Below are 121,248 nucleotides of genomic sequence, written 5' to 3'. Positions count from 1 at the left end.
GCTATAGTCCTGAAAACAGCTTGGTATTTGCACAAAAATAGGCAGGTAGACCAATGAAACCGAATCGAAAGCCCTAATTTTAACCCACACACCTATGAACACTTGATTTTTGACAAAGAAGCTAAAACTGTACAGTGGAAAAAAGAAAGCATCTTCAACAAATGGTGCTGGCATAACTGGGTACTGGTATGCAGAAGACTGCAGATAGATCCATGTTTATCGCCTTGTACAAAACTTAAGTCCAAATGGATCAAAGATCTCAACATACATCCAGCCACACTGAAACTTTTAGAAGAGAAAGTGGGAGATACTCTTCAACGAGTTGGTACAGGAGACCACTTCCTAAACATAACACCAGTGGCACAGGCACTGAGATCAACAATTAACAAATGGGACCTTCTGAAACTAAAAAGCTTCTGTAAGGCAAAGGACACAATCAAAAAGACAAAAAGGCAGGCCACAGAATGGGAAAAGATATTCACTAACCCTACATCTGACAGAGGGCTAATCTCCAAAATTTACAAAGAACTCAAGAAACAAGTCTCCAAAACACCAAAGGATCCACTTGAAAGGTGGGGTACAGAGCTAAATAGAGAATTCTCAGTAGAGGAGGCTAAAATGGCCAAGAGACACTTAAGAAAGTGCTCATCATCCTTAGCCATCAGGGAAATGCAAATCAAAACAACTCTGAGATACCATCTTACTCCTGTCAGAATGCCTAGAATCAAAAACACCGAAGACAATTTATGCTGGAGAGGATGTGGAGAGAGAGGAACACTCCTCCACTGCTGGTGGGAATGCCGACTCATACAGCCTCTTTGGAAATCAGTATGGAGATTCCTCAGGAAAATGGGAATTAATCTACCACTAGACCCAGCAATTCCACTCTTAGGCATTTATCCAAATGAGACAGGTTCATACAACAAGGGCATCTGCTCCACTATGTTCATAGCAGCATTGTTTGTAATAGCCAGAACCTGGAAGCAACCTAGATGCCCCTCAACTGAAGAGTGGATAGAGAAAGTGTGGTACATTTACACAATGGAGTATTACTCAGCAGAAAAAAACAATGGAATCTTGAAATTCGCAGGGAAATGGATAGCACTGGAAGAAACCATCCTGAGTGAGGTAACCCAGTCGCAAAAAGACAAATATGGTATGTACTCACTCATATATGGATTTTAAATATGGATCAGGATAGTGCCAGTCTGCACTTCCACTGATAGAGAGTCTGGGAAACAGGAAAGAACCTAAAAGATATGCATATATGCATAGTACCCAAGAGAAGAGGATGGAGACTAGATCCTCTGAATGGATGGGGAACACGGCGAGGGGGGGGGTAGTGGGACCTGGGAAGAATAGAGGGGGTAAAGAGGAAGGGAGTTGGTCATGGGGGAACAGGAAGTTGAGGGGGTGGGGGTAGAATAGGGGAAGAGGGAATCATAGGATCAAAGACAGATCAGGCACCAGAGTGACATCAGGTATAACATCAATTGGCAAGCTAAGCAATAGTGGAAGGACCACCTCGAATGCCCATTCCTGATAATGAACTTGATGTCTATAACCATCCGGGAGCCTTCATCCTGTGACTGATGGAAGCAGAGGCAAACACACAACTAAGCACTGAACTGAACCCAAGGAACCCAGTGACAGAGAGAGAGGAGTGATGAGCAAATTGGCAAAGAATGGGCTGGCAAAACCAGCAGAGACAGCTGATCTGAACAGGGGAGTGCTCTTGGACCCCAGACCGACAGTGGGGAGGCCAGAATGGGACTGATCTGGACCCCCCAAATGTGAGTGTCAGTGAGAAGGCCTGGGCAACCTATGGGGCCCTGAGCTGTGGATCAGTGTCTATCCCTGGTATACAATCTGTCTTCATGTGCCTATAGCACAAAGAGAGATGCTCTCTCAGCCTGGACTCTTAGGGGAGTGCCTTGACCCTACCAAGAGTAAAATGATAGACTCTAGATATCCCCTATGTGGAAGGATTTGGCAATAGGGTGGGAGGGAGGGTGGAAGGGGAGTGCGGGAGGAGGGGAGGGAGAGGGAACTGGGATTGACATGTAAAACAAGCTATTTAAAATTAAAATAAAAAATGATAAAAAAAAAGAAATAAAACCTAAAAAAAAAAAAAGGGCCAGATCCCGAAGCCCAACATTGGTGACCGGAGCAACAAGAAAACGAAGCCCGTGGTGCCTGGCGGCTTCCGGAAGTACCCGGTTCACAACGCCAAGGAGCTGGACGTGCTGCTGGTGTGCAACAAATCTTAGAGTGCTGAGATTGCTGACCGCGTTTCCTCCAAGTACAGAGAAGCCATCGTGGAAAGAGCAGCACAGCTGGTCACCAGAACCGCCGATCCCAACTCCAGGCTTTGCAGCGAAGAAAATGAGCAGACGGCTGGTGTGCGTGTATTACTTGCGCTTGAATAAAATCACAAAACTGAAAAAAAAAAGAAACTTTCACCGGGCATTGGTGACACACGCCTTTAAACCCAGCACTCGGGAGGCAGAGGCAGGCGGATCCCTGTGAGTTCGAGACCAGCCTGGTCTATAGAGTGAGCTCCAGGATAGCCTCCAAAGCCACAGAGAAACCCTGCCTCAAAAAAGAAAAACAAAACAAAACAAAACAAAAAAACTTTTAAAAATTTAAGCTATAGAATATATTTTCCCTGATAGTTTCCATCTCAGTTTGGCCTAATACCTCTTTGATGTTTCTCTGTTCTCTTTTGAAATGGACACATTTAGCTCACATCATTGCATCTTGGGAAAACAAAACTTTCTGCCTGGAGTCTCAAAGGAAAATTTGATAGGGCCTTTTAGCAATTCTAGGATCTTTGAGCTTCTTGAAGATAGGCTAAGTGGGTTTTTGCTCTGAGGTAAGCCTTCAGAGTCCAGGGCAGAATGGTATGGTTTTTTGATATTAAAAGGTCTCAAAATCTAAAAAAAAAAAAAAAAAAAAAAAACCACTGCATACAGAGGTGAAATAGTCATCATATTCTCCCTGCCTGTGCTCTTTCTTTGCAGTGTAGACCCTCTGATCTTGAGTAATGCTGGAACACAAATGTAAAGATTTCTCACAGTCTTGACATTGGCAATGTTCTTCTCCAGTGTGCATGCTTTCATGTCTGTCTGGGTTTGATGAGTCAACAGAGGCATCCCTGTGACTCCTGCATGTGTAGTTATTAGAGGTTTCGGTAGTTTCACTTGTTGTATAAAGTGCACATGAGGAGAGGTCATGAAGCACTTTGCCAAGTTGACTGCACTGACAAGACTCCTTTTCAGTCTTCACATGCTGATGGACAGGGTCACTTATGCAATGGTTCTATAGACCATGTTGATATAATTCTCCAACATCACAACAATGTACAAAGCCCTCTGAGCAGAGTTCAGGCATTGCCACTCCTCGTTTGAGCAGTCCACAATCACATCCCTGAATGTCAGCAGACCCTGGGAGGTTCCAGGGTCGCCGGGCTGTGGTTCCCGCCACTGCACTGCTGATGTTGACTTTCCCAGGCCGCCCCTTGGGGCTCCAGTAGTTGAGGTGAATTTTCAAGTCACCCAGGTCTGCGGTACATGATTACCCAGCATGCAGGAGCACTTCCAGGGACCATTCATGCAGTGTCTCTTGGCTGGTTTTTATTGTGTGTAGTATATTGTATCTTGCTGAATTTTATTAATCACAGAAATGTGCCATTAAATTCAATTCTGTTTTAAATGTGTGTTACATATTTATTGAGATGGCCACTCCATGGTCCCGTTTTATCTACATTTTGAACACTGTGGCATTCACTAATGGTCTCAGGCTGCAATGCTCCCTAGACCCTGGGAGCAGGACTTGTGTTATAGATGGGTCAGTTGTGGCTGGATACTATACGATTACTTCATATCTGTATTTTGAATGGTTGACTTTTTCTGGAGTGGTCTCTATTTGTTTCAAAATGTTTGAGAGGTAATTGCTAAATTTTCTGGTGAGTATAAAGATTTAAATTGCAGTTAGTCATTCTACTGGTTTAGGAAAGTGGCAGCAATTCATTCTCCTAGGGTTCATGAACTCAGCAGCTTCAGGTCAATGGTTAGGTTTACAGTACCCAGGCAACAATTCCCTCCTATCTCCGAGACCTTACATCCAATTATGACTGTTTGGTTCACCTAAGATTTAAGAGTCACAGTTGCATCCATAGGGATGTCTGCCATGATTGTGTTATGTGACAACTATTCCTGAGGAGATGTGAACAAATGTTTCCTCACCCTAGGTAGGGGGAGATGACTAAAGTACAGGAATCACCAAAGGCTAGGTTGATTTGACAATGATTTCTCTTGGGAATATGCATCAAAGTATGGGTGAAAGGTTTTTTTAGAGGAGCACAAATCACTCAAATCCCAAAGATAGTTATGTCGCCTAAGCCTAGCTCATGACAGCTGAAAATCTGGAGTGCACTGCATAGCCCACAGGTAGTTCATGACAAGTTGGAGAATGTCCTGTAGCTGCAATTTCTTTGTGCAGCTCACAGATAAAGACACACAGACTTATTATTAATTATGAATGCTTGGCTTTAGCTTATGCTTGTCTCAACAACTCTTTTCAATTAACCTGTCTCTGTTCATCCGTGTTTTGCTTTTGGGGCTTTTTTAACTTCTGTATTTCCTCCACTTCTGAAATCTGTTTTTCTTCATTCTTCAGAGCCTAATTTCCTACTACTACATATTCTCCCTGCCCAGAAGTCCTAGCTATACATCCTCCCTTGCTATTGGCTGTTCAGCTTTTTATTAGACTGATCAAATAAGTGCCCAAGGCAGACAAATAAAACTACCACATATCTTTACATATTAAAAAATATTCTGCAACAGTGTCCTTTTGGTGTCTCAGGTGATTCCAACTTCTTCTAGGAATCTTGGCTGGTTTGGATGTCTCTGAGTGGTCCTTGCTTCTCCTGTGTGCTTGGGGAGTGAGTGACCATAGTGAATATGGTCAGTTTCAGCAACTTAAGGAGCTATTGAGACATCTGTTTACTGAGCTCAAGGACGTTACCTATAGGCTTGGAACTTTCACCTCTCCTTCAAATACCCAACTCTTCCATTCCTCTCCCCTTGTTTTGTGACACAGGGTCTCACTGTACGTCTCTGACATGCCTGGAACTGGATACTTAGACCTGTGGAAGACATCTTTACATAGTTAAATATTCCACAACAGTGTACTTTCCTGGTTCTCAGGTATTTCCTGCTGCTTCCAGGGAGCATGTATGTATACAGTTCTCACTGTATAGCTCTGGCTGCCCAGGAATAGGATATGTCAGGCAGGAAAGCCTCAAACTCAACAGAAATGGTCTTCGTATTGTGATGAAAGTCATGCACCCCCACTCTGGTCACCTCCCTTTCTAATTCCCGGTGGGCATCCTGCTGTCTCACCTCCCGTTTCACATTCTCTGCCATGAGTTTCCCTCAGGATAGAAGGTTTCCATCTGGAACAGTGGTTCTCAGCCTTCCTAACGCTGCGATACTGTTACCATTTCTCATGTTTTGGAGAACCCCAACCATAAAACTCATTTTGTTGCTGCTTCATAAGTGTCAATTTGCTGCTGTCCTGAATTATAACATAAATACCTTTGTTTTCTGATGGTCTTAGTTGACCCCCATCAAATTGTCATTTGTCCCCCCCAAAAGGCCAGAACCCATGAGTGAGAACTGTGTTACAGGAATGAGTATTTAAAAGCTAAGCATTGCTAAGATCAGTGATTTCACTACTGAGATTTCACAACTGAGTAGGACTGTTGACTGCTTTTCTCCCTCGGCATCTTGCATGGCACCTGTCAATACTTTGCAAACCAGTTCTCAGGAAGAAGGCATTCAGGTCAGACCCAGCTCCATTCCTCTAAATCCCATGTCCAAGTGTGTAGCATAGCGTGACTGTAATCCCTGGAGTCAGGCAGTGGAAACCAGAGGATCAGAAATTCAAGACTCATCAGTTTGATATGGGCCTGCAAGGGACTCTCTCAAACATCCATTCCAAGTTGTAACTTTTTAAATGCCCACTTAAAAAGTATTCTCGTGTCTTGAGAGATGACTAAGTGCATTTTTGCAGAAAAGAAGCAAAAGGAAAAAAAAGCAACTAATAGAAAGCAAACAGCTTCCTCTCCATCCATGGGATCAGGTAAATCATGGCCTGTATCTGGGCCTGTGTTCCAGTGCCTGGGGACTGACTGGGGACTGCCATTGAGTCTCACCTCCCAGGGGAGCCTACACCCAGATTCCTGGTCTTCTCCACCCAAGGAACCAGGCAATTGAGGGACTGTTTCTCGGCTGGCATTCCATTAACTGGGGACTGGCTGGGGACTGCCATTGAGCCTCCATTCCCTGCAGGACCCTACACACACCAGATTCCTGGCTGTCTTCTCCACCCATGGGACAAGGTAATTTGGGTCTTGTTTCTGGACCTGCATTCCAGTGCCTGGGAACCACCACTGAGGGTCCCCTCCAGAAAGGAACATACACACCCCAGAATCCTGGTCTTCTCCACATGTGGGACCAGGAAATTCGGGGGAATTCCTCTGCCTCACCCCCTCTCAGATTTCCTGGCCTGGGGACCACAGCCATGTTGACTCACCCCTGATGACCAAGTGATCAGGAGCCTGCAAAGAGAGCCAGTAACTTCTAACCACACTCAGGGCAAAGGACAGAGGACAGAGAGCAGAGGCCAGAGAGTATTGGATTTCCTTGCACCCACTGAAAGGGAAGCCTAGTCACCTAACCACCAGGAGAGGAAGAGGCTCTTTCAAACACACACTTGAAGAACTGATACGAAAGAGAAAATATAAGAACACACTCAGCGACAGAAACACAAACATGACAGAGATTCTACAATAGCAAGACCTGAATGCCACAATGCAGATGAAGCAGAAGGGAATGACCTTAAAAACAACTTCAAGAAAATGATAGAGGCCCTCAAAGAGGATATGAGAAATTCCATTAAAGAAATGGAAGATAAAACAAAGGAAAAATCCAGCAAATGCAAGAAAGCGAGGAAAACAGAAACCATCTTTCTGCTGCATACAAGAAACACACCTCACCCTCAAAGACAGACATTACCTGAGAGTTAAAGGTTGGAAAAAATTTTTCAATCAAATGGACCCAATAAACAAGCAGGGGTAGCAATCCTAATATGTAACAAATTAGACTTTAAAATAAAATCAATCAAAAGAGATGAAGGAGGTCATTACATACTCATCACAGGCAAATCCACCAAGATTAAGTGTCTATCCTGAACATCTATGCCCCGAATACAAAGGCATCCACATTCGTAAAACAAACATTACTAAAATTTAAATGACATATAAAGCCCCACACTCTTTATAGTGGGAGATTTCAACACACCACTCTCACCACTAGACAGGAATACCAGACAGAAACTCAACAAAGAAGCAAAGGGTCTAATAGACATAATGACCTAACTGGGATTAACAGACATCTATAGAACATTTCATGCACATAAAAAAGAATAAACCTTCTTCTCACCATCACATGAAACCTTCTCAAAAATCGACCACATACTTGGCAACATATCCAACCTCAGCAGCTTCAAAAAAATGGAATAACTCCATGCATCTTATCAGACCACCATGATTTAAAGTTAGAATTCAACAATACAAATTGCAGAAAACCTACAAACCCATGGAAATTGAATAATGTTCAACTGCAACATTCCTAAGTCAAAGAAGAAATAAAAAAAGAAATCACTAGAGTTCACACTGGTGCCCGATCTGTCTTCTAACCTATGATTCCCTCTTTCCCCTATTCTACCACTCTATTCAGTGTTCCTGTTCCCCCATGACCTACTCTCTCTTCCTCTTCTCCCCCTCTCTTCTTCCCAGCTCCCACTCCCCCCCACCCCTTGCCGTTTTCCCCATATATTCAGAGGATCTTGCCTCATTCCTCTTCTCTTGGGTACTATGCATATCTTTTAGGTTCTTTCCTGTTTCCCAGACTCTCTGTCAGTGGAAGTACAGACTGGCACTCTCCTGATCCATGTTTAAAATCCATATATGAGTGAGTATATACCAAGTTTGTCTTTTTGTGACTGGGTAACCTCAAGCAGGATGGTTTCCTCCATTGCTATCCATTTACCTGTGAATTTCAAGATTACATTATTTTTTTCTGCTGAATAATACTCCATTTTGTAATTGTACAACATTTTCTCTATCCACTGTTCAGTTGAGGAGCATCTAGGTTGCTTCCAGGTTCTGGCTATTACAAATAATGCTGCTATGAACATAGTGGAGCAGACACTCTTTTTGTATGAATTTGCCTCCTTTGGATATATGCCTAAGAGTGGAATTGCTGGGTCTTGTGGTAGATTGATTCCCATTTTCCTGAGGAATCTCCATACTGCTTTCCAAAGTGGCTGTACGAGTTGGCACTCCCACCTGCAGTGGAGGAGTGTTCCCCTCTCCCCACATCCTCTCCAGCATAGATTGTCTTCAGTGATTTTGATTTTAGCCATTCTGACAGGAGTAAGATGGTATCTCAATGTTGTTTTGATTTGCATTTTGCTGATGGCTAAGGATGTTGAGCACTTTCTTAAGTGTATCTTTAGCCATTTTAGCCTCCTCTATTAAGAATTCTCTATTTAGTTCTGCACCCCACCTTTTAATTGGATCCTTTGGTGTTTTGGAGACTTGCTTCTTGAGTTCTTTGTAAATTTTGGAGATTAGCACTCTGTCAGATGTGGGGTCAGTGAATATCTTTTCCCATTCTGTGGACTGCCTTTCTGTCTTGTTGACTGTGTCCTTTGCCTTACAGAAGCTTTTTAGTTTCAGGAGGTCCCATTTGTTAACTGTCAATCTCAGTGTCTGTGCCACTGGTGTTATGTTCAGGAAGTGGTCTCCTGTAACAACCCATTCAAGAGGATCTCCCATTTTCTCTTCTAAAAGTTTCAGTATGGCTGGATTTATGTTGAGATCTTTGATCCATTTGGACTTAAGTTTTGTACAAGGTGATAAACATGGTTCTATCTGCAGTCTTCTGCATACCAGTACCCAGTTATGCCAGCGCCATTTGTTGAAGATGCTTTCTTTTTTCCATTGTATAGTTTTAGCTACTTTTTCAAACATCAAGTGTTCATAGGTGTGTGGGTTAAAATCAGGCTTTTCAACTCAGTTCGATTGGTGTACCTGCCTATTTTTGTGCAAATACCAAGCTGTTTTCAGGACTATAGCTCTATAATAGAGCTTGAAATCAGGTATGGTGATGCCTCCTGAAGTTCCTTTATTGTATAGGGTTGTTTTGGCTATCCTGGGCCTTTTGTTTTTCCATATAAAGTTGATTAATGTTCTTTCCAGGTCCTTGAAGAATTGTGCCGGAATTTTGATAGGGATTGCATTGAATCTGTAGACTGCTTTTGGCAAGATTGACATTTTTATTATGTTGATCCTACCAATCCAAGAGCATGGGAGGTCTTTCCATTTACTGGTGTCCTCTTTGATTTCTTTCTTTAAAGACTCAAAGTTCTTGATATACAGGTCTTTCACTTCTTTGGTTAACATTATCCCCAGATATTTGAGGCTGTTTATGGCTATTGTAAATGGTGATGTTTCTCTGATTTCTTTCTCAGTCACTTCTTCATTTGAATATATTAGGGCCACTGATCTTTTTGAGTTTACCTTGTACCCTGCCACATTGTTGAAGGTGTGGAGAGACCACCTCGAATGCCCATTCCTGATAATGCACTTGATGTCTATAACCATCCAGGAACCTTCATCCAGTGACTGATGGAAGCAGAGGCAAACACCCACAGTTAAACACTGAACTGAACCCAAGGAACCCAGTGACAGAGAGAGAGGAGGGATGAGCAAATTGGCAAAGAATGGGCTGGCAAAACCAGCAGAGACTCCTGATCTGAACAGGGGAGAGTTCTTGGACCCCAGACCCACAACTGGGAGGCAAGCATGGGACTGATCCAGACCCCCGAATGTGAGTGTCAGTGAGGAGGCCTGGGGAACCTATGGGGCCCTGAGCAGTGGATCAGTGTTTATCCCTGGAATACAAACAAACATAGTGTGTCCATAGCACAAAGAGGGATGCTCTCTCAGCCTGGACTCTTAGGGGAGGGCCTGGACCCTTCCCTGAGTGAAATGACAGACTCTAGATATCCCTTATATGGAAGGAATTGACAATAGGGTGGGAGGCTGGGGGGGATGATAGGAGGTGGGGGAGGAGGAGAGGAAGAGGGAACTGGGATTGACATGTAAAACAAGCTATTTAAAATTAAAATAAAAAAGAAACCAAAGACTTCCTAGAATTCAATTAGAATGAAAACACAACATACCCAAAACTATGGGACACTTTGAAAGCAGTGCTATGGGGGAAGTTCATAGCACTTATAGCCCACATGAAGAAACTGGAGAATAGTTATACTAGAGAGTTAACAGCACACCTGAAAGCTCTAGAACACAAATAAGCAAACTCCCCCAGGAGGAGTAGATGCCAGGAAATAATCAAGAAAATCAATGGCCCTACTACATACAGATGATAAGAGGGCTGAGAAAGAAATCAGAGAAAAATAAAATGGCTGTTAGTTTGCTGTATATAGCTTTTTCATGTTTAGGTATGTTCCTGTTATCCCAGATCTCTCCAAGACCTTTATCATGAAGGGATGTTGGATTTTGTCAAAGGCTTTTTCAGCATCTAGTGAGGTGATCATGTGATTTTTGTTTCTCAGCTTTTTTATATGGTGGATTACATTGATGAGACATAGGTTGGGGACACCTCAGATTGCCTACCACAGGTTCCCTACAATCCTTTTGTTTGTTTTTTTTTCAAGACAGGGTTTCTCTGGGTAGCTTTGGAGCCTGTCCTGGCACTCTGTAGACCAGGCTGGCCTCAAACTCACAGATCCAACTGCCTCTGTCTCCCGAGTGCTGGGATTAAAGGCCTGGGCCAACATCACCCAGCTTCCAGCTTCCCTTCAATCTTTAATGGTGACAGAAACACCAGAAAATGAAAAGACATTTTGGATTTTTATACTCTGGGTGAGCTTCTTTTCTATTGCCAGCCTTCCTGGACTGACAAACTTGTATTCACATAGGAGTTGTTAGTATGTTTATTCCACTGTTTAGAGGCTCAAGAAACAGAATGACAGGTAGAGAGAAAGATGGGGCACTAGTGTCATCCCTACTGCATAGGAAGTCTGAAACAACCTTGCTAATGTTCGTTGAGTATAATCTGTGGATTGTGGAGCTATTCTATCCATTTCCCAACAACTAGATTCTCCAATGTGCATCCATGTCCACCAGTGCCTAGGGATTTCCTAATAGAGCCAGCAAATCTGGGGCTGGAGAGATGGCTTAGTGGCTAAGAACACTAACCGTTCTTCCATAGGTCCTGACTTCAATTCCCAACAAGTATATGATTGCTTACAACCATCTGTAAGGAGATCTGGTGCCCTCTTCTGGCCTGTGGGATACATGAAGACAGAACACTGTATACATGAATAAATAAATCTTGTTGTTGTTTTTTCAAGAAGTTTCTCTGTGGCTTTGGATGCTGTCTTGGAACTAAGTGGCCTCAAACTCACAGAGATCTGCCTGCCTCTGCCTCCCTAGGGCTGGGATTAAAGGCGTGTGGGACCAATGCCTGGCTAAATCAATTTATCTTAAAGAGAAAGATCCAACAAATCCACATAAAGTAAGCCCCATATGCAAACAGATTCCTACTGCATTCATATGCATATTAGGTTTTCAGATGACTCAAGATCCTACCAGGAAGGTAAGTCTGAAGTGACACCATAGTCCACTCAGGAATTCCAGTGCATTCAAAGGTTCAAAACCAACTATTCTATGTAACTACCTTATTCTCCAAATGTCTCAATGCCCCCTACTTCATCCAGGAAAGCCAATGTATCAATCTCTATGGGTACACTGTCCCCAAAGCACCCAAGGTCTATACATGTCCCATGACCATCAGCAAACCCGTGTCTCAATTCATTCAGTTCCCCCAGCACTGGGAACCTGATAATTGAATCCTAGTCACCTTAAGGTCCTCAGTGAGTTCTGGTTATGTGGGTACCCTAGGACCTATGGTGTCATCACATGAATATGATGACCAACATTTTCACTCTGAAGCTCCACAACAGTAATGGAAGGAATGGATTGTGTACTCAAACAACAAAAGCCTCTGCTCATAGAATATTTGGTCTGGGCTTGTACCCAGGTGTGAATCAAAATGGGGAACTAACCTTAATTACTATGAGATCCAGGTTTGTCTCTGTCTTGTCCCTCTCTGCAGCAGTCAGATCAGTCATGGTCCCAGTACATTAATGAGACTCCTACAGCCTTAGGGATTCCTCAATGTTTAATGCAGCTTGGGACATTTGTGAAAGATGAACCTTTGTGTATGCGTGGCTGGACCCAGTTATTCTGTGTCAACATGGGGACCACCATGGAGCCATATTTTCATATGCTAACTGGAGATTCTCTAGCCTTGTTGTATCATGTCACACCCATCCCACTGACCTACCTACTTCATGTATGTACAGCCCCACACATCTGTGTGTGTTTGGGAGTAGTTGCCAGAACCGAGATTTCCATCCAGCATGCTCACCTTGAAAGACCCTTAAATCTTTCTCTCAGAACCCTCACCCCAAAAACCACCAGGGAGCTGAAGTTCATTGCAAAATGCAAGAGGATTTTTAGTAAGCCAGCGCACCGGGGTTCAGTAGCCTTGGGAAGCAGTGAACCCTGAGCAGAAGTTACAGCGAGTTTTTAAAACCTGAAACTGCAAACAGGTGGTGGGGATACAAGGGGAGTTTGGAAATCGATGCCAGACCTTCTTGCAAACATGCATGCTAGTGGCTGTGTGGATGACTGGCCCCTTACGTGTCTTAGGCAACGTCTGTGTCCTGGCTGAACTTTGTGACAAGCCTGGAACCTTGGGATCTGGGGAATTCTCCCAAGTCCTTGAGGACTAAGGTCTGGGAAATATTTTCAAGTCCTTGATGAACACCAGGGGAGGATGTCTATCTTTAAGTACAGCTGCTCTTGTCTGAGGATGGACAGCTTAGTAAAATTTTCAACAACTGGGGGGGGACTCTTCAAACTATGTACACAGGTCTTTCTATAACATCTTTTATTATCTTTCTAGATTAGTTTAAACAATGAATGTTCTAAGTACAAATGGAACAATCTCCAGAATATTCCAGAAGGACAGCCAAAGATAAATAGCAACTCTAAAGAAGTTTTCAGGTCAACCCATTCCTGTGGTCACCTATTTGTTATTACCTCTAACAATGTAGAGTTCATATCTCCACGCAGATACTCTGGAGTCTGTTTTCTCAAACTGAACTCTAGTCTAGAAACTTTCCCCCATGATGATCATGGAGGAAGGGTGCAAAGTGTAGTCCAAATGAGGACCTACTAGATGCTTAAACCACAGCTAGAGTTGTAGACAATGGTCAGAACACTTGGTGAAACCCAGACTGACCCAGCAGTTATCTTTAGTGGAAGCTGCATCTAGTTCACCCCAGAGTTGAACCCCAAGGAAAAGTGATGCAAGATCCTTATATTGAACTTCCGAGCAACTCTGATAATGGATTTTTGAGGATCTGGGCAAATTGACGGACTTAGACTTGGAGTTACATCCTGACTCCAGAGTACCTCTCAGCCTGAACAATCAGAGGAAGCCTATCTATCAATGCTTCTGCCAGTTCAGAGTCTGAGAATTCTATTACCTACTCATCTTCAGCTTGGAAACTTTCCCTCATGTTGATCAGGCTTGTGAGGTTTCACTGCTTTCTCTCCAAGAAGAGGTTGTGGATGGACAACGCCCACAGCAGCAGCAACTGCCAACCCTTAGCTGTTGAAGCCATAATTGAGGCAACAGGTGCAGCCTCAACCCAAGCTCCAGTTTCCACATCAGCTGCAGCCTGAGGCCCAAAGGATGCTCAAAGCTCAGGTCCATCTCATGAGGAGCTTTGCCTAAGACTCCATCAAGAATGGCTCACTTTCATAGACATGATGATAAATCCTCACCATACCCAGTCCCATGTATCACTATAATGAGAACCATTGGAATATCATGGAAGAGTTGGCCTTGCATAAAAGGGCCAGGATATTGCAGAATCTGAGGTAATATGGTAATGGGTCCTCCTGTGTCCTAAGGACCACAGGTCACATGCTGGTGTTGGTGCATAGAGTTCAGCAGCTCAGTTAAGCTTGTGCTTGACTGCCAACTGAAATGTGCTATGCCCGAAGTTTTATGTTCCCTTTTCAACAGAGGAGCTGTGCTGAAGATCCTAGAACTCCTCCCTTCCCCTCCCTGAATGTAATGGTTATAGGCACATGCCACCAAAGCTCTCAGATAATTTCCCTTTTTTTTGAAACTGTGATTAAATCATGTTGCCAAGGCTTACAATGAATTTTCTGGGAACTGCTTGCCTTTGTCACCTGATGTTGGGATTCTAACTGGTAACAGAGTTTGGACAGCAATGGGAAAGAAATTACACATAGAAATCCTGGGTAATAGGGGCAATGACTGTAGCAGCCAGAGGATTCTAGGACACCATAAATTATATATATGTAGTTTCTCAAAGAGTGTTGTATAGTTATATTTCATGTTGTTATGCATGTAGTTTCTCATAGAGTGTTTTATGGTTAAGTTTCCTGAAGTTATGTATGTAGGTGCTCAGTGTCTGTTGTAAAGTTACTTTTCATAAAGTTATGTGTGTAGTTTCTCATAGAGTGTTTATATAGTTAGTTTTCATGAAGTTTTCCTGTAGGTACTCAGAGAATGTTGTAGGGTTATTTTTTGTGAACTCTTGCATGAAGGTACGTACTTTCTCATAGAGTGTTTTATAATTAGTTTTCATGAAATTATGCTTGGAGTTTCTCATACAGTGTTGTATAGTTAGTTTTCAGGAGTTTTCACACCTAGTTTCTCATAGTGTGTACTATAGTTCGATTTCATGAAGTTCCGCATAAAGATTATTATAGTTGTAAAGTTAGTTTTCATGAAGTTGTAGATGTAGTTACTCACAGAGTGTTGTTTAGTCAGTTTTCTAGAAGTTAAGCAGGTAGTTTCTCATATACTGTTGTATATTTAGGTTTCATGAAGGAGTTTCTCAGGAAGTGTTGTATAGTTAGTTTTTATGAGGTGATGCATGTAGTTTCTCATAGAGAGTTGGGTAGTTACTTTTCATGAAGTTATGAATGTACATTCTCATATAGTGTTGTAAAGCTAGTTTTCGTGAAGTTTTGTATGTATTCTTCTCAGGGAGTGTTGTATAGTTAGCTTTCAATCAGTTTTGCACATAGTATCTCATAGAGTATTGTATAGTTTCCATTATGTTATGCACAACATTTCTCATAGACTGTAGTATAATTAGGTTTCTTGAAGTTATGCATGTAGTTTCTCATATAGTTTTGTATAGTTAGTTTTCAAGAAGTAATTCAAGTAGTTTCTCAAAGAGTATTGTTCAGTTAGTTTTCTTGATGTTAGGCATGTAGTTTTCCAGTGAGTGTTTTATAGTTAGTTTTTATGAAATTACGCATGTAGTTTCTCATAGAGTGTTGTATAGTTAGTTTTCATGGTTATGCATGCAGTTTATCACAGTGTTGTATAGTAAGTTTTCATGAAGTTACAGAAGAAGTTTTTGTTGTATAATTAGTTTTCAAGATGTAATGCATGTTGCTTCTCATAGAGTGTACTATAGTTTGTTTCTGTGAAGTTTTGCATGTAGGTGCTCAGCAGGTGTTGTAAAGTTAGTTTTCATGAAGTTACGCAGGTAGTTTCTCATAGAGTGGTGTAAAGTTAGTTTTGTGAAATTATGCATGTAATTTTTCATAGTGTTTTATAATTAGTTTTCATGAGATTATGCTGGAATTTCTCATACTTTGTTGTAGAGTTAGTTTTCAAGAAATACTTCATGTAGTTTCTCGTATAGTATTGTGCAGTTTGTTTTCTTGAAGTCAGGCATGTAGTTTTCCAGCGAGTGTTTTATGGTTAGTTGTTATGAATTAAACTAGTTTCTCACAGAGTGCTGTATAGTTAGGTTTCATGGAGTTTTGCAGGTAGGTTCTCAGCAAGTGTTGCATTGTTATTTTTCATGAAGTTATGCATGATGTTTCTCATAGACAGTTGTATAGCTAGTTTTCAGGAAGTTTTGCGTGTAGGTGCTCAGCAGGTGTTGTAAAGTTAGTTTTCATGAAGTTCCACAGGTAGCTTCTCATAGAGTGTTGTAAAGTTAGTTTTCGTGAAATTATGCATGTAATTCATAGAGTGTTTTATAATTAGTTTTCATGAAATTATTCTTGGAGTTTCTTATACTGTGTTGTATAGTTAGTTTTCAAGAAATAATTCATGTAGTTTCTCATAGAGTATTGTGCAGTTAGTTTTCTTGAAGTCAGATTTGTAGTTTTCCAGCAAGTGTTTTATGGTTAGTTTTTATGAAATTATGCACATAGTTTCTCATAGACTGTTGTATAATTAGATTTCATGAAGTTATGCATGTAGTTTTTGATAGGGTGTTTTATAATTAGTTTTCATGAAATTATGCTTGGAGTTTCTCATCCTGTGTTGTAGATTTAGTTTATAAGAAGTAATTCATGTAGTTTCACATACAGTTAGTGAAGTTAGTTTTCTTTAAGTCAGGGATGTAGTTTTCCACCGAGTGTCTTATGGTTAGGTTTTATGATATTATGCACCTAGTTTCTCATAGAGTGTTGTATAGTTGGTTTCGTGGAGTTTTGCATATTGGTTCTCAGCAAGTGTTGCATAGTTTTCATGAAGTTATGCATGGCGTTTCTCATAGACAGTTGTATAGTTAGTTTTCATGAAGTTTTGCATGTAGATGCTCAGCAGGTATTGTATGAGTATTTTTCCTCAACTCTGGTTATACAGGTTCTCAGACTGTGTTATATAGTTATTTTCATGAAGTTGTTCATGGAGCTTCTCAGAGAATCTTGTATAATTAATTTCGTGAGCATATGCATGTAGGTGCGCAATGAGTGTTGAATAGTTATTTTTCATGAAGTTTTTATGCTGGTGTTCAGCGAGTTTTGTAGAGTTAGTTTTAGGGACATTTTCCGTGAAGGTGATCAGGGGTTAAGATTGTTTGTTGTTCAAAAAAAATCCAAAAACAAAAAAAAAGCCTAATGTTGTTGGTGCAAGTCTTTAATCCCAGCACTGGGGAGGCAGAGGCAGGTAAACCTCTGTGAGTTTGAGGACAGAGCAAGGTCTAGGACAGTCTTCAAAACAATACAGAGAAGCCCTGTCAAAAAAAAGTTTGTTTGCTGTTCTTCCAGTGGACCTGAGTTCAATACCCAACACCCAGGTTGGGGAGCACACAACCATTTTTTTTCATTTTTTAAAATTTTTCTGATTTTGAGAGGAGCCAGGGAGACCAGGGGACCAGTTGTTCCAGCGGGTCCAGTTAAAACAAACAGTGAATCTGGGCCTGTGTTCCAGTGCCTTGGGATCACCTGGGAACTGCACAGAGCTTCCAATCCCAGTGGGAGCCAAGCACCCCAGATTCCAGTTTTCCTCTCCGACCAATGAGACCAGGAAACCAGAGGAACCAGGGAGACCAGGGGACTGGCTGTTCTGGCGGGTCCAGGGACCAGAACAAGGACAAGGAATAGAAGAACTACCAGATTATTGGACTTGCTAGCACCCACCAAAAGAAACTCTGGTCCTGTAACCACCAGACCAGTAAGGGGCTCTTTCTGCACCCACTAGAAGAAGAGATGGGAGAGACAATACAAAAACACAGCAACAGAAAAACAAATATGAAACCACCAGATTCTAGAGACTCCACACTAGCAAGACTCCAACATTCCAATGCAAATGAAGCAGAAGAGAATGACCTTAAAACCACTTTAAAGAAAATGATAGAGGCCCTAAAAGAGGATATAGGACAATCCATCAAAGAAATGGAAGAAAAAACAAATCAAAAAAAGCAAGATATGGAAGAAAAAACAAATCAAAAAATGCAAGAAATATAAGACAAAACAAACCAAACAAGGCAGGAAATGGGAGAAGAAACAAAGCAAAAAAATGCAAGATATGGAAGAGAAAACAAAACAAAAAATGAAAGAAATGAAAGAAGAAACAAACCAAAAAAAGGCAGAAATGGAAGAAAAAACAAACCAAAAAATACAAGAACTGGAAGAAAAAGCAAACCAAAATATGCAAGTAATGGAAGAAAAAGAAAACCAAAATAAGCAAGAACTGGAAGAAAAAGAAAACCAAAAAATGCAAGAAAAGGAAGAAAGGACAAATTAAAAATTCATAAAATGCAACAAATGGATGAAAAGATAAACCAAAAATTGCAAGAAACAATGCAAACAGTGCAAGGGTTGAAAGCTGACATGGAGATAATAAAAGAACACAGTCTGAAGGAATGCTGGAAATAGAAAAAAAAATGGGGAAATGGTCAGGTATTACCGATACAAGCATTACCAATAGAATACAAGAGATGGAAGAGAGAATCTCAGGTGTTGAAGATACACTAGGAGAAATGGATTCATCAACCAAAGAAAATCTTAAGTCCAACAAATCCTTAACACAAAACATCCAGGAAATATGGGACACCATGAAAAGACCAAACCTAAGAATAATAGGCATAGAAGAAGGAGAAGAAAACCACCTCAAAGGGGCAGAAAACATATTCAACTTTCCCAACCTTAAGAAAGACATGCCAATGAAGGTATAAGAAGCTTAAAGAACACCAAATAGAATGGACCATAAAAAAGGCCCCTTGCCACATGCTAATCAAGATCCCAAATATACAGAATAAAGAAAGAATATTAAGAGCAGCTAAGGAAAAAGGCCAAGTAACATATAAAGGCAGACCTATCAGAATTATACCTGACTTCTCCATGGAAACTCTGAAAGCCAGAAGGTCCTGGATAGATATTCTACCAACGCTAAGAGACCATGGATGCCAGCCCAGACTACTATACCCGGCAAAGCTCTCAATCACTATAGATGGAGAAAACAAGATATTCCATGAAAAAAGTAGATTCATGCAATACGTTTCCACTAACTCAGCCCTACAGAAAGTTTTGGAAGGAAAACTCCAACCCAAGTAAGTTAACTACAACCAGTAAAACATAGGTATTAGAGAATCCCTCTCTACCAACAGCCAAAAGAATAAAGGGGTGAAATTCCACACATAATTCCACCAACAACAACCATTCCAAATCAAAGAAGAATGACCAATCAATGGTCATTAATATCCCTCAATATTAATGGCCTTAACTCACCCATAAAAAGACACAGGCTAGCAGATTGGATTCGAAGACAGAAACCATCCTTCTGCTGCATACAAGAAACACACCTCACCCTCAAAGACAGACATTACCTGAGAGTTAAAGGTTGGGAAAAAGTTTTCCAATCAAATGGACCCAAGAAACAAGCAGGGGTAGCAACCCTAATATCTAACAAATTAGATTTTAAAATAAAATCAATCAAAAGAGATGAAGGAGGTCATTACATACTCATCACAAGCAAAATCCACCAAGATTAAGTGTCTATCCTGAACATCTATGCTCCAAATACAAAGGCATCCACATTGGTAAAGCAAACATTACTAAAACTTAAATGACATATAAAGCCACACACACTTATAGTGAGAGATTTCAACACACCACTCTCATCACTAGACAGGAATACCAGACAGAAACTCAACAAAGAAGCAAAGGGTCTAATAGACATAATGACCCAACTGGGATTAACAGACATTGACAGAACATTTCATCCACATAAAAAAGAATACACGTTCTTCTCACCACCACATGGAACCGTCTCAAAAATCGACCACATACTTGGCAACATATCCAACCTCAGCAGCATCAAAAAAATTGGAATAATTCCATGCATCTCATCAGACCACTGTTAAGAGAAGCTTTCCTTGAGAAGGAGCCGTTCCGCCAGCCTGGTTCCAGAGCCGCTTTCCCGCCAGCCTGGTTCTAGAGCCGTATCAGTCCCAAATAAACACACAGGAGGCTATATGAATTATGAAGCTGTTGGCCTTGCTTGTTTCTTGCTGGCTAGCTCTGACTTATGTAATTACCCCATAATTGTTAATCTAAGTATGTCTCTTACCAGAGAATAGTTCCAGGATCCTATCCCATGGCGTTACATCTCGAACTCTCTTGTGTTTCTCCTTCCCAGAATCCTCCTCGACTCCTAGTCCCTCGTATCTAGGTTTCCTATTGGCCAGACAGTGCTTTATTGACAAATAACAGGCAAATAACAGGACTTCCCTAACAGACCACCATGCTTTAAAATTAGAATTCAACAACAACACAAATTGCAGAAAACTTAAAACTCGTGGAAATTGAATAATGCACAACTGCACCATTCCTGCGTCAAAGAAGAAATAAAAAAGAAATTAAAGACTTCCTAGAATTCAATGAGAATGAAGACACAACATACCCAAACCTAAGGGACACTTTGAAAGCAGTGCTACGGGGGAAGTTCATAGCACTAAGTGCCCACATGAACAAACTGGAGAATAGTTATACTAGAAATTAACAGCACAGCCGAAAGCTCTAGAATACAAAGAAGCAATCTCCCCCAGGAGGAGTAGACACCAGGAAATAATCAAATTGAGGGCTGAAATCAATGAAGTGGAAACTAGGAAAATAATACAAAGAATCTATGCAACGAAGAGTTGGTTCTTTGAGAAAATCAACAAGAGAGACAAACCTTTGTCCAAACTTACCAAACAGCAGAGAGTGAACATGCAAATTAACAAAATCAGAAATGAAAATGGGACATAACAATGGACTCTGAGGAAATTCAGAAAATCATCAGGTCATACTTTGAAAATGTGTACTCCACAAAATTCAAAAATTTAAAGGAAATGGACAACTTCCTGGATAGCTATCACTTGCCAAAATTAAATCAAGAACAGATAAGCAATTTAAATAGACCTATAACCCCTATGGAAATAGAAGCAGTCATCAAAAGTCTCCCAACCAAAAAAAAGCCCAGGTCCAGATGGCCTCAGTGAAGAATTCTACCAGAAATTCAAAGAACAGCTTATACCAATTCTTCTCAAAGTATTCCACACAATAGAAGCAGAAGGGTCTTTGCCAAACTCTTTCTATGAGGCTTCAATAACCTTGACCCCCAAGCCACACAAAGTCACAAGTAAGAAAGAGAACTTCACACCAATATCCCTCAAGAATATTGATGCAAAAATACTCAATAAAATACTGGCAAATTGGATCCAAGAACACATCAAAACAACCATTCACCACCATCAAGTAGGTTTCATCCCAGGGATGCATGGATGTTTCAACATACGAAAGTCCATCATCGTAATCCACCATATAAGCAAGTTGAAAAACAAAAATCACATGATCATCTCACTAGATGCTGGAAGAGCCTTTGACAATATCCAACACCCCTTCAAGACAAAGGCCTTGGAGAGATCTGAGGTAACAGGAACATACTTAAACATAATAAAAGCTATATACAGTAAACCAACAGCTAACATCAAACTCAATGGACAGAAACTCAAAGCAATTCCTCTAAAATCAGGAACAAAACAAGGCTGTCAATTCTCTCCATACCTTTTCAACATTGTACTTGAAGTTCTAGCAATTGCCGTATGATAACAAAAGGGGATCAAGGGGATACAAATTGGGAAGGAAGAGGTCAAATTTTCACTGTTTGCAGATGATATGATAGTTTACATAAATGACCCAAAGAACTGTACCAGGGAATTCTTACAGCTGATTAACACTTTCAGCAAAGTGGCAGGCTACAAGATCAAATCAAGAAAATCAGTAGCCCTACTATATACAGATGATAAAAGGGCTGAGAAACACATCAGAGAAACATCACCCTTTACAGTTGCCACAAACAACATAAAATACCTTGGGGTAACGCTAACCAAACAAGTGAAAGACCTGTATGGCAAGAACTTTGAATCTTTAAAGAAAGAATTTAAAGAAGCCCTCAGAAAATGGAAAGATCTCCCATGCTCTTGGATAGGTAGGAAATGGCAATCCTGCCAAAAGCAATCTACAGATTCAATGCAATCCCCATTAAAATCCCAGCACAATTCTTCACAGACCTTGAAAGAACAACAATCAATTTTGTATGGAAAATCAAAAGTCCCAGTTTAGCCAAAACAACCTGTTCAACAAGGCAACGTCTGGAAGCATCACCACTCCTGACATCAAGCTCTATTATAGAGCTATAGTCCTAAAAACAGCTTGGTATTGGCACAAAAATAGACAGTTAGACCAATGGAATCGAATTGAAAACCCTGATATTAACCCCCACACATATGAACATCTGCTCTTTTACAAAGAATCTAAAAATATACAATGGAATAAAGAAAGCATCTTCAACAAATGCTGCTGGCATAACTGGAGGCTGGCATGTAGGAGAATGCAGATTGATCGACATGCACAAAACTTAAGTCCAAATGGATCAAAGACCTCAACATAAATCCAGCCACACTGAACCTCTTAGAAGAGAAAGTGGAGGGTACCTTTGAACGAATTGGTACAGGAGACAACTTCCTGAATATAACACCACTAGCACAGGCAATGAGATCAACAATTAATAAATGGGACCTCCTGAAACTGAGAAGCCTCTGTAAGGCAAAGGACACAGTCAGCAAGACAAAAAGGCAGCACACAGAATGGGAAAAAAATATTCACTCACCCCACAGAGGACAGAGGGTTGATCTCCAAAATTTACAAAGAACTCCAGAAGCAAGTCTCCAGAACACCAAAGAATCCAATTAAAAAGGGGGCTGCAGAACTAAATAGAGAATTTTCAATAGAGGAGTCTAAAATGGCTAAGAGGCACTTGAGAAAGTGCTCAACATCCTTAGCCATCCAGGAAATGCAAATCAAAACAACTCTGAGATGCCATCTCGCTCTTGTCAGAATGGCTAAAATCAAAAACACCAACGATGGTTTATGCTGGAAATGATGTGGTGAAAGGGGAACACTCCTCCATTGCTGGTGGGAGTTCCAACTGGTTCATCCACTTTGGAAATCAGTATGGAGATTCCTCAGAAAAATGGGAATAAGCCTACCACAAGACCCAGCAACTCCACCCTTAGGCATATATCCAAAAGATGCCCATTCATACAACAAGGATGTTTGTTCCACTATGTTCACAGCAGCATTATTTGTAATAGCCAGAAATTGGAAGCAACCTAGATGTCCCTCACCCGAAGAGTGGATAGAGAAAATGTGGTACATTTACACAATGGAGTACTATTCAGCAGAAAAAAACAATGGAATCCTGAGATTTGCAGACAAATGGATGACACTAGAAGAAACCATCCTGAGTGAGGTAATGCAGTCACAAAAAGAGAAACATGGCATGTACTTTCTCATATATGGATTTTAGACATAGATCTGGGGAGTGCCAGCCTACAATCCCATGGCCAGAGAGTCTGGGAAACAGAACCTTCATTCAGTGGCTGATGGAAGAAGAGGCAGACTCCCTCGGTTAAGTACTGAGCTGAACTCAAGAAAGCCAGTAACAGAGAGGGAGGACTTATGACCACAGGAGTTAAGACTGGGCTTGTTTAACCCCAGAAAGAGCTGACCTGACAAGGGTTAACTCTTGAATCCCAGGCTGATGCCTGGGAATACAACATGGGACTGATCAAGACCCCCTGAATGGGGGTGTCAGTGAGGAGGCCTAGGTAATCTATTGAGCCTTGGGCAGTAGATCAGTATTCATCCAGAGTATACACATGGACTTTGGACTCCCATCCAACAATGTGAGATGAACTCTCACCCTGAACTCTTGGGGGGGAGGGTCTAGGCCCTGCTCTGGATGAAATGACAGACTATGGACACCCCCATGGAGGTCCTCACCCTCCCTGGGGAAATGAGGGGATAATGGGGGAGTTGGGGGGAGGGCACGGGAGGAGGGGAGGGAAAGGGAGAGGGACCTGGATCTGACTTGTGAACCAACCATGTTTCTAATCTAAATTTAAACTTAAAAATAAAAAAATTAATAATAAAAAGACAGTTAAAATCTTAACCCACAGACAGGTTAAGATTTCTGTCTGTGCTCATGGCTGGGAGTCCAGCGTGGGACTGATCAAGACTCCCTGAATGGGGGTGTCAGTGAGGAGGCCTAGGTAATCTATTGGGCCTTGGGTAGTAGATCAGTATTTATCCCAGTTATACAAATGGACTTTGGACTCCCATCCAACAATGAGAGGTGCACTCTCACCCTGGACTCTCGGGGGAGGGTCTAGACCCTGCCCTGGATGAAATGACAAACTATGGACACCCCCATGGAGAAATGAGGGGATATTGGAGGGGTTGGTGGGAGGATGTGGGAGGGGGGAGGGAAAGGGAGAGGGACCTGGAATTGACACGTGAAGCAGCCTTGTTTCTAATGTTAATTTAAATTTTAAAATAAAAATTAAAAAAAATTCTGATTTCATTTCATATTTCAAATACAGTTCTCCCTCCCATCGCCTAACTTCCTCACATTACCCTCACATCCCCCCTAGTCCACCCCAAGTCTAATCCTCCTTATGGGTAAGGGCTCCCATGAGGACTCAACATAATCTGGCCCAATAGGTTGGGGCAGGGCGAGGCCCAGGCCCTTCTTCCTTGCATTCAGACTGAGAATGGCATCCCACAATAGGGAATGGGCTCCAATAAGTCAGCTCATGTACCAGGTTTGTATCATGATCCTACTGCCAGTGGCCAATTTGAAAGTTAAAGCTTCACAACTGGCTCCCACAGGTGCAGGGCCTATTTGGGGTCCCTGGAGTCTCCACAATTGTAGGTCTAGAGTTGATGAGTGTCCACGAGCTCAGTTCAGATGTCTCTGTAGACTTCTCCATCATGATCTTGACCTCCCTTGCTCATTTGTTCACTCCTCCCTCTCTTTGCCAGAGCTCAGCCTGGTTCTTGGTGTGGATCTTTGTGTCTGGTTCCATCATTTACTGGATGAGGGCTCTATGATAATAGTTGGAGTATTCATCAATCTGATTACAAGGGTAGGCCAGTTTAGGCACCCTTTCTACTATTGCTAGGAGTCTTGGTTGGGAACCTCCTTGAGAATTCTTGGGAGTTACCTTAGCACCAGGTTTCTTCCTAACCCCACAGTGGTTCTCCCTATTAAGGTATGTTTTTCATTCTGTTCCACTGATGATGGTGGTGATAATGGTGATGATGATGGTGACTATGATGATGATGGTGGTGATAATGGTGATGATGGGGGTGATGATGGTGGGGGTGATGGTGGGGGTGATGATAATGATCATGATGGTGGTAATTATGATGATGATGGTGGGGGTGATGGTGATGATCATGACCATATGATGATGATGATAGTGGTAATGATTGATGATGGTGATTATGATAATGATGGTGGTGATAATGGTGATGATGGTGGGGGTGATCATGATGATGGTAATTATGATGATGGTGGTGGGGGTGATGGTGATGGTCATGATCATGATGATGATGGTGATAATGGTGATGATGACAGTGATTATGATGATGTTGATTGATGATGATGGGGTGATGATGGTATTGATGACAGAAATGACAACTAAACCTCCTTTTTCATCTGCATCAAAGCTCAACCACTTAAGAGCCTACTACAAGCATTGTATCCTGCAAGTGTTTCTTTCCACAGTTTCTCAGCGTAGATGAGTTCTTGGACTGAGTAATTTTTGCTTGGAGGTGTTGGCTATAGGAACTCTCTTCAATAGTATGAGATATTTAGCAGTGACTTTGTCCTGTGCCCACAGATACTGAAAACATCTGCTCACCAACACAGCTAGGGCAACCCAAAATCACATGTAGTCCATTTTGGGTCACCTGACCACAAGACAGTACTAGCCACCAGAGGGCTGTCCTTGGTTAGGTGTTCTGCCAAGGGTTATACATATTATCTTTAAAATGTTCCCCTCCATACCTACTGTCCCCTAGAGATAGGTACTATACTATTCTCTTAAGACCAGAAGAATTACTGTGTCTAAGGTCACACAGTCACTAGAAGCATCTCACCTGGATCTCTATGGCTTCATAGCACAAAAGCCACCTACATCACCCAGAACCCAGCCAGCCTATCATGTGCTGCTTACATTAACAAGACCACGTGTAATGTTGATTTTATGTATCTACTTGAAAAGGCAAAAATGTACCCAAGAGGTTTGGTGCAACATTATTCTTAATATTTCTGTAATAATGTCTTCGGGGCTAGATTATCATTTTGATTGGTAGGCCAAATGAGGCAAATTGCCCTTTGAATTGTGAGTGAGCCTCATCCTGTTGAACATCTGAGTAGTATTGACCTTCCCTGAAACAAGAGAGAATTACCACCTGCTTGATAGTCTTCCAACAGGAACACTGGAATTTTTTTTCTCTATGGATGAGAACTAAACATTGGCCCTTTGGGCATCTCATTTCCTGCCTACCAAATGGCCTGTGCACTCTCCTTTCATGTCTCCAGCTTTCAGGCTCTGGAACTTAACAGCATTCCAAATCACATGGGCCAACCCCTTATCATTAAAACCTCTTTCTACATAAAACCACCCATGGCATTAACTCTGCTTCTCTGGCTCACCTTGACTGAGGTAGCTTTCACACATGAGAGCCTACTGTAGCTTAGTATTTTCAACAGTGCTGTTTCATTTGCTTTAGGACCAACTTGTGGTTTAATAGTAAGAACTTAGGCTAATAATGTCTAATACCTTCCTGGGCTGTTAGCCATTTGAAGCCTTGTTATTCTGGCTGAGTTCCTACACAATGATACTCCAATTCACTGACTCACTCATCAGCCATTCTGTCTAGAGTTTGTCCCATCTATCGGGCATTGAATGTTGCAGTCATTAGTCCCTGTATCCTTTCAACCAAAGACTTGTCATTTTAATACTCATCTGTTATTTTTTACTTCTGTATCCTTCATGTCCTCAACTTGGTGCTGAATCTATTTATTTATTTTTCAGTTTAAATTTAGATTAGAAACAAGGTTGCTTCACAAGTCAGTTCCAGGTCCCTCTCCTTTTCCCCCCCTCCTCCCGTGCCCTCCCCCCAACTCCCCCATTATCCCCTCATTTCCCCAGGGAGGGTGAGGACCTCCATGGGGGTGTCCATAGTCTGTCATTTCATATAGGGCAGGGCCTAGACCCTTCCCCAAGAGTTCAGGGTGAGAATGCACCTCACATTGTTGGATGGGAGTCCAAAGTCCATGTGTATACTCGGGATGGGTACTGATCTGTTGCTAAAGGCTCAATAGATAACCTAGGCCTCCTCACTGACACCCCCATTCAGGGGGTCTTGATCAGTCCCATGTTGTATTCCCAGGCATCAGCCTGGGATTCAAGAGTTAACCCTTGTCAGGTCAGCTCTTTCTGGGGTTAAACAAGCCCAGTCTTAACTCCTTTGGTCATAAGTCCTCCCTCTCTGTTACTGGCTTTCTTGAGTACTTAACCGAGGGAGACTGCCTCTTCTTTGATCAGTCACTAAATGAAGTTTCTGTTTACCAGACTCTCTGGCCATGGGATTGTAGGCTGGCACTCCCCAGATCTATGTCTAAGATCCATATATGAGAGAGTACATGCTATGTTTCTCTTTTTGTGACTGCATTACCTCACTCAGGATGGTTTCTTCTAGTGTCATCCATTTGCCTGCAAATCTCAGGATTCCATTGTTTTTTTCTGCTGAATAGTACTCCATTGTGTAAATGTACCACATTTTCTCTATCCACTCTTCAGTTGAGGGACATCTAGGTTGCTTCCAAGTTCTGGCTATTACAAATAATGCTGCTATGAACAGAGTGGAACAGACATCTTTGTTGTATGAATGCGAATCTTTGGATATATGCCTAAGACTGGAGTTGCTAGGTCTTGTGGTAGATTGATTCCCATTTTCCTGAGGAATCTCCATACTGATTTCCAAAGTGGCTGAACCAGTTGGCACTCCCACCAGCAATGGAAGAGTGTCCCCCTTTCACCACATCCTCTCCAGCATAAATTGTCATTGGTGTTTTTGATTTTAGCCATTCTGACAGGAGTGAGATGGTATCTCAGAGTTGTCCCATTTATTAATTGTTGATCTCACTGTCTGTGCTAGTGGTGTTATGTTCAGGAAGCTGTCTCCTGTACCAATTCGTTCAAGGGTACCACCCACTTTCTCTTCTAAGAGGTTCAGTGTGGCTGGATTTATGTTGAGGTCTTTGATCCATTTGGACTTAAATTTTGTGCCTGGCGATAAACATGGATTGATACACATTCTTCTACATGCCAGCCTCCAGTTATGCCAGCACAATTTGTTGAAGATGCTTTCTTTATTCCATTGTATATTTTTAGATTCTTTGTAAAAGAGCAGATGTTCATATGTGTGGGGGTTAATATCTGGGTTTTCAATTCGATTCCATTGGTCTACCTGCCTATTTTTGTGCCAATACCAAGCTGTTTTTAGGACTATAGCTCTATAATAGAGCTTGAAGTCAGGAGTAGTGATGCCTCCAGACGTTGCCTTGTTGAACAGGGTTGTTTTGGCTATCCTGGGTCTTTTGTTTTTCCATACAAAATTGATTGTTGTTCTTTCAAGGTCTGTGAAGAATTGTGCTTGGATTTTAATGGGGATTGCATTGAATCTGTAGATTGCTTTTGGCAGGATTGCCATTTCCTACCTATCCAAGAGCATGGGAGATCTTTCCATTTTCTGAGGGCTTCTTTAAATTCTTTCTTTAAAGATTCAAAGTTCTTGCCATACAGGTCTTTCACTTGTTTGGTTAGCGTTACCCCAAGGTATTTTATGTTGTTTGTGGCAATTGTAAAGGGTGATGTTTCACTGATGTCTTTCTCAGCCCTTTTATCATCTGTATATAGTAGGGCTGCTGATTTTCTTGATTTGATCTTGTAGCCTGCCACTTTGCTGAAGGTGTTAATCAGCTGGAAGAGTTCCCTGGTAGAGTTCTTTGGGTCATTGATGTAAACTACCATATCATCTGCAAAGTGAAAGTTTGACCTCTTCCTTTCTTATTTGTATCCCCTTGATCCCCCTTTGTTGTCATATGGCAATACCTAGAACTTCAAGTACCATGTTGAAAAGGTATCGAAAGAGTGGACAGCCTTGTTTTGTTCCTGATTTTAGAGGAATTGCGTTGAGTTTCTGTCCATTTAGTTTGATGTTGGCTGTTGGTTTACTGTATATAGCTTTTATTATGTTTAAGTATGTTCCTGTAATCCCAGATCTCTCCAAGACCTTTATCATGAAGGGGTGTTAGATTTTGTCAAAGGCTTTTTCAGCATCTAGTGAGATGATCATGTGATTTTTGTTTTTCAGCTTGTTTATATGGTGGATTACGTTGATAGATTTTCATATGTTGAACCATCCATGCATCCCTGGGATGAAACCTACTTGATGGTGGTGAATGGTTGTTTTGATGTGTTCTTGGATCCGATTTGCCAGTATTTTATTGAGTATTTTTGCATCAATGTTCATGAGGGATATTGGTCTGAAGTTCTCTTTCTTAGTTGTATCTTTGTGTGGCTTGGGGATCAAGGCTATTGAAGCCTCATAGAAAGAGTTTGGCAAAGACCCTTCTGCTTCTATTGTGTGGAATACTTTGAGAAGAATTGGTATAAGCTGTTCTTTGAATTTCTGGTAGAATTCTGCACTGAGGACATCTGGACCTGGACTTTTTTTGGTTGGAAGACTTTTGATGACTGCTTCTATTTCCATAGGGGTTATAGGTCTATTTAAATTGCTTATCTGTTCTTGATTTAGTTTTGGCAAGTGATAGCTATCCAGGAAGTTGTCCATTTCCTTTAAATTTTTGAATTTTGTGGAGTACACGTTTTCAAAGTATGAACTAATGATTGTCTGTATTTCCTCAGAGTCTGTTGTTATGTCCCGCTTTTCATTTCTGATTTTGTTAATTTGCATGTTCACTCTCTGCTGTTTGGTAAGTTTGGACAAAGGTTTGTCTATCTTGTTGATTTTCTCAGAGAACCAACTCTTCATTGCATTGATTCTTTGTATTGTTTTCCTAGTTTCTACTTTATTGATTTCAGCCCTCAATTTGATTATTTCCTGGCGTCTACTCCTCCTGGAGGAGTTTGCTTCTTTGTGTTCTAGAACTTTTAGCTGTGCTGTTAATTCTCTAGTATAACTGTTCTCCAGTTTGTTCATGTGGGCACTTAGTGCAATGAACTTCCCCCATAGCACTGCTTTCAAAGTGTCCCTTAGGTTTGGGTATGTTGTGTCTTCATTCTCATTGAATTCTAGGAAGTCTTTAATTTCTTTTTTTATTTCCTCTTTGACCCAGGGATGGTGCAGTTGAGCATTATTCAATTTCCATGAGTTTGTAGGTTTTCTGCAATTTGTGTTTTTGTTGAATTCTAATTTTAAAGCTTAGCCTTGGGACTTTATTTCCTAGGAACAGACAGTTCTGAGGCTGGAGGGATGGCTTGGTGATGAAGAGCACTTACTGTTCTTGCAGAGAGGCCACCTATGGTGGTTTAAAATTGTCCATACTCTAGTTCCAGACAATCTAAAGCTTTCTTATGGTCTCCACAGGCACCAGGGATGTAGTGGTTCACAGGTACTTCATACACATAGGCCAGGAGGTGGTGGCCCACACCTTTAATCCCAGCACTCGGGAGGCAGAGGCAGGCAGATCTCTGTTAATTTGAGGCCAGGATGGTCTGACAGCCTCCAAAACAATACAGAGAAACCCTGTGTCATAAAAACAAAACAAAAAATAAATCTTTTTAAAAGATTAAAATTCTAGTATGAATTTCTTTTCTTTTTTTTAAAATCAAATTTTTGACATGGGGTTTCTCTGTGTAGCCCCAGAACTTGCTTTGTAGATCAGGCTGTCCTCAAACTCACAGAGATTCTCCTGCTTCTGCCTCCTGAGTGCTGGGATTAAAGGCGTGTGCCACCATGCCTCAAGAATGTTTTTTTTTATAAAGCAACATGGAGCTGGGAGTGGTGGCCTATATCTGTATCCCAGCACCTGAGCATTGCGGAAAAGGATTATCAATAATTTGAAACCAACCTTGGTTATAGCAAAACCCACCTCAAAAACAGAATGAGACAAAACAAAAAAACAGACACATAGGCAAGACATGAACTAGCAAGTTGCACTGATTAGTCAGGGAATACATATTTAAAGATATTCAACACATTATTAATCAAGAAAATATTAAAACACATATTTGGTCTAGGAAGTGGAGACAGGAGTATCAGAAGTTCAAGGCCAGCATGAATTATATAAGACCCTGTCTCAAAACACCACCACCCACATTCTGAGGGTGAGGCTAGGAGCAAATTTACTGGTTGAAGATATTGTAAACTGGCAGTAGAATGTTCTCCATCTCAATGGCAGCGTCCAGTGAGATTGAAAAAGATTTTAACTGATAAAAATGATCTTGCTTGGTTGGTGGCACACACCTTTAATCCCAGCACTCAGGAGGCAGAGGCAGGCAGACCTCTTATGAGTTTGAGGTCAGCCTGGTCTACAGAGCAGAGTTCCAGGACAGCCAGAGTTGTTACACTGAGGAAACTGTGCCTCAAAAAAAAAAAATCAAAAAACAAAAACAAAAAACAAATCTTGCTTTTCGTTAAACACTCTATAAAACTTATGCAGAGCAAGAAACATACTGATGTTTAATAAGGCATTTTTCAAACAGTGATTTTAGACAATACTGATCAGTAAATGGTTTAGGGTACTTGCCACACACAGACTTGATTTCAGATTCCTAGAACCTGCATAGAGGCTGGGCAGGCATGGTATACCACCTAAAATTCCAGCCTTGGAAGACAGGCAAAGGACTCCTAGAGTAAAGTGGAATAGTCACACTAGTGAGCCCTGTGCTTGACTGGAAGGGCTATTGAGGGTGATTTCAGACATCAACCCCAGGCCTCCACATGTATAGAGATCTTCACACATACAAACATGCATACACACACGCACACTATATGCACACAATGAAAAGGATACAAGTTTAAAGAGATAAGCACATAGAAAAGGCAAGTGAATTTTCTAATTGAAACCACCTTTCTGGTTTACTTGGGGTTATTCTGAAGAATTTAGGTGGGATCCATGGCCTTATAGACACTTGCCAGTCCTTTACTGCTGAGCTGTACCCCAACCCCTAAAAACAGTCATTTTTAGTGCCAAATGAGCAAGAATTCTCTTTGTGGTTTCTCTGTGTAACCCTGGCTGTCCTAGAACTCTGTAGACCAGACTGGCCTTGAACTCAGAGATCCACCTGCCTCTGCCTTCTGAGTGCTGGGGTTAAAGATGAATGCCACCATGCCCAGCAACAATTGTCTTTTTCTTTTCTTTTCTTTTGTCATACAGTAACAAACACCTGCTGAGGTCCCTGCCCTTTTTTGGTTACAGCCTGGCCTGCAAGGCAGAGCCACATCTGTAACAGGTGATGAAAAGAGAATTCTGCTGATGTAGATAAAATGAAACCTTTTCTCTTGTTCTTTTGGTAATCGTTGTGATCCAAGGAAGCGCAGTATCCATGGGTGTTTGAGAACAGCATCTTCTTTGTGTGCCATGAAGTACTAGCACTCTGTAAAACACACTGTTTGACATCTTGGATAAATAAGTCCCTGTGACTGTACACCTGCAACCCCAACACTTGGCAGGTAGAGGCAACTGGGTCAGACGAGGAGTTCAAGGACATCCTCAGCTACATGGTTAAGTTTGAGGCAGGTCTGGAATGCATGACACCTTGTGCATTGTCCTCCCAAAGGGAGGAGGATGAGGGAAAACAACCTAGGACAGAAGGTAATACTGTCTGTATTAGCTCCCTGTTGCCAATAAAAACCATAACTTCAAATTCCATCACTTCTTTGACTACTGACAAATAGAATTTTCTAGTAAAGAACTTTTTCAATGGCATGTGGTTGTTATGAAATGAAGATAAATATTTCATTTTTCATTTATCAGCAATGCCCTACTATGCTCCATAGCTTATCAATTCATTTGGTAAAAGGAAGAAAACCAAGGCAGAAGAAAAAGCTCTTAAATGGCCATGGTGGTTATGACATAAGGACACAGGAGTCAGTATTAGAGGATTCTCACTAAAAAAGCAATTGGATAATTTGGTACATTAAAAAATGCTACAATAGTGATTTTTAAAATAGGAATTATAGATTATTAGTTTCTTTTTATGTTGTCTTTATTAAATATTGACTTGGACTACAGAATATACCTTTGTATTATTAGCAAATTGCAAAGAATTTCACTCTGAATATTCTAATGAGTAGATATTCATATTCAAGGAGATTCAATGAGAGGCCCTGGGTTCAATCCTCAGTACCACATCATCACAACACAGACACACACACACACACTGGAAGAGATCATACACACCTTAATTCCCAAGTTCAGGAGACTGTGAGGTAGGAGGACTTGGAGTTCAAGGTCTGAGCTACTCTAAGTTACACAGTAAGACTGCATAAAACAACAAAAGCAAACCTTAACAAGAATCAGGTGTCTACGTTCAAGGAGGAACAAATGTTGGAAGGCATTTCTATGTTCATCACCTGTAGTCTGTCATATGAATTACCAAAAGAGTAATAGTCACTATAACAAATTTAGTGACTTTAAATAATAACCAATGTATTATTTTATGATTATGTGGCTGGTTGATTCTTCATTCTTCTGTATGGTGTCAACTGAGGCCACTTAGTGGCATTCAGTTGGTGGCTGGTCTGGAAGATCCAAACTTTTTTTTTTTTTTGGTTTTTTGAGACAGGGTTTCTCTGTATTGTTTTGGAAGTTGTCCTGGAACTCACTCTGTAGACCAGGCTGGCCTCAAACTCAGAGATCCACCTGCCTCTGCCTCCCGAGTGCTGGGATTAAAGGCGTGCACCACCAATGCCCAGCCCCAAAACTATTTCTATCCAATGTCTAGTATCATATGGTCATATCCAGAAGTCCAGCTTCGGCAAAGGTCTTTTACTGTCTGTATGGCCTCAGGGCCTCTTCAGCCAGATTTTCAAATATGACAGTTCAGGATTTGAGAGACTATTCTGGCTTGCAGCAACCCTAGCAGTAAAGCCTGGACCCCCGACAGCAGCACAGATACACTTCTACTACGTCCTCCTGGGCACACTGGCATCTGCCTGTATTCCAAGAGAGGGATGAGGACTGTAGAACTTGATGGAGTTTTGAAGACTCTGGGGCCACTTTTGTCAGTTTTAGATCACTATTTCACAAATGACAAAAACTGCAGCCCAGAGCAACTGAGTATTTTAATATAACTGAAGTAATGGAATTGAGGTGTTATTATCCCCCATGTTTGTTTATATTTGGGACTAACTGTAGAATAAGTATGTTGCAGCATTATGGTTGGGAACAGACTGAAATACAATGGAACACATTAAATTAGCATATTCCTTTAATGGTATAAAACCTGTGCCAGGTCAGTGTGAGCAAACGAGATCAGCTGTAGCACTCACAGAATGTTCAGTAAGACCGCTCAGACTTTGCTACACTTTGGCACTATGGATCTTCAGATGATGGGTGAGGTGTGAGTGCTGTCTAAAGGCCTTCTTACATTCTTTACACTCATAGGGTTTCTCACCAGAGTGAATTCTCAGATGTTGGATAAGAGAAGAATTAAGTCGGAAGGCCTTCCTACATTCCTTACACTCAAAGGGCTTTTCACCAGTATGGATGCTCTGGTGAAGAGTAAGTTTCTGACGCAACCGAAAAGACTTCCCACATTCCTTACACGAGTAGGGTTTCTCGCCAGCATGAATGCTCCGATGCTGTGTGAGCTGTGAGAGCAGTCTAAAGGCTTTCCCACATTCCTTACAATCGTAAGGCTTGACGCCGATATGAATACTCTGGTGGGAAACAAGCTGTGAGTATCGGCTAAACGCCTTCCAGCACTCCTTGCATTCATAGGGCTTCTCCCCTGTGTGTACTCTGTGATGGAGAATGAGATGATAACCCCGACTAAAGGTCTTCCCACACTCATTACACTCATAGGGCTTCTCACCCGTGTGGATCCTCTGATGCAGTGTCAGCTGCTGCCGAACTCTAAAGGCCTTCCCGCAGTCCGTGCACTCATAGGGCTTCTCACCAGTGTGAAGTTTGTGATGTGCTCTAAGGCCAGAGCCACACAGAAAGTCTTTGCCACACTCTTTACACTCGTAGAGTCTGTCCACAGTATTAAGCTTCTGGTGTCGAGTGAGGTGTGCACACTGCCTGAAAGCCTTCCCACACTCTTCACACACATAGGGCTTCTCACCAGTGTGGATCCTCTGATGGAGACTAAGTTGTCCCCGTACCCTGAAGGATTTCCCACATTCTTTACATGCGTAGGGCTTCTCCCCGGTGTGAATCTTCTGATGTGCTCTAAGGTCTGGGCCATATATGAACGCTTCCCCACACTCCTTACATTCGTATAGTTTTCCACCGGAATGAAGTCTCTGATGTCTGGTAAGGTGTGCAGTCTGCCTAAAAGCCATCCCACACTCCTTACACTCATAGGGTTTCTCACCAGTATGAATTCTATGATGAAAAGTAAGCTGTTGGCGGACTCTAAACGCCTTCCCACATTCATCACACTCATAGGGTTTCTCCCCAAAATGGATTCTCTGACGTGGTGTAGCAAATGTACGCTTTTGGTAAGAGGACATTTGTTCAGATGTGATTTTCATCTGTCTGAGATATCCCTCCTGAGATCCCTCTTGGCATTCATGTTTTCTTTTGGACTGCCACTCATTTTTTAAAATAAGGCCCTTCAGGCCACTGTTGCCAATTCTTTCCATTATCTTCCATTGGGATAAATTCACTTCATAGATGCCGCTTTCTGAGGATGACTGATTGGTCTTATCCTTAGTTTCCAAATCTGCAAGAAAGCAGATACATGCTATTTTACTGTTCTCAAGAGGTAGATTTCTGCACTAGAAATAAAAGACAAAGAAGGTAATGCTCAATCAAACTCAAATTAGTGTCATGTAATTTGGGAAGCAAAACAGAATATTAGGAAAATGAGAGTTCATATAAGAAAAGCCAGTGGTAATTAAGCAAATAGTTTTTAGCACTGGTTCATGAACTGAGGTGTGGATCAGGATTACTGAGCAGAATTACAAAGACTGTTTAAAGCAGGGCATAGGGGTGAACATCTTTAATCCCAACACTCGGGAGGAAGAGGGAGGTGAATCTATGTGAGTTGGAGGCTAGCCTGGTCTACATAGTGAGTTCTAGGACAGCCAGGGCTACATAGTAAAACCGGTCTCAAAAATAAATAAATTGTAAGGTGTAGTCTTCCTTATCAGCTGCCTGGACCCTGTCACAGGTGCAGTCCCCAAATAACACACAAAGACACTGTATTCATTATGAAGCTGTTGATCATTTGCTTGTTTCTTACTGGCTAGCTCTGACTTAAGTATTTAACCTTCTTACTCCTCTGGTGGCCTACATTGTGTCTGCCCGTGTCTCTGTTTCCCAGAATACTCCCCAACTCCTAGTCCCAGCCATATTGGCCAACAGTGCTTTATTCTAACCAATCAGACACATTTCCTAATAATAAACAAAAAAATCCCCAATACTGTTTAATACAACCACTTGGATAAAACTGTAATTTTTGTTCCCTTGTATCGTGTGTGTGTGTGTGTGTGTGTGTGTGTGTGTGATGTACACTTGTATGCAGATATGCAGATTCATGTTCTGCATGTGTGGGCTCACATGGAGGGCATGTGGAGGCCCGGGGCTGATGTCAGGAATCATCTTCAATCTGCCATCCATCTTACTCATTGAGACTGGGTCTTTCAGTCAAACCCAGAGCTCACCAATACGGCCAGTCTTGCTAACTAGCTTGCTCTAAGGCAGTGGTTCTCAACATGTGGGTCGCAACCCCTTTGGGGCAGGGGGTGTGTCACATAAGATATACTGAATATCAGATACTTACAACTCACAACAGTAGCAAAATTACAACAATGAAGTAGCAACAGAATAATTTTATGGTTAGGGGTCATCACACCAGGAGGAACCACATTAAAGGGTTGTAGGGTTAGGAAGGTTGAGAACCACTGCTCTAGGAAACCCTGTCTTTGCTGTCTAACTCTGGAATTACCGGTGATTACCACACCTAATTGGCATATACACGGGTTCTGGGGAACTGAACACATTTGTGCAGCAAGCACTTTAACCACTGAGTCATCCTCCCCAGATCAGATTCTAATTTTCATTAAACATTAAGGAAGCTGGAGAGATGATGGTTCAGTGGTTAAGAGCACTGGCTGCTCCTGCAGCGTAGACTTAGTGACTTATTTTACGTGTAAGAGTGTTTTGCCTCCATGATTTTTGTGCAGTGTGCACATGCAGAGGTCAGAGGAGGGTGTTGGATTCCTTGGCACTGGAGTTATAGATGTTTGTGACCCATCAGGTGGGTTCTAGGAACTGAACCTAGGTCCTCTACAAGAGCAATAGCCCTCTTAACCATGGAGCCATATCTGAACTCCGCCTTATTTTTGGAGACTGTCTCTGAACCTGGAACTTATCAGTTCAGCTACATTGGTCGGTCAACAAGCCCTGGGATCTCCTGTCCCTGCCTTCCCAGCACTGAGATCACACACACTGGCTTTGTAAATGGACTCTGCGACTCTTCTGACCCAGGTCCTTCTGTTTGCACAGCAAGTGCTTCATCAACGGAGCGTTCTCTCCCACTCCATCATTAACAGTTCTACATTTTTAGTTGTTACTGGCTTTTCCTTTCTTTTTAGCCTTACAAAAAGTGCTAGAGATGGAATGAAGAAGAGTCTCACAGCTGTCACACTACACTATTCAAGACTCAGCTTCTCCTTACCTGAAAGCCTCTTTAAAGTCAGACACAATCTTAATTTACTCCATACTAAATAGTAAGTTCATAGCACAATAGTTTGTCTCATTTATTTGTTGTAGTTACTATTTGTTCTAAGTATATCTTTTTGCCTCTAATCTCTCACAGCTTATTACAGATGGTTAAATACTCTCTTCATGCACCTGAGCTTGCAGTTAAATACACAATGGTTAAATACTCTTCTTCATGCATCTGAGCTTGCACAGTTAAATACACGATGGTTAAATATCTCTTCATGCACCTGAGCTTGCACAGTTAAATACACGATGGTTAAATACTCTCTTCATGCACCTGAGCTTGCACAGTTAAATACACGATGGTTAAATATCTCTTCATGCACCTGAGCTTGCACAGTTAAATACACGATGGTTAAATATCTCTTCATGCACCTGAGCTTGCACAGTTAAATACACGATGGTTAAATACTCTCTTCATGCACCTGAGCTTGCACAGTTAAATACACGATGGTTAAATATCTCTTCATGCACCTGAGCTTGCACAGTTAAATACATGATGGCTAAATACTCTCTTCATGCACCTGAGCTTGCACAGTTAAATACATGATGGCTAAATACTCTCTTCATGCACCTGAGCTTGCACAGTTAAATACACGATGGCTAAATACTCTCTTCATGCACCTGAGCCTGCACAGTTAAATACACGATGGTTAAATACTCTCTTCATGCACCTGAGCCTGCACAGTTAAATACACGATGGTTAAATACTCTCTTCATGCATCTGAGCTTGCACAGTTAAATACACGATGGTTAAATACTCTCTTCATGCACCTGTGTAGGAGGAAGCCTGTATGCCGCCATTAACCATGTGACTTACTAGAGGCGCATACAGATGAGGTAAGAGCAGTTTACCACACCGCTAGCCACACCCACAGTTAAATACACGATGGTTAAATGCTCTCTTCATGCACCTGAGCTTGCACAGTTAAAAACACAATGGTTAAATACTCTCTTCATGCACCCGAGCTTACAGTTAAATACACGATGGTTAAATACTCTCTTCATGCACCTGAGCTTGCACAGTTAAATACATGATGGTTAAATACTCTCTTCATGCACCTGAGCTTGCACAGTTACATACACGCAGGGCCAGGGAGATCATTCTTACGCCTTCCTCACTTTGCATCTGCCCTTTTGCCCATTCTCTCCTTCCTTTCCTTGTGGTACTTGAGGTTGCACCCAGGGCCTCACCAACACCATGATAGCCACAGCTCAAAAGGCTTCTTATGCCTGGTGGTGGTGGTGCGCACCTTTAATCCCAGGACTCAGGGCAGAGGCAGGCAGATCTCAAAGCCAGCCTGGTCTACAGAGTAAGTTCCAGGATAGCCAAAGCTACACAGAGAAACCCTGTTTCAAAAAAAAAAAAAAAAAAAAAAAAAAGCAAAAGCAAACAAAAAAGCACCAGGCTTCTTATCCTGTTATTTAGGCTGGCTCCTTCTCAGTGTCCGTCCCCTCTGTCACAGGGCTCTACAGTCCCTTTTCCTTAGTCATTAGATTACTGCTGCTTTGTCCATTCCTCCCCCTGCTCTAGTCTTCTCTTTCATTCCTCACTGGAGAGGCCTTTCCTGGATTTTTTTCTGAGGTCATCCATTACTGCATTTCCAGACTGTGAAACAGGTTTGTATCTTATTGGAATGCTTAGAAACTCTTAGGAGATGATGTAACTGGGTAATATAGAGGCAAAGCTTTTGCACGTATCTGAATGTGAAGGACTCACTGACAGGTTACAAAACCTGCAAACAGAGGACAGCAAGCCAAGAGAAGTCGGAGGAAAAGCTGTGCTGCATGACCCTCGTGAAAGAGGATGAGGCTTACAATGACTACAGTTGTGATCAGTGTAAAAAGCTGAACTCATATAGGTATTTTCTACTAAACTAGAAATAATGAAAATAGAAAACCTATTTCAAACTTTAAAACTAGAAATCAGATAACTTTTAGGTAATACGAAAAAAGATTTAAAATAGTATCTAGCATCCTTGTTTTTTAGAAAACAAAAAGGTAAAAAGAAAATTACAGTGGTGGGTGAGGGCCCACAGGCCTGAAGACCCAGAAACCTGAGGTTGAGACAAGAGGATTGCAAATGGAAGTCCAATCTGGGCACTTCAGCAAGGCCTTGTCTCAATATACAGGTTATAAAGGGACCAAGGGTGGACCTTTGTAGCTTTGTGGTCGAGTGCTTGCCTAAGGCGTGAGTCCTGGGTTCCACACATGAAAACAAAAGCAAGCAAGCAAACAAACAAACCAAAAACAAACAAAAAAATGGAGAGCAAACATAGAAATAACAAATGACAACATACTGGACGCATGTGTCTGTGTGTGTGTGTGTGTGTGTGTGTGTGTGTGTGTGTGTGTGACACTAGCACTTGGGAAACTGAGGCAAGAGGGCTACACAGAGACTGTCTTAAAATGAACAAAAACATATAAATAAAAAGGAAATGAGAAGCCCAGCCTACTATGGAGGCAAAGGCAGGTGGATCTCTGAGTTCAAGGGCAGCCTGGTCGACAGACTTAGCTTCAGGACAGCCAGGGCTACACAGACAAACCCTGTCTCAGGAGAAAAAAAAAAGGAAATGAAAAAGTGAAATACAGAGCATTATCAGAAAAACGATGAGTAGCAATACATTTAAATAAAATTAAAATGTAGCATAGCTAAAACGGGTGCTTTTCCAGGAAAATACAATTGACCATCAAGGATATATGCTGTTTAACAGAATAATTTTTGTTCAGCTGTTTGCTTTCACTTTTTGAGGCAGGGTCTCATGTAGCTGCTGGCTGGCCTTGAACTCCTGATCCTCCTGCCTTGAGTTGGTAAGCAGGATTACAAGACTGCACCACCACACCTGGCTAAAACAGATCAATTTCCATAGAACAAATGGAGAGCGCAATCAGACCTGCTATAGTCCAAGAAAAAAAATGCTTTTAAAAGCACAAAAAAAGCCAAGTGACAGTGGCACACACCTTTCATCCCAGCACTCACGAGGCAGAAGCAGGCAGGTCTCTGTGAATTCAAGGCCAGCCTGGTCTACAGAGTTCCAGGACAGGCTCCAAAGCTACAGAGAAACCTTGTCTTGAAAAACCAAAAAGAAAAAAAAAGAATAGGAGTACTATGTTTGCAATAGAATATCATCCTTATGGTCTTATTTCACTGAGAAAAATAACAAAAAAAAATATGGCATTGTTTCTCCACTCCCCCTACAAATCTACATGCTGCTATGCTCCAGCTATGAAGGTCACAGCCTCACCCTTTGAAACTGTCTGGATCAACCAACTCTTCTATACGTTGACTTGGTCACTGTGTCTGCCCAGCCATAGAGAAGTAGCTAAAAGACAATCTGACGTGCTCTCCCGACTCCTTTGGGCACCAGGCATGCACGTAATGCGCACACACACACACATGCAGGTGAAATACACACACACATTTAAAAAGCAAATAGCTCCTTTAAAAAATTAAGTTCTGTGAGGAAAGGCGACCATAATAAACACTTTCCTGGGTTGATTATGTAGCTATAAAGTGAGCACTTGCCTCGAGCAAGATAGCAGGTTCTTCCACAAACAGGCAATTGCCCAAACATGGCAAAGCTTTCCCAGGTCCCGGCACTCACCACTCTTCACTCTGCTGACTCTTCATAGTGCTCTATTACAACCTGTCATTCTAGTTTCTATTCAATCATAGCAACTGGGTTTCTCTAATTACAAGGAGAATTCTATGGGCCGTGTCTGTTTACCACTGTAGCGACAGCAACTACCACAGTGGCCAGTCCAAAGTCCATCTATCCGGTACGCCTCTTTTCCAACTAATTGGGTGTGTTCCCCAAGCCTGACAGACCCTCTCTTACCTGGATTTCGTCTTCTTTTTCTCACAACCTTCCAGGGCTCTTTCCCTTGCTCCAGCAAGGAAATCACATCTGGTTTAGAAATGAAGCACCCTGCTTAGAAGAAAAGAAACATTAGGTAATAAGAAAATTAAAAGTAGATTCAAAATTTCTTTGGTTCATCTTAGTGAAATTTGTTAAAGAATATAGGTTACCATGACAACTGATAAAGTCCTTAAAAAAAGTAAGAGGAGCCTGGAAGGTGGTGGCGCATGCATTTAATCCCAGCACTCTGGAGGCAGACACAGGAGGATCTCTGTGAGTTTGAGACCAGTCCTGGTGATAGGGAATGTTCTTCTGTAAATATGTTTTTCTTATTGCTCGATGAATAAAACACTGGTTAGTAGGCAGGCAGGAAGTATAGGTAGGGCTACCAGGCGAAGAGAATGCTGAAGCCACCAGAGAGAGACACCATGTAGCTTTTGGGAAGATAGGACACCAGAAGTTCTCCGGTAAGATAAGACAATGTAGAAATACACAGATTAGTAGTTATGGGTTGATAATTAACAGTCAGCCAGTAAGAGAGCCATCGGCCAACAGTTTGTAATTAATAGATGCCTCTGTGTGTTCATTTAGGGCTAAATGGCTGCAGAACCAGGTGGGAAAGAAACTCTGTCTACAAGATGGTTTAGAAACATTCACATTAAGGTTATATAATAAATGCGAGTTGGAGAGGAAGGGGAAAGAACTCTTGTGTGACAGCAGGCAAGCTACTCCTATGCTTTATTCTCTTTATCTGTAAAGTAGCAATAGTAAAAATGTCTACTACATAGGCTGGAGAGATGGCTGAGTGGTTAAGAGCCAGCCCATCCTGCTCTTGAAGAAGACCTGAGTTCAGCTCCCAGCACCCACAATTCACATCTGCCTGTACCTCCAGCTCCAGGGGAATCTGCCATCCTCTTCTGGATCCACAGACACTGAATTCATATGCACATACCAAAATACACAAAAACATTCAGATACTGAAAAATAAATCATTAAAAATGTGTCTAATGCCAGGCGTTGGTGGCGCACGCCTTTAATCCCAGCACTCGGGAGGCAGAGGTAGGTGGATCTCTGTGAGTTTGAGACCAGCCTGGTCTACCAAGCGAGTTCCAGGACAGGCGCCAATACAGAGAAAACCCTGCCTCGAAAAACCAAAAAAAAAAAAAAAGTGTCTACTACAGCTGGGTATGGTGACTCAGGCCTATAATCCATGCACTTGGGAGGTTGAGGCAGGAAGATGTTGAAGTTGAATTTGAGATCAGTCTGGAATACATACAGAGGTGCTATTTCAATATTATTATTAATATAATTATTATATTAATATAATTACATCATGCCATATATTAATATGACAATTATATTATTAATAACCATATTAATAATAGCCAGGTGTGGTGGCATACCCCTTTAATCCCAATACTCAGGAAGTAGTGGCAAGTGGATCTCTGAGTTCAAGGCTGGAACAGAGGTAGTTCCAGCACAGTCAGGGCGACATAGAATACAGAACTCCTGTCTCAAAAAACAAAACAATAACAATAATAGTAATAATAATAATAATAATAAATTTCTAATTTATGGAATTACTTAAGCACTATCTAGCTGAGCTTTGTATACTTCACTAGATATTACTATTGTTACTTTACTGACAGGAAAACAATTAGTTTCCCAAGAGCCATTTACTGCTATTTGTTTACTTCCCTTTGTGTGGGTGTTTATATACGTTTATTATGTTAGGTGTGTGTGGTGTTGTGTATGTACTGGTTGGTGTGTATGTTTGTGCATATGTAAGTGGAGACCAGAGCTTGACATCAGTTGTCTGTTCAGTCACTCGCTCTCCATCTTATTTATTATTCTCGTGTGTGTGTGTGTGTGTGTGTGTGTGTGTGTGTGTGTGTGTGTGTGTGTGTGTGTGTGGTCAGAGCACCACTCTCAGGAGTCAGTCCTCCCCTGGGTGAGGAAGGGCCTCTCTACTATGCTGCATTCTCTAGGCTGGTTGACAAGCTTCTGGGTGACCCTTCTGTCTCCACCTTCCATCTCACCAAAGGAGGAGGGATCACAGATAAGACCCAGGACTGAACTCAGGTTGGTGGGTTTATGTTTCCACTGTTTCTAACCACTGAACAATCGTGTTGGCCTTCCAACTTAGTTTTTGAAATAAAGCCCTTCATTAAACCTGAATGTCACTGATTTGGCTAGGCTGACTGGCCAATGAGCTTCAGAGACCTCTCTGCCCCGCCCCAAGACCCAGGGTTACAGACGTAGAAGACCATCACCGCCTGCCACACAGGCCCTGAGCATCTGAACTTGGGTACTCACTCTTGATGCACACTTGTCCAGCTGAACCATCACCCCAGTCTCACTTCACTATTTTTAGAGTTTTACATACCAGCTATAAAAGTTGATAAAACTGACCGTTCATTAAGAAAGGTAATAAACTGGCTTACCTTGAGCTATAACTAAGTCCTGGTGACTTCACATATAACACTACATAAATTATAAATGTTCTTTTGCTAGGGAAAAAACTAAGTAACAAGGCATAGCTATTTTCCTTATCAGCATACCAACAATAAAACATAGAAAGCGATTTGGAGTTCAAAACTAAAGTGATGGCCGGCAGGATGGCTCAGTAGGTAAAGGCATTTGCCATCAAGGCTGATGACCTCAGTTCAGTGCCCAGAACCCACAGGGTGAAGGGGAGAAATGCAGTGAACAATCCTTCGGTACACTGTGAATATGTGTATCTTATCTGGGTGGGAAGTTAGGCGGGAAAGCCAAGCTGAGAATGATGGGAAGAAGGAGGGAGAAGAGAGAAGAGAGATGCCAGGCAGCTGTTGAGCAAGCAGGACATGTAGAAAATGAGGCAACAAGCAGTTCATTTCTGCAATCCCTCCTCAGGTGGCTGAGGCAGGAGGAAGGTGGTGAGTCACAAACCAACCTGGCCTACAAAATATGACCAGATCTCAAGCAAATAGATAAAAGTTTTTAAAAAGTTCTATCACTAAGGACCTTTAAGCATGGGGAAAGAGAATATATTTAATGAAAGTAGTCACTCCTGACTAAACATTTAAACCATCTCCTTAAAAACAGAACGCAAGACAGTGAGATGGCATAGGGGTAAGGACACTTGCTGCCAACTTAGTTCATTCCCAGGACACACACAGTGGAAGAAGAGAACCAATTTTCAAATGTTATCCTCTGACTTCCACACACCAGATGCAGCGTGTGCATTCCCCTCCCCTGCAACACACACAAAAAACAAACAAACAAACGAACAAATGTAAAAGAAAATCAAATGGTTTCTTGGATGTTAGAGAATACAATAAAAATCACTACAGAGGTGTGCTTACCCAGTGAGGCCACATTTCGGTAGTTCTCCATCATCACGTCTTTGTACAGATCCCTCTGTGCTAGGTCCAGGTACTCCCACTCTTCCTGGGAGAAGGCTATGGATACATCACTGAACATCACTGCTACCTGAAGGACAAACCAGATACAGCTGAAGCAGACAAAAAGCATTTCTTCCTTCCTTCCTTCCTTCCTTCCTTCCTTCCTTCCTTCCTTCCTTCCTTCCTTCCTTTCTCCAAGACAGGGTTTCACTGTTTATCTCTGGCTTTCCTGGAACTCATTCTGTAGATCAGGCTGGCCTCAAATTCAGGGTTCTACCTCTCTCTGCTTCCCAGGTGCTGGGACTAAAGGCGTGCATCACCACTGCCCAGCTGACAAAAAAAGCATTTAAAGCCAAAAGAGAAGATACCAAAGACATACCTAGAGTAGTGGGCATTTACTTGTTTTGAGACAAATTTCCCCTATGGAACGCACTCACTGTGTAGCCCAGGCTGGCCTCATAGAGATCCACCTGCCTCTGCCTCCTAAGCGTTGGTATTAAAAGCTCGGTTCACCTCAGCTCAGAAGTGGGCCATTCCATCAACCAGGCTGGAGCTGGGAGAATAAGATAGGAAAATGAGGGTCCTGAAGCCAGGTGCTCACATGTACTAGGAGGCCCTGCTATTTTCCTCCCCCTCCTCTTCTCCTCCACTTCCATTCTCTCTCTTGTTATGGACCATCTTTTGGTTGCTACAAACTATGACATACTTCAAGAATCCAAACATGTTGGAAAGGCAAAAAAACTGATCCAGCTAAACAATGAGTGTGTACTTACTGGCTGGTTTCTGTCAAGTTAATACAAGTCTGAGTCATTTGGGAAGAGAAACTCAGTTACGAAACTGCCTCCATCACACTGATCTGTGGGAATGTCTGCAGGACATTTTCTTGATTGATGTGGGAGTGTGCACTATGGGTGGTGCACCCTGGCCAGGTGGTCCTGAGTTGTTGTATAAAAAATATAGCTGAGCTGGGTGGTGGCGGCAGCAGCGCACACCTTTAACCCCATCACTCAGGAGGCAGAGGCCGGATCTGTATGAGTTCAAAGTGGGGAGGGGGGGGGGGAGAACAGAGAGAGAGAGAGAGAGAGAGAGAGAGAGAGAGAGAGAGAGAGAGAGAGAGAGAGAGAGAGAGAGGAGCTGAGCATGCCAGGAAGAGCAAGCTAGTAAGCAGTATCCTCCACGATCTCTGTTTCAGTTCCTGCCTCCAGGTTCCTGCCTGGAGTTCCTGTCCTGACTTCCTTCATGATGGATAATAAGTTGTAAGATTAAATAAATTGCTGGGCAGTGGTGGTGTGCACCTTTAATCCTAGCACTTGGGAGACAGAGGCAAGCGGATCTCTGTGAGTTTGAGACCAGCCTGGTCTACAAAGAGAGTTCCAGGACAGCCTTCAAACTACAGAGAAACCCTGTCTCCAAAAACATCAACACAAAAAGATTAAATAAATAAAGTAATAAATTAAATAAATAAGCCTTTCCTTCCCCATATTGCTCTATGGTCATGGTGTTAACACAGCAACAGAGAGCTCCCAGGACAGATGTGATGAATACACTGCAGGCAGGGAGTCAAGAGTGAGAGACCAGGGGAGGGACAGCAGTACCCATAGCAAGTGAGTAGGAGGACCATGAATGCTGCATGCCAATAACCTGTGTGTGTGTGTGTGTCTGTGTGTCTGTGTCTGTGTGTGAATGCTGGATACCAATAACCTGTGTGTGTGTGTGAATGCTGGATACCAATAACCTGTGTGTGTGTGTGTGTGAATGCTGGATACCAATAACCTGTGTGTGTGTGTGTGTGTGTGAATGCTACATATCAGTAACCTGTGTATGTGTGTGTGAATGCTACATACCAATAACCTGTGTGTGTGTGTGTGTGTGTGTGTGTGTGTGTGTGTGGTGATACCTTGCTTGCACTAATAAAGCTTGTCTGTGGGGTCAGAAAATGGAGCTTGCCACTAGCAAACCATAAAGGTCTAGAGGTCTGTACAGACAGACAGGAAGTGAGGTAGCTGAGCAGGGATATAAGCAGGGAGAAACAGGAAATCGCTCTCTTTTCTGCTGAGACGCTAAGGAGGTAGGGTATGCTGTGGCTTGCTCCTTCTCTCTGATCTCTCAGCATTTCCCTCTATATCTGACTCTGGCCTTTTATTATCTAGACCAATTAAGAACTCTATTTACATGTATGTGTGTGTGTGTATGTAGGTGAGAGGACAACTTTGTGAAGTCAGTTTTCACCTTCACCTTTGTGGAACACTGGAGTCAAATCTCGGGTCACTAGGTTTATATCACCCTGCAGCAAGGGCCTTTGGTCTGCTGAGCTGCCGCATTGGTTCTAGTTTTTTGTTGTTTTAGAGACAGAATCTCACACTGAAGCCTGGTCACCTGGGACTTGCAGTCATTCCACCGCCTCAACTAGGTGTCACTGTCCCTAGCTCCAGTCTTGTCTTCAAGAGAAATCAGGGACTAGAGAAATGGCTCAGTAGGTAATGGCTATTACTACACAAGTACAGGGACCTGAGTTCAGTGTCAATCAACCACATAAATGCTGAGTAATGGAGGTCATAAGTGGTAATCCTAGCATTACCCATTTTACTGCAAATGTCACACTGCTCCTGGGCTCTTAGGGATTCCTAGTAAAGATCCTAAATCTCTCTGAATGCAAGTTTCAGACACATCCCTGCCCATGCCTAAATCCACAAGATCTCACCATATCTTAGCTGAAGTCAAACAACAGCACATTTATTTGTTTATTGGTTTTCAAGACAGGGTTTCTCTGTGTATCCCTAGCTGTCCTCTGTAACCAGGCTGGCCCCAAACTCACAGAGATCCACCTGCCCCTGCCTCCCAAGTGCCGGGATTAAAGACATGCACTAACCAACACCTGGGAACAACAGCAATTTATACACTTAGAAAACTAAAGTCTAGAAAAGCTCAAGAGTCTCCTATGCATAGGTAAATGGCCCCATCCTCTCTCATCAGCTTATAGATGTTGAATGATTTGTTCACTGAGCACATGAAAGACAGGAAAAGACAATGTCTGTGTCCTTCCCTCAGTGGATTTGAAACAACTGGGAAAAAGGTCCTGGATGGGGTTCTGACAATAAGTTTCACAATAAAGAAATGTTGCTATGTGTCTGGAAAAAAGGCTCCGCCATTAGAGTACTCACTGTTCTCACAGAGAACCTGGGTTAGGTTCCCAGCACCTACATAGTGGCTTATAGCTTTGACTGCAAATCCAGGGGATCCGACACCTTCTTCTGGCCTCCTTGGACTCTGGCACCCATGCGGTGCATATATATACATTCTCATATAGATGGTGCATATATAAACACTCATACACTTGAAAAGAATTTTCAGAAAGAGAAGTGCTCACAGGACCTTAACATGACAGTGTTTCCAGAAAAGAATGTGAACAGCTAACTCACACGGGCCATGGTTTAGAAGTTCATCAGTCTTCCGTGAAGTTTATTTCTTAGGAGAAGCGGAGTCCACTGAGGCCAGAGCTGTGGGGAAGAAAACAAGTCCATGAGATGAGATTGGCTCCAGATGTCCCCAAATGACCTCTCCATATAGGACCACAGATTCTTTATGCAATCCCCTTCAAAAAACACACTGTATTCACCAAACACAGGTAAAGAAATTCCTAAGCGCCAAGCCTGGCGGCCACGACACTGGGAAACTGTTGCTCAGCCTGCCCACAGCCAAGCCTGCTTCTTCCTGCCTCCAGCTGCAGAGATTACAGGCGTGTACCACCACCCCTGGTTTTTGACGGATGCTTTTTACATTGTTGTGCCGCCAGGGTTGCTATTAGTATATTTTACTCATGCAATAGATCAGAAATCCCACAATAAAAGAAACTAAATCAGACTTGAGGAAATTGAAAGTTGGGAAGTCGAATAGCTACGCATGGAAGGAATCGTTATTCTCATCCAAAAAGCTGGCTCTCATTCAGTCCTAGCCCTAGCTTGTGAAACCCACAATTCCCTGCTCCAATGGAATTTATGATTCATTAGACAACAGAAGTGATATCAAGCGACCAGGATATAAAATCTCACTTTAAGAATATCAATGCTCATATTATCAAGAATATGAGGAAATGGACATTCTAGCCCGTATGCCAAAGATAAAATTTAAATGTACTAGTAGCATTTAATCCAGGCAAACCCTTCGACTCAGAACTTCTACTCTAAGAGCTAAAGAAAACAATTATATTTACGATCATCAAAGATACACATCAAGTATGCTGACAGGATGGCTCAGCTAGTAAAGATACTTGCCACCAAGATTCATGATGACCAAAGTTTGATCCCTAGAGTTCACATGGTAGAAGGAAAGAATGACTCCCATAAATTGTCCTCTGAACTCTATACATTCTTTGGTATGCACACACAAACACACATCCACACATAGAAATAAATAAATGAGGGGGCTACATTAAAAGACATTGTCCATACAGGAAAAAAAGACTGTAAAAAAAAACCCAAATATCCTTTAATAGGAAAGAGACTAGATAAGCAATACAGGACCTATAGGATAAAAAGAAACCTGCCATTTCAACATGATACATATCAGCTGGGCAGTGGTGGTGCACGTCTTTAATCCCATTACTTGGGAGACAGAGGCAGGTGGATCTCTGTGAGTTCAAGGCCAGCCTAGTCTATAGAGCGAGTTCCAGGACAGCCAGGGCTGTTACACAAAGTAACCCTCTCTCAAAGAACAAAACAACAAAGACAAAAAAGAGTGCATTTTGCTCTTGCAGAGGAGCTGAATTCAATTCCCAGGGCCTGCCTCTGGTGGATCATAACTACTCTTAACTCCAGCTCCCAGAGGACCCCATCTCATGCCTCTGGTCTCTGTGGGCACCAGCACTCACATGTACATACACATAACTAAAAAGATAGTAAATCTTAAAATGTACTTCACAATTAACTAGCTATACATATACACCAGTCCCCTTGATGGAGGAAATCACCCCAAATCTCCACAGTAACAAGCAACTGTTCACTAAGCATTTGGTATTTATGAAGTATCAGAAACTGTTTTAATAGCCCTACAACACAGTACTAAAAATAAAACACACCAGGTGGTGGTGGCACATGCTTTTAATTCCAGCACTTAGCAGGCAGAGGCAGGATGATCGCTTAGTTCGAATCAGCTTTAGGACAGGCAGGGCTATCCAGAAAAACCCTGTGTCAAAAAAAAAAAAAAAACACAAATAAATAAATAAATACACAGTCATAAAAATAAATCTTAATCTCCTTTGAGAGGGTTTTAAAGCATTAAGCATTGAAAAATGGATATGTGCATACAGGCATATATGGTGTAAAGAGTCAGTCACTGTTCCCAAGAAACACATGTTTAAAAATAACAAAAGTTCTTATCTACTAAAACCTACAAGTTTTTAAAGTTAAATTTCACAGATCAATGAGGTAACATTCGATTCCCTTATCAGGCAAGAGCAGTTTGTTCCTCTGGTTCCTGGGAGCACTTTAAGACTTCAGCAGGACCGGGGTAGGAGAGCATCTTAACATCCAAACTTTTCTTGGAGCCTTATCCAGCCTGGTGACATCAAAGCACAGGACACAACCAGTCACTACCATCAGTCACTCGCACATAGGAGGAGAGGGTACCCTTGTCCTTTCCCGCTATCTAAGAAAGGCCAGGAGGGCGAACAGCCATGGCTGGAACGGCGAGTTTACAACAGCTCCCTAGCTGGACCCACGTAGCCTGCCCAGTATGAGACTGTGTCCGGGCTTTCTGATATGTTGGGGGGTAACCCCAGGGAGCCAGCCAAGGGTGGGGGAGGTGTCGTTCAATCTACCGTTCTTTTCCCAAGATCGGGAGTTCTTTGCTTTGTTTGCTGGGAGTCTTTTGTGTGGCGCTCAGGTGAATGGCTGGGGGCTGATGTGGTTACGCCGCAGCTGGCCCTGGGGCCAGAATCACACCCTTCACCGCCTCGGCCACCTGGCCCACACTGGCCGCCCTGCATCCCATTCACTCACACAAATGCCATCTCGCTGTGGTCTCCCGGCCGCAATCAGCCGCGGGGCCACCCTGCCACGCCCAGCAGGCACAGCTCGCCTAGGTCGTCCCCACGCAGCCAGCGATCGACACACGGACCCCAGTCCCTCCCTGTACCCCCTTACCCCGCAGAGCCTTCCCCTCGTCCACGGGACCAGGACACGGACGCCGAGCTAGCACCGCTCCGCCCCCACGCCGCTGAGGTGTCACCAGCTGGGACAGCGCCGGACCGGTGACTGTCCTCGGACTCCGGAGGGCCTAATTGGCCGCGCGGGGGCTGCTGGGAGGGACAGCCGCACGCGCCAGTGCGCAGGCGCTGCCGTGCCCGCAGGAAGGGGGCTGGGCACTCAGTTTTGTTCTGGGATGCAGGACTAGGGGAGGCACAGGGACTTCAGCTTTACTTAAGTCTTTGGGGAAACAACTGGTTTTCTTCTGGAAAAGTATGTTATTTGGCAGGCTTGTTGTGGAGATGACTGCAAAATGGGTGTGTTTTAGAGTAAGATTTTAAAGGAAATTCCTATCATATAACCCGGATAGTTTTGTTTTTTGTTCTAAGATTCATTCTATATGTGTATGGTTGTTTTACGGAATATATGTACATGCATCGCCTGCATACCTGGTGCCCACTGAGGTCACCATGGATGCTTGTGTGCCACCCTGTGGTGCTGCAGCAGGAACAGAGTCCCATGATCCACTGCAAGAGGAAAGGTTTCCTAGGAGCCGAAGAGGGCCTTGGTCAGATCTGAGAAACTCTAGACTATGAAAAAAATAAGACAAATAAGAGACGTATTATGGCTAGAGTAGTCCAGGATCAAGGAATCGTATACCTTTCTTTGGGGGGGTGTGTGCACGCGCGCGCGCGCGCGCGTGTTTCTGAGATGGGGTTGACGGGGTTTCTCTGTGTAGCCCTGGCTGTCCTGGAACTCACTCTGTAGACCAGGCTGGCCTCAAACTCAGCAACCCACCTACCTCTGCCTCCTGAGTGCTGGGGTTAAAGGTGCAAACCACGGAAACCCAGCTTTTTATTTATTTTTATGTTCATTGGGGTTTTGCCTGTAAATATGTGAGTGTAGTGCCTCCTGGAAATGGAGTTACAGAGAGCTATGAGCTGCCATGTGGGTGCTCGGAATTGAACCTGGCTCCTCTGGGCAAACAGTCAGTGCTCTTAACCACTGAGCCATCACTCCAGCCCAATACCTTTATTCCTTGACCAGGGAATTTTTTTTTCTTTGTTAAAGCAAAATAAGAAACTAAAGTAGCATGAGTGCATTCTGATACCGTTAATTCAAATTTAACATCACTGATTCCCCACCCCACCCCCCAGTCTTTTTGTTGAGACAGTGTTTCTCTGTGTAACAGCCCTCACCGTCCTAGAACTTGTTTAGTAGACCAAGCTAGCCTCAAACTCACAGAGGTCCACCTGCCTCTGCCTCCCAAGTGCTGGAATTAAAGGCATGTGCCATCACCACCAAGCCCTCTTCTGTCTTTTTAGTTCCTTGTTTCTTTACTAGTCACAAAGACTATTTCTTCGCTTTATCTTACAATTACTAGTTTTCAAATTGGCTGGGTGTAGTGACACATGCCCTTTGTTCCAGGGCCTCCAGGAAGGAGGATCTCTATGGAGTTAGAGGCCAGTCTGGCCTATATGCTGTGAGTTCCAGAACAGCCAGTGCTATGTTAAAAATAATAAGCTTAAATTAAAAAAAAAAATCTTGGTTATTAGCTGTTCTTAGCTGTTAGGTGTTCACCAGCATGTAACAGACCAGATTTGGTCGGCAGACTTTAAGTTGACAACCTCTGGTTCATAATAGGTAGTACATAAGAACAGATAATAGCTAAGTTGCTGTATTTTTTAAAATGTCAAAAAAAAATAATGAAGGTATGTTGGCATACCCCTGTAATCTCAACACTTGCAACACAGAAGGATCACTCACAGTTCGAGACCAGCCTAAGTTATACTGTCAATTCCAAGCCAGTCAGGTCTATTAAAAAAAAAAAAAAACATTGTCTTAAATACATAAAGTAAAAGCGATAATTAAATTTTTGATTCATTCATTATCTTTAATTATATTCCCTAAGAATACGATCTGCAGAAAATTAAGCCTTTCAATAAAAAGTAATAACAATGAATAAAAAGTAGCGACTAACATACAGCCTGTTACTATCCGGCAGGCACGACCCTAAGCACCATGAATCTTAACTTCATTCTAATGAAATATTGGGCTAGGTGGTATAATTGTTTCCATTTGATAGTACCCACTAAAAAACTTTTAAAAAATGAAGGGTCGTAATCCCAGCACTTGGGAGGCAGTGGTAGGTGGATCTCTGGTCAACAGAACAGCCAGGACTACAGAGAAACCCTGTCTCAAAAAATAAGTAAGCAAAAGTCAATCCAAAAACCAAAGGACCCTAGCTGAGCATCTATCTGCCTATAACCTCAGCACTGGAGTCTGGGCAGAGGTACTGAGTTTGAGGCCAGACTGGGGCACAAAGTGGGGTACCGTGTCTCAGCAAATAAACCAACCTACCTGCCAAACAGATAGTTCAAGATGAGCATGATTTAGTCCCAGCTACTCTGGAGACAGAGAAGGGAATGAAGATCAATTGAACCCAAGGGTCTGAAACCAGCCAGGTGACATCATGGGGCACATGAGATTAAAAGTACTTGCTGACAAGCCCAAGGATCTGAGTTCAATCCCCAGGACTCACACACTGGAAGAGCACCAACTCCTACAAGTTACTATTTGGCCTCCACACATGTAATATGTTGTAACTCATTTACACATGCATGAAATGAATGTAATTTTAAAAATGACATCTGATCTGAAACCAGAAACTTGCCCTCTAAATAAAGAACTGATGGCTACACTTTGGGAAAAGAAATGGGTGCAGTTTGCAGTCAAAAGATGTTTGTCTTCTTAATGTTTAAATCTTCCATAAGGAAAATGCGCTGTCTTATTGCTACAGTCAAAATTCAGAGCATTTAAGCCAGGGAGGCGGCTCGGGGGAGCCTGCTGCTCATTACTGGGGAAGCACATGGTGGAAGGAGAGAACCAGCTCCCCATGACCTCCACAGCAAGACTGCTGCACAAGGACTAACACTGAACAAACAAAATGTGGGACCAGGCATGCTGGCACATGCCTCTCAACCCTGCACTCAAAGGCAGAAGGCAGAGGCAGGCAGATTTCTGTGTGTGTTTGAGGCTAGTCTGCTCTACACAGTAGACAATTGGGTTTATGTAGAAAGACCCTTGCTCTACACAGTAGACAATTGGGTTTATGTAGAAAGACCCTGTCTCTAAAGTAAACAAACAAGCAGAGAGATAAATAAAATAAACAATGGAGTTGAGGAGCTGGCCCATTGGTTAAGAACACTGGTTGTTCTCAAGAAACACCTAGGAAGAATGCCCACTGGGGGCACATATATAAGCATGATATAAGCATGTGTCATGACAAAGCATCTGAAACAAAGTCCCTAGGAGGCACTTAAAATGACTTACCAGTAGCACAATGAAAGTCAAGATCAGAGTCCTGCCTGATTGCTAAATGCTTAGGGTTTTTATTGTTGTTGTTTGTCAAGGCAGGGTTTCTCTGTGTACTCCTGGCTGTCCTAGAACTTACTCTGTAGACCGGCTGGCCTCTGGCTCCCATGTGCCACCATGAAGGGCCACTAACCTTGATTGTCAACTTGAGATTTAGAATCACAAGACATCACTGGGAGTCTGGGAGTGGAAGAATAATATATTTCCAGGCAGTTTTAACTCAAGTAGGAAGACACACCCTGAACTAAAACAGGGCATTCGGGTGGGGGGGGGGTCTGTGAATTGGAGATGGCTCAAAAGAGTACTTGCTATTCTTACAGAGGACCCAGATTATTCCCAGCACTCACATGGTGGGTCACATATCCTTAAGCATATCTGGTGTATTCATACATGCAGGCAAAGCTTACACATAAATCTTTAAAAGGTTTTTAAGCAAGCTAGACACTTGCGTTCATTTTTCTGCTTCCTGACTGCAGACTCAATGGACAGTAGCCTCATAAACCTTTTGCCATTCCTGTCCTGCCATACTGTACCCTCAAACTGTGAGCCACACTGAACTCCACAGCAGCACAGATAGGGAACCTCAATGCACAAGAGAAAAGGCTACTCCAGAGACCTGATCTGCTTCCAATACCCACAAAGGCAGACTTTAGATTCCATTGGTAGGGACATAACAGGCCATAAAAATATGTGCTTTCCAAAGTTCATCTTGTCAGAGTCAGCAAATAAAGTCTACTTCCGGGGCAAGAGATTGCTCAGAGGTTAAGAGCACTGGCTACTATCATACAGGGCCTGAGTTCTGTTTCCAGTACTCACATGATGGTTCACAACCACTTGGAAACTGTTTCAGGGGCTCCAATGCTTTCCTCAGGCCTCAGGCACCAGGCAAACAGTTGGTACACGTGCATTCATATGTGCAGGCAAAACACCCAGGCATAAAAAATAAACTAATAAAACTTTAAGGAAAATTGCTCTGCCTTAGTGCCAGTTGGTACTTTTCCAGACGCCATCTCCATCAAGGGTATCAACAGCAATTAGGCTGTGCTCACTTGGGCTTTAAATGATGTATAACCCTCATGTTCCTAGCATTCTTTCATCTATATCTAACTGATTCTCCTCATAAACCACTATACAACTTCATTTATTGAGAAAATTTATTTTAACTTTTTTTTTTTTTGAGACAGGGTTTCTCTGTGTAGCCCTGGCAGTCCTGGAACTCTGACTGGCCTCGAACTCACAGAGATCCTCCTGTCTCTGCCCCCTGAGTTGTTGGGATTAAAGGTATGCACAATCATGCCCGGCTATAAAATTCTTTAACTCTTAACCTTGTTATAAATGACACTTTGGGCGTAATGTTAGAAAGGTGTTGCTTTCTTAGCAATCTTTTCAGATGTAACTTGAGAGCCACCAAGATCCTGTAAGTACTCACTGAAAGCACCTAACTGTGACACTTCCCTAGAAACACCCACGTTTCTCCTGTTAGGTGAGCTTTACCCATCCTCTCTTGGAGCACTTGCTTCCTATTTTTAATAAAGCCAATTCTGCTCCCTCTGAAGTTCTCCTTGATGACGTGTCTCTCAGTCTGGCTTGGTTGGTGGTCTCTGAAGAGAATCCCAGGCAGCTGCTACTGTGGGGCTATGATTCTACTGCACTGACAAACTCTTCAAGCTGCTTTTGTAAGGTATTTTGTCAAAGCTGAAAGTTGTTCATGAACATGTTTACAAGAGCATGATTTATGAAAAGCCAAAGAACAAACAAACCACCTTTCAAACTAAAAATGGCACTACCATTAACTTTGAAAATCAAGGTACTTTGTAAACTTTGATATTAACAGAAAAGGTTTATAGCCATGTAAAAAATGGATTAGAATGTTAATGTAACAAACACACACAAACACACACACACACACACACACCCTAAGGAAACAATGAAAACCATGATTATATTGCTACATGAATCCTGATGTTTAAGGTCAAAGGATTGTTTTCAATGATATGCAGACTGAATAAAGAAATAGGAAGTCACTAAAAGGCTTCCAGAATATACTATATTCATAGGGTATCTCTCCAATATGGATTTTCTTCAGATGAACAAGCTGAGGTCAACAAGTAAACTGTTTCTACATTCTTCAGCCTAGAGGGATCTTAAAGGTAGATTCTCTGATAGTTTTGCATCTTCACATACATGTTTTTGTTTATCACCAATATAAGTTTTGATGCTGAATAAGCTGTGAGTCATACTTAAAGTTCTTTCCGCAGTCCTCGTATTTGTAGGCTTTCTTACCTGCATGGATTCTATGATGACTGATGAGTTGTGAGCTCTGAGAATAGGCTTTCCCACAGATCTTACATTCATAGGGTTTCTCTCCAGTATGAATTCTCTGATGTCTAGTGAGGTCAGAACCAGACCGGAAAGCCTTTTCACACTCCTTACATTCATAGGGTTTCTCCCCAGTGTGTATCCTTTGATGTTTGATAAGTTGTGAACTCTGACTAAACGCATTGCCACAGTCCTTACATTCATAAGGCTTCTCTCCAGTGTGAATTCTCTGATGCTGAGTAAAATTTGAACCACTACTAAAAGCCTTCCCGCATTCTTTACATTCATAAGGCTTCTCACCAGTGTGAATTCTCTGATGGCGAGTAAAATTTGAACCACTACTAAAGGCTTTTCCGCAGTCCTTACATTCATAAGGTTTCTCACCTGTGTGAATTCTGTGATGCCGTGTCAGGTCTGAGGCACAAATAAACGTTTTTCCACACTCCTTACATTCAAAGGGTTTCTTCCCAGCGTGAATTTTGTGATGATGAGTAAGTCCTGAAGGGTGTCTAAAGGTCTTGCCACAGTCCTTACATTCGTATGGTTTCTCAATAGTGCGAATGATTTGATGGGTAGCAAACTGCGAGCCATGCTTATAGAGTTTCCTATTTTCTTTACTTGCACAATACTTCTCTTTATTCTTAAGGATTTGCTGCAGCCTGAAGGATGGATACTGACTGAGAGTGGGCACGTCTTCATGAATGATTACCAGTTCGCTAAATTGTCTCTCCTGAGATCCACGCTGTCCCGTACACTGGCCACTCCATTCCCAGGCACCGCTGAGACTAGTGCACTGAAGGTCCTGTCTTGTGAGTTTTCTCATTATCTCCCACTGTGCTGACTCTATTTCATATAGCTCCTTCTTCAAAAACAATTTCTGGGCCTCACATCTTGATTCCAGGACTAAAAGAAAATACACAATTCATCACTTGCTTTTTTATTGTTTGTGAGACATGAAAATTCAACTAGATATAAGCATGGGAGAGCTAAATTGAGTTTTTAAGACTAGATGATGGTCAGATGGCATACACTGATAAGCTCGGCACTCAGGAAATGAAGACAGGAGGGTCAGGAGTTCAAAGTCATCCTGAGTTTGAAGCCAGTCTGGGTTTTATGAGAATCTGTATTAAAAAAAAATCTGAGTCTGGAACAGTTCAATGGTTAAGAAACTTGCAGTTCTTGCAAAGAACCCAGGTTCTGTTCCCAGCACCCACAAAGTGGTCACAACTGCTTGTAACTCCAGTACAAGAATAGTAGAGGCCATTTTCTGGCCTCCATGGCCACCAGACATGCATGTGGTACACATGCATACATGTAGGTTAAACCTCATATGTGTGTGTGTGTGTGTATATATATATATATGGAGAGAGAACTTTTTAAAAAAACAATCAAAGCTGAGTGTGGTGGTAGACACCTTTGATCCCAGCACTGGGGAGGCAGAGGCAGGCAAATCGGTTGTTTTAACCTCAGCACAATGGCTGCACCTTAACCTATTGCTATTTCAGCCACCAACTGCAACTCCGCAGTTACCAGCCTATTTCTCCGGCAGCAGCCCGCAGGCACTGGCTCTGTTGCCGCTGCTAACAAGGTTGCTTTAATAAAATCTCTATCATTCTATTTATAAATAAGACTGGGGTGAAAACCTGATAGTTCAGAGAGGTTGAGTAGCAACTAGCTAACCTTCTCTCCTGGCTGGGATCTCTGAAAAGAAGCATCCTTCTGCTTTGGCAAACAAAAAAACCAGTTACTCCCAACTTCTTCTGGTGCATCTCTCTATCTCTTCCAGATGCCCTCTGATGTTCTATGGTTACCTTCTGCCAACTAAGTTGCTAACTCAGCCTCCTGATTATCACAAATGCAAACTTGGGGTTCATAGTATGGATCAAATATCCCCCAGCAAAAATCTCTGAATTGAAGGACAGCCTGGTCTACAGAGCTAGTTCTGAGACAGCCAGAGCTGTCTTGGGAAATTAAAAAAAAATGATAAAGATGTCAGAGATGGCTCAGCAGTTAGGAGCACTTGTTGCTCTTGCAGAGGACCCAGGTTCAATTCCCAGTATACACATGGTGGCTCACAACTGTCTACATCTCCAATTCCAGGGGATCCAATGCCCTCTTCTGACTTCTGTGGGCACCAGGCATGTAGTGTACATGGTGCACATACTTACATGGGAGGCAAAACAGTCATACAAAAAAAATACTTTAACAGACCTTTTAAAACAATAAATAAAATAGAAGAGAAAGCCAGGTGTGGTAGCTCACACTTGTAATCGAAGGAGTCCTGAGGCTGAGAAAAGAGTTGCTGTGATTCAAGCCAGTCCGAGCTACACGGCTTCACAAGCCTGGGTTACAAAACAAAACCCTGTCTCAATAAAGCAAGATGAGACAATAAGAGATGATATAATGATTACATAGGTTTTGTGAACTATGTGATATGTAGTAGGGACTCAATACTACTATGAAATAAAATTCTTAACCAAGTCAGGAATTACTCCACTTCCAGGAATTAGATGCCCTCTTCTGACCTCCATGGGTGCTGCATGCACATAGCGCACAAACATACATTCTAAGTCCCTGTCTCCATTCATCATGTGTCATCATCCCCCCTACTCCACCCCACCCCACACAAACACTTGTGAGCTCTAGGCTACTCATATACACAGTTACAGGACAGGCAGAGCTACTTAGAGCGACCCTACCTCAAAAAATACATACATACATACATACATACATACATACATACATACATATATACACACATACATACACACACACATACATATACACACACATAGAAATTCTTTTCACAGTCATGTCAGTGATTAAATAAAGCAACTTATTCAGGAATAGGTGTGAGAATACAAATGAAGGTGTGACACCAAATAAAACCTCCCTATAAATATGAGCAAGATGACAGTGCTTGTCTCTTTGCAGAAATATCAATTTGAACAACTATTTATCCATAGAAATAGCATGTAGGTGCTAGGTAATCTAATCTAGAGATGTCAGCACCAGGGTGGAGGACACATTAGCAAACTTGGTGGCACAGGTCCATTATCCTATCTACTTAGAAGGAGTTGGAATGTTAAGACCTGCCTGATTTAAGAGTGAGTTCAAGGTTGGCCAGCCCTTGCCTCAAATAAACAGAAAGAAAAAAAGTAAGGTGGTGGCATGCACCTTTAATCCCAGCATTTAGGAGGGAGAGGCAGGTGAATCTCTGCGAGTTCAATGCCAGCCTGGTCTTCCAGGACAGTCAGGGATATGCAGAAAGACCCTGGCTCAAAATAACATAAAGAATGAGCCAGGAGGTGGTGGTGCACACCTTTAGTCCCAGCACTCAGGAGGCAGAGGCAGGTGGATCCCTGCAAGTTCAACAAGATCAGTCTGGTATACAAGAGCTGGTTCCAGGACAGGCTCCAAAGCTACAGAGAAACTCTGTCTCAAAAAAATAAAAAAAAAAAAACAGAAAAGAAAAAATGTGTAGGCAACTGGATGGGACTAGATATTATATTGAGTAAAGTAACCCAGACCCAGAAAGACAGAAGCCACATACTCTCTCGTGTGTGGTTCCCAGCTCCAAGTCCTCAGATGAGAATATATGTATAACCTGGAGCAGCTGCAGGAATGAGGAGGGTGAAAGGGAAACTGTTCCAGGGGGAGCTCTAGAAAATGGTGTGTGGGGGCTGTCCTTTAATTGGGGAGATGAACAATACAACAATACAGAAGAGAAAGGGGAAGGGATAAACAACACTAAAGACAGTTGGGAAAGCGGTAGGATTTTTTGTTTGTTTGTTTGGCATCATTTGGGAAAGCGGTAGGATTTTTTGTTTGTTTGTTTGGCATCATTTGGGAAAGCGGTAGGATTTTTTTGTTTGTTTGTTTGGTTTTTTGAGACAGGGTTTCTCTGTGTAACAATCCTGGCTGTCCTGGAACTCGATCTGTAGACCAGGCTGGCCTCGAACTCACAGAGATCCACCTGCCTCTGCCTCCCAAGTGCTAGGGCTAAAGGCGTGTGCCCACTGCCCACCTGAAATCATATTATTTGATATTTACCTAAAATTGGATATATTAAGTATATGTGCAAGTACACACATACACATCACAACTAAGCCTAAATACTATTATTTTGGGTGAGGTGGAGCAAAACTCAAAGATTACTTGTGGAAGGCAATGCCACCTACTGCCTCACCCTATCAGGTCTAGAGGCTTGCTGTCTGTGACAAAATTCATCCCTGACCCCAAGCAGGGGAACAGAGCCCAAGAATGACAGTTTCTATGGCAGCCTCTGAGCCAGTGCTTGCCATAGTAGGACATCACCGAATTTGACAAGGCTCAAATTTTTTTTTAATGTATTTATTATGTATAGTATTCTGCCTGCATGTGCTCCTACAGCCCAGAAGAGGGCACCAGATCTCATTACAGATGGTTGTGAAACCATCTGGGAATTGAACTCAAGACCTTTGAAAAAGCAACCAGTGCTCTTAACCTCAGAGCCATCTCTCCAGCCCTCAAATTATTTTTTTTAACTTCTATAGTTCCTACCTGAGAACTGTACACATTAAAGAAACAGTAAATAGTAATTAAAAGGATGGACGAGTCAGAAGGTAGTAATGCACGTCTTTAATCCCAGTACTTGGAAGGCAGAGGCAAGAGGATCTTTTGAGTTCAAGGGCAGCCTGGTCCACAAAGCAAATTCTAGGACAGTGAGGGCTGTTACAGAAAGAAACCCTGTGTAGACAAACCAAAAAAAGGGGATGAATCAAGGAAGGCGTGGAACTTCTGAATAAAAACAAAACAAACAAAAAACCTAGTTGGGAAAACAAGTCTGATAGAATTGCAGGCCAGTGGTTGTGGTAGTTTGAATGTAATTGGCCCTCATATTCTCAGAGTGGCACTATTATGAAGTGTGGCTTTGTTGGAGTGGGTATGGCCTTATTGGAGGAAGTGTGGAGGTGGGCTTTGAGGTCTCATATATGCTCAAACCACACACAGTGTTTTCCGTTCACTTCCTGTTGCCTGATGATCAAGATGTAGGACTCTCAGCTTCAGCACCACATCTGCCTGCAGGCTGCCACGCTCCCCACCAATAAGGATGAACCCTCTGAACTGTAAGCCGTCACCTCACTTAAATGTTTTCCTTTAGAAGAGCTGCCATGGTCATGGTGTCTCTTCACAGCACTAGATACCTAAGACAGTGGCACAGGTCCTGGGCTAATCCCCAGAAGTAAAGTGGATGGAGAAGGGAGGAGGGGAAAGGGAAGAAAAGGAGGGAGGAAAGGGGTGAGTGATCTTCAACAACAGAGGAATATGCACACTCCAGTATTTAGACAGGAGATCCGCAAAGGGGCTACTGAGAAGTGTAGGAATCCAGACCAGACAGCCACTCAGACCACAGTACCTGCAGTTCCCTTCCAGCCTCACAGACACTGGCAGGCACACTATGGAGAGTAAGGTCTGTGAACACCAGCAAACAGCCTTCCAGGTCCTGGGATTTCTCATGTGCAGAAGGGAGTTTGCAGGTTTGACCTCCTGGTAGCCACACTTCCCTTCCCGCACTGCCTGATGGGGAATCAGAGGCCCCGTCTTCAGGCTCTCCCTGAACCCTTCCGCTTCCTCCAAGATCTATGCAACCCAGGTGTCACTCTTTAGAGTTCCCATGATGCTGTCTGTGATGCGGGGGCCTGAAGCCTCCTCAGAGGCTCGGTCACGCTGTAGTCTGTCAGTCCATGGGTTACTAACTCTTCTAATAAACATCTCACATGCTATGGACAATCCATCAAGTGTCCCCCTTGAGCCCCATATCTAAGACCTTTCAGCAAGCTTGCAGGAACTGGGTCCAAAGCACGCACTGCAGCAAGTGACAGAAAGGGAACGGGAGCTATGGGTCATGGAGGGAGATCAGAGCACCTTCTGTGACTCCATGCAGCTCTCTCTTCCTTTTCCTTTTTAAAGACAGGATCTGACTGCAGTGCTGGGTGGCCTGGAACTCAAGATCTGCCTGCCTCTGCCTCTAGTGCTGAAATTAAAGGTGTGCACCACCACGCCCAGTTCAAAATGGCTTTTTCAAAGGCAGGTGAGCATCTCAGACTTGGAGGGAGGGAGGAAAGAGACCTACCAACAGGCAAATCAGAGTTAGTACGGGTGTCCTTACCCATTGAAAGCAGGTTGCTGTAGTTCTCCAACATCACATCTCTGTACAAATCTCTCTGCTCCTCAGTCAGGCACTCCCACTCCTCCTGAGAGAAGTCTATGTACACATCACGGAACAGCACTGACACCTGCAACAATAACCACGTGCTTAATTAATAAGAATAACAATAAAATTGTTTCTGGGCAGGAAAAATAACGAAAGTTAGAACAAGCTAAAAGTAGTGAGCATGAATGTCTGGGATCCTAGGGAAGGCCTGTGACCAAACTACTGTGCTTCCATATATCACTGCTTCCTCCAAAGCCACCTGGGCTTAGTGAATTCCTCCATCATCCACATGAAGCTGGGAAGGCACAGATCTAGCTGGGAGGACTTCTGTGTTAAAGGAAATGATCTCTACCCAGCCTCATGTACTCTCACCACGTAGTCCACTAGTCTCAAACAGCCAAGAGTATAATTTCAGGATAGAGGAGGAAGATGGGACATTAGGAGTGTCCAGATACAGCGGGATACATAAGGGCAACTTAACACTTCCAAACACAAGGAACAGAGCAATTCTTCACTAACTCAGCGGAGAAAAATAAATTCTGACCTAGGATTCTGTAACTAAACTATTTTCTGCTCCGAGTGTACATTCTCAGATATACAAGGACTTAAGTACAAGTTTCTAGGAAACTACTGGAGGATGCGGTCCACCAAATTGAGGAGTAAACCAAAAGGAGCCATGGGATGTGAGGGACAGTTAAAAGTCGGCGAGAGAACAGTAGAGAAAAATTCAGGGGAAAAAAGAAAAGTTTCAGGAAACTGGTGGCAATTAGAGAGGACACAGTTCAGACGGGAATGAGGACACAAGGGGATGGAGAGGGTGTCTCCATCCAAAAGAAGCTGGTGTGTTTGACCAGACAGAAACACTGACTGTGTAGACCAGGCTGGCCTCAAACTCAGAGATCCACCTGCTTTTGCCTCCTACCATTGGGATTAAATTAAGACTTCCATTAGCACCACCCTGCTAGTTCTTGGCTTTTGAAGATAGGGACTCACTAAGTACCCCAGGGAAGCCTTGAACTCACCATTAGTGCAAGCTGGCCTCAAATCTACCATCATCCTAAGAGCTGGGATTTAGGCGTGAGTCACCACACTGGGCATAAATGACAACTTTTCATTTACCTGTAGACATTTAGGTTGATATTAATCTTTAAAGAGTTTCTTGAGCAGGGGAGGTAGCTCACTTGGTAAAGTACCTGTCTAGTAGGCATGAAAGCCTGGGCACCATCCCTAGAACTATATAAAGTGGGCACGCTGGCACATGCCTGTAATTCGAACACTTGGGAGGTGAAGGCAGTAGGAGGATGAAAAAGCCCAAGGTTATCTTCAGCGAAATAATGAGTTCAAAGCCAGCCTAAAAGATTGTCTCCAAACAAACACCCACAAAAGATAACCTGTAATATTGGGAACACTGTTATTTATAACCACCACTGCTAAACTGCCAATTGCACTTCTTACTGAGCTTCAGGAAAATAATGGAGAAAGATGATGCTTAATACAATGGTACTGGGCAGGAGAGATAGCTCAGCAGTTGAGAGCATCGGTTGCTCTTCCAACAGACCCAGGTCCTATTCCCCCACACCAACACTGGGGCTCACACCATCTGTAAATACAGTTCCAGGGAATGTGACACCCTCTTCTGGCCTCTGAAGGTTCTGCATACATGTGGTGAACAGGTACACACAAACAGGCAAAATACCCAAACACATGAGATTAAAATAATAATAATAATCCACAGCTCTCAAGAAAACAAAACAGAAAGCCCTCAGTGACGTTACAAATGGCTAAGTTTTCATGGATGCTCACCGGACTGTCAGAGCTTTGACCATCCGGCAGTCATACTTCCAAACTGAACAGGCTCACAAGCCAGGAGATATGCCATCCTAAGACTGAGACTGAGAATAGCTGTCATACTGATTTTCCTTCTTCCTTCTTTTCTGTTGTTTTTAGTTTGGGACAGCATCTCACTGTTTAGCCCTGGATGGCCTGGAACTCCCTATGTAGACCAGACTGGCCTTGAACTCTTCCCGCCTCTGCCTCCTGAGTGGTAGAATTAAAGGCATACACCACGTTTTGGTTGTGAGTCTAGCAACCGTTAACAGCTGAACCCCCAAAGCTTTTTTCTTTTCTTTTTTAAAGATGTATTTATTTATTATGTATACAGTGTTCTGTCTGCATGCATGCCTGCATGCCACAAGAGGGCACCAGATCTCATTACAGATGGCTGTGAGCCACCATGTGGTTGCTGGGAATTGAACTCAGGCCCTGTGGAAGAACAGCTAGTGTTCTTAACCGCTGAGCCATCTCTCCAGCCCCTTAAAACTTTTTTTCACTTTAGTCTATTGGAGACCCTGACCTTTAGAGCAGCAGTTCTCAACCTGCAGGTTGTAAGCCCTTTTTTTGGGGGGGGAAGGTTGTTGAAAGACCCTTTCACAGAGGCCACCTACAAAGATATTTGTAGCAAAACTACAGTTATGAAGTAGCAATGAAATAATTTTATGGTTGGGGGGGTCACCACAACATGAGGAACTATATTAAAGGGCAACAACCTCAGGGAGGTTGAGAGCCACGGCTATAGAGCAAGGGTGAGACTATGCTCTGCTTATAACTAAATTGAACGGTTTCTTGTTTAACACCAACCAAAAGAACATCGAGCATCAAGATGAAGAAAGCAGACATGTATTTGTACTAGAGGCAAAAATGACTCAATTTGGCCAGACAGTGGTGGCACACGCCTTTAGTCCCAGCACTCGGGAGGCAGAGGCAGGAGGATCTCTGTGAGTTCAAGGCCAGCCTGGTCTACAGAGCGAGTTCCAGGACAGGCTCCAAAGCTACAGAGAAACCCTGTCTCCAAAAACCAAACAAAAGACTCAATTTGAATAGAAAAGAGTTACACCTCACCTGAGCCATGGCTTGACAGTCGAAGCTCCTCTGTAATACTCTTCAGGAACAGAGTAGAACTGGGAGAGGCACAAAAAAATAATAATAATGAGACCCTACTTGACTCGGTCCCCACAACAATCACTCCTGTGTACTCACCCCCACACATCGAGGGGTCTAAGTGGGGAGAGTGGACAAATCTCTCAACATCAGCAACTCCAACTTCAGAAAACTGGGTTCTAGAATGGACCAGGCAGGGTTTGGGCAAATGACTCACATGCACATAAGCAAAAACACAAAGATAGACGATTCTTTTATAAACTAGATCATGATGGCGCATGCCTGAAATCTCAGCACTCACAACGCTGAGGCAGCAGCACTGCCACAGGTTTGAGGCCAGCCAGGCACACAGAGAGACTGACTCACTTCTCTACCTCTATACGGCCCTCTCCTCTCTCTCTGGCTTTGTGAGACAAGGTTCTGGCTGTCCTGGAACTCTCTCTGGAGACCAGGCTGGTCTTGAACTCACAGAGATCCACCTGCCTCTGCCTTCAGAGCAACAGAGCAGCACAGATGTTGTTGGCTGTTCCCTTTATTCGTATTTGGGGGGAGGGGGCACCACCCAGCTCCCAAATCATGATACAGAGTCTTATTCTCACCTATGAATGCCTGACCTTCGCTTGGCTTGTTTCTAGTTAGTTTTTCTTAAATTATCTCCAACAACCTTCTGCCCCTGGGCTTTCTCACTTTTACTTCCTGGCTGGCTGGTTGGCCCCTGGCTTCCTCCTCTCCTAGCCCTTTTCTGGTTCTGCTATCTCCTCCTATTTACTCTCTGCCTGCCAGCCCCGCCTCTCCTTTCTCCTGCCTTGCTATTGGCCACTCGAGCTCTTTATTAGGCAGGCAACGAATCACAGCTTCACAGAGTTAAACAAACCTCAACATAAAATAATGTAACACATCTTTGCATCATTAAAACACATGTTCCATTGCATAAACAAACGTAACACACTTTAAAATAAATTTGCACAACAATCAGGCTTAAAAGTAAATCTTTTCTTAAATCCCATTTTAAATCTTTTAGTTGTTGTTTTGTAAGGATGTGGAGCACGTCCCCCCACAAGAATCTACAAGTGCATCCACTCTGGTCTATTGTTACTAGATTGGAATACATGACTCAATACCTGCATTGGTGGAAAGGGAATCTCCTGCATCCTACTACAAAAGTAAATAAGTCTGGGAATAGTGACGGCACTCGGGAGGCGGAGGCAGGTGAGTCTGAAGTAAGCCTGGTCTACACAGCGAAATCTTGTCTCAAAAAAATACATAAAAAAAGTCACGGCAGTATGCATGTCTCCTATTAATAAATGAGATGAATGCACGCAGTGTACTTCAGATCCTGGAATACCAAGTCGCAAAACAACTGGGTAAGGCGCTATCCTATTCCACATGGATGGGTTCCACACAGGTGTACACACAAGACATAATAAAAGACAAAGGAGAGAATGCTGGCACTCACATGAAGTTCCAACATGAGGAAAACATAACGCACGCAGCAATATACATCCGAACCTTCACACACACACACACACACACACACACACACACACACCCCTCAACAGTGACATCCAATTCTAGGCAACCTACCTAAGCGAAGCCACACACTCGGGGACTCAGAAGGGAACATAAACACAACCGTACTTTTACCACGAGCACGGAATTCGAAGGTATGTCCTCCAGTACCGTGCCGAGCACGGTCACAACATCACACACCGCGGCCACAACAGGGACGGAACAACTCAACCGTCACAAGCACCCCACATCCACACAATACCGCACGTGGCCCCCGGCTTGCCCGCTCTCACTCACCAAGGGGTGGCGCCCACCACGGTGTTGTCAGAGACAGATGCCCCAACACAAGCGCAGCCCCTCTGCACCCCACGATCTCTCCCCACAAACTGACCGCGCAATTCCGACCTCAACCCCTCCGCCACACAAAGCTTGGGCTCGGGGTGCGCCCCGCCCTCCTCTCTGATCGCGCTCCTCCGGCCTTCCAAGCTTCCCAAACCCCTCAACCTCAGCAATTGCCAACTAAGCTCTCAGGTCCCGCCAGCGCCTGACTTTCCCGCGAGAAGCCGAGGAGACTTCTGGGAAACGTAGTCAGAGACAACGGCACAGCCAAGATGGCTCCCGATGGGCGGGATTTCTATGCGTGTTCCTATGAGGATTGGCCGAAAAGACCATCCAAACGCATGCCCAGCCTCCGTTATCCCCTTTAAAACGCACTCCAAAAAGCTAGTATGTTTTTATTTCCTGGTCCTTCGGTAGGCAATGGACAGCATCAGGAAAATGCGGGGGAGCAGTGGGGGCGGAGCGTGATTCGCCTAGCAAGAGTATGCACAATGCTGAGATTTCTGGGAAATGTAGTTCAGGGAAATGTGGGGGCGGAGACTGATGGCCAATTCAAAAGTATAAGCTTTTCGGTGTGGAACAGAAATGGGTCATATACTCTGGCACTTGGGAGCCACAGAATACTGAGTGTTACACAGCTCAGATGGAAAGGTATCCTGGAACTCGGGAGCCACAGAATACTGAATGTTACACAGCTCAGATGGAAAGATAACCTGGAGCTCGAGAGCCAAGGAATATCACAGGCTGCAGTAAGCTTAGCAGCTTACAGCCCTGCCTCAGGGAAAGGCTTCCCCAGAGTGTAGGCTCCACTCCTGGGGATGTTCGCCCAGCATAGCAGTTTGCTCGGCAGGAGGTTTGTGGAGAGTGGAGAGCAGAGAGCGGAGTTCTGCCAAGGGAAGTTTTTTCAGGGTGGGGATTGGTCCAATTTCAGTGCTGAGCTCAGATTGGCTAGAACTCTGCTCGAGGATTGGTTAGTTTTCTGCACAGGGGATTAGGGTCAGATTTGGCTCTGGCTTCAGAGCCAAAGTGTGCTTCTTTCTCTGGCCCTTTTTAGCCTTTTGGCTCCAATTTTAGGACCAGGTTGTACTTCTTTCACTGGTTCTGATTCCAGGGACAAAGTGTGTTTCTTTGGCACTGGTTTCAGTGTCAAGGTGCATTTCTTTGGTTCTGATTGCAGAGCCAACTGAGGTAAAATCTTATCCAAGGTTAATTGCAATAATTTTATGGACTCAGATTGGAGTGGTGCAATCACAGTCCAGCATGTATTTGAGGGAACATGGAAGGTGGTTACTTATAGACTATTTCATAGGGGTGAATTTTTCTAAGAAGGGTATAAGGTAAGAGGCCAACCCAGTTACCACTGGTCTCAATAGTTAACATCTTTAAAATTCTATTCATCCTTTCTATCTTTCCTAAGCTCTGAGGATGATACTTAAAAACAACAAAGTTTCCAACTTATATTAACACCTTTAGAAAGCAATTAAGATAATTTGGCTGTAAAGTGTGGGCCACTGTTGAACCCCAGAGATATGAGGTCAAATTTGGGGATAGTCTCTGTTATTAATGTCTTAGCTACCACTTGGTCCACTTCTGCTTGGGATGTAAAGGCCTCTTCCCAGCCTGTGACTGATGGGGGATGTCCTTCTGTATATATGTTTCTCTTATTGGTTGATGAATAGAACACTATTTGGCCAATGAGGCAAGAAAATAAGCAAGACGAGTTGATGAGGAGAATTCTGGAAAAAGTAGTCAGAGGAATACCTCGGGACACTCACCATGTAAAGACCCGGAAGTGTTCTCCGGAAAGATAAGGCCATGTGGAAATGAACAGATTAATAGAAACGGGCTCAGAATTAAGACAGAGCTAGTCAGTAAGAAGCCCTAGTCATCAGCCAACATGATTAATATGATTAATATGTCTCTGTGTGCTTATTTGGGGCTCAAGGGCATCAGGACCTGGTGGGAAAGAAAACTGCCAAATGTGACAGTATCAACAAAGACCAGCAAGTATTTGTATCCATACAGTCCTGGCATGACTTCAGTGAAGTCCATTTCCCACAGGAATACTGTACCTGACTCCGCTGGCCTGGGGGAAGCATGTCCTTCTTCGCATTTACCTGGCACAGGCCAGGCAGGAGTCTGAAATGCTTAGAAGTTTTTCTCTGTGTCCAGGTATCCAGACATGAGGGGAGATGAGTTCTGAGATTTTCTTAGGTGACAAGTACATGACATTTTGCAAGGTAATTAGCCAGTTTTGGCCCAGTAACTTTGGCACGAAGATTCTTCTATCAGACAAGATCCACCATCCATTTCAGCTCTCCTAAGCCACCAAGATAGAAAATGACTTGATATTTTCTGGATCGGACTCAGGAATATCTTTATCAAGGCAGAATGGGGACTAAGGGATAGTAGATAGTCCCAGGACAGTCTGGGGTTTTGGTTCCCCAAAAGTGGCCACGTTAGCACCTTGATCTGAATGGTTGTTACCTTGAGTTTTGGAGCTTTTGCCTTTTTGGTGTTCTGGCCAGTGAACTATGGCCAGTTTGGTTGGCATCTGGATGGCCTCTGGCAACTGGACAATTTCATGTTGATGTTTTTCTTCCCCTCTGAGGTCACTAAACCCCTCTGTTTATATAGCTGTCAATGAGCTGTGACAAAAGCATACCCACTGGGGCTGGAGAGATTGCTCAGTGGTTAAGGCTATGTACTTCCTGCCCTTGTCCAATCATGAGCAAGCAAACATCCTGATAGACTTCCTTCCTACATACCTCTCACCTACATGTGATCAAGCACATCGTATGCGTTTTGCGTGACCAAGCTTGTTTACAGAAGTGAAAATACATGGCTTGTTACATGACATTAGCTCCCAGCATCAGGAAGTTATCTGTCCTTGGGCAAGGGAGGTTTACAGGTGAGAGGCAATTTTGTTTCACAGATCTCTTAAGCAGTGTCATTTAAACTTAAAACATAACTTTAGCCATCACATTTGCCGGCTTCTTTTTCAAGAGTTGCTGTGGCTGCAATGGCTCTTAAACACGGGGGCTATCTAGAGGCTACATGATCTAGTCTCTATGAGATGTAAGCTATCATCAGCCTTTTCCAGGGACCCAGGTCTGTGTCAGGCCTCCCGTGGCAATGCCCTTCCTTTCACAGATATAAAGATGAAAAGGCTTGGGGACATCAGGGAGAGTTACTGTGGGGCCTGTTCAAGTTCCTCATTCCATTCCAAAGGGTGTTACCGAAGCCAAAGCAGGGGATGGTATAAATTTTGGAGTAGACATTCCTTACTTATTGGGCCTGTTATAGTTAAAGCTGTAGCAGAGCCTCCCATTTGCAACTGAGGAGAGCCTCCTGTAACTTGTTCAAGAGGTCCTGACCCAGCAAAGGGTAGGGACATACAAGAATAACTATAAAAGAACACGTCACAGTTCCTTGTCCTGGGTTAACGTCCAGTCTAGCATAATGCCTGGCACTTGGAATCCAAGACTGAGGCAGGAGAACTGTTGTGAATTCAAAGCTAGCCTTGTCTATTTAGTTCCAGGACAGCTGGGCTGGGCTACAAAGTAAGACCTTGAGGGAAGAGAGATGGGGGGGGGGCATATAAAAGTCAAATTCTAGCTTTATTATAGAGTCAGAAAACTGGAGACTGAAAGTTGGTATGCTATTCCACAGGCTTTTGGTTTTTTTCCTGCTCCAGTTAGTCATGGTAACATGACACCACTCCCAACCCACCCACACCAAAGGACAGACTCACCAATCTCTTGGCATGGTCTAGAGAACCGAGGAATCCAAACCCATAGCACAGGAAGAAAAACCAAACAAAACAGATCAGGGTAGGACTTTTCCAAATATTATTAGTCTGGGTCCAATCAATGGACAGGAACGCCACAGCAACACTTATTTTACTCAATAATGGCTCAACGCCCAAGAACATGAAAGCAAAAGCGAAGCTATAGATCCTTTACTTGAAGACATGAGTGCTCTCAATAAGAATGAAGGAAAGGCATATACTGAGGTTACTATGCTGTGTAAACAGTCGCCGGTAGACTTTTACGGAGCTTATAAACTTCAGCACAGGTATGTATGTACATAGGAAAACCTAACACAGTTAAGTACTATACAGGACTTCGGATACCCACTAGGGGCCTTGGGATGTCCCCACACATACAATGGGGACTGTTGTCACAATATGTATCTCACCCACATCTATCTTAAAAAGAATATATTTTGTCACAATATGGAACAACCAATTGGTTACATTTGGAATCTTTAATGAAAAGTAGATATTTAGATATAAAACTGGAGTAGCATTTAGTTACCCTGCTTTGTCACATTTCATTTCTATAAAACTCCATTCTTACTATAACAGCAGCAACCACTTTTGGGGAACTGAATACACATCCTCCCAATTCTAGCTGTAGAGAAAAGTGTTTCCCATAGGCAATGCTTAGTTAGACAAATGGGTCTTATTCAAATTTACACAGGAATCATCACAATATATCCATCAATTCAATTGTCTTTGTTCTGATTTTTTCTTTCCCGTTTTTTCCTTTGCTGTTAACACACAGATTTAAGCTGTTGTGCTCAGCTGCTAGAGTATTCTACTATATAACTGTTACATTTTACTCATCTGCTTCATAAGCAACAAACATCTGTGCCCATTTTTTCCTACCATAATTGGTGCTGCAATGAACAGACGGACTGGTACATGACTCCCTACATAAGCCTATCAGTTTCTTGAGAGTAAGTATAAATACTCAAGAGTAACAGCTAAGGGTTCTAGAATCTAGAATTTCTTTCCCACTCAAGTCTCAGAAACCATCCTCTTAGAAATTTTATACAAGCCTCTGCTTTCTGCAAAGACACTGGAATTCCTAAGAAGTACTTCAATAAATGAGGATATCAGGTCTATTATTTCCCCCCAAAAGTTAATTATCTGAGACTATTTTTTTAAGTCATCCACGATTTCTGGCAGTATCTGGAATGCTGCCAGACTCAATTACCAATCCCCCATGAATTCATTCATGTTTCTAGATTCAGTATCCTGTCCTGACCTCAACTTTATTCCGCTCTATCAACAAAGACTTCTGAGTGAGCATGGTGCTGTACATCTGGAATTGCAGCACTGGGAGGCTGAGCAAGCGGATCATCAGAAGCATGGGGCCAACTTGGGCTACACAGTGAGTTTAAGGTCACCCTGGGCTATGTACATAGGAAGACCCTGTCCCAAAATGTCTTTTTTGAAAAATGACTTTTTCAAATTATCCATATAGCAAAGCATATATCAAAAATATTTTTGCCTCTTAATTTCAAACCTTTATATTGCTCATATTATCTCGATACATTTGATAAGCTTTCTAAGATTATGCTAATTGGACTATGTTCATTGAGAAAGGCCCTAAAATTATAATACTTCTTGAGAGTCTGGGAAGTATATATATTGTGATACATCTTACTAAATATCTTTGTACTTTAAGTTTCCAGTCACTACAGAAGGATTTCCTACATTTGTATAAACTTAATGTAAGATGCATCTTTTGATATATTCCTAATAATACATTCTGCTCAAGCGTTCCTAAATCTAAGACATTTACAGAGTTTTAATGAATATGAATTCTCTGGTGTCTAATGTGATGTGACTTCTGGCTGAAAGCCTTCCCACATTCACTACACTGATAAGGCTTTTCCCCAGTATGGATTCTCATGTGTAAAGCAAGAGTTGAGAACTGAGAAAAGGCCTTCCCACATTCATTACAACCATAGGGTTTCTCACCGGTGTGGCTTCTCATGTGCACTGTAAGAGATGAACTTTGACAGAAGGCTTTTCCACAGATTTTACATTCATAGGGTTTATCACCCGTATGAATTCTCACATGCACAATAAGTGATGTAATCCGAGAGAAGGCTTTCCCACATTTATTACATTCATAGGGTTTTTCACCCGTATGAATATTGTGATGTTTGATGAGGTACTGCTTCTGCCTGAAAATTGTTCCACATTCATTACATTTATAGGGTTTCTCTCCAATATGAATTTTCTCATGCTCAGTGAGGTTTGATTTGCCACTGAAGGCTTTTCCACACTCCTTACATGTATAAGGTTTCTCTCCTGTGTGACTTCTCTGGTGTCTAATGAGGCTTGATTTCTGAATGAAGGCTTTCCCACACCCTTTACATTCATAAGGTTTCTCTCCAGTATGGATTCTCTGGTGTATAATGAGGTTTTCCTTCTGGCTAAACGCCTTACCACACTCATTACATTTAAAAGGTTTCTTTCCACTGTGGATGTTCTGATGTTTGATGAGGTACTGCTTCTGGCTGAAGGCCCTTCCACACTGATTACACTCAAATGGTTTCTCTCCGGTATGAATTTTCTCATGTTCTTTGAGATATGATTTGCCATTAAAAGCTTTGCCACATTCCTTACATGCAAATGGTTTGTTTCCCGTATGTGTCGGATTTCTAATAAGGGGTGTCATCTGAATGGAAGTTTTCTTGAAGTCATGGGGTTTCTCTTCAGTATGTTGTTTCTGATGAGAAAGGAAGTTTCCTCTCTGGCTGAAGGCTTTTCCACATTTACCACATTTATATGATTTCCTCTGTGCATGACTTCTCAAATGCAGAGTCAGTGATGAGACTCGAGAAAATGCTTTGCCACACTCTGTACATTCGTGTGGCTTCTCTTCACCATGCATTTTCTTGTGCTCTACAAAGTTTTCTTTTAGGCTAAAGGTTTTTCTACATTCATTACACTCATAAAGTTTCTCTCCAGGATTGAGTTCATCATGCAGAAGATCTGACTCAGGGTGAAGACTTTCCAACATCCCGTTACATACAAGGGTTTTCTGCTAGCATCTACCAAGATAGGATGAAGGCTTTTCCACGTTTACTAAAGACATACAATTTCTTTTCAATATTAACTCACAAGTATCTAATGAAACTTAATTAGAATGAGAGACTTTTTACGTGAGTACCCCAGGATGAGGTTACAAGAGGGACTGAAATACAGCACTGCCTTTATACTAATGGTTCTTTCTTACAGTTTCTCTCATTTTCTTAAGTAAATTATGGATGTGGGTAAATTAAGTTCAAATTTTCTTCAGCTGAGTCTCATATACAATGTCTTTGTCCAGAGGAAATACTTTGCTTCCTAGGTTTTCCTAGGAGATGAGATAACTCACAAGTCTTTCATCCTATGTCCTTCTCTGTGTATAAACTCCAGAGACTGTTTCTAAAAGAGAACAACAAGTTACTAAAGTAAGCATTCAATACATTACCTTATCAATAACATCCTTAACCTGTGAATTCTCTCAGTTTTACTAATAAAACTGCAGAAATGTGCTATTAAAAAAGACCAAGTCACACATCGTAGGTCACTTTTATAATTCCAGAACTTAGGACACTGATGCAGAGGACTGTCTTGAGTTTAGGGCCAACATGGATTAGACAGTGAATTTGAGGCCAGCCTGGCTACAGATGAGAGACTCTGCCTTAAAAACAAGGCACACTGTCAGGCAGTGGTGGCACATGCCATTAATGCCAGCGCTTGGGAGGCAGAAGCAGGCAGATCTCTGAATTTGAGGCCAACCTGGTCTACAGAGTGACATAGTTCCAGGATGAACCGGGGCGGCGGGGGGGGCAGTGAGGCAGGGATCGAGGCAAAAATAAAACAAAAGACAAAAACAACTAAACTATCGAAGCCTAGTCTTTTCATATGAAAGAAAGCACAAATAAAGTAACATTTCCAGGTATGTGCAGCTTTAACTGCTTTTCAATGTAGTTTGCACATAATGTCAATAAGTAAAATAAGAGAAAACATAAAAGAATAGGCAAGCCAGGCATTGGTGGTGCACACCTTTAGCCCCAGCACTTGGGAGGCAGAGGCAGTTGGATCTCTGTGAGTTTGAGGTTAGCCTCATCTACAGAGTGAGTTCCAGGACAGCCTCCAAAGCTACATAGAGAAATCCTGTCTCGAAAAGCAAAACATAAAAAAAGGGTAGCTACCAGGTCACTTAAGACTAGTAGTGCCTGGGATGACAGAGCAAAATAATAGTAATAATAATAATAATAATAAATATACATAAAAATATATTTTTTCTTTTTCTTTTTTGGTTTTTCAAGACAGAGTTTCTCTGTGTAACAATCCTGGCTGTCCTAGAACTTGCTTAGTAGACCAGACTGACCCCTGAACTCAGAGAGACCCACCTGCCTCTGCCTCCCAAGTGCTGGGATTAAAGTCTTTTATTTTAAAAGAGTTATAGGAAACATTATGAAAAACCAATGCGAAAAACTGAACAGAATAAAGAAAGCTGCTCAGAATTCTGCATTGACTCAACACAAGAAGAGGCTCATCAAATACAAGAAATTCCATCCAAAAAGAGCCACGCTAAATAAAGCACATTTTTGTAAAACTTTTAGCAGAAGTAAAACGGGAAGAAAACAAGGAGGCAAGTGCTCATTTTGTGATGTTTATGGAGCCAGGGCGCATGCCCAGCTTGTGTGGAAGTCAGAGGACAACTTGTATGAGTCAGTTCTCTCCTTCTGACACTGGGTTTCAGAGCTCAAACTCAGGCTATTGAGGTCTGTGGCAGCTGCCTTTACCCAGGAAGCCATCTTATTGGCCCAAAGGGTGCACAGACATATATAGGTACACACGCATACCCATAAAGTAAAGGAACTTTAAAAAAAAAAAAAGGCCCTCATATAACTTGTACAGGGAAGCAGAAACATGAGCACTACGGGTTCTGGGAATAACATTTCTACATCTTTAGCTAATAGCTAAAATTGAGCAATCAAAAATAGACAAGATAGTTTTAATAAGCATAAACAGATACTTTAAGTAAGTTTAAGTGGCCAGGTATAGTGTCATACATTCTTAATCCCAGCACTCAAGAGGCAGAGGCAGGCAGATCTCTGTGAGTTAGAGGCCAGCCTGGGCAACACAGGGAGCTGGAGGGCAGCAGGGAATACATTGTGAAAGCCTGCTCAACAACAATAAAAAGGTAGAATAATTCCAAGTGAGAAAAGACTGAGCAGAAAGAGTTGGCTAGAGAGTCATCCTTGGACACCCACAGGGGATTAGCTCCAAGACGCTTGTATAAAAAGGCATATTTGCAAGCAATCTCTGCATATCCTCTCATATAGTTAAATCATTTTTAGGTAACATATAATACCTAACACAATGGCAATGCTATGCAAATAGTTACCATTCTGTGTTGGTCAGGGAGCTATAACAAGGAAAAACAACTACGTGTTCAGTAGAGATGGAATGGTTTTGTTGCTGTTTTGTCTGTCTTGATATGTTTGTGTGTGTATATGCACATGAGTGCAAGTGCCTACTGAGATTAGGGTTGAGATACAGTGACCATCATTAAAATTTAGCCTGAAAATGTAGCATAGTGAGGAAACGAAAGCAGAGACTCAGGAAGACTGTCTGGACACTGACCTATCTAAAGAACTTTCAGCAATTGTCCCTCCAAATGGGGCTTAGCTGCTTAAAAAAAAAAGCAACTAAAAACCCATAAGTAGTCGTGAACCCCCCACTGCACCTAAAGGACACGGAGGCATTATATAAGGCTTCCACTCACCTTCAGATTTACACTTCTTCCCAATCACCCACTGTTTTTGTTTGAACTGTAGGCTTTCAACTTGCAATGAGAAAAGTGATTCAGGCCTCTGATACTATCTCTGGAAATCGAAGCAGCAGACCCAAGTCCAGCTGAGGCCTCAGAACTCATGAGAGGTTGGAAGGCTAGGGTAACCTCTGCTCCTGGGGTACACAAAGATGCTGGCCTGTGAAAACAACCAAGGGGCATGAGTACAGGAGCCAGGGCGCACTCGTGCACGAGCAAAGGAAAAGAGCAATTGTACTTGACACTCAGGCTAAGCCCAGAATCTACCTGAACTAAAAATGTACTTCTGATGTGGGTAACAGAAGGTATTTCCTTTTCAGAATTTAAGTTATACTGACAAGCTATGACTTTTCTGAGTTTGCCCATATTGCTATATGAACATGATTTCTGGGCAGGTGTCACAGGTGGCCTTGCTCCCAACTGAAGTCATGCCCGTGTCTTATCATTTTCCCTTCCACAATTTTAAAGCCTGCTGTGGTAGCATGTGTTTACAGCACTAGCAACTTGGAAACTGGGGTAGAAGATGGAGACTTTGAGGACAGACTTGGCTAACTGTCTCAAAAACAGCAAACAGAAGGCCAGAGAAACGGCTCAGTGATTAAAGTTTTTGTAACAGCAAGCATGAAGATAGGCGTATGGATCCCTGGAATCCATATAGGTACCGGGTATTCCAGCCTCAGAGGGCAGAGAGGGAACCCCCGAGAGCAAGTTGGCTAGTGTTAGCAGCCATATCCATGAGCTCTGAGTGTGACTGAGAACCTGATTTAATAATATATGAGGGTTGGCAGGAGCAATCATTATAACTGAACATTAAAGGCTGCCAAAAACCCACACAAGTAGCACAGTTAACCTTCACCCACCCCCTAATGAATCAACAGGAAGACAGCTAAAAGAAAGAACATTCTGAAGCTAGGCAGCTAAACAACTGCCCCCCCCACACACACACTTCCTGATGAATAGAACTTGGGCTCACAGGAATAGCTGACAGCAAATAAGAGAACATTCCACAGACATCCTTGTTGTGTGAATGGGAATCTTTTGGATATATGCCTAAGTTCCACTATGTTAATATCAGAATTATATGTAATAGCTAGATCCTGGAAGCAACCTAGATGCCCCACAACTGAAGAGTGGATAGAGAAAATGGGGTACATTTACACAATGGAGTACTACTCAGCGATAAAAACAACAGAATCTTGAAATTTGCAGGCAAATGGATGGCACTAGAGGAAACCATCCTGAGTGAGGTAACCCAGACACAAAAAGACAAACATGGTATGTACTCACTCATATATGGATTTTAGATATGGATCAGGGGAGTGTCAGCCTACAATCCCAGTGCCAGTGAGTCTGGGAAACAAGGAGATTCCCAAGAGAGATGCATGATACTCCAGAGAAGTAGAATGAGGCAAGATCTCCTGAGCACATTGGGAACATCGTGGGAGGGGAGTAGGAACCAGAGAAAAGAGAGGGGGAGAAGAGGAGGGGAGAATAAGGCTTGGGGGAGCAGGAAAGTTGAGTCAAGGTAAGAATAGAGGAGAGCAGGATGAGAGATACCATAATAGATGGAGTCATTATAGGCTTGAGGAGCGAGCTGACTCTAGTGAGATCTCCAGAGATCTACAAGGATAATACCAACTGGCAAACTAAACAATAGTGGAGAGACTACATTAATAGCCACTCCTTGATGATAGGGTTGATGACTATCCTATCCTAGAACCTTCACCCAGGGATTGATGGAAGCAGGGACAGATACCCACAGCTAACCACTGAACTGAATTCCTGGAACCTAGTGACAGAGATGGAGGAGTGATTAGCAAAGGGATCAAGACCATGACGATGAAACCCACAAAGACAGCTGACCGGATAAGGGGGAGCTATTGAATCCCAGACTGATGGCTGAGAGGCCAACAGGGGACTGATCCAGACTCCATGAATGTAGTGCCAGGGAGGAGGCCACAGAAATCACTGTAGATCAGTGTTCACCATGGTTTATGAATGAGCTTTGGGAGCCCATTCCAAATAGAGGGATGCTCTCTCAGCCTGGGCACATGGGGAAGGGCCTAGGTCCTGCCCAGGATGAAATGACAGACTTTAGAGATCCCCCCAAGGAGGGTCTCACCCTCCCTGGGGAATGATGTGGGGATTGAGTGGGGGGCTGGGGAGCTGGTGGAGGAACAAGGGAGGAGGGGTGGGAGAGGGAGCTAGGACTGACATGTGAAACATTCATGTTTCTAATTTAAATAAAAACACATATTGAGAAAAAAAGAAAAAGAAAAAGAGAGCATTCCACAGTTAGGTTATTTAGCGACCCCTCCTCCTGCAACCTCTTCACCCTGCTAATATCCTGCTTATCTTAACCTGCTATCCTGCTCACCTTTAGTGACCCCATGACTAAGAACATTCTATGGTCTGGTTACTAGGCAATGAGCCCCCTCTTTACCCCACATTACCTAGCCTCCTGTCCTAACCACTATATAAGGTGCCTGAGAAAAATAAAACTTCACAGCTTGATCAGAAAGCCTGTCTTGCTGTCCGTTTCTCATGTCTCCTGTCCCCTCATTCCAGGTTTCTCTGGGCTTGTACTTCATTGTGCCCTGCTGGCAAGGGCAGAGTGTGATTCCTAATGTCAGTATAAGACCCACCCAGCATGCACACTCATGTGCAATGCACCCCTACCTACCTATATGTGCCAACATACATGAAAAACACGGGCACAACACACACAAAGAAAGAGAATATAAACTGGTATAGGCACCCAGGGCACAGAGGCTGGAGGATCAGAACTTCAAGGTCATCCTCAGCTCCACAGTGAGTTCCACCCTGTACTACATGAAAACCTGTCTTTAAAAACTTAAAGAGGAGCTGGGAGTAGCAGCACGCACTTTTAATCCTAGCACTCAGGAGGCAGAGGCCAGGGTGGTCTACACAGTATATTCCAGGACAGCCAGAACTATATAGTGAGACCCTACCCAGCAAAGAAAGGGGGCTGGGAAGATGGCTCACTAGTTAACAGCACTGGCTGTTTCTCCAGAGGACCCAGGTTTGGTTCCCAGCACCCACAGGGCAGCTTACCACTGTATGTAACTCTAATTCTAGAAGACCCACTGTCTTCTTCTGGCCTCAGTGGGCACTGTATGCATGTGGCACATAGACACCCACAGGGCAGCTTACCACTGTATGTAACTCTAATTCTAGAAGACCCACTGTCTTCTTCTGGCCTCAGTGGGCACTGTACGCATGTGGCACATAGACACCCACAGGGCAGCTTACCACTGTATGTAACTCTAATTCTAGAAGACCCACTGTCTTCTTCTGGCCTCAGTGGGCACTGTATGCATGTGGCACATAGACACCCACAGGGCAGCTTACCACTGTATGTAACTCTAATTCTAGAAGACCCACTGTCTTCTTCTGGCCTCAGTGGGCACTGTATGCATGTGGCACACAGACATACAAGCAGGCAAAACACCCATGTAAGATACGTTACATTCTTTTATGCTGTGATGCAAAGATGTGTTGTATTCTTTTAAAAAAATTCTTTATTATGTTTACAGTGTTCTGCCCACATGCCAGCAGAGGGCGCCAGATCTCATTATGGATGGTCGTGAGCTACCATGCAGTTGCTGGGAATTGAACTCAGGACCTCTGGAAGAGCAGCAAGTACTCTTAGCCACTGAGCCATCTCTCCAGTCCCGTGTTGCCTTCTTTTATGTTACTTTGCTTAACTCTGTGAAGCTGTGTTACTTTGCCTGCCTAAAACACCTGACTGCTCTAATAAAGAGCTAGACAGCCAGTAGCTAGGCAGAAGAGGGACAGGTGGGGCTGCCTGGCAAAAGAATAAATAGAAGAGAAGGAGAGAGAAAAGGAGGAGAGGAGGAAGCCAGGGGTCAGTCACCCCGAACATAACCAGCCTTGGAGTAAGAAGGAAAGAAAGATATATAGAATAAAGAAAGGTCAAATGCCCAGAGGCAAAAGACAAATGGGATAATTTAAGTTAACAAAAGCTGGTTAGAAATAGGCCAAGTTAAGCCTGGCACTCATAAGTAAGATTAAGTCTCCTTGTATTTATTTGGGAGCTGGGTGGCAGACCCCCAAAGAAGGAAATAAGAAAAAACAGCTAAACCCATACATATAAAATGAAAATCTATTTTTGAACCTCAGAGGTGGGGGAGGGGGAGCTGCAGACAGAGGACCTACCTCTGTGGAGGTGGCTCTTGCAGGGGAATCCCCAGGTTTGGAACCCAGAACCCATGGTTCACAACCATCTGTAATTCCAAATGTAGAGTATCTACCTTCTTTTGACCTCCAAAAGATACCAGACATGCATGTGGCATCCATATATACAATCAGGCAAAATGTCCAAACACACATAGAAAAAAAAAAAAAGGAAAAAAATATACATCCAAGGGCTTTGCCTTGAAAAGTTTAGGGGTTCAATCCCAACAAGAGCAAAAGCAAAACAAAAACATATTTTCTTTTAAAAGTCATCAACCATGAACAATGCAAACAAAATATGTAAGAAATTATTTGGATAATAATAACAACTCAGTTCTTAAAACCTTTAGAGGTCTAATATTTTACCTAGGTTCAGTTACTCTTGGAGAAATTAAATGTAGTAATGATATGTATATACTGTATTTAGCAAACATTTATCTATTCTGTGCTATGAAGAAATCTGCTTATAGTGGAGTATGGCAGCGCAAGGGTCCAGCTTATTCTCTTACTCAGAAATGTACAAGCCACAGCAGTGTAGTGCTGTGAATAACGGGGACAGATAATACACTGGAGGAAAGGGAGGGTGGCCACTTTCAAGAGGGGGCCATGAGGATGGCACTTGTGGACATAGAGAGTTGATGCTCTTAGCGACGCATGGTGTTACACACTCTGAGTCCCAGGTCAGCCTGGTCTACATATAGAGTTTCAGGACAGCCAGGTCTACCTAGAGAGACCTTGTCTCAAAATTTAAAAGGCTGAAGCTCTTCAGAAACCTCCAAACAGAGCCATTCACTAGACCTCTGAACATACGGGTTAAAAACTTAGAGCCCCAGGTTGCGCAAGAGGACTCCAGCCACATCTCTCCATCGTGTCATTAAACTGGGGCAGGCTGAACTCAACCAAATGCAGCCTAAGCTTTCTAGCTGGAGCCCATAAGAGGACTCCAGCAACACTCTGCACCAACAAGGAGGTGCCAGGCGGACTTTGTGATGAGGCAGATAGTCCCACTCATGACCATGACAGACTGAGTAGGACAAGAAGACCCACACACAGGCCTGGGACAGTCTGTCCTGAGCTGAACGAGAAAGCAGGGGCCTACCCGGCACCTTAAGGCACCAGACAGGTGAGAATTATTACTACGGTGAGCAAATGTATAGTGTGGTATGGGAGAGAGACACAGACAGAAGTCCTGTGGACAGAGGACACAAGCATGTCTGAAGAGGCAAAAGCAGTGAGGAAAAGGCAGAGGTGGCTGGCTTGACTGACACCCAGGACCATGGCGATGCCTGGGCCTGGGCTGCTGCTGGCACCCACATTGGGGTTCACCGCTCTGATACAGCCGAGGTCTCTGTTGATGTCTGTGACTCCTGAACCACCAAAGGCAGAGAGGATAGGGCTGTACAGAGACGGTGCGGAACGTCACTGGCTGCAACACCAGGGAGAATTGGTCCCGCCCCTCACCTGGGCAGCACAGTAGAGCCCACCCTGATGGTGGAGGAGTGGGAGAGCCAGCCCCAAATTTGTGTCAAAGAGCTGTCCCCACTACTCATCTGTCATGCGGTGGCGTGGTCAGTGAAGAGATGTCCCCATTACCCTTGACACATGTGCCACACAAGGGAGCCAGCCCTCCCCCTCACCAGCTGCAGCACTCAGGAAAGTGTGCCCTGCTCCTCACCTGGGCAGCCCAGCAGAGCTGACCCTGTTAGCAGAGGCACGGGTGAGCTGACCCCAGGGTGAGAGTGGGCTAGCTGGCCACACCCCTCTTGTCTGCCATGTGGTAGAGAGGTCGAGGGAGAGATGCCCTCTACCCCTTAGCCCTGCCACCTGTGGTGGGCCAGAGAGCTGACCCTTCCCCTCACCAGCGACAGTACCTGGCAAAGTGGACCCTGCACCTCACCTGGGCAGCTCAGCAGAGCTAACACCATTGACAGGGTTTAGGCGAATCACCTGGAGAACTCAGCATGGGAGATCTGGCTCTACCCCTGGTCTGCCATATGGTGTGGGGGTGCCTGTGGCAGGTGGGAGATGGCCCTGGGGTCATAAGAGCAGGAGAGCTGTCCCTGCCCCTTATCAGCTGCAGCACTAGGGAGAGCAGCCACTGTACCTCGCCTGGGCAACACAGGAGAGCAGTCGAGCTGGCTGTGACAGTCCAGGTGTCTCAGGGTGTGGAAGTACGAGATTAGCCCCACCCCTAGGTCACCTCTGCAAGGGTGAACTACCAGGGGCAATGCTGGAGACCTGAACCTGGTCATGAGGACTGGGGAGAGCTAGTGGGCTGACCAACCCAGGTGCAGAACCAGGGCTATTGAGTTGGTCCATCCCAACATCTACCCCATCTATGACCTGCTGAAGCACATGAAGGGGTTGGTCCTACAAATCCTGCAGGATCTTCACCACCAGGGCAACAACAGGATACCCATGAGGAGTCTCAGTGACAGTCCAGTATCAATAGTTTAGCAGCAACCAGGTCTCGAACCTGACCAATAAGTCTTTGCAATGAACACTTGCAAATGAAGATATAAGGACATGCATGACTCATTGTGTCACACTATAGTTTCCATAACAAGATTTTTCCTTTTCTCTTTTTTTCTGAGGGGGGCGGTGCAAGAGCAAAGTGTGGATATGAAGAGACAGGAAAAGGAACAGGATCAAGATGCTGATGCTAAAGACAAAAAATAAAGTTAAAAAGAAAACCTAGGAAAAGCCTCGTTAAAAAATGGACGTTTGTGATCTGTTTCTGTTGAAACCACTGCAGTAGATGAAGTACTTAGGGGTTAAAAAAAGTTAAATCTTACAATCCTAGACATGTTGATGTCAGAGGGATAGTTAAAAACAAGTTAGGGCTGGAGAGATAGTCAGTAGGTCCTAAGCCTGCACCCCCAGCATCACGTCAAAAGTTACTCACAGAGCCGGGTGGTGGTGGTACACACCTTTAATCTCAGCACTCGGGAGGCAGCAACGGGCGCATCTCTGTGAGTTCGAGACCATTCTGGTCTACAGAGTAAGTTCCAGGACAGCCAGGGCTAAACAGAGGAACCCTGTCTGAAAAAACTGAGGGGGAGAGGTGCTACCAGTCCGATGGTGGCACAAGTCTTTAATCTCAGCATTCAGAGGGAAGAAGCAGGCAGATCTCTGAGTTCGATGTCAACCTGGTTCCAGAATAGCAAGGCTACACAGAAAAACCAGAGCTACACAGAGAAACCTTGCCTCAATCAATCAATCAATCAATCAATCAATCAATAAATAAATAAATATGACATGCAAGGCAGGACAACCAGGGATATGCAGAGATCCTGTTTAAAAAAAAAAGATGACAAAACACTTTTTTTTTTTTAGAAAGTAGGCATAAGAAAAATTGTACTTTAACAAAAGATTCTTGGTATGGGGAAAATCTTGACAAATTAAGAATCTTTAAATTAACTGCTAAAAAGCTAACTGCCTTCCTAATTCTATGACATCTATAGTAGTATAAAGTACCTTCTAAGGGCTATTTGGTAAATTCAAGGGCTACTCAAAAATAGCTCAACCGAAGATTCTCCAAGTACTAAGTTAATGTCTACTGATGTATAGACAACCAAATAACAAGGTTTTGGAACTCTTCGTTACAAAAAAAATTCTAATGACTTGTTTTAATTTTTAAGAAAATCACTTTTAAAACTACTCACTCGAGATACCATGCCCAGCCTAGCCACAGGGGTGTAGGGGTGGAGAGGTGCTTTGGTCCTGCCTCAACTAGTTGATGTGACAGGCTTAGTAGACTTCTTATGGGAGGTCTTACCTTCTTTGTGGAATAGATGGGAGGAAGAGGCAGTGGAGGGTGTGGGAGGAGATGAGGGAGGGGTAACGAAACAAAAAACAAAACTACTCACTCTATATATTCTTTTCCCTTTCTTGTTTTCCAGAAAAACGATGTTATCTTTTTTAATGAGACAAGTATTAGACAACCATTCATGTGTTCTCAGACTTGAAACCAGTTTCTCTCTAACTCGAAATCAACTAAAACACATCCTCACACGTCAGCTCGTCCCACGCGAAAACCCACCCCGGTGTCTGGCTCTCCCCAGCCCCCATCCACACAAGCCCTCGGCTCCCCTGTCACGGTAGGCGAGTCTCACTCCTTCGGGCATCCTCGCCCTCGCAGGAGCAGCAAACCATCCCCTGCGGCTACTTTAGCTCGATCTGGCCCAGGAAAACCCCGGTCCTACAGACCCCCAAATCAAACTCACCAGCAGACAAAGGCGACGATGGCAAGCCACAGAGCCTGCGCCTGCGCAGCACTCCTGCTAGCATGCTCAGAGGCGAGCTAGTGGTTCTTTTTCCAGACTGCTCTTTTTCGACTGTGGACTACATTTCCCAGAAGTCTTAGAGGGGTCCATTTTTCCCACGAAGTTTTCCCAGCCGCTGGCAGAAGAGTAAGAGGATGGGACTCAGACACTACCGCATTTACTCTGTTACCAGAAAGGAGAGTGGTGTGCTAAGGTGCAAAATAAATGCAGTTCAAACGCACCGAATAGGGTTTACGCGCCTCCAGGGCAAAATTCCGAATAATGCGCAACCATCTGAGTTTTACGGAGACGGGAGCCATCTTGGTGACGTGGTGCAGTACCGAACTCCATTTCCCAGAAAGTATTGCGCGTTTCCCCCTGGCTGTCAGCTTGTTGTTGGTTTGGCCGAGACCTTCTTTCCTCTGAGCAGAGACAGCCCTGGGTAGAGCAGAGCAGAGCAAGACTGTAATACTTTTCAACCAGGGAAACCTTCCCCTGCCTAGGTGAAGTTGTTACACTCCCCTCTCTGAGGTACTGGAGCCAAACTGTAACAACTTCACCAGGGAAACCCTCTGCTGCTGGAGCAGAGTTGATGGATACACCGGGAAGCCTCTCCCTTGTGAAGCAGGGCTGTAAACTGCCTTGCCCTACTGTGGCCTGTGGTAGTCCTTGGCTCCCCATTGCCAGAATACTTTTCCACCTGAGCTGTGACACTCAGTATTCTGAGACTCCAGAGTGCCAGAATACCTTTCCATCCAAGCTGTAACACTCACTATAATTTGGCTCCTAAGTTCTCTGTGTGTTCGAGGCCCCCCTGGTCTACAGAGTGAGGGACAGGAGAGGCTTCAAAGCTACACAGAAACCCTGTCTCAAAAAAAAAATACCTCTGTCTCTGTCTTTGTGTGTGTGTGTGTGTGTGTGTGTGTGTGTGTGTGTGTGTGTGCGTGTGTTACAATAACCTTGTTTTCAAGTGTTCTATGGTGTTTGCATATGTGTAGTATATATGCTGTTTTTATACCTGGTGCCCATGGATGCCAGAAGAGGCTGTCAGGTCTCCTGGAACTGGAGCTGTCAGCTGCTGTGTGGGTACTTGGAACTGATCCCAGGTCTACTGCCAGAGCAACCAGTGTTCTTAATCACTAAGCCATTTCTCCAGCCCATTCTTATCTTTTGGAACAGCTTCTCTTATGTGAAGAGCACCAACTAGGCAAGATTAGCTGGTCAGTGAGCTCCAGGGATCTTCCCGTCTCCCTCTCTCCAGTGTGTCTCCATGCTCAGTTTTTTTATGTGCATGCTGGGCACCTGGATCGTGCTTTTGTGGTAAATACTTTGCCAAGTGAGCTAGCCATCTCCCAGCTCAGCTCTCTTCCCCAGTTCTTTGAGCCAAGTTCATGTAGCCAAGCCTGGGCTCAAATTCCATGTAGCTTTGAACTGCTGGTCCTCCTGCTCCACCTTATAAGTTTTGGGATTATAGCTGTGTTTTATTTTTAAAATTTGATTATCAGTCAGGCATGGTAGTGCATACTTTTGATCCCAGCACTTGGGAGGCAGAGGCAGGAGGACCTCTTTGAATTTGAGGCCAGCCTGGTCTACAGAGTGAGAGACAGGAGAGCCTCCAAAGCTACACAAAGAAACAGTGTCTTGAAAAACAAAAAAAAATTTTTTTTTGATTATCATGAATCTTGGTGTGAATCTCTTTGAATTCCTCTCATTGAAATTATTGGATATATTTGTCCATCAAATTTGGGGTGTTTTAAGCCATTGTTTCTTCAAATGTGTCTCTCTCTTATCCAGGATCCCAACATTTATATTGATTCACTTTTGTGTGTCACAGGTTACATCATGAATTTAGGGACACAATGACAACCAGAGACTATTCATCTTTAACATACATATCTTAATATGTTAATCACCGTTAAACAGGAAGCTGCTGTGTGATATTCTGTTTGTATAACCCAGAAAAATCCCAGACCAGGATCTTCCACTGAGGTCTGTGACACCACCACCCATCAGGCTCTGTAGAGATCGACATCAGTGTGACCATCAGTGTCTTCAAGGCCTGGTCCTAGATGTTTCCTGAGATTCTTCTTGAGATAGGGACCCAGAGTTCCCCAATGAAGGTCCTGTTATTGAAACAGGGACTTTAGTAGCATCTTGCCTAGCCAGTGAATTTGCGTTAGTAGCTACACCCCTTTGGGCGTGGCTTCAGGTTCAGAAGGGACCGGAAGGTAGAGAAGCACAGAATCAATTGCAGGGCCAGCAGCACTCTCTCTTAGGGAGCCGATCTCATCAGAAGGGCAGAGACTGCACCTTCTGGAGCAGGAACGCCGCTGCAGTTCCTTACTGTTCTTTGTGTAAGTTGTTCCCCAGTAAATGCCCCTGGAAATGGGCATTTAAACTGGATTCTCTAGAAAAGCAGCCAGTGTTTTTAACTACTTCACCATCTTTCCAGCCCCGGGACTAACTGGGCAAAAAAAATCACCTAATATTTAAATGTCCTTTTCATTTTAATACTGACTAGTACTGCCTGGAGGTGGAAAATCTCCTAAAGGGAACATTTTAGGATATATATGTAGAGCAATCTATTGTGTCAAAACAAAAGAGAAACTGAAAAGGTCAGCTATTGATGAAAATGGAAAGGAGCTCACATAACTACAAATAAAACATAAGCAATAGAAAACAAAGAACAATTACATAAACACGATGCAAGAACATACCACCTTAAAGAACAATCTCAGGAAACATCTAGAACCAGGCCTTGAAGACACTGGTGGTCGCATTGTTGATCGCTACAGAGCCTGATGGGTGATGGTGTCACAGACCTCAGTGGGAGATCCTGGTCTGGGATTTCTCTGGTATAACTGTGTTATATCTAGCTGGCAGTTCTAACCTTCAGATGCATACATCATATGTAGAAGCAACAAATTAGAATGCATAAATGAGCACTTGGGTGATATTACAAGTTTAAAAACATAGCAAAAGAGCAGAAACATAAATCCTTCTGTTACTGTCCTAAGTTAGAGGTACTATTGCTGAAGTGAAACCCCATGGCCAAAAGCAACCTTAGGAGAACAGGATTGGTTTATTTATGTATTTCACAGTTCATCAAAAGCAGTGAGGGTAGGAACTCAAACCGGCCTGTGGAGACAGGAGCTAATGAAGGAGTCATGGAGGGGTCCTGTTTAGTGGCTTGCTCCTCATGGCTACAGTCCAGTGTTGTGGGATATTTGTATAATGTGTGAAGATGTATTGCTGTGACCGGTTTAATAAAGACCTGGATGGCCAATAAGTATCCTGGAGAGGAGAGGCGAGATTTCCAGGGAGAGAGAGAAAGAGGTGTGTGGATTTCACCAGCAGGACAGATGCGCCTTAAAGCCACAGGAGGGAGCATGGGGCCATTAAAAGTCCTACAATGTAGCATGGAGCCAAACAGAGCCAGGGCTTTATAAAGGTAAGGAAACACAAGGTTACATTCCATTGCATACAGGCATACATCCGGCAATCAGAAGATTACATTCTGTTAACCCACAAAGCACATATCCCCAGCTAAGTGTAAGCATCTTAAGTGAACACATCTCTTGCCCGTGTCCTGCTTTATACTGACCTAGCAAATTTTTGTTTACAGAAGCAAAAGCAGTTAAATTGTTAACATTGTGACCATTGTCTTTCATGAATGGCAGTTTCTTTAACAGTTTCCTCTAAAATGTACAAGACAAGAATGACCTTTAACATTTCTTAACGTTCTGGAAAGCTATCTGCCCTTGGGCCCTTGGGACTTCAGAATGGAGGCAGTTTTGTTTTATAGACTTCTTAAACACAATAATTTAAACTTAAAACATCATGTTCACCATCACAATGGTTTAAAGTAATCCTCAGCTTCACAGTGAATTTTAGGTCAGTCTATATTACATGAGACCTTGCCTCAAAAAAATAACCCCCCCAAATAAAAATACATAGACCTGAAACTCATAGTAAAAACTTCAATTTAGTAATGAATAGCCAAACACATATTCTAAATATTTTAGAAATGGACTAGCAGTAACAATCCTACCTACATCTGTAGCTTGCTGTGGGATAATCATCTTGTACACTGGAAAGATTTGTCACTTGAACTGTTTTAATAAAATGCTGACTGGCCAGTAGCCAGGCAGGACATATAGGTGGGGCAACCAAACTAAGGATTATTTGAAGAAGAAGGGTGGAGTGAAGAGTTGCCAGTCAGAAGCAGAGGAAGCAGATGAATGTGCCATGCTAATAAAGGCACTGCCACGTGGCAGAGCATAAATAAGGGATATGGGTTAACTTAAAATGTAAGAACTAGTTAGTAATCATCCTGAGCTATTGGCCAAGTATTTATAATTCATATTCAGCCTGTGAGTCATTTATTTGGGACTGGATGGTCAGGACAGGAAACATCTGTTTATGGTAGCTAGTAAGAGTGTTACTAGGAAAAAAAAAGATTTGCTAGTATCAGAACTATTAAACCTGGTATTGTGGTACATGCCTTTAATCACAGAACTTGGGAAACAGAAGCAGGTGGATCTCTGTGTGTTTGAGGCCAGCCGGGTCTACAGAGTGAGTTGCAGGACAGCCAAAGCTACTCAAAGAAACACTGTCTTGAAAAAAACAAAACAAACAAAAACTATTCTATTTCCAAACATAGAGTGGCCATGAAATCTGCTAACAGATTTTTAGAGAGAAATGTGCACTGAATCGTCCACCTTTTTTCACTTTGTTTAAAAAAAAAGGGGGGGGTCTTGTACAGCCAAGGCTGCCCTCCAATTCATGATGTGGACAAAAGATGATCTGAACTCCTGATCATTCTGCCCTCTGTGTCACAAGTACTGGAACTACAGGTATATGCCACCATGCTGGGTTTATGGGGGGCTTAGCCTAGTGTATGTAGGCAAGCACTCTACCAACTGATCTACATGCCCAGACACTGTCCCTGATCCTTTCTTTTGTGTACAGAATCACCCCGTGAAAAACCAGAACTAAAAGTCCTTCATATGCTCATTTCATTCAAGTAGACTAAATGTGCTCAATTTAACACAGTACATATGTTTTACCTTAAGGAAGTGCCTACTCATTCTAAATGCTTTCCCACATTCCTTAAATTCACAGGGTTTCTCACCACTATGAATCCTCTGATTTTTTTTGTAAAGGATGAACTATGTCTAAAGGCTTTCCCACATCACAAGTTTTGTCTGTTTGTTTTTTTTTTATTTCTTTCACCTCCTAAATAAAAGCACATTCTGCATCATTTACAGAATATTTCATCTTTCACATAATTCATTCATATAATATCAGCTTTTTTCATTGTTCAGGCCAGTAAGTCATTTGTTTGTTTGTTTCTTTGTTTGTTTGATACAGTATCGCAATGCACACTCACTGGCTTGGAACTTGCTATACAGAGTTGACATTGAGATCACCCTGTTTCTGCCTCCCAATTACTGGGAGTAAAGGCATATGACACCATTCCCATCTCCTTATTTATTTATTTATATTTTTATTTAGGTATGTATTTTTTAATTATATATGAGTGCTATGTCTACATGTATACCTGAATGCCAGAAGAGGGCACCAGATCTCACTACAGATGGTTGTGAGCCACCATGTGGTTGCTGAGAATTGAACTCAGGACCTCTGAAAGAGTAGTCAGTGCTCTTAACTGCTGAGTCATCTCTCTAGAGAAGACTGCTTGGACATAGGTTTAAGCCAATAGAAAGTCAGCTGATGACTACACAGTGCTCAGGATCCCAGTATAGCACTGAGCCTTTCTCAGGATGAGCATTTGAGCACAAAAACCATGTTCTGAGCAGACATACTTCAGTAAACAAGAACAGTTAGCAAGAAGCCAAACAATAGGTTAGTACGTTTAGTCACGTTCCCGTAACTGTGAACTTTGATGGACTAGCTTTTTGTTTTCATGTTGTCGAGCAGTGCTATCTATGTGCTGAAGTTTGCATGATGGAAGCATCATGTAGTGCGTTGTACTGAAATCTGGGGCCTGTTACATTCATCCATTAGTCTTAGTGAATGAGTCAAATCATATACCTGTCCTGCTCTAAAGAGGCCTGGGCTGGGCTGTTACAGGGACCCATGTCTGGCTTCATGGCCCTGATGCAGTCTTGGTCTGTGTTGATGTCTGAGGTTCCTGATACCACCAAAGACAGAGTATAGGGCTGTGCAGAGTTAGCCCCACCCCCTCACTGACTGCACCATTAGGAAGAACAGGTTCTGCCCCTTACTGGCAGAAGCACTCAGGAGAGAGGGTCCTCTACCTCATCTGGGTGGCACAATAGAGCTGACCCTGTTCACATGGGCAAGGGTGAGTTAGCCCTGAGGGTGTGAGAATGGGGGATCAGGTAGTGCCCCTCTTGAAAGCCGTATGTTGCCATGGTTTCAGGAAAGATGCACTCCTCCCCTTGCTCCTCCCCCGCTGCAGCAGATGGGGGACAGACCTAACCCCTTTCCAAGTGCAGCAGGGCGGGGGGACTGACCCAAACCCTCACCAGCTGCAGCACTCAGGAAAGTGGGCCCTGCACCTCATCTGGGCAGCACAGTAGAGGTGACCCTGTAGACACGGGCATGGGTGAGCCAGCCCAGAGGACGTGAGAGGGCACAGATGGTCCCACCTCCCTTGTCTTTGGTGTGGTGGTGGAGGTGAGAGACAGACGCCCACCTCCCTCGCCCCTGTCATCTTCAGCTGGCAAGAGAGCTACCCTCCCCTCTACCAGCTGCGACACTCAGGAAAGTGGGCCCTGCACCTCAGCTGGGCAGCACAGCAAAGCTGACCCTGGTGGGGGAGGGTACAGGTGAGTGGGGGCACAGGTGGACAGGAGAGATCGGGCCCACCCCTCATCTGCCATATTGTTGGTGCGGGAAAGATGCCCTCCCCCGATCCGATCCGTATCTCACTCCCTGTGGCAGGCGCAAGAGCTGTCCCTGCCCCTCACCAGTTGCAGAGAGGCCCCTGCACCTTGCCTGGGTAACACAGGACAGCTGGCCCTGGAGGTATAGGTATGGAAAAGCACGCCCTGAAAGTGTGAAAGCAGGAGACTGTCTCCGCCCTTTGCTCATTGCTGGAGCAATGTTAGGGAGCCCCTCTCTTGGTGAGGACTGACCAGCCCTGAAACTACCCAGGCCCAGAGCCAGGGCTGAGTTGGCCCAGCATCATTCACCCGGTTTAAGATCCACTGGAACAGGTGAAGGGATTGGTCCTGCAGACCCAAAGCTTCAGGATCTCCATGACACAAGACAACAACAGGATATCCAAGAGGAGTTTCAGTGAGAGCCCAGCATCGACAGTGGAGCAGAAACCAGAGGCCTCAAACTAGACCAATGAACTCTTTGTGATGACTACTTTAAAGATATACGGACAAAAAGGTTTACTGAGTGACTGTGTTACACTGCAGCTTCTGTGACGAGATTTTTCCTTTCCTTTCCTTTTTTGCTTATGAACTTTATTTTATTGGGGGTTGGGGGGTTGTAAGGGCAGAAGGCAGACATGAAGGAATGGGAAACGAATAGGATAGAGATGCATAATATAAAAGACACAAAGATCCCAGCACTCAGGAGGCTGAGACAAGTGAATCTCTGTTAGTTCAAAGCTATCTTGGTCTACAAAGTGAGTTCCAAGACAGCAAGAGCTATTACACAGAGAAACCCTGTCTCATAAAACAAACAAACATAACATATTCAGAAAGCCATAAACTGATCTTTGACAATCTGATGGGAGTTTTGTCTGTAGGTTTATCTCTGTATTACTTGTATATCTGGTGCCTGCAGAGATCACAGAGGGCATCAGGGTCCTTGGATACTGACAGTTGTAAGCTGCTACGTGGTTGCTGGAAATCAAATCCAGGTCCTCTGAAAGAGCAGCCAGTGCTCTTAACCACCAAGCCATCTCTCCAGTCCCCTCATTAAAAGGTTATTTTTAATAACTGTCTTATGGGCTGGAGAGATGGCAAAACGCCAAAGTACATAAATTTAAATTTTATTTTTTAAAAATTATCTTATGAGTATGAATGTTTTACCTGCGAGTATATTTGTATACCACATTTGTACAGAACCCTTAGAGGAAAGAAAAGGGCTCCAGATCCCTTGGAACTGGAGTTTCAGATGGTTATGTGGGTGCTGAGAATTTACCCCAGGTCCCCTGGAAGAACAGCCAGTGCCCGTAACCACTGAGCCATCTCTTCCACACCAACAGCGATCTTCACACAAGGAAATTTGGTTTGGGGAAATTAATATTATTTTGTAGGAGCCAATCTGTGAAACAACTTTTAAAAACATATTTCTGAGTACTGCTTCACATAACTGTCTTCCTATTCTCCAAGTAATTATAAATACATAAGGCATAAATACTGAAAGGTTAATTTGAATACCATTAATACTTCCTTTTTCTCCCTACATGCATTGAAGTCAATAATTCACATGAATTTTGGGGGTGGGTGAACCAGAAAATGACAATGAACAACAAATTATTGGTAATGAATATTCTTGCCAGGTATGGTGGCACTTTCCTTTAATTCTACCACCCAGAGGCAGAGGCAGGCAGATCTCCAGTCAGAGTTACATAATGAGACCTCCATCTCCAAAATTTTTTCCTCTTAAAAATGTGCCAGGTCACGCTGGGCATTGGAGGTGTACACCTTTAATGCCAGCACTCAGGAGGCAGAGGCAGGCAGATCTCTGTGAGTTGGAGACCAATCTGGTCTACAAGAGCTAGTTCCAGGACAGCCTCAAAGCCACAGAGAAACCCTGTCTCGAAAAAGAAAACAAAAAAGAATGTGCCAGGTGTTGGTAATGCCTTTAATCCTACTGCTTGGGAGACAGGGCCAGGCATATCTCTTTAATCCCAGCACTCAGGAGACAGAGGCAGATGATCTCTATTACTTCAAGGCCACCCTGGGCTACAGGAAATTGATCCAGTTTTATAGAGAAACAGAGGTCACACAAAGGTGATCTCAGCACGTGGGAGCCCATGCCTTTAATCCCAGCACTAGAGAGGGACACAAGGCGGGAGGAGACAGGACAGCAGTACAGTATGAGGTTTGGTGGAGACATGTGCTGTCTGGAGATGCTGTCTGGAGATGCTGTCTGGAGGTGCAGTCTGGAGGTGCAGTCTGGAGGTGCAGTCTGGAGATGCAGTCTGAGGACAAGATCGCCCTTTTGGTTTGAGCATTGGTAGAGGTGAGAACTCTCTAGTAACAGGACACTTTGCTTCTCTGATCTTCAGCTTTAAGTATAATATCTGTTTCTGAGTCTTTATTATTATTACCAAATAGAATTTGTGCTACATAGTCTTCCAAAAAAGCCCATACAATTGGGATTAAATATCCCTTTCAGATTGAATATTGTTTGGTCCAAAATAGAGACTCAATGTAGCTTTATCGTTGCCTTTTTCCATTGAATGACCGATTAATACATCATATTGAATTAAATTATTGGAAAATCATTAATCAATACAGGACTTCTAAAACGGTTGTTGGAATCCTATCCTTGGAACCTCAATACTCCATCTTCTCTTGCACTGTACTTTGGGGACAATTCTAAGAGCTCCCTAATGCACACAAGACTTTGGTATTTAAGTATGAACTTTCATTCTAGTCTCCAACTATCAACTTGCCCTTTAACAGGCATTTCACTATATTCTGTGTAGTGTGGCTACCTGGGGAAATGACAGAGGCTGTGACAGAAATCCCAGTGCACACATTGCAAAAAACCATCGGCATCCCTGCGCTCTACCACCACCATAGAGAGTAATACTGTATGCTTTCTGTGCGCTACCCATGGGAAAGACAAGGGGTACAGACTGTAACGAGAACACAAGGAGACCACACACCTCACAGTCTTTCCCACGGTCTCCAGAGGCTCTCCGGAACATAATCTTTAATCTCAGAACTGTCAAAATGAAATTCTGCCGTCCTAAGTAAAAAGAATGAGGATGGGGACTACACTGGGCCCATTTTGACCCATGCATAGCGCTGCCACAAGATCCAGTGGTCGCAGTATGACGTTATCGCCAACAGTCCAGTTCCGTTCAGTCACCCAAAACTAATCAGAGCCAGCAGTCAAGCCCTCCCCACTGTGCACACCCCACACCGAGGCAGCCACGCACTCCCATGTGCGAGCAGTTGACAGCCCAAAGTCCCGCGAGCCCCTTTCCGTTCCAGGAGCTCGGAAGAACCGCCTCCACTCAGACTCTGGTCAGCTCAACTCAGTGCACGGGGAAATGAAAATGGAAAAAGATGACCACAATGCCAGAGGAAGGTGACACCGAAGCTGAACTTCAAGGGCCAGCCTGGAGGTATGGGTGGAACTTATTCAGGCCCCAGCCAAGAAGAGATTGGTACAAGCACTGGGCGAGTGACAGGCACCCAGCATCTAACGGGCTGCCCCAGAGGCTCCTGGGAGTGCCAGCCCCCGGGATGTGTGCACATGCACAGATGGCTGAACCACAGCAGGCGGGATGAGGCTGCTAGGTACTGGGGCTTCTGAAGAGGCTGAGGACTGCAGTGGATGCTCCGGATCCAGAGAGCAACAGAGAGAGCGAATCCAGATGGGGAGGCCAGGGAGGAAACCGGGAGTCCGAGCCGGGCCTGGTAATTTGGGGGGCAAGAAAGCGGGACTGGACACTCAGCCATAGCACAGGACCTCGGGCATGGTCTTGTGGGTGTGATCCTAAGGATGACTGCTGGGGACCCGGAGGGTGCAGGAGTAGTTTGTGTGTTTAAGCGTGAGGAAGCTCTGTCGCTGGGAGCAGGATCCTGGGCAACACGGATGTGGGGTGTATGTTGGGGTTTGTCTCTTTCCACTCATTCTGCTTATGTGTTTGGTTTTTTTTTCTGGGGGGAGGCGAGTGCGATTTCCTTGGATGTGTGAAAAGATGGGTGGGTGGGTTCCTGTGCAACATGTGTCTATTTTTAGATTAGGTGTGACTCCTAGTTGAGACTGGAGAATTGAAAGTGATCTGCGAACTTGATTGTGAATCACTTTGCCTGGAAGTGTATCACCATCTGTGGTCGTGAATTACAGGTGAAGCTGTAGTTTGGTGGTTTTCTGAAGGATGTTTGAAAGGCTCACGTGTGTTTTCTTCTGTTGTTTCTCATGGTTTTATGTCTGTAGTACCCTTAATATTTAAATGGTTGAGGTATGCTGTATGATCTCATGTGTGTACATTTTTTTAAAAGACAGAGATTCATTATGTATTCCCAACTGCAGGGATTCCTGTGGTGCGTGCACCACCAAGCCTGGAAGTTATGTACTGTTTGACTATCAGATTAGTAGCCCGCAAGTAGGCTTCACAGATTTCTAAGTCGTAACTTAGAAAGTACAATGGCAGCCGGGCGTTGGTGGTGCACGCCTTTAATCCCAGCACTCGGGAGGTAGAGACAGGAGGATCTCTGTGAATTCGAGGCCATCCTGGTCTACAGAGCTAGTTCCAGGACAACCTCCAAAACAATACAGAGAAACCCTGTCTCGAAAAAAAGAAAGAAAGAAAGAAAGAAAGAAAGGAAGGAAGGAAGGAAGGAAGGAAGGAAGGAAGGAAGGAAGGAAGAAAGAAAGTACAATGGCACTGGTGTTGGGGAGGAATAGGTAAGATTTTCATCATTCCCAGTGGCAAGGCCGATTACCTGGAAGCACGATGTTCAATGAAAACAGTGTTTAAATGAATGCTGTTGAATGGGAGCCTGCAGGAAGGGTAGCACTTTTCACTCATAACTACCACTCTTCAAGCACTTGTATGAGTGGATTTTTCTGTTCCTGAAAATTATAAAGACATTTAGCACACTTTTATTTCTAAGACCAGCTTTATCTTAGTAATTAAAATAGCTTTGCCAACCAGAATATTCACTGTAGCAGTCAGTACTTCAGACTTTGCTTAGCCAAATGGGAGCTAGCAAATTGGCAAGATTGGTTAATTTCTTTTCCGTGTCCAAATCTCTATTACTAAAATGTGTATGCAATACTTACTTCTTGAATTAACTATTAGTAATAAGTAATGTGTACATGTTATACTTATATAACTATACATTTAAAAGATATATTTATTTTCATGTGCCTGAGTGTTTTGTTCTCAAAGAATATTTACATGTAACATGTATTATGTTTCTTCTTGCTTAATTTGCATTCCTCTCTCTGTCTCTCTGTCTCTATCTCTCTGTCTCCACTTTTAATCCTGGCCTTTGCACGTACACACATGTATCCAAGGATTATAGGCACGAGTCACATGCTGACTGTGCCTGAGTAGAAACTAATAATTTTCCCCATTTTATCCCCCTTTGATTAAAAATGCCCCCGCTCTGCTGTCAGATGAGAGGAGTGGTAACTCACTCATCACAGCCAGGAGACTGGGAGACTGATCTTCAAGTTGAATCCATTGGAGACCTCACACTGATACTCTCCAGCATCCTCACTCCTGACAGGATTTATTCTGAGTCCACACTTTTTTGGGGACAGAGTCATCCTCTCTTTGAGCTGCAGATTCTCCTTATTGAAGAGCCAATGAATAGGGATATCAGTGTCAGGTGAAATGCAGGTGAAAATCACAGATCTACGTCCTACAATTGTGGCATCAGTGATTTGTACAAAGGGCTGTGTTACATGTTCTGTGAAGAAACAGAGGAGGGTACCAAATGACAATAATCCTGAGAACTCAAGGAGACCCTATTTAATTCATACTTTATAAAGCATCCAGGGGGAATAATTTGGAGTTGTGGAGATAGACATATCTTGTGCTGTGGATTTGCCATCCAAGGACCATGTTACCCTAGTTCAGGCACTGTTTTCTGTGTCTCAGTTTCCCTGTAATACACTCAGTGAGTGATCAATGCCATGACAACGAGTTAAGCTTAGTTATGAGCAATGATCTGCACTAAGGATGAGGAGCTGCTCACATCAGTAGTATCTGTTACTAATCACCTGCAGAAAAAACTACCTTAGCTGGTGAAGGAGGAATCTGGTATAGCTGCCTCTTCTGTTTCTGCCCTTATGCCTTCACCTTCTTCTGAAGTCCATATGCAATCAGAACACTATTCTAATGGTCCAGACACCTGCCTACTGAGCCTCAGGAGAAGGAGATACACAAGTGTCCTACCTAACTGTAGTTTTCATGGCAGTACACAGCTGATGTTACACTCTATGGGATAGTCAGTCCTGTGTTTTAGACAGTCTGTAATGCCTTGTTCTCTTGTCAGCTCGGACAGGAATTCTAAATGAGCAGTTACACAAAACTCCCCAGTGTCACCTTGAAGCTATCCAGAGGCAAAGTTTTGGAGTCAGGACTTTCTGGTGGTCTCTGTGAGTACCCTATTGCTTCATCAGCCAGGGTCTGCCTGACTCCCACAGAGTCTTTCATGGGATGTGTGCATGGTGAGAACCCCAAAGATCTCCATTAAAGCTATTATCCTGGGGCTGAGTTTACACAACACAGGTATTTCTCTCTTCAGGTAAAGACAGATTTTCATCTGTTGAAGTCTGTCTATCCAAAGTGTGCCCTATAGTAGGGACTCAAACCCCAGTGGGGGACACAGTGCAGTGTGAGAGAGAGCAGCCTCAGCCCAATCATGACAGGTTAGTGTATGAAGTAGGGTAAGTCTCACTCAGCAGTTGGAGACTGTAGAAAGTCACTTACTCTTTAAATAAAATTCACGTTTACTTTTTTAATAGTAAAATCTTTGTTTAAAATTTCCAGTATGTATATTCCTGCATCTTCCTCAGTGACAAGCCGGAACATCAGGTATCCATTTGTGTACACCGTCTCTCTTTGGTGTGCTGGTCCCCAGGGGATGGAATTCATGCCTCTGGTGTATTCTATAATTTTAAGGACTGAGGTGTTACACTCTGATTTGTATCAGGAAAATGCGAGCAGATCTTCTGGAAGATTATGAACTTGGAGAAGCATGCCTTCATTTTGGAAAGCAAACAGAGGAACTGATTGTATCAGGAGTCAGGGAGAAGGGAGAGTGTTGGCAGACCTCAGAAAGGGAAACTGGGAAGGAATAAAGAAAAAAATCCATCAGATATGGATCATTGTGGGAAAGAAGGGGAAAAGATGGTGACTTACAACCTGAGGAGATGGATTCATCACTCAGTCTAGAGTTTCAGATATGTGTGTGTGTGTGTGTGTGTGTGTGTGTGTGTGTGTGTTAATGAAGGGAAGAAACATAACTTTCTCCCTTTCAACTGTGTCCCTGAAGGTGTTATGTCTTTTGCGTGGAACTGCCCCCTTCCATGTCTGCTCCCTCAGCCCCCTCAGTCAGATACTGTGCACACTCATGGACAATGGGATTTGAGAAGATGCCTCCTCTGAACTCAACAGGCCTGGAATTTTCACTTCCAAGTTTTTTCTTCAGTTTCCTTTCAGGCAACACTTAGCCCCTGACTTTACCTAATAGATGCACTTGCTGCTTTGTCAAGTAGCCCTTAGGTCTGGAGTTGTGTGGCAGCTGAAATAAGCATGACCTTCAAGGCAGGCTTGGGTCTTTACTCTGGTTGGTTTTATGTCAACATGACACAAGCTACAATGATTTAGCAATACAAGGACTCAGTTGAAAGAACCACCAACAGATTGACCTGTTTGCAATACAATAGTGCATTTTTAAAAATTGGGATTTATGCAAAAGGATTCCGGCCAATGCAAGAAGTTCAAGCCCTGGTCTAGGAGTCCTGGATGATATAAGAGAGCTTTTTGAGCAAGCATAAAGGGCAAGTCAGTAGGAAACACTCTATCATGGTCTCTGTACAAGTTCCTAGATTTTATTTATGCCACTGTCAATTTGAAGCTAATAAATACCCAGGTTGACATGGATATTCTAAAATCATTGTCCCCTATCAGCTTTGAGAGGCTGTAAGAGTAGAGCACTAGAAAAATGCTCCCCTGGATAACTTTAGTCCAGTTTTGGAAAGATGACTGTAATCACGGCTCTATGGTCTAGAGTCCCAAGGGACTGGGCTGACTCTGATATCTTACTTTCCATCAAGGTTTTCCTTGATGCAAATGAAGTCAGAAGATGGAAGCTTATCTATGGCCATTTGTCCCCACCATTTTGTCTTTGGCTAAGTTCTTCAAAGCTCCAGCTGGGGACACAGTGCAGAGGGAAGGGTGTCTAGGCAAACCATGACAATCCTGTGTGTCTAATTCCCACCCAGCAATGAACATCCACAGAGAATCACTTACTGTCCACCTGGAGTTACACTTGTGCTTCTTCAGGTTGCATATCTGTTCTCACAATTTGTGGAGTGTACAATCCAGAGTCTTCCTGAGTGACACCATGAAGCAGCAGGGATCCATCACTGTGCACTGTCTCCCTGCCACTGTTGCGGGCCCCCACAGAGTTGGCTTCCTTTCTGGTATGTTGGATAGCCAAAAGGCTCTTGAAGTCAATCATTCCTCTGAACCAGACAAAAGCTACAATATTCTCCAGGAGATTATGAATGAGAAGAAGAAAATTTCCCCCTTCAGCAACACTGGGTGGCACTGATTCAATATTGGGCTGGGCAGAGGTAGCAAGGTACCCACACTTTCATAGGAAAGCTATATGGGAAACTATTGGGACTTTTGTATTTGACTAAGACGAGAGTCTGTGACCTGAGCAGTTGTGTCCATTGGTTAGCCTAGGTTTGTGGGTGAGTGTCTCCCTGTTCTATTCATGGAGATTAGCGCACAACATTCCTGTTCTCAATGTTCCCACACTTGTTATTTCCACTATATGTCTCTTTCTCTCTTCAATTGTTTACATTGTCCTAGCTTACTGCCATCACAACCCTGCTCACATTTACAATAGATTGGTGTTGGGGTGATGCTGGCCTGACCTATTCCTCTATAGATCCTGTGTCTTCACTTTCATTTTGTAGTTGTTCTATTCCTCTTGGGGTTGAGCTAATATCTGAATTTACCTTAAAGCCCACTCAAATTGGCATATCATAAAAAACTGGAGTTGCCTTGTATTTTTTTTAATTACAATACCTAGAAAAAATGCAGGTACATGTGGAGACTGACTGAATGAATGATGTCCCAGAAACCTATATGCCATGAACTAAATTTAAGAAATTCATAGGTTTAGGGATACAATATTCCCAGACCTTCAGCTGCTGAATGTGTCTGCTACATTGCCAGGAGTTCATGTTCTGTTTCCCACCTTGTGTGTTTTCATTGGGAAATATACAGTATCCAAGAGGAATCAACTAGATAGATGTCCAAGGCATCTCACATGGCCAGACACATTACATAGTTCAGCAAACAGAAAAAGTGGGAGCCTGGTCTTCAAATCTTGCAGAGAGTGAAGGTGCTCACAGCCTTTTACCAGGAATCAGGTCACTTTCTCCAACATACCTAGGATGTGAAACTCCTGACACATCCTAAGTTTCTGACCTCAGTCAGAACCTAGTCTGAAGGTGACTCCAATTAGAGTTGATTTGTTCTTTATTACACACATGACTTGCATGGTGTCTTTAGAGCCTCAAAGGCAGGTTAGTCACCTTCCAACTAGGAGCAAATTGCATGTCCAGAGCATTGAAACCACAGGGCAGATTGGATGCCCAGCTAGGTGTCTATGTCACACTTGAAAACTCCAGAACAAAAAGAAACAAACTCATCCAAAAAGAGTAGACAACAGTAAGTAATCAAATTGAAGTCTGAAATCAATCAAATATAAAGAAAGAAAACAATACAAAGAGTCAAGGAAACAGTTCGTTCTTCAAGAGAATCTGGAAAACCATAGAATCATTAAGTCATTCAAAAATCAATACTCCACAAAATAGTAAAATCAAGGCCTGTGAATTGTTCCAGTATTTGGATGGGAGTTGCACTGAAGATATAGATTGCTTTTTGACAAGATTGCTATTTTTACTATGTTGATCCTGCCTATCCAAGAGTTTGGGAGATCTTTCTATTTTCTGGTATCTTCTTCTTTAATTTCTTTCTTTAAAGACTCAATGCTCTTGCAATAAAGGTCTTTCACCTGTTTGGTTAGCATTGCCCAAATATATTTTGTGCTATTGTGGCTATTATAAAGGGTGATGCTTCTCTGATTTCTTTCTCAGCCCATTTATCATATGTATATAGTAGGGCTACTGATTTTTTAAAAATTAATCTTGTAACCTGCCACTTTGCTGGTAGAGTTTCCCATGGTAGAGTTTTTCGGGTCACTTATTGAAACTCTCATATCATCTGCAAATAGTGAAAGTTTGACTTCTTCCTTTGCAATTTGTACCCCCTTGACCTCCTTTTTTGTCTTATTGCTCTAGCTAGAACTTCAAGTACAATATTAAATAGATACACAGAGAGTGGACAGTCTTGTCTTGTTCCTGATCTTAGAGGACACACATTGTGTTTCTCTCCATTTAATTTTATGTTGGCTGTTGGTTTACTGTATATTGCTTTTATTATATTCAGGTATGTTCCTGTTTTCACTGATCTCTCTAGAACCTATATCATGAAGGCGTGTTGAATCTTGTCAATGGCTTTTTCAGCATCTAGTAAAATGACCATGTGGTTTTTTTTTTGCAATTTGTTTATATGGTAGACTACACTGATAGATTTTCATATGCTGAACCATCACTGCATCCTTGGGGTGAAGTATATTTGATAATGGTGGATGATTTCTATGATGTGTTCTTGGATCTGATTTGCCAGTATTTTATTGAGTATTTTTGCATCAATGTTCATGGGGTATATTGGTCTGTAGTATTCTTCCTTAGCTGTGTCTTTGTGTGGCTTGGGTAAAAAGGTAATTGTAGACTCATAAAAAGAGTTTGGAAATGAACCTTTTGCTTCTATTTTCTGGAACAATTTGAGGAGCATTGGTTTTAGCTTTTCTTTAAATTTCTCATAGAATTCTCTACTGAAGCCATCTGGGCCTGGGCTTTATTTGGTTGGGAGAATTTTGATGAGTATTTCTACTTCATTAGGGCTTATAGGTTTCTTTAAATTGCTTATCTGTTCTTGATTTGATTTTGATAAGTGGTATCTATCAAGAAAATTGTTCATTTCCTTTAAATTTTTGAATTTTGTGGGTTACGTGTTTTCAAAGTATGACATGAGGATTCTCTGGAATTTCTCAGTGTTCATTGTTATGTTCCCCTTTTCATTTCAGATTTTGTTCATTTGCATGTTCTCTCTCTACCTTTTGGATAGTTTGGATAATTGTTTGTCTACCTTGTTGATTTTCTCGAAGAAGCAACTCTTTGTTATATTGAGTCTTTGTATTGTTTTATTTGCTTCTACTTTATTGATTTCCGCCCTCAGTTAGATGATTTCCTGGAATATGCTTCTCTGGAGTGAGTTTGCTTCTTTTTGCTTTAGAACTTTCAGTTGTCCTGCAAATTCTATAGAGTGGCTATTCTACAGTTCCTTCATGTGGGTACTTAGTGCTATGTACATTCCTCTTGGAATCACTTTCAAAGTGTCCCGTAAGTTTGGGTATGTTGTGTCTTTATTCTATTGAATTCTAGGAAATCTTAATTTCTTTCTTTATTTCTTTTACATTTAGATTAGAAACAATCTCGTTTCACATGTCAATCCCAGCTCCCTCTCTCTCCCCTCCTCCCCCGCCCTTCCCATCAGGTCCCCCAGTCGCCTACCCAATCTCCACTCCGATCACCAAGGAGGGCGAGGCACTTCATGGTGGATCTCCAGTAACTGTCATTTCATTCAGGACAGGGCCTAGGCCCTCCCCCAAGAGTCCCGGCTGAGAGAGCCTCCCATATTGTGGCATGGACACTCAAAGTCTATTTGTATGCCAGGGGTAAATATTACCCAAGGCCCCATAGATTATCTAGGCCTCCTCACTGACACCCACATTCAGGTGGTCTGGGTCAGTCCCATGCTTTCCACACAGCCATCAATCTGGAGTCCAAGAGCTTCTCCTTGATCAGGTCAATGTTTCTGTGGGTTAAACCAGACCACTCTTAACTCTTTGCCCATCAGTTCTCTCTTTCTGACACTGGATTCCAGGAGTTCAGTTCAGTGTTTTTCTGTGGGTATCTGCCTTTGCTTTCATCAGTCGCTGGATAAAGGCTCTTATGGTTCATTTGTGCACTGTTCAATTTCCATGAGCTTGTAGGGTTCTACAATTTGTGTTCTTGTTGAATTCCAACTTTACAGCATGGTGATCTGATGAGATACAGGGAGCTATTACAATCTGTTAAAGTTTGCTGTGTTGCCAAGTATGTGGCTGATTTTAGAGAAGATTCAATGTGCTACTGAGAAGAGGGTATATTCTTTTGTGTTTGGATGAAATATTCTATAGATGTCTGTTAAACCCAATTGGATCATCACTTCCGTTAGTTCCTTTGTTTCTATGTTAAGTGTCCGTCTGGTGGTCCAGTCTAGTGGTGAGAGTGGGGCGTTGAAGTCTTCCATTATAACTGTGTGAGGTCTTATGTATGATTTGAGTTTTAGTAATGCTACTTTTACAAATGTGGGTGCCTTTATATTTGGGGCATAGATGTTCAGAATTGACAATTCTTCTTGATGCATTTTCCCTGTGATGAATATGACATTCTTCATCTTTTTTGATTGATTTTAGCTTGAAGTCTAATTTGTTAGATATTAGGATAACTACACCAGCTTGTTTGTTGAGTCAATTTTATTGGAAAATCTTATCCCAACCCTTTATTCGGAAGTAATGTCTGTTTTTTGAAGTTGAGTAGTGTTTCTTGTAAGTAGAAGGATAAATTTTGTCTTTGTATTCATTCTGTTAGCCTGTGTAATTTCATAGGCAAGTTAAGTCAATATTGAGGGAAATTAAGGACCATTGAATGTTAATTCTTGTTTGTTTTGGATTTGATGTTGGTAGTGTTATCATGTGTGGATTTATCTTGCTATTTCTTTTGGCTTCTGGTAAATTGGGATTATCTATTGCCTGTTTTTGTGAGTGTAGTTAACTTTCTTAGGACGGAGTTTTCCTTCCAATACTTTCTGTATGGATGCTATAGTGGATATATATTGTTTAAATCTGGTTTTGTCATGGAATATCTTGTTTTTTCCATCTATAGTGATTGAAAGCTTTGCTGGGTATAGTTGTCTGTGCTTATACCCATGGTGTCTTACTGTTTGTAGAATATCTATCCAAGACCTTCTGGCTTTCAGAGTTTCCATGGAGAAGTCAGGTGTAATTCTGATAGTTTGCTTTTATATGTTACTTGGTCTTTTTCCTTTGCTGCTCTTAATATTCTTTCTTTATTCTATATGTTTGGTGTTTTGATTATTATGTGGTGAGGGAACTTTTTGTGGTTCACTCTATTTGGTGTTCTGGAGGCTTCTTGTGCTTTCATTGGCATGTCTTTCTTTAGGTTGGGGAAATTTTCTCCTATGATTTTGTTGAATATCTTTTCTGCATCTTTCAGCTGGGTTTCTTCACCTTATTCTATAACTATTATTCTTACATTGGCATTTTCAGTGTGTCCCATATTTCCTGGATATTTCTATTTAGGAATTTGTTGTTTTTAAGATTTTCTTGGTTGACTAATCTATTTCTCCCAGTGTATCTTCAATGCCTGAGACTCTCTCTTCCATCTCTTGTATTCTGTTGGTTATGCATGCTCTATAGTTCCTGATCATTTACCCATCTTTTCTAATTCCCTCAGACTTTTATTTTTATTTTCTCTATTTCAGTTTTCAAACCTTGCATTGTTTGAATTGTTTCTTGCAAGTTTTAATTTGCCTCTTCTTCCATTTCTCTAAAGGATTTTTTCATTTCCCCTTTTGGGTCTCCATTATCTTCATGAAGTTGTTTTTATGGTCCTTCTCTTCTGTTTCATCTGTGTTGGGATGTTCAAGTCTTGCTGGTGTAGAGTCCTGTTAAGAGAAGCTTTCCTTGAGAGGAAAGCCTTCCCGCCCGCCTGGTTCTAGATCCGCATCAGTCCCAAATAAACACACAGGATGCTGTATTAATTATGAAGCTGTTGGCCTTGCTTGTTTCTTACTGGCTAGCTCTGACTTAAGTATTACCCCATAATTGTTAATCTAAGTATGTTTCTTATCGGAGAATAGTTCCAGGCTTCCTACCCCCATGGCGTTACATGTTGACTCTCCTGTGTTTCTCCTTCCCAGAGTTCTCCTGGACTCCTAGTCCCTCCTATCTTGGTTCCCTATAGGCTCAACAGTACTTTATTGACAAATGCACAGGACTTCCCCCAACATCTCCTCTTTTCTGTTTAAACAAAAAGAAAGGTCTTAACTTTAACACAGTCAAATTGTGTATAACAGAACAGTTATCAAATAAGAACACAGTTACAACATTTTGTCTATTAACATTTAGCAAGATCTAAAGAAAATATCATCCATCCCATCCTTGTGAGTCCAAAGTCCTATATGTAGCTTATCTTTTATCATAACTAAGGAAAACTATAATTATAACTATCTATCTTCAACTCTATCAAAGACCACAGAAGGATAATATATAAACACTAGGATTGACAGAGACATCTTACTGCCTGGACAGTCACCCGAAGTTCCTCTGTAACGTTGGGACATCCATCTTCAGCCCGTAGGCCACAATATGTCCAGAAGATTTCTCAGCAAAGCAGGAAATTTCAAACTGTCCATCTGCATTGGCAGTCTGTCAGTCATTTCTCTGTCCTGTAGAAAGTCTGGTAGACACTTCCATGAAGCAGGAACCCTGTAAGACTGAGTTTAGCAGTCACTTTTCTGTGGGTCCTGCATGTCCAGTTTATACAGCAACAGTCAGTCTAGGCAAGAGCAGTTTCTTGCCCAAATGGCTAATCTTGCCATGTTGAAAGCAAACTCCATAACGAGTTTCTTCGATGCCCATCTTCCTCTCAGATGTAATTGGTGCTGCCAGGAGCAGACATTTCTCGTTGTCAAGAGAAACCCTAAACCATTTTAAATGCCATTTTCTGAAGGTCTTTGAGAGGTTTGAAGACTATCTATCTGTCTCAAATACATCTCTATATATCTAGAAAACCTAACTTACCTAACTATAAGTTCTGACTATTATAAGTAAATATCTATAGTCTGTATTCAATTATGCATTATGTTTTAAAAGATCAGTATAAGCACAATACTTAATCAAGAGGAGAAATATAAGCATCACAAAATTGACCTTGAATTTGTATCAATAAATGAAAAACAATACCCATACCATAATTCCCCTTTTTACCATTAAAAAAAGATTGGCTGTGATCATTAGCAAATTATATACAACCCCATTTAAATGAAAAGAAAGATTTATAAACAAGATGGGAATTAGGACGTCGCTCATTCCAAACTGCTTCATGCTGGAAGGGGGCACTGTTTATACCATGGGGATCATGACAAAACTCAGAAACCTGTACAAGTCCTTATTTTCAAGGTCTGTAAAGCTCCATCATCTTAGCTGTTTCAGTTGTTGGAACACCTAGTCCACTGCTTCCGGGGGTCTTGGTCAAACCACAGAAGACTGGAAGGAATCCTCAGCTTTTCATTTTCTGTGGAAACATAAACTAAAACTCCTTTTCCGAGTAACATATCCTTATACTTAAATTTTGAAGTCAAGGCATTTTCAAAAGATAGAAGTTGGACTAATTCAGCAGCATTTATAATCAAGTGTTTTTATACTTTGTTCCTTCCTTAGCAATCAAAAAACTGAAAAACACAATAGCATACAGTATCCAGACTCTCTGTGTATTTTCCATCTTTACGTGGCTTATTTATTTATCTATTATTACTTTATTTCTTTCACTTTTATTTATTTTTCTCTGAGACAGGGTTTCTCTTTGGAAACCTGCCTGCCTCTGCCTCTGGAGCAATTCCTACCGGCATGCGCCACCACAGCCAGCTTTTGTATTTATTTACCACTTTGTCGTTTCATTTTCTCTCTCAATCTCACGTATATTTTTAAACACACTGTAAACCTTTAGAGGTTTGTCTTTATCCAAGTCTGACTTTACTGTAAATCTTTATGTTTTTCTGGCCACGTGTCTTATCTGTAAAACCGCGGCTGTTTTAAACTGCCAGTTTTTCGTCAAGATGGCGGGCGTAAGCGTGACTCCAGCTTACCGCCTCAGTCCATGCTGACCTCCAGCAAAAGCTGCCACTTCCAGCTGTACGTACACACCTTTCAATCGTTAGCAGAGTCTCTTAAAAGAACCTTGTTGGTTTTTTTTCTTTTTCTTTTTCTTTTTATGCCGAGTCAGGAAGACTCCAGTAAGCGAGCCGCTTGAATCTCGGCTTGTTGCTAGCAAAACAGAGCACACCTGAGAAAATGCTGCTACCAAAATTCTGTGCTTCTCTCCATTCTTCTGTTTCTAAAATTCCTTTAAATCTTTTGTTATTTTGTGTGGAAATTCATGACCCCACTCCTGATCACCATTTTGTTAAGAGAAGCTTTCCTTGAGAGGAAAGCCTTCCCATCCGCCTGGTTCTAGATCCGCATCAGTCCCAAATAAACACACAGGATGCTGTATTAATTATGAAGCTGTTGGCCTTGCTTGTTTCTTACTGGCTAGCTCTGACTTAAGTATTACCCCATAATTGTTAATCTAAGTATGTTTCTTATCGGAGAATAGTTCCAGGCTTCCTACCCCCATGGCGTTACATGTTGACTCTCCTGTGTTTCTCCTTCCCAGAGTTCTCCTGGACTCCTAGTCCCTCCTATCTTGGTTCCCTATAGGCTCAACAGTACTTTATTGACAAATGCACAGGACTTCCCCCAACAGAGTCCCTTGACTCTGTTGGTGTAATATTGGTTTTTCTGTTGTTGAATGTGTTCTTATATTGTCATCTTCCCATCCCTTCTTCCATTGGGTGCAGTTGTGGTCTCATCCTCTTCTAGTGGGTATTGGTCCAAGGTTCTCTTCTGGTGGGTCCAAGCAGGTCCAATAGTCTGATGGGTCTCACGGTGGGTACAGGTGGGTCTGGGGCACTCTCTGTCCCAGGGGGTGGGAGCAGGGCAAGCACAGCGATATCAACAGACTCGCAGTTGCTTGGTTGTCTGGGGGTGAGTTGACCTGCCTGCAGTCCCCAGGCCAGAAGATCCCAGAGTCAAACCATGAATTTGTAAGGGAAGTGTTAGTCTGACCTTTGGATGGTTCAGATCCTGGAAAAGCCTCTGACACAATTGGATAAAGGAAAAAAAAAAGAAAGAAGAATGTGTCTCCATGAATTTCTCTTCACAGTCCCTGGGTTTGGAGTTCATGGCAATAATTATATTCCAGTTTAAAATAAATGATTTTAGATTTCCTTATGTAAATATATATGTTTATTTGTAAAGGCTGGTGGCTCCTTGTGCACATATGAATATGTTGATACAAATCTGTGTGGAAACACATGTGTCAGCATGTACAAGTGTGTGTGCATGCCACAGCACTTATATGGAGAAAAAAATAAAGCCTGCAGGAGTCTGTTCTCTCTTTATGCTGTGTGAGAACTGAAGATTGGTTTCAGCTGGTCATATGTTCACACACTGAGACATGCCACTAGCACGTCCATGTTTGACTTCTATTTGGAGGGTCATGCTGCCATGTTTGGGATTAGCTATCTTCAGAACACTGCAACTAATGCAATTCATGAATATGGGGTGTTTGGGGCTTTTTCCTTACCATCATCACCCCCTGTCCTCTGAGAACTTCAGGATGCTGAGCCTCTATCCCTCAGTGTAATTTCTGCACCATAACTGCAAATAGAAACCTTGAGTCTCCTCTCAAGTTTCTGTCCTCTTCAGGAAAGTGCAGCCTCCTTCTGATTTCCCCTCCCCACACAAACAGTGGGTATGCTTACCTGTGAGCAAAAGACCCTGCAAAGGAGTACACCCCTTGGAGAAAATCACAGAGGAACCCCGCCAATTTTCTCACTTGCTGTCCCTCCCTTTGAGTTAAAGAGCCTCAGCTTAAACACAGAACTCAGGATCTGGTGTTACTCCTCCTGGGCTGAGGTTTTTCTCAGACATGAGTACTTCCCAGAATCCAATGATCTGTGAGTGGTGGGATTTGAGTCCAGAGCACTTCTAAATCCCTTCCATTCTCAGTGCTGACCTGCATCCCTCCAAATTTCCACTTATGTTTCTCCTCTAAGCTATATATTGAGCAACAAGGCTGATACTCATCCCCATACCTTCAGGGAACAATGGCTAATCCCATGCTGACACCTGCTGTTTCCTTGCCTTGGGTCTGTCAGTACCAAAGAGGGAGCCTCCATCATGACTACATGCCCTTGTGACACAGGGATCCAGATGAACACGTAATCTACCATGTGATCTCAATGCTATGGGACATGGGTATTTATTTAATCCCTGCAGGACAGTGACAGAAATGGCTCAGAGTGTTAAAAAGAGACCAGCTTGGTGATGATTAGTGAGGAAGATCAATCCTTTATCACTCATGTCACCAGTCAGATTGATGGTCCAGGAGAGAGGCCCAGTAGCAATGGTGTGAGAAGATTTATGTACTCAGTGTTGGAGAAGAGGTTACATATATGTCCTTGAAAGGACAGTTTGCTCCATCTTCCTGTGGATGGTTCCAAGGCAACATTCTAACATTATATTTGGTCACCTTTGCCTTTTTCTAGATGATTCCCTGGTAGTAATCTTGTCTTCCCCTTTGAGAGATGCCAGGAGGGAGGATATCTTCAAGGTTCCCATGAATAAAGGTGTTCTTATATGAAGGATCCAGTAGGTCAGTACAGGTTCTAGGGATGGAACTCAAGGTTAGTAGAGATAGAAAGGGAAATTGGTGTTCTCAAGGAAACCAGAGCCTCATAGAGATCACTGGGAGAACTGCAATCTCATGTCTAGGGCTATAGCAAGCATAGTCAAGAAGGCAAATGTAACATCACTGATACATTCATCACAGATGGAATTCACAGCCTGTCATCCTGATCACTGTGATCTTTAGGACTCTTAATTCCATCTATTTTAGGATGGGTCTAGACATACTTCCAGATTTGTCTTGGAAAGCCCTGGACTAAAGTTAGAAGTAGTGTGAATCCAGAGGAAGGGATTTTCAATCAGAACCTTGTGATCAAGAAATTTCAGAGGAAAGCCCTTGGATTTTGTGAAAGGCTTTTTCTACATCTAATGAGATGTCCATATGGTTTTTTTCTTTCAGTTTCTTTAATTGGTGAACTTAATATTGTGAATTTCCATATACTGACCTATCCCTATGTCTCTAGGATGAAGCCTATTCGATCCTGCTGGGTGATCTTTTTGATGTGTTCTTAGATTTAGTTTGAAAGTATTTTTATACAAGATATTTTTATTAATTTATTGTTTACATTCCAATCCCAGTTCATCCTCCCTCTTCTCCTCCTGCTCTACCCACTTCTTCCTCCTCAAAAATGCTTCATGGAGAGGGTAAGCCCCCCCCCCCAGGAAGTCTACTAAGTCTGTCCCATCATCTCATTGAGGCAATACCAAGGCACCTCTCCACCTCCACACCACTCTGACTAGGCTGGGCAAGGTATCTCACCATATAGAATGGGCTGCACTAAGTCAGTTTGTGTATTAGTATTAGATCTTCGACCCACTGGCAGTGGCCTCATATGTTGTCCCAGTCCCACCATTGTCCACCTATATTAAGGGAGTTTGGTCTTATGTGGGTTCCCCATTGTCAGACCTGAGTCGGTGATCTCTCATTAGCTCAAGTCAGCTGATTTTGTGGATTCCCCCATCATGGTCTTGACTTCTTTGTTAGTTTGCAAGGTTTTTTTTTTTGGTTTTTACGAGACAGGGTTTCTCTGTATTGTTTTGGAGGCTGTCGGTCCAGCCTGGCCTCAAACTCACAGAGATCTGCCTGCCTCTGCCTCCCGAGTGCTGGGATTAAAGGCGTGTGCCACCACCGCCTGGCGACTTTGCAAGTATTTTATTGAGTAATTTTGCATCTGTGTTCACAAGCAATGTTAGCTTGTAATTTTCTTCATTGAACCTTTATGTGATTTAGGCATCAGGGTAATTGTGGGCTAAACAAAGAGGACTACAATTTTTTTGAGTAATCATCCTGAAGTAGTTCCTCAGCTCTTTGGATTCCCTGGTAGAATTTTTGAGGTCAGATATGGATACAATCATACTGCATGCAAATAGTGATATTTTGAATTCTTCCTTTCCAATTTATATCCTCTTGATCTCCTTCAGTTGTCTTTACACTCTAGCTAAAACATCAAATAGTCTCTTGAATAGATATGGAGAGAGTGGAAAGTCTTGTCTTTTCCCTGATTCTAGTGGAATTACTTTGAGGTTTTCTCCACTTAATTTGATGTTGACTACTGGTTTGCAGTATATTGCCTTTATTATGTTTAGATATATCTCTTGTATCCTTGTTCTCTTCAAGACATTTATTATGAAGAGCATCAAATGAGATTATTATGTGGACATTTTTCTTTCATTTTATTTAGATAGTGGGTTACCTTGACAGATTTTCAAATGTTGAACCATCCTAATTTCTCTGGGATGAAGCCCACTAGATCATGGTGGATGACCTTTTTGATTTTTCCTTACATTTTGTTTCTGAGTTTTTATTGAGTATTTTTGCATCTGTGTTTCTAAAGCTCTATGTTTCTCTTTGTTGATTTTCTGTGTGGTTTAAGTATTGGGGTGACTGTGGCCCCTTAAAAAGAATTTGGAAATGTTCCTTCTGCTTCTATTTCATGAAATAATTGGGATAGTATTGGTATTAGGTCTTCTTTGAAGGCCTGGTGGAATTCTGTGCTAAATTCATCTGGCCCTGGGCTTCTTTGTTTGGGAGAATTTTAATGACTGCTTCTATTTCCCTGGGAATTTTACATAAGTTTAATTTGTTTATCTGATCTTGATCTACCTTTGGTAAGTGTTATCTACTGAAAAAATTTTCCATTTCATTTATAGTTTCTAACTTCACAGAAAACAGGTTTTTGAAGTATGACTTAATGATTCTTTCTTTGGATTTCCTTGGTGTCTGTTATTTCTGCATTTTGTTTCTAATTTTATTAATTTGGGCATTCTACCTCTATATTTTAGTTAATTAGGATAAAGGTTTGTCTTCTTTGTTGATTTTCTTAAGAACCAATTCTTGATTTCATTGTATTGTTATTTTGGTTTGTATTTTATTAATTTGGCCCTCAGTTTGATTAATTCCTCCTGTTATCCCATCCTTCTGAATGTGTTTGCTTCTTCTCCGTCTAGGCTTTCATATGTTCTGTTAAGTCACTAGTACGAGATATCTCTAGATTTCTTATGAAGGCACTCAGTGCTATAAACTTTTCTCCAGCATCACTTCCATGTGTCCCATAACTTTGGAATGTTCTGCATTCATCTTTATTCAATTCCAGGAAATCTTTAATTTCTTTCTTTATTGATTCAATGGTAATTCCATACAGAGTTTTTAAGTTTCCATTGGCTTGTAGAGGCTTTCTATTGTTTCTGTTGTTGTTGAAATCCAGCTTTAATTGATGGTGGTACAAGGGATTATTACAATTTTCTTGCATCTATTGAGACTTGCTTTGGTGACCAAGTGTATGGACAGTTTTAAATAATGTTCCATGAGATTCTGAGAAAAAGGTATATTCTTGTGCTCATGTGAAGTGTTCTGTTGATATCTGTTAGGTCCATTTTAGTCATAATGCCTGTTAGTTTCTTTATTTCTCTGTTATTTTCTGTCTGGATGATGGGTCATTGTGAGAGTGGGGTATTGAAGTTTCCCACTATTAATGCATGAGATACTTTGTGTGATTTATGATTTAGCAATATTTCTAAATGTTGGTGTTCTTGTATTTGGGTATAGATGTTCACAATTATGGTATCATCTTGATGGGTTTGTTCTTTGCTCAATATCACATATCCTTCTGCATCTCTTTTGCTTAATTTTGGTTTAAATTCTATTTTGTTATATATTTGGATAGTTACATCAGCTTGCTTCTCATGTGATTTCAATGGAAAACCTTTTCCCAGCTCTTTTCTCTTATCTGGTAGTGAGCCTCTGTTGAGGTTGGGACCTTATCTTTGGGAAGTTATCATTGCCTTGGGTGCATCTCGGGATCTCTGTTTATCTTGCTGGTGTGTCCCATGCCTCTTCTTCTGATAGATGTGCTCTGTGCCTGAACAGTGGAGGCCAGTAAGAAATAGGAACAGGGCCAGATGGTAGTGCAGGTAATGATATGAGACAGCTTACACTGTGGGATGTGTCTTTGGGAACAGAATCTAGGGAGTGTTGCAACACTGTTCTTCTCAATAGTGTAGTCTGTGCTTCAAGACTGTTTTCCCTTAAGGTGATTTTAGGCAGTCTCAGGGTAACAGTTCATGCTAAGTAAGATATTGCTTCAAACTGTCAAGTCTCCTCCTCCATATAGAGATTCCAGAGGAAGTTTCCCATTCTCCAAATAAGTGCCCTCCATGGTTGATATTGTCATGACAGGTGCTGATGTCCAGTAAGAGCCAGGACACAGCTCAAGGACATCTACCCTGAGTGTCACTTTTCCCACTTCCCAGACACTCATCTCAAGGACACTGTGGTGTCCACAACTGACATTGTGAAGAGTTAAGAAAATGGCATCATTAAAACATAAGCTTCATCCTGACTCAGGACAGGCCTCCCAGGCAAAATCACCACTTGTCTCTCCGGGTCCATTAGAATCAGAGCAGAATCCAAACAACAGCTGAGACAAGATATGATCTGGGAACATTTGGGGTAAAGGAACATGAGCGTGGCTCAAAGTTCTGGGCATTTCTTTCTGGGGGCACAGGAATCCATAAGTTAGTGACAGAAAGAAAAATCTACTTGACCTTAAATAACGTCTCTCTGCCCGCAAAGTTCCTCCTTCCTGAAAGAGTCTCCAACTTCACATTTAAATCCCAGTCCAAGGTGAGTCATGAGAAACCAGAGAGGCAAGGAGGGGTGGAAGTATCATAGCTAAGATTTCATAAGAATATTGGCATTTGTGTCCATGACACAAGTTGGGAATTAATTTCTGTTTCTATCCCTATAACCGAGGGTTCACACAAAGAGTGATACTGTCATTTGAGTGATCCACCACCCAAGGCCTGCAGTTTTCTTCACTTTGTAGTTTTCTTCCTGTGGATAGCAACTCCTGAATTCTACACAAAGGAGATATAGGATTTACAAGAATCGGTAATGACATTGGGGATAAAAAGCCCTTGGAAAGATATCTGGAGCTCTCCATTGATTAGCCAAGAGTACTGTGAATGGTTGTGAGAGGCAACATTGCAGAATAGATTGGAGTTTGACCCTGGATACAAATGACTACCTGAGAGGGATATGATCAGACCACCTGAGCTATAAGGAACATACAGAATAAAGCTACATGTGATGTCTACAAAGAAATGGATGTATAAAAGGTGCTAGTATCTGTTCTATTATTATATTTGAACAGGTCCCATCCAGAGCTGTGGTACAGATTACCAGAAGAGTACTCATGCATCATACACAAGTTCTTTATCCTTCAGCAGCACATCACTCATAATACCTGACTGGATTCTCAAATGCGCAGAGACAGAATCTGAGATGTCCCTGGTCTTCATCACCCTGAGCCTGTCTAGAAAGGAAAAGTTCTTCCAACACATTCTAGATCAATGCTGAGCCAAGCTTCAGGTGCTTAGCTAGAACAGGATTCCCTAGCCAGCCTAGTTATCTGTGTAGTGAGTCTCTGTCAATACCCAAGAATAGCTAAATGTTCCTTCTCTAGATCTCTATATGTAGGCTATTATATCAATGAGTAAAGAGAAATTACTCACAAGTGACATTCAGGCTGTATGGCTCACCTTGAGTGGCAGTTACTAATTTCCAGATTACACATTCATAGAGTCCTGTGTCAGTAGTGACAGGGAATAAGTGAGAGTCCAGTTGCTCTCTGACAGTTTCAGCCTGGCACATTCTGAGAGGATGTGACTATATATCGGCCACAGGTGATTTATTTTCTGACACTCATGTACATTCATTAAGTCTACCATCCTCAACTTTCATGGGGTTGGAATTGTTGCTTGTGATGGTTGACTTGGGTAGCAATACTGTGTAGACAACAGAGAGAATATGGCCCTCTTTGTGACCTTGACACTTGCAAATGGCTCTTTAAAACACTGTTGGTCTTTGTAACATTCATCCCCAATCTTTGTCCTTACAGAATCAGGTAAAAGACAACTCACAGTCAGATGCTCAAGGACCTTAGTACTAAGAGATGTTAGATCTCCTGTGCTGTACTGGAGAAGCAGTTTTGCCATGTGTTAGATGAGCTGCAGAACTTGATATTACAGACCTAGAATCAGGAGTCAGAGTGCTTTTATCTCTCTCTTCTGGACCACACTGACCCATTCCTGCCTTGCACCAAAGATTGCTGTGTCCCTCCTGTTGTATGCATATCCATTGTTCAGCCTGAGCCAAGTCCCAGTCTCCACCCATGGGAGAGGTGAGGTGAGGCAAGCCTAACTTCCGGAGGCCTGAGCAGAAACACCAGGGACCTGAGGACTGTGCACAGCAGATCCAGATCCCAGTCCTAATGAATCAAAGACTTCAACATCATTCCACCACACTGAACCTCTTAGTAGAGAATGTAGGTGGTACAGGAGACTTCTTCCTGAACATAACACCAGTAGCACAGACACTGAAATCGAGGACCTTAAGAGAATGATACATTGACTCCCAGAGAAGGGGAAGGGGACAAGATCTCCTTAGCAAATTGAGAGCATGGGGGAAGGGGGAAGGAGGTAGGAGAAAGAGAAGGGAAGAAGGGGAGAATATGAGAACATGAGGGATCAGGAAAGTCAATTTGGGAGAAGAACAGAGAAGAAGAGCAAGAAAAGAGATACCTTAATAGAGTGATCCATTATGCATTTAACAAGAAACCTGGCATCTGGGAAATTTCCAGAGATCCACAAGGATAACCCCTACTAAGGATCTAAGCAATAGTGGAGAGGCTACCTTAAATGCCTTTCCCCTGTAACAAGATTTATGACTTCCTTAAATGTCATCCTAGAGCCTTCATCTAGTAGCTAATCAAAGCAGAAGCAGAGATTCACAGCTAAGCACTGATCCAAACTCCTATAATCTAGTTGTAGGTAGGTAGGAGGAGTAAAGAGTAAAGATTCAAGACTATGTTGGGGAAACCCCCACAAATAACTAACCTGAACAAGTAGGAACTCATGGACTCCAGACTAACAGCTGGGGAACCTGCACAAAACAGAACCAGGCCCCCAGTCTGGGGACTTGAGCAGTCTACAGGGCCTCTGGACTCCGTTTTTATTACTAGTGCATGAATGGGTTTTGGGAGCCCATTCCCTATGGAGGGATACTCTGTCAGCCTAGATACATGGGGTGTGACCTATGTCCTTCCCAAATGATGTGACAGACTTTGATGATCCCCTATGGGAGGCCTCACCCTTCCTAAGGAGTGGATGTAGGTCAGGTGGGAAAATAGTGGGGGAATTGGGAGGATGTTAGGGACATGGATTAGTATGCAAAATAACATCATTTTTAATTTAAATAAAAATTAATTTAAAAAGAATGGATGTGGCCTAGTATCAATGCGTAGATGCCAGTCTTGTAGCTCTTACCTGCAAGTTTAGCTTGAATTAAGGGATTTGGGGGGCCATTTAACTTAATTACTGCTAGTTTTGGAATGTAAGAGTAGGGGTTGGCCCAGATGCAGTATGGAAGGCTAGGAGATGGGTCACACTTACCTGTGTTCCTATGGAAACTGAATATTTGTTTTATATGGATTTTTTAATCACTTTTCAGACATGATACTAATGTGTGCTCCTCAGCCATTGAGCAAGCATTTGTAGCTTGTACATTTGGCAGAATGGGCCAAAAGCTAATGTTGTGACCCATTTTGAAAATAAACTATCTTGAAATAATCAGGCATCAGGGAATGTTTGCAGTGTCCCTTAAAGAAGGGGCACATTTTATGTACAGGCTGCTGTAGTTATAAGCATTGAGTCCAACCCACAGCACAGCAGAGAAGGAAAAGGTGGATGGTACAAGGCCACACCCTCTGCACAGACAGCATCAGTCTGCCTAGCCAGCCCTTAAAGTGTGCACTTGCCTATGAAGTTGGTGAGGAATGTCATCTGCCTAGCAATCTGATATCCTGGCCACACCCCAGGGAAGGCATTTTAAGGCTCTTTGAACCTTGCCTGCAGAAGCCTTGAATGCTCCTCAACCTCTGACTTTGCCTGCATCACCACCTAGTAACAGTTGGAAGTACAGCACATGGCAGCAGAAAAAAAATAATGTATGTGGCAATCATCACCACCAACAGTGTGCTCCTTGTGCAATTAACCAGGTAATGTCTATATAAAGTCAGAGCTGTGTCTATGATTAAGGTATGTGTGCACATGAAATAAAAAGGTACAAAACAGCATGTCAGCAGGAGAAAAGGTAAATCCTAGTCTGCAGAAAGCTATCATAGCTCTGGTATAATAGTTGAGCAGGTCCCACCCAGAACTGGGCACACATTGGTAGAAGAGGACTCATGTAGCATGAATGATCCCTGAACCGTCTCCAGCACAGCACACCAACAGCCCTACTGTACAGTGTATATTTGTGCACTGAAAAAACTCTGAGATGTTCCCCACTCCCATCACACTGAACCTGTCTAGCAGGAGAAGACCCTACAGCCCATTCCAGCTTAATGTTGGGTCTGGCTACATGCGTTTCAGTTGGGTCAAACTTCACAGGCCAGCCTAGTTGTCTATGTGGTGGGTCTGTTCACAAACCCAAGAGGAACCAAATGTCCTGGATTTAGACATATGGATTTAGGCAGCTGTAGCCAGTATAAAACAGAAAATACTCACAGGCAATGTTCAGGATGAATGTGTCTCTTTTGGTAGCACTGATTAAATTCTGAGATGTACACTCATAGAGTCCGGTGCTAGTTTTAGCATTCATTAATGTGAAAGTCCAGTTGCCTTATGATACCTTCAGCCTTTCAACATCTGTGAGGCTTTGAACAATTTTCATAGCGAGGTTGTGTTTTGACTCTCATGTACACACTTTAAGAATACAAACTTAACCTCCATGGAATTAGAATTATCACTTGTGATGGTGGCTTTTGGAATCAGTGCTGTGCAGACAACAGAGAGAAGATGACCTGCTGTGGGACTTCTAATCCTTGCAAAGGCCTCTTTCAACTGGCGTTGGTCTTTTAAACACCCATTCGCAGTCCTTGTCCTTAGAGAAACAGGCAGAACATGAATCACATGCAGATGCAGGAGGACATGAGTACTCAGAGATGGTGGGTCTCCTGTGCTGTGTGGAGAAAGTCTTGCCATGTGTGAGCTGAGCTGCAGCACGTGATGATACAGACCTAGGTCAGATGACCATTGGCTCTTCTGGACCTCACTGACCTATTCCTGTGCTGAAACAAAGAATTCTGTGTCCCTCTAGATGTACAGATGTCCACTGCTGAGCCTGGGCCAGTGCCTTCTAAGGCAATGATGTTCAAGGAAATCCTACAGGCAGGAAAGAAGGAGGCTCCCCATTGAGCTTCTATGAGAAGTACCCACAGACTGTCCTCAGGCCTTGTGTGTACATAAATCTCAAACATGAGACAAGGAGCATACCTGTCATTAAGCTAAATGAACAGGCTGTACCATAATATGGGCCAGCCTTTTCCATTGTTTGATGGTGACTGGGATGAGGCACAGGAGCTCAAAAGGCAAATGAGCCCCAGAATAATCTAGGAAAGTAAAGAATAAGGGAGAAAGGTGAACTTGAAACAAAACCTTGACCTCTAACACTCTGTCTTACACAGGTAAGGACCATAATGATATATTTTATGAAACATGGGTTGCTTCCTCCCTCCCTTCCTCCCTTCCTCCCTCCCTCCCTCCCTCCATTTCTCTCTCTCTCTCTCTCTCTCTCTCTCTCTCTCTCTCTCTCTCTCTCTCTCTCTCTCTCTCCCTCTCCCTGTGCATGTGTATTTTTGCTGCTTGTTTATCTGTGAACCAGAAGTATGCTTGGTGGCCACGGAAGCCAGAAGTGGTCAATGGATCTCAAGGAAATGGAATTATAAGTTGCTTTTAAGTTGCCACAGGTGTCTTGGGAACAGTGTGTCAGTTCTATAAAAGTGCAGTGTTTGCTCATAGCCACTGAACCATCTTGCTAGCATTCCCAGGTGGGTGTTTTCAGAGGCAAATATTACCAGTAAAAGGGAGAGATGTATTTGGAAGATCTGGTTATGATTTTTGAGGTTGACATTTTCCATAGGAGACCTTGTTACTCATACCCAAGTTCTAAGGCCAAACCTTGAAAGG

General features: G+C 42.8%; 4 protein-coding genes and 1 non-coding gene across 12 annotated transcripts; all 5 read right to left on the bottom strand.

The window, feature by feature from the left end:
- Window positions 1-34,362: 34,362 nt before the first annotated feature.
- Window positions 34,363-63,240, bottom strand: LOC101831280 (zinc finger protein 82). Of its 6 annotated transcripts, XM_040734345.1 has the most exons (6): window positions 51,234-51,386; window positions 48,513-48,590; window positions 45,531-45,646; window positions 45,055-45,181; window positions 41,687-41,779; window positions 34,363-35,841 (listed from the first exon to the last, which is right to left on the bottom strand). In XM_040734345.1, the coding sequence occupies exons 4-6, from the start codon at window positions 45,170-45,172 to the stop codon at window positions 34,472-34,474; spliced, it is 1,581 nt and encodes a 526-aa protein (XP_040590279.1). In that variant the 5' UTR covers window positions 45,173-45,181; window positions 45,531-45,646; window positions 48,513-48,590; window positions 51,234-51,386; the 3' UTR covers window positions 34,363-34,471. The 6 variants fall into 6 exon arrangements, with proteins under 6 accessions (XP_040590279.1, XP_040590276.1, XP_040590278.1 ...); XM_040734342.1 differs by lacking the exons at window positions 45,531-45,646; window positions 51,234-51,386 and adding an exon at window positions 63,121-63,240; XM_040734344.1 differs by lacking the exons at window positions 45,531-45,646; window positions 51,234-51,386 and adding an exon at window positions 57,354-57,492.
- On the bottom strand, window positions 56,591-70,620 carry LOC121132735 (zinc finger protein 566-like). Of its 2 annotated transcripts, none has more exons than XM_040734348.1 (4): window positions 70,023-70,620; window positions 66,064-66,122; window positions 63,121-63,247; window positions 56,591-57,872 (listed from the first exon to the last, which is right to left on the bottom strand). In XM_040734348.1, exons 2-4 carry the CDS (start codon window positions 66,070-66,072, stop codon window positions 56,848-56,850), a joined length of 1,161 nt encoding a protein of 386 aa, XP_040590282.1. In that variant the 5' UTR covers window positions 66,073-66,122; window positions 70,023-70,620; the 3' UTR covers window positions 56,591-56,847. The 2 variants fall into 2 exon arrangements, with proteins under 2 accessions (XP_040590282.1, XP_040590281.1); XM_040734347.1 differs by lacking the exon at window positions 70,023-70,620 and adding an exon at window positions 67,909-68,172.
- On the bottom strand, window positions 61,178-61,304 carry LOC121135611. Its single transcript, XR_005872714.1, has one exon. It is a non-coding gene; the product is annotated as a small nucleolar RNA SNORA5 (small nucleolar RNA).
- Window positions 70,621-71,778: 1,158 nt separating the features above from the next.
- Znf260 (zinc finger protein 260) lies at window positions 71,779-86,374 on the bottom strand. 2 transcript variants are annotated; one of them, XM_021223239.2, is made up of 3 exons: window positions 86,027-86,374; window positions 77,538-77,742; window positions 71,779-75,181 (listed from the first exon to the last, which is right to left on the bottom strand). In XM_021223239.2, exon 3 carries the CDS (start codon window positions 74,772-74,774, stop codon window positions 73,551-73,553), a length of 1,224 nt encoding a protein of 407 aa, XP_021078898.1. In that variant the 5' UTR covers window positions 74,775-75,181; window positions 77,538-77,742; window positions 86,027-86,374; the 3' UTR covers window positions 71,779-73,550. The 2 variants fall into 2 exon arrangements, with proteins under 2 accessions (XP_021078898.1, XP_040590280.1); XM_040734346.1 differs by lacking the exon at window positions 86,027-86,374 and adding an exon at window positions 85,670-85,688.
- Window positions 86,375-98,410: 12,036 nt separating this feature from the next.
- On the bottom strand, window positions 98,411-101,463 carry LOC101831544 (carcinoembryonic antigen-related cell adhesion molecule 3-like). Its single transcript, XM_013125502.2, has 3 exons — window positions 101,270-101,463; window positions 101,118-101,152; window positions 98,411-98,682 (listed from the first exon to the last, which is right to left on the bottom strand). The coding sequence occupies exons 1-3, from the start codon at window positions 101,461-101,463 to the stop codon at window positions 98,411-98,413; spliced, it is 501 nt and encodes a 166-aa protein (XP_012980956.1).
- Between the last annotated feature and the right edge of the window lie 19,785 nt (window positions 101,464-121,248).

The sequence above is a fragment of the Mesocricetus auratus genome, unplaced genomic scaffold (genome assembly GCF_017639785.1).
Source record: "Mesocricetus auratus isolate SY011 unplaced genomic scaffold, BCM_Maur_2.0 Super-Scaffold_100038, whole genome shotgun sequence".
In the NCBI taxonomy this organism is placed as follows: Eukaryota; Metazoa; Chordata; class Mammalia; order Rodentia; family Cricetidae; genus Mesocricetus; species Mesocricetus auratus.
This window is presented reverse-complemented; position numbering and strand designations above follow the sequence as displayed.

Coding starts and splice junctions, on each gene's coding strand:
- LOC101831280 (XM_040734342.1), bottom strand. Junction 41,780..45,054: donor CCGAAATGTGGCCTCACTGG/GTAAGCACACCT, acceptor TTTTCTTCTAAG/CAGGGTGCTTCATTTCTAAA. Junction 35,842..41,686: donor AAAAAGAAGACGAAATCCAG/GTAAGAGAGGGT, acceptor GCTTTCTTGCAG/ATTTGGAAACTAAGGATAAG.
- LOC121132735 (XM_040734348.1), bottom strand. Junction 57,873..63,120: donor CAGCAACCTGCTTTCAATGG/GTAAGGACACCC, acceptor ATTTTCTTTTAG/TCCTGGAATCAAGATGTGAG.
- Znf260 (XM_021223239.2), bottom strand. CDS start 74,774: ATGTTGGAAAGTCTTCACCCTGAGTCAGATCTTCTGCATGATGAACTC.
- LOC101831544 (XM_013125502.2), bottom strand. CDS start 101,463: ATGATTGACTTCAAGAGCCTTTTGGCTATCCAACATACCAGAAAGGAA. Junction 101,153..101,269: donor CAACCTGAAGAAGCACAAGT/GTAACTCCAGGT, acceptor CTGTGTCCCCAG/CTGGAGCTTTGAAGAACTTA. Junction 98,683..101,117: donor ACTTAGCCAAAGACAAAATG/GTGGGGACAAAT, acceptor GTTTCTTCACAG/AACATGTAACACAGCCCTTT.